The sequence below is a fragment of the Plectropomus leopardus genome, chromosome 19 (genome assembly GCF_008729295.1).
Source record: "Plectropomus leopardus isolate mb chromosome 19, YSFRI_Pleo_2.0, whole genome shotgun sequence".
NCBI lineage: Eukaryota > Metazoa > Chordata > Actinopteri > Perciformes > Serranidae > Plectropomus > Plectropomus leopardus.
In genome coordinates, this window is record NC_056481.1 from 21054026 (window position 1) to 21178719 (window position 124694).

Below are 124694 nucleotides of genomic sequence, written 5' to 3' on the forward strand. Positions count from 1 at the left end.
GTGGAAGATTCCACAGACGTGACACATCACATTAGCTCCTGTGTCCACTGGGCAGGAAGCCAGCAGGGTCAGGCAAACACACTGGGATTTTAAATGAGTGATATGGGTCTTTTTTAGACTTTCAATACACTTGTAATTACATCAATATAGCATTATTTGTTATGATTGTTTGCTTGCTGGATGGAGCTGGATCACCCTGCGTTAAACTTTTTTAGCTCATTAACTCCAAATTGCATATATTTTATCCATTTTCTGCAGCATAATGCAGGTTTTTAGATGAATTTTCTACCTTCTAAGCAGCAACAGGTTTCACTTTCATTCAGATGGAGTTTGCTAGATTGTCCTGGAATTACAGACATTTTTACTGGCTGATATTACATCCAATAATATTATTCTATTGGTAACAGATCTTGAGGTGAAATTGTTCAGCTGTTTCCAAGCTCAAGAATGAGCTTTAAAACCAGACTGAAGTCTGCTGAGGGCCATAAACCTGCATTCTTCCTAACAGCCAGTAGGGGGCGACTCCACTGATTGCAAAAAATTGCTTGTTAACTTTTGTATAGGTTTCCTTTTGACAAAATCTTTTTGGAGCTCAGGACTTCTCAATGGCCTGTATGAACAAGTAGAACATCAAGCAAAACAGTTTTACTGTTCATTTGGGCCCCGCAGAATTAAAAAATTGTGAATCGATTCTTTGACAAAAGAGAATATCTTCTTGCAAACCCCCGTCATGAGAAGCTGCAAGCTGATCTGAAACATTTCTAAATGATCTGCTGGTCTACCCCTGCCTTCATCACCTAGTTAGTTTCTGTTATTGTGTGACTTTGGTGTTTTAAAGGGTTAGTTTTGATGCACCAAGGTCGCACAAAAACTAATCAAGGCAGTGATAGATCAACAGCTCCTGTGTTCTGTGAGGTAAAATTACTGTTTTTGGCAATGGAGTCTGATAGGCTCCTTTGGAGGGAGCATAGAAAACGGCTATGAAGAGCTATGAAGATATTCGGAATTTATCCGATGCTTGAACTAATATTGATTTTTTAGGTGACTAAAATATGTTTTTTTGCTGATTTTGTCCACAGCAGTACAATACATAGCTAACTCATACAACCCCATTTAAAAAAAATCTATCCCTTTAAGAATGCAGGAAATCAATAAAACCCTTTAGTGTTTTTGTCACGTAAACTCTGTGATTTACCCTGTTGGCTCCTGATGGACACACAAAGCTCAGTAAATTCAGTGCAATTCCATAGTACATTCTGTCATCACGTCTCCTCTAGTTTCTTGGTACGTTACCAATTTGGTACATTACTCAGTCATCGAGTGTGTGTTGAGTTGTGTGTTTTGAGATGAAGACGCTCGGAGGGTAAGCGGAGAAAACTACAGTCTGTCTTTGCATCGATATAACTGTACCGGAGGAGGAAAGGCATGCAGGCGGATCAAATCATCTGATTCTGAAACGCATACAGGACTACGCTGTGTGTTGTACAGTAGTAACAGTCTATGTGTTCACAGGCTACAAGGTACAGCACTGTATGTTAGTATGGGACTGACGGCTAGGCCCACCTCACCGGAGTTTATGTACACGAATCCAGTACTGAACGGTTAGTTTAGTGTGGAAGAGAGAAACAGCGTTTACATGCACAGAGAACTCGTCACAACTACTCACATTACTTAACCTAAACTCCTCGTTCCAGTTCATACAAACCACTACATTTACCTTATGATTGTAGCTGCTGTGAACTTTTTTGGTCAAATGTACAAGTGCAAGCTTGTTACTCTTGCTCAGTCTGACTTGGAAAATTTGTAAGAGCCCAACTCTGTCATGGTTATGGGTTTTGAATATATTTTAGACTTTGTTTTTGGGGGGGTTTCTGGTTGGGTTTCCCTTGTTTCTCACGTTTTTTTTCCTGTTTTATTTTGTAATGTATCATGTCTGGTTTTACCTCCACCTGTTTCTGTTTTAGTCTCGTTTGCTCCATCCTAGTGTTCCTAGTGTTAGCCAATCCCTGTGTTTCTTGTGTCCACCTACCTCAGCTGTGTGTTGTTGTCTTGATTAGTCCCCTGTGTGTACAAATACCTGTGTGTTTCCCTTAATCTGACCTTCACTGTGATACTACCCTGTATTCCTGTGTTATCGCTGCTGTGACTCTACCCAGTTATCCTCCCAGTGTTCTCCTGCGTGTTTGCTCCTGTCTGCACCCGCATTTTTCCCTGTGATCCTTGTTTTCTTTATTCATTTTGGGTTTTGATTCACATTTTATTTGTACTTTGTGTTTTTGGACTTTACAATCAGCATTAAAGCTCGCCTTTTGTCTTTACTCCTGTCTGCTGTTTTTGTTCTGCATTCGGGACCTCCTCCAACCTCACCCTGTGACAATCTCACAAAATAAAAGCATGAGAGAAGATAAAAACACCAACGATTTCACGTATGAGGCCCATTCTGTTAACCAATTTAAAGGTAATAGTGCTAAAGGTAGCACTATGAGAGTATCAGTGTTTCCAAAACAATGAGACTATGTGGCGGGGTCAAGGGGAAGATGACAACGACGACAGCAAACTTTCTTTTTTCCCTCTTATTTAAATGAGCGCATGTCCCCTTGTTTCATTGTGTGTCCCCTTTCCAAAGTCGGATGTTAACGCAATTGAGGCGGAGCACTTTGAGAGTTTTCTTTTTTTAAGTTTGTGACTCCTGGGCTGGATAATTAACAAATGATCTTATCAGAGCTGATTAAATCGGATCAATGGATGAGAGGAGCAGCTGCTGTAAGAGAATGCAAACTTTTAGACCCGGTAGAATTAACAGATTCACTTTCAATTTGCTGACATTCACCACGTTTTGGTTGTGTCTCTTTGGAGAAAATGACTAAATTGTTGGGGTTATTGAGCGGCTGTACAGTTACTTTCGCATTTTTGCACGCCCTCACTCACCAGCAGAATTCAAGGTAACTCTGTCCAACTGTAACAAAGATGAACAGTAAGCTTAAACACAATGTAAGGTGACTCTGTGCATGTAAACGTGACCAGGTTGGAAGCAGTAGGTGAGGGGAACAACAGAGCGGAAGGGAATAACACCAACAACTCAACTGCTCTCAATGGCCCTCAACTGCCATTCCCGACCTGTGATTAAACCCTTTTGCAGCGCCCTCCCCACCAAACCTACTAAAACATCACACATCAGATCGCCAAACCCCAGTCTCTGAAGAAGCCTTTGGCCACTCTGGACTCTCGGAAAGTCACTGTGAGGGAGTTGAGGGTGACGTCTGTGACTGTCACTTCCCCCGGACAGATGATGGGCCTCCAGGTGTCATCAGGCTTCTCTGATGCCTCGATGGCGGAGCTCCATTCTCCTGTCCTCTCCTTTCCTGTGTGAGATGGTATTAAGGAGAGAGGAAGACAGAGGGCAGAGTTGATTGTATCGGGTATCACATGTGCTGTTACTGAATTAACCTCCCTGGACTGAACTGGACAGACTGTCTCTGCTCTGATAGTTGTTACGAACAGGCAGGTATGTGGCTGCAGGAGCAGACAGATCTGACTTTCTTTAGAGGCGACGGGGAGGAGACAAGTGCCCCGTTCTGCGATCAATTTGTCATTAATTTGGGGAGATTTACTGATGTCTCACCTTTAAATCACGAAAATGTTTATCACAGCTCTGTCAAACTACACTACAAGTTTGTCATAATTAATGAACAAAGTCTTAAGTTATGGCCAACATAATGTTTCGTAAAGTCATAGTAACCTTGACCTCTGACCACGAAATTCTAAACATTTCATTTTTGAGTCCAAGTGGATGTTGGATGCCAAATTTGGAAAAAAATCCCTTGAGGTATTCTTGAGATATTGCATTCAACAGAATAAAACACACAAAGTCACACTGACCTTGACCTTCGACCACAAAAGTCTAAGTAGTTCATCACTGACTAAAAGTGAATGCGTGTTAAATTTGAAAAAAATTCCCAAAAAGTTTTTAAAAAATATTTCGTTAACGAGAAAGAGACAGACAAAGTCATGGTGACCTTGTCCTTTGACCACCAAATTCTAATAAGTTCACAGGTGGGTCAAAGTGAGTTTTGGTGCCATATTTGAAGAAATTCCCTCAAGGAGTTCTTGAGAAAACACATTCACATGAAAGAGATGTAAGGTCCAAGTGACCTTTGACCTATGGCAACCAAAATGTATTTAGTTCATTGTTGAGTTTGTTGGAGTATGTTAGTATGTAACCTAAATCTCTGTAACTGAACAATGATTCCAGCTAAAGTGTGATTATAATGCTAGGATAGGGAACAAGTTTCATGTGACATGAGCCCTTAAGGCTCTGTCCAAGCAAGGTTAAAATTGTTATGCAATCGCAAGAATGCTGAAGTAAGAATGCTGAAACTACCGTTAGAGGAACTGAAATGCTACTGTATAGGTCATTTAGGAGTGTCATGTGAAGGTCACCCGTAAACAGAGACAAAAATGAGGAAAATTTAATGTGTATATGATACAAAAAAAAGAGTGTGGGTGTCTGGTCTCTGTGACTGAGTTCAACAGGTCATGCAGAGAAGAAAAAACAACTCCTAAAAAGGGACTGTCCTCGAAGTTGACCAATCCAGAGAAAATGCCACGCTGAATGGGGAGCCAGATGACGAGGGGAACCAACCAGAAGATGATTCTACCTTCATTCACATTTCCTCATTGTAAATAGTATAAAATACTGGATCAGGGAAAGACAGGTTGTCAGAATGCAGGCTGACTCGCTGATGTTATCGGCTAGGGAGAGGCATTTCTGATCCAGAGCTCTGTAACTGCTCATTGCTTGCTTGAAAAGATTCACTAAAAGGTTTGAACTCAAAATTCTAAATTCTGTGTGGACATTCAGTTATTTACTGCTTATTGAGTTGCTTTTAAGAATTCTGAACATAGCGCTCACCCTGGGAGGGTGAGAGTTTTTTCTACTTGCAGCAACCAAGAGAAAAACTCCTTCAAGTTCTATTGGACGTTTGTGCCAAATTAAAAAGAAATCCCTCAAAGTATTCTTGAGGTATGGTGTTAAAAATGAGATAGCTGCACTGTCACCTTGATCTTTGACAACCAAAATCAAATCAGCCCATCATTGAGTCCAAGTGCATGTTTGTACAAGTTTTTTTTTTTTTTTTTTTTTTTTTAAATGGGATAAACGGACAGACAGCCAAAAAACATAATGTCTCTGGACTGTGCTACTGTCTGCGTAAAGGCATTTAAATCATCATTAATTTATTAAAATCTTCATCTGCTGTGGCGTCAAGCTTCAAAGCAGAGGACTGCTGCACCATGGGACAGACTGTTGTTTCACAGCAGAGACTTCAGATACACAGTTGTTTATGATGTCTGCATGATATTTACTTTAATCAGCTCATGTTTTTGGTTGCGTGCCTGGTGAAAAAAAGCCCGGGCATGGCCGTGCCAACTGGACGGTTCACAACGAGTCAAGTAAACTGGGTCGTGATGGTGATTAGAGTCCACTGGCTGACCAACTGACACACTTACCATTTAAAGTGCCTCCACTCTTCTCTGTTGTCTCCTTTAGCGCCTCCTCCTCTCTATCCTCTTCACTTTCAACATTGTCCTCCTCTTCCTCCTCGTCTCCCCAGTCCTCTTGTGTGGGACTTGGGGGGTTCGAGTCAAGGCACGTGAACTCTGACCTCCTGGGTTTGCTGTCCTGATGTGCCAGTTGTGATTGTGGGTGCTGCCTGCTGGCATCGTACGGCTGATCCTCATCCTCGGGGAGCAGAGAGCGTGTCAGGGAGAGACGCAGGCGTGGCGGAGGTTGCTCTGGAGTCTTGTGAGCGCTGCGGAGGTCCATGGTGTAGACGGTATCCTGAATATAGATGAGAGAGAGCTCGAAAATTAAAGCTTGAATTACTTTTGAATTCAGTCTGAGTGTTTGGAGTTACAGTCAAACTGGACGGGCGAAAAAGCAAACAGGAAAATGAAACTGAGTTGTATAAATAGCACAAAACAGTTACTCTTGGTTTACCTGCAGAAGGAGTCTTTTGGCTTTGGATCCTTTTCTCCTGTGCCCCAAAGTTCTCTCTCTCTGCTCTCTAAAAAGCCAAGCACACTGTTAAACGTAGGCTGATGGCACATGTCAGTACATCAGTACTGCGTCCCGTTTTGCTTACAATATTTCACTGATCCACAGGCAGTGTAACACGACAAAAACACAACAGTCCATTGTCAAAGGTAGCGGAACAAGACAGCTAGCAAAGCAAACTTGGATGTTAACAATGAGTTAACCAATAAACATGTATTCCTTTATGTTTAAAAACCTGGATCAACATCAGTGTCCTTGTGCTGTGTTGAGATGCCTTTTACAAGCTATTAAGCCCCTGAAACCTGAGCAAATTGGTTTGATTTCTTTCGATTTCTGATCTTTTATAATTATTACTAATTTATTTTTGTAATTACTAATTACAATTATTATTATTTTTAAATTATTTATTTTATCTATCTTATTTATTTTTTAATGTAATTTTGAATTTGTTGTTCAGCTGTAATTATGATTTTTGGCCAGCAATACCGGAAGCTATTTTCACGTAATGAAATATGTACTGTGGACTATTGTTTTCTTTGTTGTAAAGGTGTCATATAATCCCATGCAGGATGGGCCTGTAGGTGGCATGACACTAAAATAAAAAAATGTATTTATTCAAAAAACAAGCGAAAAAGGACAATAAGCAAATTGGCGAGAAATGTCCTACAAAATGCAAAAAAAAAAAAATCATAAAAAGTGACAAGAAAATGACCTGGAAATTAATTACAAAAATTTGAAAAATTCTACGGAAAAATGTCCAGAAAACTGTATATGTAAAAATATATTTAAAATTATGTTACAGGGAAAAAAAGTTGGGTTTTTTTTGTCATTTTCTTATTTGTTTCTGTTTTTTTTTTTCTTTTTTTTTTTTTTTTTTTATTATTTTCAGGTCATGTTCTTGTTATTTTTTATTTATTTATTTACTAATTTCCTGCTAATTTTTGGACCATGTCTTGTTAAGATGCCTATTAATTTCCAGGTTTATGAAAGAAGTCCAACATATTTGCTCAGTTTTTTAAGGGTTAGTCTGTTTCTTGTTTTATTTTGTAGGCTTACTGCTCATGTGTCATGTCCGGTTTTACTTCCTGTCATTGTGTCTTCCTGATTTGTTACACCAGTCCCTCACTCACCTGTTTTTGCTTCCCTGATTACTGTCTCCTACTGCTACAGGCCCAGTTTGATCATCTGTTCATGTTCCCTGTGGTTTCCCTGCGTTTTTGGTTTTTCCTGTCGATGATTCCTCCTGTTCGTCTGCCTGGTTGGAATTCATCTCACCTGCTTGTAAGCCTGTTTTTCTTCAAAGTATTTTTTTCTAAAACACCTGCTTGTTGTTCTGCATTTGGGTGCTGCCTGCCTGTGCTGCTTCAGTCAGCTGTAACAGTTCAGTGGGAAATCACTGGGAAAAAAAGAGCATGCATTGGTCTCATCAATAGTCCATGCTTGTTTTGGGATAAAAACAAATCTATATTAACAGAACAAATTCTAGCAGCTAATAAAAACATTCTGCTACTTTGCAACTACTATTTTATTTTTCATCGGTCCACCAGATTTTTGACACTTTGTCAAGAAGCTGCCTGCTTATTTTACAAAACATTCATATTTTACACCACCTTTATAAGTGTGGACAGATGTTTTTAGGACCAACTTTGGAGATGATTTGGGGGGAGCAATCTCTTAACGATTCATGTAATGTAAGAAGAAAAGAGATTTGTTCTGAATATTTCAACTATTCCACTAAATCTGCTCTGGTTCTTGAACTGGTTCTGTTTATGATTCCTGGAGGATTGGTGCTATGTAGCATACCAGCTGGCGTTTCCACCAGTTTTGCGCTGAACCACTGTCAATCAAAGATGTGTCATCAACAGAGGGCGTTACACAATGCACAACTGAAAGTAAACAGTAGCAGCAAATGCGCACATAACATTTATTACCTACCATTGTTCTGTTACTGCTTTTACCCAAAAATCAAGCATGAACCAGCTATTGATGAAAATACTGCACAAGATTTTTTTCTGATGATTTCAACTTCTCCATCCTCTGTTTCCAATCTTTAAACTATGACACGGTTTGGTTTCAGCTAAACGTTTCAGATTCTGTACCAATTTATTTTTGGTTGAAATGCCCATGACAGTTCAAATGATGTTTGGTAACTGTAGCAAACTGGTCTCAAACCCTCTAAAATATCCTGGATTCAGGGCGAGTATTATTATATGTGCAGTGGAGTCTTACTTTTCTTCATAGGCCTGCACCAAACGCTGGTCCAGAATGTGTTCCTCGGGTTCCCATGTGCTATACCTGTAAGAGGATTCAAAAATGTGTATGGTCCATTAATGTGATACATGTGGCAATGGGAATATGATGTACATTTGGGACTGTTGTGTAATCCAACAAGCCCTCTGATGAAGTTTACTTACTTTGGAGGCCATCCTTTCCACTTCAACAGATACTCCACATTCCCCTGAGGACACAAAGTTTAAGAGCAGTATCAGTCAGGGAGTGAGACTTCAAAATATAATGCCTTAAAGGGACAGTTCACCCCAAAACCGAAAAATACATATTTTTCCTCTTACCTGTAGTGCTATTTATCTATCTAGATAGTTTAGGTGTGAGTTGCTGAGCGTTGGAGATATTGACAGTAGAGATGTCTGCCTTCTCTCCAATATAATGGAACTAGATGGCACTTGGTTTGTGGTGCTGTTAGTGCCAAAAAATACATTTGAAAAACAGCAATGTCTATTTCCAGAAATCCTGACCCGGTAAATCAAGATAATCCAGCAACCTGGTTGTGAGCAGTTTCTTGTTTTCTGTCTACAGAGCAACACCTGCCTACTGAATCACAGCACAGAAGGAAGTGTACATCTGCAGCTAGCAGAAGTGGGGCCAAGTCATTGTTTTGCAAGTCACAAGTAAGCCTCAAGTCTTTGAACTTAAGTCAAGACTGACAAATCCTAAACTTTAAGCAAGTCATAATGCGCCTTCACCAAACATAATCATTTGGGATTTTTTTTTTTAATGATGAAATGGAGGTGTAACAATAAACAGACACAACTAGGCTATAAGATCAGGAGCAATATCTCAGACATCAAAGATTAGATTTTAGTTTGATTAAAGTTTTCAGGCTCTAATTGTCACAACAAGGATTTGGATTTCATTGAATTTTGCAGGGTGATGCATCTTGTTAATGATTCGCCAAAGGGCGTCAGCATCATTAGAAAGGAGATGACATGTTTGCTTGTTGACGGTTAAGATCTTACTAAGCTCAAACCATTATGAATTGCAGACTGTATAGTATTATACAAGTAATGAAAGTATAGTCGTGCAAGTAAAGATCAGACCTCTTCACTGTCTTAGTCAGTGGTTTTCTTGACTATGATACTTGCTGTGGGTGATATTTACCTCCTTATTGTCTATATTCCACTATATTGTTGCTGTTGAATGGAGTTGTTGCCATGCCATCAGAAAATATCCATAATTAACAGATAATGAAAAGTGTACTCTATGTTTCTCATACACCAGCCAAGCTACTCAGAGTTAGTCACCCTTGGTGACATCATCCCATAATAACTTCCCAGCTCTCAAAGGTATTCCCAGCGGGTGAAGTCATCACTTTTCCCGACTTCATTTTCCTTACCCACTTCCACATATACAGTAAAAAGGTGCCCATATCATCCATAACGTGCAATGTAGATCATATACTTCACCTGCAAAGCGTGAAAATATCATCATACTATAGGACAGCTCAACTCAAGATGCCTTTGTGTACTTTGATAACCCAAACACTGGATTTAAGTCTCAAAATCTTGTTTATGTATGGTTATCCTCCTATAAGCGAAATATCAAGCTATCATCTAATATTTTGCACTTTACTGAGAATTTCAGAGTTAGCAGCAACATATGTCGGCTTGTTTGAGTTGTGGACGGACAGATATAGTCCACGGAATACCACATGTGGTTTTAACATTGACCTATGTATATTCTGTCTCTACTAAACTTTCACTTTATACACTTTGAAGCCTTGCTTGAAGCTCAAACCATTTTAATATCAAGTAAATCTCTAAGTTCATTTTAGTTTGTGCCTCGGTTGGTATTTTTGCTTATTGATGTCATTTCTTGGAGTATCTTCAAATGCTTCATATCCATAAAATATGTATACCCTAAGCTTAAAGGTTATGTTAGTCAATAAGCCATAATAATTAATAAAAGTATTGACATTTTATCCCTACCCCCCCAAAAAACAAAAATCTGACATAATTTTTCATCAGATTTTACAAATTAAGAAAACATTAATCTGAAAGATTTTTAAATCTAGAAATAAATATTTCTTAGCACGCCGTAAGTCATTGCAGTGTGGACTCACACTGCATTTTCATGCAGTTTTGCACAGCATGTAACATAAGATAATGATGTCTTTACAAGTGTACAACATGATGAGACCGAAGACAGAAGCCTTAACTTTCTGCTGCAAAGAGAATGTATCTTCCAGCTATTATGGTTCTTATCTTAGAATGAATTTAATAACGATCCCTGCAACTGTCCGTGGTATGTCCGGTTAAAGTGTTTTTAAAGTGTTTTGACCGGCTCTGTACATTTAATGTTTAATTATTCAGTAGGGCTGCCTCTTCAAAGTCAGAGACTCGAATTATGAGTTAGAGACCCCTCAGTCTACTGAGATTGCGTTAAGTTGAACAGTCGTTTTTTTCTGTGCAGTGCACTTTCTGGGGGTGTTCTGGTCCCCAGATTTTGCTATGGAGTGAGTGCTCTTGACTTTTATGCTGAACTTTCATGTTGAATGTTTCAGTTTTGATTAAACATTTGCTAAAGGCATTTAAACATAGTTTGTGTTGGAGTTTGCTATACTCCAAAATCTAAGTACTGACAGAAAGATTTTTAAAAAAAAATTGTAAATGCTTATCAGTTTCAAATACAAGTTATTGGTCTGATTAACTAATAATAAGCGGTATTGGCCCTGAAAAACCAATATTGGTTGACACCTGCAAAGAACGTCCCTTTGAGCCTTTCAGATGTTAAAACTTTAACGAATCCTTGAATATCCTTTTTGAACTGCAAAATTCGATTCGACTGGCATAACTCTGTCAGCACAGTCCTATTATTCAGCATGATGTCGACCATACCATGACTGGGGAGGGGGGCAACTTGTAAACAAAGGAGTTTTGGGGGGCCCTTGTGCATCCTGAAGCGCCATAATTTCTAGCTGCGCACCTGCATATGTCAACACCATCTGGTAACTCGGAGTCAGACCCCATTAGGGAGTAAACAGGCCTAAAATAAAGATGTTTTGGTTCGTAACATAACGCTGTCCTTTTCCTGCTAGCACGTTAAACTGTAGTGACAACACGGTGCACGTTACATTAAAGGGACATCCTCCTGTAACCCGCCCCCTTTATACAGCCTGCAATTAGATAACCAGATTAGTGGCGCAATTCTGCTCATTTAAGCTCTCAAGCTGTCATTAGCACACAAAGTAGCATCCCAAAAAATGTGTCTCCTGAGTGCTGACTGACACATTTATGCAGCATTTAAAACGCGTACCTTTCTAACTCTTTTCTTGACGATTGATTCCACAGCAAACACTTGCTCTCCAATCGCTGACAGCTCCATCTCCGTGCACGCCGCTGTCTTTTTGGGTTTTAACTGTCAAAGTAACGTCTTTCTCCGGCGCAAACTAAGCTAACGTTAACCGGTGATAATAGCGCTGCTCCGGTTCTGTCCTCCTCCTCCCGCGTATTTGTTTTCCTGACAGTTTGAAGGCCCGTTGGTCCGGAGCGACTTCCTCCTCCTCCTGCTGGATCTTGCCGTGCGTCCAGTGACTTTACAAAATCTGCGACACATCTGCACACCGCTCCGCGCGCACCCGACAGCGCGCTCCCTTTTACAATGAGTCCGCGCGCGTCACTAGCTGCCTCATCATTCATACAGTCAGTGTGGATGGATACTGAATACTTAAAGCAGAAACACTACGATGTGAAAGTGAAAGTCTGTCATTCAAAATCTAACTGGTGAAATTATAAAGTTATCAGAGCAGAACTGCACTTGGGACTGATGCATTATTAAATATTAGGAGTATTATATTTGTAACACAAAAGTATATATTAAAGGATCATTTACAGTAGGATTAAGTGGCATCTAGTGGTTGATGATTATCCACAGATGTCTCCATCTCCAAATCAAACAGACCTGGTGATTTAATATTTAATATAGCAGTTCCGGGTTAAAAATCTGTGTTTTTGCAACACAGTTGGGCTAGGCGTGGAGGAGCTGCTATAACTGTGCTGGATTAATTTCCACTATTGAGTAAAACATCCCCAACCAGGCAGAGAAAATCCACATTCTGCTTTGTAATTTACAGAGCCCCTGAATGGTGATATATTATTTTAATCTTGTGCGCACAAATCATTATCTTGTGACAATATTAACTACTCACACACGGTTAACTTGTGCAAACACGTTATTTTTTGTGCTATCTTGTGACAAATTATTATCATGCGAAACAAGTTAATTAATCTATGGGAACAAGTTCATTAATCTGTGGGAACAAATTATTATCACAGGGAAAAAGTTAATTATCTTGTGGGAACAAGTTAATATCACGGGGGAATAAGTTCATTATCTTGTGGGAACAAGTTGTTATCTTGTAAGAACAAAATAATAACTTGTGGGAACAAGTTATTAATTTGCACACAAGTTAATTATCTTATGGGATCATGCTATTATCACAGGAAACAAGGTAATTATCTTATGAGGACAAAACAACTAGAGGGAACAAGTTCTTGTTTGTTTGCACACACATAAATTGTCTTGTAATCACAGATTATTGTCATGGGGATCAAGTTAATTAATTTGTGGGAACAAGTTATTATCTTGTGCAAACCAGTTAATTATTGTATAAGTACAAGTTAGCCTATAATCTCCTGCACACAAGATAAATTATTAAATTAATTAATTAAGTTAATTCATTTGTGGGAACAAGTTATTGTCCAAGGGAACAAGTCATTTTCTTGTGTGCAAGTTAACTAGTGCACACATGGTAATTTACTTGTGTGGACAAAATAAAAAATATCACCTTTCAGGACTTTAGGAGCTCTGCAGCAATGATAATGTCATGCAAATAATGACCCATTTAACACACTTACACTGTAGCTTATACATAAAGTGCCATTATAAGCATTTTATTTCTATGCAAAAAAAAAAAAAAAAATACAGTGACAATCAGGATTCCTTATGCTGAAAGGGCTGAATGGATTGTCATGGCAAAAAAAAACAACAAAAGTTGAATGTTTCTGTGAGACACGAGTCATGACGTGATTGGGTCCAAAACTTTCAGCAAATTAATGACAACCTCTCTGAAGTTTCGATGCAGGTTTACTTAGATATAATATCACTTTGGGCTGGAATCAAAGAGTGTCATTCCAAAAAAATAAGACATGCACCAATGAAAAAAAAAACACGATCTTTATAAAATCAAACACTTGAAAATAACGTAAAGCCCTTGGCTGCAAAAGTGAAAACATAACATCTGATGAGCTTCTCCTCTATTTTTACGATAAATCGGCGCTTTGGAATAAATCTCCTGAAATGGCATCAAACTGCACAGCCCCTCGTAATCTTTCAGCGCAACAAATAGATTTTTTTTTTTTTTAAATGTAAACAAGTTAAGGCCAATATTGTCATTAAGAGACAATATGTGTAGTATTAACAGTTTCTCTTAAGCTGATTTGAAAGCTACAAAATCTCTCGTAAGGCTCATGTCACAATAGTCGACCACAACACCTCTGACCGGACATTTGTCGCTAAATCAACTTTCACTTTTCTTCCTACATTTTCTACATTGCTCTCTACTCAGGCACACTGTGCTCCGCCTCCACTCTTTCTCAAACTTCCTTTTGCGCAACCAACCACCTAACCTCTCCTCAGACTGAGCTATCACACATTAGAGACCCCTGCTGATTGTATATGACCTGATGGGACGATCTGTGACGTCCTCTCTGAGCTGTGTTTGGCAGGTTTGACATAATCTGTTATGGAGGAGGACGAGGCCTGCATCAGCTAGTGTGCTACAGAGGGCTGCTGTGGTGGTGGCGACCACTGCGGCGCCAAAGGAAAATGAAACAAAACAGTGAATAAGCATTGTCCCTTGTGGCATCTTTTAACCACTGTGCAAGAAATGGTTGTGGCTCTAACTGAACTAATTAAAACTGGGTGTTTGAACTTAGAAGCTAGTGTGACAGTTGCCTAGAAAAAATAAGTTTACTGAATTTGAGAAGAAAAGTTTTGAGGTAATTCTGTAATACTTCAACTTGTCTTTTCAAATTCAGTCAACTTAAAAATTTAAGGCAGTCCAGACATTCTTTTTTTTTTTAAGCTAAAACGTTAGTGTAACTAAAAGAAATTGAGTGCCATGGACTAATACGACAATATTTCTTTATATTGATTTGATGATTTTTAACAATAAATTCAATCTAAACTCAAAGATCTCTTATTCGCTTGTTCTGGAGCTTTTGAGCTTAACATACAATGCTATTCAGCTTGTTTTGTCTGTCTAACAGATAGATATTCAGTTTTCTATGATAAATTAGAGTTCTTGGCATATTTGTTATGATGTGGTGAAAAGCTCCAGAACAAGCTGTATAGTTGAACTTCTTGTTTTGGCGGATTGCTTTTTCCAAAGTCAAAAAAATTAACTGTCGTGTATGGCCAATTTCTGTAACATTTTAAAATTTGATCTCATAAATAATTTAGACAACAAGTTTTCTTATCATCCTAGTTTGTTAAATATTACATCACGATACAGTATAGTTGTGTTGAGAGATGACAACTGTTAATATTGCATTATTCACTTGATGACAAGCACTCCATCACTTGAAAGTAACCATTTGAACAATTAAAGAAAACGGGCTGAATGATGCTGTTACAGAAATGGAGGCAAACCTCCACTAGAGGGAGTGCTTGGCCTGGCTGTTGCATTGCTCTGTTGCATATAAAACGGTTGTGTCGGCACAGCCTTGGTGCAGTCCAAGGTCAGACTGCGCCAGAGGTGTTTGGGATGAAATACAAAGTTGGCAACGTGATAAATCAATTTTTTTGACCTGTGATGTATGAAAAACGGGCCAAGAGGAGGAGTGAGATGGAGTCAGACTGAGGCCAGAAAGGGCACGCTTTGGTGAAAGTGAAAGACGGAGGATACAGACAGAGCGAGACATTCACGAAAAACACAGAGACACATCAGTGAACATCATGACTGAAAGCAGGGACGAGGGAGGCAGCAGATAAACACAGCGTTTTCGTAAAGCCTGAACTCCGCGACTTTGGAAACTCGAACAGTAAAAAGAAAACGGATCAAAACTGACATTGAAAAATAGTCAATATATATAAAAACAAGAATAGCAGAAACAGAATAATAACTTTTCATAACTGTGTTGTGAGTAAAGGACTGTGATTCTCCCTGTTAAGTGTTTGCTTCCTTCATTGCTCTGCGTCCTCTCACGTAAAGAGTCCAGCAATGGCTGTGTAAACAAAACCCAGTAAAGGGGGGAAAATACATCTGCAGGTGTGCATCCATTTGATTGGCTGTGCACGACTTTACTTCCTCTCCCGTTCCTCCTGTGATTGGCCCGTTGGCCTGGTCGAAGCTGCGATCGGCTGGTTTCACCATTAGCTGTCAGACCGCCATGTTTGGTGCGCTTCTACTTCCTCTGAGACGACCAACAAGAGTTCACAGTTCTTCCCTCGTAGCTGCTGGCGGAGAAACTTCCTGGAGTTTGCAAAATAGGAAAGTTACTATGATGACAAGCATGAAGACCAAGAGTTTTATATCAATTTTTATAAAAACCCAACAACACACAGAGTCACAATTCAAAGAGTAGACCTGCTTTTGAGCTGCAAGTTCTCTTTTTGGCCACTGAGGGGCAGCAAAAACACAGCAGTAATATACAATCCCCAGAGTTTGCACACATGGAAAGTCATGGAAGAAATTTCATAACTTTTTCATGACTTTTAAAGGACCCAAAGGACGTATTTTTTTGTTGCCCAACGTTTATCAAAGATACATTATTCAAACATAATTTCAGTGTCCGATATGATGTGTTTAAGGACCATCAGAAATGTAAAAATCTAACAATTATTTCTGTTTTTACATTTTCCGGCTATGATAAGCAGTGTTATTTTGGTGACTTTTAAAGAACCTGTTTAATTAAAAAATAAAAATAAATCACCCACAATTTTCCAGTTTTCTATAAAATTTGCCAAACATTAATAAATAAATAAAAAATTGCTGAACCTGCCAGTTAAAAAAAGGAAATATGTTTAGTTTTGAAGAAGAATTTGTTACTTTTACTCAGGGATATTCAACTTGCTTTGCTTGGGGGCCAGTTGCAGCATCCACATACATGTTTCCAAGATTTTAGGATGTTTCTTGGATTTCAGAACATTTCTAGAATTTTAGGATGTTTCCAGGATTTTAGGAAATTTCTAGGAGTTGACAATTATGACATTTATTTAGGAGCTGTAATGATTTGTGCTGCAGTGTTAAAGTACTGTAAATGCAAACTCAACACTTGCAGCTTCTTCACAGTAAAAAACACTTTCAGCTGTGAACAAATCCAAGGCTTTTACTTTGAAACAGGTGCAGAGAGTGTTAATTAAGTCACAGATTTTAGTACCCGAATTAATGTAAAGTTTCACAGCAATCTGGCCGATAATTGAAAAAAATCAGTCTCGCTCTGGACAAAAGTGTTAAACATACAGACCAACACCATGATCGCCACTCTGCTGCTAAAACAACTCAAACAGATGAATACACTGCAATGCACTATTCTAAATAAACATACACATGCCGTCCCTCCCACCTGAGTTCATCCACGTTGCCGATGGGTTGCGGGCTGCGCAGCTTAGAGTCCAGATTGTAGTAGACCCCGCCCACCTCTCTGACTCCAATCCAGTGCTGTCGTTTAAGCGGCAGCCGCAGAGGCCCCCAGCGCAGGTTGGATGGCACGTTCAGAATGAAGCCCGTCACATTGGACAGCTCGATGCTGCCGACATCCCTGAAGGAAGAGAGCAATTTATTATGGCAGGAAATGAGGGCTTTTGCAATTCTTTAATCCCAGGAACAATAAACTTGCGTTGCTTGAGGCCCATTTTTGCAAAATGACAGGAGACCAGGGGACAGGTGCATCAGCCCCATACATGTTTCTTGGATTTTTGGACATTTTTAAGACTTTAGGACATTTCAAAGATTTTAGGGCATTTGTTGGATTTTAGGATGTTTCTCAGTGTTCAGGACCTTTGTAGGATTTTAGGTTGTTTCTTGGACTTTAGGACATTTCTAGGATTTTGGGTTGTTTCTCGTATTTTAGATCATTTCTAGGATTTTAGGATGTTTATCGGACTCAACGATGTTTCTATAAATTAAGGGTGATTGTCAGATTTTAGGACATTTCTAGGAGTTTCACTGCTTTATTCTGTCATATATAAGCAGTCTAAACCTTTGCATCACTGTTGACCATTTTTTTTAGCACACTTGTATGTTTAAAATAAGTTTTATACACTTTATGATATCAAAATGACCTTAATCTGGAAACCCGTTTGTGTGTTATCATGAGGTCGCTCTGTGTTTGGGTACATTGCCAGTGATAGTGATTATTCTAGTTTCCCAAAAGGATGTGAATGCAATACCAGGAGAATTATTCAAACAGTCCTAGGTCAAAAGCTAGATGACAAACATATCAATACTGAGTATTTAGAATGATGTAAAGGCTCTAATTACAGTTTAATCACCAATGTGTTTTATCAAAAAGCAGCAGAGAGCTGTTTTTTCCCATGGCTATGATTTTGTTCTTGCTTAGCCTGAAACAGAGAAAATATGGCTTTTCTGATAACATTATCTTTTACTGATAAAGGAGGGTCTGTGGCTGCTGTTGTTGTCAACAGTCATGCAAGTCTGTTAATGAGGGAGGCAGGAATGCTGATAAAAGTGTCTCTTAGACTTTGCCAACTGATGGAGCAGCTGACTAATCACAGAGATCATTCAGGACCTGCTGATTAGGAGGCCGGGGTGCAGAGGAGGACACAGAGCCTTTTAACAACATTTATGTGTTATGTTGTTACACTTTAGGATTGAAAGAAATACGTTGCCCAAAAAACACCATGTGTAAATCAGTCAAGTACAGTGAACTTGTGAAGAAAAGTTAACATTCCTCCCCTGTCGCCACAGAAAAAGGCTATCATATTGACGAACTGACTGTTTGGGGATCACGTCAAGCAACAACAAAACTACATAAAAACATCTGTTTCCAAACTCTCACACAACTCATCTAGTATAAACCAGTACTTCCCAAACGTGCATTTTCATTTTTGTTAAACATGTTCCCAACTAATCATAAATCATTATGTTTGACATTTTCCACGCTGGCAAACTGAAAAGGTTTTCTTCACTAACTCAAGATAACACTGCATGAATTAAAGATTTTAGAACATTTCTACTATTTTAGGACATTTCGAGAATTTCAGGAAGTTTCTGGGTTTTTAGGACATTTGTAAGATTTTAGGACATTACTCAAATTTTAGGACCTGTCTAGGATTTTAGGACGTTTCAAGGATTTTTTGACATTTCTAGGATTTCAGGACATTTCACAAGGATTTTTGTTAAACAATTTTATGTTGATGCTGTTCATACACTCTGGCATCTTCTGTATACTTAAAGTACAAAAACAATAGCTGACGTAAATGACGTTATTTCTATTGTGAATTAGAAAATGGTCGGGGGCCAGATTTGGCCCATAGGCTGTACGCCGAGTATCACTGTCCTACAAACTGGACCTTTGAATGCTCAGATGTCAAAAATATATACTGTATACTTGTCTACCTGACTCTCATAATGACTATTTAGGGAAACAATGTGGACAGTGGTAACAAAAAAAAATACTGCAGGTACAACAGAAACAGAAATTGATGTGAACAAGAAAATCTAAAACATAAATGAAACCACTATTGTCCTTTAACTACCTTATACTTTTTTATATAGTGCAAGAATAAAGACAACAGAAATACCTTCTTTTATCCCACCAAACTGCCTCAAACCCTCGGGTCTGCAGCGCTGCCATAATGACGTTTACATCATAGTTCCCATTTCCCAGCATGCTCTTCTTGTGAGGCGTCACCAGAGTGCTGGGAGAAAGCCTGCAACGAGTCGATAATAAGAGATTATTCATAACATTTCATGCACACAGGCTAAATATTCATATAGACAAGTGAGCCAGCTGTCCCACCTCTGGTATATCTCCTGCAAGGTGTCCCTACTGAAGGCCGTCCCGTCCTGGAAGACGTTGTTGAGCGCGTGCAGGGCGCACAGCTCCCGCCGCTGCTTCTCGTGATAAATGGCTGGAGGTGTCAGAGATGGTTGAGGAGGCAGAGGGGGGATGAGGGAGGAAGAGGAGGATGAGAGATCCTGCTGCTGCTGAGAGTCTGTGGGATCCCTGCACCTCCTCTCGTCCGCTCCCACCACCACCTCCCCTCCTCCTCCTCCACCACTTCCTTTCTGCTTGCTGACCTTCCAGCGCATGCAGCCCAGCTCCTGCAGGCCGCCTCGCCCCTTCCCCTTCCACTCGCTGGCTGGATACGGAGCGCTCCCCATCCCTGGACGTTCACCACCACCGCCACCACCACCTCTGCCGCCGCCGCCACCTCCTCCAGCTCCACCACTACCTCCACAACTGCAGGACGCTACATCTGCATCATGGCAACCTCTCAGATGCTTGGATATGGGATATCCCTGCTCTCTCAAAAGAGTGGATGTGGAGAAAGTGTCAACAAGGAGGGGGTAAAAAAAAAAAAAATGGAACTCAAGGTGTCAGCGAACAAAGATGCTCCCAAATGAAAGATCACTCGCCCAACAACACCACAGCGGTGTCGTCAGTCAAACTGTTTCCACTTCCTCCATCTTCTGCGTGAGTCAACAACTCTTTCCATCCAGTCAACAAACCTATAGCTTTGCAGTTCTTTCCATCACAAGCCGGCCGACCATGAAGCACTGGAACGGGGATTTGATGACTGAAAAAGAAAACAGAATGAGAAATTCTATTTTAATTTATGATTTAGTCATTTTAAATAAATAGAAATCCACCACCAAGTAAGCAAAGTGCAAAAAGACATCTTAAAATTACTTAAAGGTCCCATATAATGCTTATTTTCAGGTTTATACTTTTATTTTGCGTTTCTACTATAACATGTTTTCCTGCTTTAATGTTTCAAAAACACTTGATTTTTCTCATGCTGCCTGCCTAACTCTGTCTGAAACGCTCCGTTTTGGTAGCTGTCTCTTTAAGCTACCCCTCCTAAAAAAGCCCAGTCTACTATGATTGGTCTGTGATTCTGGGCCTTCAACATCTGCGCTCTCAGTGTGCCAGGCATTGACGCCAATTTTCATAGTGGCAAAACAGTAGTACTGCAAATTCCAGAGTCTGTCCTGTGATTCCATGGAACCCAAAAAGACTTTTTCCGATTGACTTTCATGGCAAAAGAGACGCCTATAAATCAGTGTATACATTTTTTGAAGCATCACAACCCCTGCTTGAGATTAAATAATTTTATCCCCATTCAAGTTAGTGGAGCGCTGAACCTGAAATCAGCCACTTGGCCAATCTTTGCTGTGCTTGGCAGCTGTAAGTCTCTAGTGTGCTTGATGGGCCCAATCATGTGGATGCAGCGCCGATCATTCGTGTAGTTTCATACTGCGTAAACAGAGGCGGTTCTAGCACATTTGGTGCCATTGGCACCCTACTGCATTACCTTATAATGAACACAAATTTAATGATACACATTCATCAAACAAGCTGTAATATAACCTTTCACATGAAAAACATTTTAAAAAAAACTGCTTCAAAATTCTTTTACTATATGTAATATCGTAATACACTCTCTAATATCTGTTTTGTATTGCTGTGAAAGCATCAACAAAGTTCTCCTTTGAACATCTGTATTTATCCACATTCCTCACTAAAAAACACATTTTTACAAGATTGTTATAATTTGCCTTTGTCCAATACTCATTTTTACTGAATAGAGCCTGACTGCATCACAATGTAACTCAATGTTACCTCGGTCTGCTGGTAGGTCCACATGCTGCTGACAGTTAACGTTAACTAGCTCCACCCTGGCTGGTTATGCCATGACTTTGTTGCTTTTTCCATGTTCTTTGCTTTCACATACACTTGTCTGTTGTCCACTTGACTCAACTATAGCTATGACGTTACCCATCAAAGTTTATAATGCGCATTGCTAGGTCAGTATGTTAACATGCACAGTTAAGTCAAACTACTGTCTTTTTTATTTCTCTGCTTTCTTCCACGGATTTAAGCTGATAGACTTCTGCATTAAAGCACGGCAAGGAGACAATGAAGTATGCGCAGGACGCCCAGGCCATCTCAAGTCTCTTTGAGGCGTATACAGAGTAGTTCGATGACCAACCACATTATCCGGGTGTGTTCTTCTGACATCGAGAAATGCGATTTTGTATGATTTCAATCAGACCAACATATTCACATGCATTTAAAAGTCCAGTTTTACTCAGACTAACATGATAACTGGACTTCTTCTAACACTGTGTAAACGTACTGACTGTGAGGACTGAGAACTTTTTTGCCTTGGCGTAATTTTACCTCCCCTTTGTGATGGCGGTCACCTGTATCGCCTATGGCAAGCATCACCACTGCACATATGTTGATCTTTTTTAGTTTAATGTGCCACTGAGCAACTTCCTCAGGAATAAACGAGGCCCTGTCTTTAATGCTGCAAGTCTCAGATCCACGGTTTAAAACAGCCGACATAGTATTTTGTGACATCACAAATTTACGGTAGTCCTGATGACTCGTTTGAAGGCACAGTTTTTTGAATTCAGGCTGTGTGCATTTCTCTGTGGACTGATTGTTTTGAGACTTTCACGGTTTTTGTGTAGCCCCCTTACCTGCTTTACATCAAAGAAGAAATCTCCCTTTTTACAGTATAGGACCTTTAATGTGAACAGCAGCCAAACAACACTTTAAAGCAACGCTGAATGTGTTGCTGGTGGTGATATACAGCTCAGGTGACATTATATGTTGCTCCCATCCCCTCCTGGTCAGCAGAGCCCAAAATGAGCAGAAGGTAAACATTTCCAGGAGCTTGGTGTGGATAGAGGAAGCAGCCTGTTCAGTAAGCTAGCAGCCCGAACAACATCAGACACACACATTAGAGAGCTTACACTCCATTAAACGGGTGTTTCACTCTGAAAACATACATATCCAGATGTAATTAATCCACGATAGTAAGAGGTATCTGGCGATAATCTTGAGTCTGCTCTACGTGACTCCTGTGTCTACAGCAAACACAACGCTTCCTTTACGTCTTTATAACTTCGTTTTCTCTCAGCGAACACTTACCTGGCCGCTTCACACGCACAAGGACGATCATAAACCGGTGTAAAAACTGAATATAGTCCCTCCTGTGTCCCTCAAGGGTCCTTAGTTCTTTGTCTTAGCCAGTTTTTCCCCTGGATCTCTCTCTTTCTCTCTCTCGCTGTCTCTCTCTCTCGCTCTCTGTCCGTGCAGACTCGGGCATGCGCAGTAGCGTCTCTCTGGCTCCATGTTGCTGTCACCGCCTGCGTCAGTGCGCACACACACAGAGGAGCGCTCCCTCCCCGGAGACTGCCAAACGCCGGAGTTTACACTTCATTCTCACTACTTAATAGTGAGCATGTTTAAAAATAAGTAAATAAATGCAGTAGTGATGTACAAGTCATTTAAAAAAAAGTTTTTCTAGGGCGAAGTCAGGTAATGTGGGACACTTTTTGTTAAGATTACCAAGAAAACCAAACCTCTGAAGATTACAAAGAGTCACTTTTATAACTTGTAATGGTTCTCTGTTATAGTTCTATGCAAAAATATGTAGAGGTCCACAGATTATCGGCCTGACTGATAACTGGGGCAGATTTTGCCATTTATCTTTATTGGCAAAATAACAAACAGTCCCTTAGTTTATTGTTTTGGTTTTGCGTTGCAATTTTACAGGATGGAACCAGGTCAATGTTTTACATCTCTCAAGTAAGCCTCAAGTCTTTTCACTCAAGTCCCAGGTTAAGTCCTAAATCAAGGCTGACAAGTCCCAAGATCAGTTCCAAGCCCTTAACTTTGAGTTTCGAGTCATAATATGCTCTTTACCAAATGCAATGCCATTTTAACCATTTTATTGGCAGATGCAACTTTTTGTGTCACATTGTTCCAATAAAACAGACCAAAAAAAGACCATCAACAATATCATTATTTAAAGCATACCCTGGTAGCAGTTTTTGAGTTCTATTTTGACTGTCATCATTCTTAAACCCTGAAATATGCTGAGGACGACTTTGCACTTCTGCAACCTAAAAAGAGGCAAAAATTGTTGTAAAAAATGTTGACATGTTGGCATAACATGGGTCGGGGTGGAATTTTATGTAAAGACCATCGCTCATTTTTTTAAACCTATTTTTGTTTTACGATGCCAGAGTAAAGTTTGCAAATGACTGTTTAGCTGACAAATCTGCAAAATTTGAATCCATCCCATAGTGTTTTCGGCAGCAGGTCCTCAATACTCTGAATTGAATATTAAGCCTATAGAAGAACACTTATATCAGATACAGGGTTCCCATACATTTCAAAATTTAAAAACTTTTCCAAGACTTTTTAATAATACAAAAATGCTTTTCTTGCCCCACTTGAATGGCATTTCTTAAAAAAAAAAAAAAATCTATTCAAACATAATTCCAGGTATCTGGCAGATACATAGAAATTCCATGACTTTTCCCAAACCTTCCATGGTTTTTTAGAAAGTCAATGACTTTTCCAGGCCTTGAAAATGTGATTGTGAAATTCCATGGCTTTTTTCAGATTTTCGATGACCATGGGAACCCTAGATTAATTTGGTTATTAACATAGATTAAGACATTTTAAGAAAACATTTGGGGCTGGGGCCCCTGAAGCCACCCTCTGCTCTGCCCCTGCAATATTCACTCTCCTTTGGCTTGTTTAAGTCCCCAGCAACTGACAGCTATCTGGTTCTTTAGCTGCTAATTTTTGTACTTTTCTTCTTATTTTTAGGTTAAAGCTTCTATTTTGTAATCTTCTGCAAATCTTTGAGCCATTTCTTGTTAAGCTGCTTGTCGCCCTTGCATGTTAAAAAAAAAAGCACTTCAAGTCATTTCCTTGTGTGTGTGTGTGTTTTTTTTTTTTTTTAATTTTAAGGTTGTTTGGTTTGTTTGTTTTTTAACTTTTTACTCATTTCTTCTTTCATTGCTCACTGCCTTCTTCCCTTTATAATGAAAGAAATCAAGCCAATTTGCCCAGGTACAAAGGGTTAAGTTATTGTTAATATGCTGGTCTAAATGCTGATTCAACAGGCTCTGGAGAAAGCACAGAATACATTGAACATTACTGCTGAACTTGAGTCCCACTGTGACTTCAGTTTATTTTCCCCGATCATCTTTAAAGTTTGATATCTCCCATAAATTATGAAAGAGAGGAGAGGGCCAAACACCACAGCAGAGAGAGAAAAAACATGAGGCGAAGGCCTACACGAAAGACATTGAAGAATTACAACACATCAAAATAGGAAAATTAAGTGTGTGTGGGCATAAAAACTAACCAAAAGCATCTGCGGCATGTTGAAAACCAAAAGCCGGCCAGCGGTAGTAAATTCATTTGGACAGTGGTGAACCAGCAGAGTGACGGAAATACCTCAGGCACAGAATCACCCTCACACTTAAAGTCAAAATTGCATGTTTAACACTTGAATGAATCCTGCTCCTTTATTTTTTTACTGCTCTATCTCACACTCACACACACACACACACACACACACACACCATCTCTCAGTCTCTTAGTGTCCCAGTTTTGCAGCCAGTGCAGAGCTCATGTCAGCCAGCAGCTCCTCCTTCATGCGCTCCTCCCTCCGCTGCATCTCGTGGACAAAATGCCCCTTCAGCGTCTTCATCTCCATCACACGTCCCGCCAGCTGCCTGCACGTCACACTCTGTGCCTCCGGGCAGTCCGGCCTGTTGTCCAACAGCTCCGGCCTCTGCTCGCACACAGACAGAGCCCTCCTCAGACCCCCGGAGTCCAGCAGCTGATCCAAAGAACGCCTTCGACCCAGACGGTCAGCATGAGTGAACACTGGGATGATGTGACCCGCAACGCTGTCACCAAACAGCTCCAGGGTGGCTTGGATCGCCTGAGCCGCGTCCTGATCCACGCTGGAGCCTGAAGCTCGGATCACTAACAGGAAGGCGTGCGGTCCAGGACTGGAGAGCTGAAGGCTCCTCAGAGCTTCCCTGGCTCTCTTGTTGTTCCCTAATGACAGCCCCAACAGATCCGGGGTGTCGATCACTATGACCTCTCTACCATCAACTACTGTCCGTCTCTTGGTGCTCTCCATTATTGGCTCCTTTTTTTCACTGCTGCCCAACAAAGTATCTGCAAGAGAGGTGCGTCCTCCACCTGCAGGCCCCAGGAGGATCAGCGTCAGGCCTGGTTTGTTGGTCTCTGACTTCATTGCTTCATTTCTGGGTGACCCTGCAGAGGAGACAGTGTTTTTGCACAAGTTTTTATTAAATCAGAGGTTCCCAAACATTTCAGACCATGTACAAATATGTGCAAAACCAAATTACCCCTACAGATACCAACAAAGCAACACAAAGAACCACAAAGTAAACAAATTGTTTCCCCGATAGTGTGCGGCTTAGTACCCGTGTGAACCCGACTCTGATACAGACTGACTGGGTACAGCAGGGCTCCTGCAGCTTATGGCAAGGTAGATATAAGACTTTTTAAGACTTGAAAAAAAATAAATCTCAAAATCTTTCTTTTTCTACTAACCAAAATTGAAGAAGGAAAATGTTAATTTGCGCAAATGTTTTATTATAACATAAAAAATGCTATTTTTTTTGTCCAGTAAGAGAGTTAGATTATCTATGTCAAATGTTGGAAAGAACAACCCTTTTTGGAGTTCAACACATGGAAAATGATGAACATTTTATATCATCATAAAAGCCTCTATTTGGTTTACCAACAGCTGGAAATATCTTGGCATTTTTGGCATTTGTTTTTGTGTTTCTCCCTCTGCATGTAAGATTCTACTGCTTGGATTCCCATCATAAGTTTATGAAAAGGAATTTAACATATTATTTAACAACAACAACAAAAAGAATGTCACCAATTATTTTGAGATCTTACATTGCAACATCAAAAAAAAGATACATAAAGTCCTACTTTCTATGTCTGAGCATTTTTTAAGATTTTTGAAAGATTGATTTAAGTCTATTTAATACCATTTTAAGCCTTATTTTTAGATGAATGAACCCAATGCCTCTCAAGACTATTTAAGGATCCATGGGAATGCTGGGATACAGAGTCAGGGATCCTTTCATCGACAAATAAGTTGCAACATGCCCTTCATCTATTCCAATTTTCTCGAAAAACCCACCAATGACCGAGGTCTTCTCTCTCCAAATGTAATTGAGTTTATAAGCCACCATTAATCACTTGTTTTCATGACCACACATGCTTCTTCCCAACTTACACAAACGTATTTGCCACTACACTCACCACAACTGGCGAGAGGCTCGCTCTCGAGCCCACCCTCCACATCTGCTTGTGGATCATTTGAGAGACTCAGGACTGTTGGCCAGTGGGCACAGGTGAAGTTAGGTGCACATAATCAGCTAATTATATGGTTATTTTGTGTCTCTTTGAGATTTTTTATGTTTTTTCCATCTTCAGTTGGTGTTGTTTTGCTTATTTTTATGCCTTATTATTATTAGGCGTTATTTTATGCCTCTTTGTATTCATTTGCGTCTCTTTGAAGTCATTTGACTCCATTCCTGGTTGTAGTTGTAGCCTCATCCATGCTACATACACAGAAAAAAGTATAAAAATATATACAACATATTTACATTTGAAGAGAATATAAACAATAAAAAAGGCAATAAATTGAAAATGTCACTTCTCAAATCTGGTCACCTTGTGCTAACTGGCTAACTAGCATCATGTTGGTCTTCCTGTTTTCCTTTTTGAATCACGATTACAGACAATGCCGTCTGCTGGTATGGAGATTTAATTCATCTCACGCAGATGCAGAGCGTACATGCTGGCTGGCCATTGGTTGCAGTCTTTGCAGCATGATTATATGCAACTTTCAAACAATCGGCTTTTGTAGCTGCTAGTTCTTCGATGTCGCTTTGGTGTGTCTGGGCTTTTACAATGAATGCACTCCTTCACATTAAAGCTGTGTATTTAGACTGTAGTAGCCTGTTTGAAGAACAATGAATCGCGTAACATGTAGATACATAACATGTTAAAACAGGATCGTTGTGGAACTCAAAATTTTAACTGCATTGGTATAAGTCGATTGACAGCATATGATAATTTCTATAACTGTGAATAAGAAACCAAAATATATCAGTTTTCATCAATTTCCTGATATGGAGTTATGACTTTTGGTTTTGGTGTGCCTCCCCTAGACTTTCAGTGGCCTCCCTGTATAAAACATTTCTGGGGGTGCCACTGTCACCAGAACAAACAAGGATAAAGCAGAAAATCCCCAAAATGCATTAAAAGAAATAAACAAGGTCAACTAACCTGTGATGACAGCAACCAGCCACTGAAGCTTGGAGGAAGATGCTGATGGAACAGCAGATGATAAATCAGCTCCTTGATTATAGGCCTATAATTATTATGTAGCTCAATCGCTAAAATAGCCCCACTCTGTTCAGATACTAAATTGATGTCATGTGTACTGAGTTTGTAAACTTCCTCTGACCTGTTAACCTTCACTTAAAAAGTCAATTTGAAGCAATGAAGAACAAACACATATGCGGACAGCACTCACCTGCAAAAAAGCGCCAAATTCCAGCCAGCCATTTACACAGGCTCTTTATTACTGAAACATAAATCAAAGAAGTTAGCTTATGACTTTTTCTGAATCCATAGGTGAAACATTTTTGTTTCAGGAATTTGTTTATTTCGTACCACGAAGGGTTCCCACCAGGCGGCTCACCCAGCTCCAAAGAGCTGACAGACCTGAGGCAGAACACACATTAATATTGTGGTGATTGTATTTCATCACGGTAGTCTTGTGCACTGTCAGTTAAAATCAGACCGTGAAAGGGAGAACAAAGTAACCTCTGATGTTTCTCTCTGACTGAACTCACCAGTTACAGAGCAGAAAAGACGAATCGGCCATCGGATCAGAGCTGGGAGTGCTGCAGGGGGAACAAAAAAGTAGCAGGGGTCATCATTGATTAGTTGGTTGTTTTGTAGGATTTGCTGACCATTAGAGAAATACAAAGCTGCTTTATCCTTTAGAGACTTGGGTTTCTGATCAGTAAACAAATGTGCACAGGTCTGTTGTGCAAACCCAATGCCAGAAAAAGTTTGGGGGCTGTGCAAAACATAAATAAAAACTGCATGCAATGGTTTGCAAATCATTTTGAGCTATATTTAAATTAATACAGTACAGAGGCAAGATATTTAGTGTTCAAAATGATTAACTCGTTAACTCGATAACGTTTTTTTGTAAATATACACTCATCCTCAGCATGTTTACCTCTGTGTGACATCTCCTTTTCTTTCATCAACACTCAGTAAGTGTTTGGGAACTGAAGAAACTAATTGCTGAAGTTTTGAAAGTGAAATTCTTTCGCTCCACACATGTTCAGTGGAAGACTGGTCTGGACTGCAGACAGGTCAGTCTAGTAGCTGCACTCTTTTACTTTGAAGCCACGTTGTTGGAAGACATGCAAAATGCGTCTCAATGTCTTGCTAGAATAAGCAGGGACGTCCCTGAGAAAGACGTCATCTGGATGGCAGCATATGTTGCTCCAAAACCTGTGTATACCTTTCAGCATTCATGGTGCCTTTACAGATGTGACGTTACCCATGATGCCACAGGCACAAACACCCTCCCATATCATCACAGATGCTGGCTTTGGACTTTAGAATGGTAACATTCTGGATGGTCCTTTTTACTCTTTAGCTCGAGGACACACCGTCTATGATTTCCAATAAAAATTTGAAATGTGGACTCTTCAGACCACAGCACACTTTTACACTTTGTATCAGTGCATCTCAGATGAGCTTGGGCTCAGAAAAGTCAGTGGTGTTTCTGGATGTTTTTGATATATGGCTTTCACTTTGTGATGAACTGTGTTTACGGATAATGGACTTCCAAAGTGTTCCTGAGCCAATTTAGTGATATCCTTTATACAGTCATGTTGGTTATTTATCCAGCACAGCCTGAGGGGTCAAAGGTCACCTGCATCCGATTTTGGTTTTCAGCCTTACCCCCTTCAGAGATATCTCCATGTTTTCTGAATCTTTCCATGATAGTATGGATTGCAGATGGTGAAATTGGTAGATTCCTTGCAACTATGCTTTGAAAAACTTTGTTCTTTAACTGTTGGACTGTTTGTCCACACAGTTTTTCACAAAGTGGTGAGAATTGCATTGTTCTTGCTGGTGAACAGCTGAGCCTTTCAAAGATGCGTCTTTCTAACCCAGTCATCACACTTTAAGCTTTTAACCCATTTACCTGTGAAATGTTCCAAACTGGTGTTTTTGAACAATAAGCAACTTTCCCAGATTTTTTGTGGCTCTTGTCCAAACGTTTTAGGAACGTGCTAGTGGCCTTTTTTTCATAATGAGTGTATATTTACATATAAACAATAAAGGTTATCACTCTAAGCACTAAATATCTTGTCTTTGTACTGCATTCAATTAAATGTAAGCCATTACATTCTGTTTTTAATAAAGTTTTACATAGTGTCCCAACCTTTTTGGAACTGGAATTGTAAATCAGTCTTCTCTATACTTGCGGGTTGAGGGTCACCCTCTTTAGTTAGCTACCATAAACCCTTGATAAAATCATCAGGGATGTCTGATCACATCAAAGCCATTTCTGATTAGTTTAAGCAAGTTTAATCTGTTTTAAATTCCCTGTGCACTCTATCTCCAGGACTTACTATCTCTGAGGGGAGCAGGTCAGTCAATCAGAGGGACAAATGGCTTTTATGTCAGGGAAACTTCCTGTTTTTCTAAATTAGTATGAATGTGTGTCTCATTGAGTGACTCACTCTGTGAGAATCTGTAGAGGATATACCCCACCACAGTAAAAGCTCCCATCTGGACGCTGTTGGTGTTCATCCACCAGCCTAAACAGAGAGGTGACAGAGGAAAGCATGACATTAGAATTACACACAGCAGTGGTACTTCTACTTTACAAATGGCAAATATTGTATTTTTTACTTCACTACATTTATTTGACCACTTCAGTTACTTTGTGGATTTTTTTCAACTAATAAATTCTGATATATTAGATTAATCTACCCAGCAGTAAGTAAAATAATCAGTTACACCTTTACCAGCTAAAGTAATGAACTCATATGCATCAGTAATTATAATCCAGTATAATATATATCATAGTTTAATGGCATTTCCGCATAGACTGTACTTTTACTTATACACCCATTTTAGCACCTTAAGGGACAGTTTGTTGTTTATGAGAGGGGAAGTGGTGGTGCAAAAAAGGGGGAGGCATGTCAAATAATTTTTTAAGCACTGGGGAGGGACTCATGTTTATTATTTTGGTTTAGGGGAGAGGCATACAATTTTAAATGGCTGTAGTTTGTGTTTATTTCTCATAAAAAAATATTTTCATGATTTTTTTAAAAAAATTGCATTTTTCCTATATACATTTTGTGTCTTTTTTAAAAAAATATATTTTGGTGATTTTTTTCCCCTTTTTTTTCAATTTCTTTTTTATTATAATTTCTGGCAATAATATAGAAAACATGCCTTCCAAACCCACAGACCTGCGGGTTTGGAAGGCATGTTCCCAGAACAGCCCTGAAGTATATGTTGATGCTAATACTTTTGTACTTTTACTTCAATTAAGTTTTAAATTGAGGACTTTTAATTGTAACAGGGTATTTCTGCATCATTGTATTGCTTCTACTTAAGAAAAAGTTTTGAGTAGTTCTTCCACCACTGGCATGCAGCTTATCATGGGGTTTACCTTTCACCTAAATGGGAGATGCAGAATAAAAAAAACTCTAAATTCCAGGAAATTGTTGAATTCGCGCCTTGTGTACAGGCACATCAAGGTTAACATTCATTTAAAGTTTATACATCGCAGTCTCTTAGTCTGGGACTGTTTTGATAGCAGGAAATTTAAGCACAGTTTTAAATAGGATACAGTTCACAGCTGCTATGGAGGACTGCAAATATTACAGCATAGTAGTAATTCATTATTAACTTATTGTGCAATAAAATAGACATTAATAACTTTGTTTGTAAATTAATCTATGAATCCATAAAATAATAGACTAAACCACCAATTAATTTATTAGTTGATGTTTTAATGCACATTTGCATGAGGACAAGGAAAAAGCAAATGGGAAAGGAAATTGCCTTTGAAAATGCCTGATTAAAATCTATATTCTTAATTCAGTTTGTGAATCCAGTTATGTTTTTTAAATTGCATTTTTAAATACTTTTTAAAATGTATTTATTTAGCTAAATTTTGGGTAATTTTCTTGCAACATAACTTGTAGCTTCCCCATATTTTTTGAGAGAAATTGAGCCAATATTGCTCAGGTTTCAATTGCACATTTTTTTTTATTAATTAATTGCTTCACTCCCATTTTTGTGAAACTAGTGGTCCTCCATAAGATACTATTTTGTTTCAAACTGATTATTTTTGTAAAACTACATTCAACATTGCTGAGATCATGGCTGAGACGGCTAGGGTTTCATTTCTTGTTACATTTGTTACATTGTTGTTACATTTCTCTGAACTGTAAAATAACACACGCTTGATTGCTTAGTTTTATTTTGAAAGAGTAACCCGGAAATCAAAGACTTTCATGCTAACTCGACTCGATTTATAATAGATCCATGCGTTATAGCATCTATTAGTGTTATAGACGACGTTTTTGTAACTACTAAATCATATTATTATACCAAGACGATTAAAAAGACGATTAAGTAAGTTAAAGTTAAAACACAACAATACTCTGTACTTTATAGTGTAGCTCGGACATATTTGTGTCTTGTCTTTGAAGATAATTATTTTCTGATGACTTTTGTTTTGTATTTTGTCTCACCTGCATCCTCAGGGTTGTCCTTTTCACATTGACACTCCATTTTTCAGCTTTTGACGGACTTTCAGCGAGAATATGTGACAGCACTTCCGCTCAGAACTGTCAATATAAAAGCCATAAAAGTTCAACTCCGCCCAAGTTTTACAACTCAAATTAAAACGAGGAACAATACCAGGAGCAAATCTGTCATTACAGCAACAGTTAACTGCCTAAATATTACTTTAACATATGTCAAAACCGACATAAAGAAACTGCATAATCAGTCAGTTGTATCATAACATGTAGCAGTTTTTAAGACAGGGTGAACCAAAGCAAAAACTTCCACAATAAAACTCAACACATAGAGTACAGTGTAGCTAAAAAGTCTATTTAAACTCTTAGCTATGGCAAACATGTTCCCAAAGCCCCATTACCTGCCGTGTAGTCAGATAATCCTCCCAAAGAAAGCCATCTACTCTCCGTCTATCCAAACCTGATGCAGCTCTCACGAGGTCAAAGTTATGTGTGATCTGTTCTTCCTGCTGTTGTGCAGAAGCATTTGCCTGTGCACGCCTGCCCCCAACACTGATCTCACTTTGTTGTACTGAGTGGTAAAACAACACAGTGAGAAGGTCCAGGTATGCTGATAATGCTGCTGAGGTCTTACTTTGGATCGACACGCCTTTTTTGTTTCGCTACAAGAGGAACTGGAAATGCTGCTTCACATGTACAGTGTACTGACTCATGAGGCTATTATTAAAATAAGACAAAGGGGATGCAGGACTGTAAAAAGTTTTGGTTTTATTAAAGCAAATGCAGGATTATAAAAAAGTGTCATCAGCGGTTACAGTATTTTTATGATTTTTTTATGACCAGTTTGAGTTCTTGATCACAAGAAAATGTTGTTTTTTTTACATTCAAACATTATTCATGTCATGTGGGACTGACACACCTTCTGCAGACATTAGCACTGAGCTGCACCTAACCATGCAACCCTGAAAAAAAGGCGTAAATCAACAGGTTTATACCTATCAAGCACAACAGGAAACTTTATTGTTTATCACTCCAAACATCCTCCTGGTCCACGCTAAATTTTACAGACCATGTGGTAAATTTGAGGGATAGGTCAGATTTTTTGAAGCTATGTTGTGTAGGTTATTTATCCATAGAGAATATATTACAAACAGTTTGGAGAAGCAGGCTGGAGTCCGACATGGAAGTTAATCAATGTACTGCTGTGGATGGGGTCAGCAACAAATTGTATTTTTCCCGCCTAAAAAAAATCACTATCAATGTAAGTGTCTGCTATATTGCGAATATTTTCACTGCTTTACCTCAGTGTCAGACATTGTTGACCACTGAGAAAATGAAGCCGTTTTATCGCTCTCCTCAAAGCCAGATTTCATTGAGAAAACGTGATTTAACATCACTAAACACAGGAGCTGCTGGTTTATTGCTGCCTCAATCCTATATTTTATTCCTGTGACTATTGTGGGACTCTGGTGTTTAAAGAGTTAGTTTAGATTCGCCAAAAACAACACAATAATACAAACTAAATAATTTTTTTGAGGCAGCGGTAGACCAGCAGCTCCGTTATTCAGCAGTATTATATCACTGCTTTTTTCAATGGAGCCTAGTGGCTTTGAGCATAGATCGAGAACTGAAGCCGTCAACAGCTTTCCGGCTGGAAATCATTGTTTGACATTCAGGTAAAGCCGTGAAAATACTCTCAATATAGTGTACGCCTGAATTGATGTCGATGTTTTTAGCTGGGACATTTTTTAGTTCGCTAAAATACATTTTCGTGCTGACTCCCACTCACAGCAGTATGTTGCTTAGCTCCTGTATCGGACTCCAGCCTGCTTCTACAAACTGGGGGCAATCCGACTGACATCGACTGCTTGTAATACACTGAGTATAGATAAGTACCTCATACAACCCCACTTTAAAAAATCCAAACTTTCCCTTTAAAAAACAGTTACCTGCTTTCAAAACAGTGTTTGGAGTCCTTTCTACAGCTGAAGTCTATCAACAGATCTGCTGATCTGAGTTTTCAGAAAGGCACAGTGAGTTGTGTATTTCACTCCTCATGATGAGCCCAGCTGGGCGATCAGAGCATCTATCAGCTCCTGCTTCTTGGTCCCAGTGGTGCGAATTCCTAACTGCTTACAGGCCTCCTTCAACACCGGCACGGTCAGCTTTCCCAGAGTGCCGTTCTGTACACGGGCCTTGAGCTCATCCTCTGGCACTTCCACTTTGGGCTTCTTTCCAGCTCCGCCTTCAGCATCAGCTGCAGGGGAAAACATTCAGTCAAAAGAAAAGATTTTTACTGCAATTTTGCTTAGTTTCAGTTCTGACTCCGCCTCTGACCTGTTTTACGTTTGGCGGCTGGTTTGCTGTCAGGGTTGTAGTTGGCAGGATAAACCATATCTTTGAACTCATCAACCAGTGGACCAAGACGGTTGTCAATCTGGTCCACCTTTGGTACTGAGACAGAGGAAAAGAAAAGACAGACAAACACAGGCAGTGTGAGACAAAAGGGAAGTGGTTGTAGCAGCACCAAAAGGGTCTCTGAATATTTGTCTGTCTGCATCTTACAGATGAGGTCCTCAATGTCCTCTGGAGCCATCATATCCAGAGCCAAGGCCTCCAGGTTCCTGTAGTGCTGCTGGATGACTGGATTCTCAAAAGCATCACTCCTGCATTAGGTTACAAAGAAGGTAAACTTGTTGCCCTTTTTACACGGAGACCATGCTACAGAGCCCTGCTATCTGCTATCAGCTGCTTTTAGAGTCCCTTCTTTGCACCGCCTTTGCATTTTCACACAGAACCAAACAATGGCTACACCACTGTGTCATTTTAGACAGCATGCAGACATTGTGGAAGCAAAATAGGCGCGATGTTTAACACAACAGCGCTGGCCTCCAGTGTGACACATAACATGCGCGTCGGCGGCCTTTTATAAACAATAACAGTGACTTAACATGACAACATTACACGAAACCTTATTTAACGATTATCGGCTTTTGCCATCACATGGGAGATTTAGAGTCCCACAGGTTCGACTAAATAAGGTAAAAATGTCTTTTGTTCCTCATTCTGTCAACCTATTAAATCAGAGTATGGCTTCTAAGTAGCCTCAGTGTACCTGAGTTGAAAACTGAATGTAATGAGTAATAAGTAAGTAATCTACTTTTCATAACGTCATGGTGATTTGAGTTAGCTGCTATCTGCTATCAGCTGCTTTTAAATCTCTTGCGGTGGGTTGCACACACAAAGCGTAAACCGTCCTGCCTTTATTTCCATCCTGCTGGCTGTCCCTTATACAGACACTGTTTTGGTGATGTTATTACTTCCTTTACTGGCTCAAAGGTGAGACAACTCTGTCCACCCATTACAGGATTACATGTTTTATACAGAACAACGAGGTGGTACAATATTCCTGCCTTGAACAGGCAGAGTAAAGGGGGATAGGGAATGACCCTGTTATGAGCAAAGATGACACTATATAACTGTCACTTTGTCACCATAATGTCCACAAATTTCAAGACCGGTCATGGTATCAGTAAGTCAACTTTCTGTTAATTTAACACATGTCTCCCAGAATACAAAACAAAGACTCTTTGGGTAGTCTAAGGGTTACAGAATTTGATTTGTAGCACCCTACTAGATTTCTTCCAAACCATTTTAGGAGTCTCTGAACTAAGATCTCTATGAAGCACTGAATATGAGCAGCTACCTGTATTTGAAGCGGAGCTTAGAGACGATCTCCTTCATTTTATCCACCTGTGTTTGTGAGGCTGACGGACACTGAGGAGGATCCACGGTTCGGAAGTCGTCAGCGTACGGCAGATAAATGACGTTGAAACCTGACGTGGGCACAAAAGATGACACGTCGCCATCAATTTTAATACACTTTGATATCCGACAAGATTAATACAGCTTTATATCTCGCTTTTCACTGATCAACCACAGTAGTACAGCTGTGTGTTACCCGGTGGAGTAATCTGAACTTTCCACTCGTCGATCTCCTCTTTCTGAGGCACCAGAGCGACAAACCGAGGTGGGTAGTTTCGGCGAGAGATGCAGCGGCACAGAGCGAACACGTTTTTCTCGCTACATTTTGCCAACAAAGCAGAGAACAGGCATGCGCTGCCTGAGGAGAAAAACACAGGGTATATTGAAACTCAATTTTGATCATAATATCAGATAAATTGCATATTATTAAAGACAACAGTAGAAAAGAAAAAACATAAGCATGCATATTTTAAAAACATACACACTATATAAATACAATACAACCTCAACACTGAGGTTTTAATACTTCAACCTCTTATTTCTGAAGTAAATCCGACACAGTCAGCGTTACCTTTCACCTCGTTCTCCTCCGGATAGAGGAAGACAGCAGGTCGGATGTGGTGGTGACGTTTGAGCCTCTCCATGGGTTTGAATCCGATCAGATACATTCCAGGATCTTCAAACTTCTTGATGGCGTCCACCTCGTCCCTCTCCATCACTATCTGCTTCTTACCGTACACCTGCAGCACACATCAACAAAAATCACTCAATCAAATCACTGAAATTAAAGTTGATTTGCCACTAAATTAAGTTGTTTGTAACCCTGCAATTCTGGTGGATAATAGACCATAATTTTGAATGTATTACTGGATAGTTATTTTAAAATAAAACTTAAGCTAGCGTAGATTAGGTTTGCACTCACCTGGGCTTTCTTGATCTCGCTGGGCAGCAGCAGGCTGCCGGTCTGCGTGTGAAAGGTTCGGGTTTTGCTGCGGACCGGCTCATTGGTTTCCCTGTAAAGTCTGATGGGAGCTGGTTTCCTGGCTGAGACAGCAGTTGCATAAAGTCCCACCGCTACATTTATGCCCTCACCAAGACACAGGTTTACCCTGAAGATGGCAGAGAGGAGGACAGTGTGAGGAGAAAGAGAAAAAGTGTTTAAGAAGTATTTCACTGTGGGAAAGATAGTCTTTCATGAAGAGGGAGAGAGGGAAAGAGGGGCAGGTCCATCTCTTGATGCATTTCTATACTCTTTGTGTCCATGGTGATGGGCAATGTTGGAAATCAGCAAAATATCCCTTTAATTAATTGAAAAGACTCAAAGACAAACAACAAAGAAAGAAGAGAGCAAAACAGAGCCATAAATAGAAAAAGGAAGTGACTTAACTACACTTAACTTTTATGTGTCTGGAAATGGAGACGTGTAACGTATCTCTACCTGGCCATGGCTCTCTTCTTTTGTTCCTTTGCCCGCACCCTCTTCTGCAGGTCCTCCAGTTTGTCACACGGCTCCAGCTGCAGTCCCAAATCGCTCTCATCCTCCGGCGGACTTACGATGTCACGGAAGAAGGGCGCCACATCAAAGCCGCCGGGTTTCATCAGATGCATTAAATCAATGATGACACCTGAGAGAGAAGGGATCAGTCACGTGAGTCCATGACATACAGGTATTAAAAGCTGCAAAACTGAAAACTAACACACAGAACGTAACATAGCAGCATTTTCTCCAGACGTACCAGTCTCTTTGAGGTCACCAGACTTGGTGCGAGCCTGTCGGTCCTTCGCGCTGTCACCCTCGTGTGGTTCGTCCCTGCAGGTGAAGATCATGAGCCGCTTGTGTGAGAGGCGCAGCTTGATGTCACTGTAGAGGTTGGCACAGCACCACAGGGCGTCGCCTAAAGATGTTTCTCCGCTGCCCATGGTCTCTGCTGCTAGCTGCGCACCTTTTGTCCCCCGCAGAGCGTCCACCTCCTGCACTCGCTTAGCACCTTGCAGAAAAATGAATGAATGAATGACTAGGGGTGAACACGAACTGTGCCCACATTTCTGTCTGCAGCAAAACGACAGCATTACAAATGAAAGCTGATCGAGTTAATTTGAAGATTGCAGCATCTCACCGGGTTCATCGAGGTCGTGGTACACGTAGACATGCTTGAATGAGTTTCTCAGATTTTTGCTCTGCTCTGTGCCGTAGAAAACCAAAGCCACCAGGTCCCTGTGACTGCTAATGATCTTACTGGTGTACACACTACGCACGACCTTCAAGGACAGAACACAGACACTTATCATCATAATACAGAAGAGCAGATTTGAGAAGAAAATATCTAAGTCTGAATATTGATATGCAGAAGGTAAGCTTTGGAGGCTTTCAGTTTGTGTTATGACTTATGACTTAAAGACTTCCTTTAAAAATTCCTTTTCCCAACTACGCTGCCTTAAACCTCTACATCACATCTGAGATGATTCAAGCACTTTTCTTGTAATTCCAACAAAGACAAAACAAAAGAGACAAAAAGATCATCTTACCTGCATGGTCATGTCAAAATTGGAGGGCTGTCCATCTTCTCCTTTGACGAACATTTCCTTGGAGGCATCGACCAAGAAGACCAAACTGTCTCTCCCTGTAACCTTGTAATCATCTAACAAAGACAGAGCACCTGATTTGTTGTTGTGTAACTTTGTCTTACTTTTTGGTATCAAATGCTGGCTGATAAACGTTTAGTTAAAAACTTCATTTCAGAACACTTGACTGCATGCAAGTGTGAAATCGTGACCCCCACTGGGAGTCGCCAAAGCTTCACCAAAAAAGAAGCCAATAAAAAAAGTATACCTGTTGAAAAAATGAATACATACAGAAAAGTGTATTAAAAGTCCCTAAAAATATCAGGTAAAGTGATCAGTGATCAAATCAGTGATTGATTGGTAGCGGACAGTCTTAAATTATTTGCATCATCTCACCTCCAGATTGCTCTCCTTCCTCTTGCTCTTCTTCGTCATCCTCATTGCGGTAGTAGGCGTTCCACTCTGCCATTTTTGCTGCTTTTGTTGCTGTCAGAGGATTCAGCAGTTCACACCAGGAAACATATAATAGCGTATTTATTACAACATTTGATGTTTTAACTGTGTAGTGACAGAGATTTTGGATGACATTGTCATTTTAATAGGAGGCATCTAGCTGTGCACCTCAGTGAGCCTCCCTGGGTGACTTGAAGTAAATGTAGATCTTAACACTTTGGTATTTGAAAATTAAAAGTTGAAATCCTGTAGTTGAAAAAAAGCCTTGATGTAGAATAAAGTGGTTTTGATGAAATCAAATCAGTATTTTAAGCTCAGATTTGGAAATACATTTTTTCTAATGTTATCATTTGTCCCAAATAATTTGAAAATTCAATGATCATTTCTGTTTTTACTGATTCTATTTGATTCTGATTCTGATTTCCAAACCTGTCAGTTTGTAAGGCATGTTATCTTTAGAAACTGGAAGTAAAATTAATACAAAATACAACGATTTAAGCTTGTTTTGACATGCCTCCCCCTTTGTTGAACCACCCTGTTCCTCCCATGAGTAACGAACAGTCCCTCAGTTGCTTATGTAATATCAGATCCATAACTGTTAAAAGGAAAAAACTATTCGAATCAGAAAAAATCGATTACATGCTATTATACGTTATTAACATATTATACGTACAACTGCGGTTTCAACTTTACCCAAGCAACGTTAGCTAGCTTAACTTTAGCTTGCAATTAGCCACCGTTAGCTTCATTGACATTTTGGGATCGTTTAGTTAACAAATGTATATATCTAACAATGCACACAAACTATATAAGGACTAAACACATTAAAACAATAACATGAAAAGATATAAAGTTATTGTATGAGCATACAGTCACTTGCAGTGTTCTGCTTCTCTCTCCCCACAAGTCCGGACTAGTTTCAATGGCTGGCGCGTTCAGGTACGTGAACGAGCACGTTGAAAAGCGTACGGAATGACTCATCGTCGATTGGACACTTGTCCGCCAATCAAAGATACTGACCAATCCGAATAAAGGAGGCGGGATTTGTCAGCAGAGGGGCTCGACTCCGGAAAAAGTGCGAATTTTGACAGTCATGTTATTGTTTACAGTCTGACAGTGACACAGCACGAGCTGTCAGCACTCGGCAACTTCAGTCTGTCATTAGGAGATTTATATTTGACACTTTTATTTTTTTCTTTTCATGTGAAATAGTCTGGACCCTATGTTATATCCGTAACCGTTCCACTATAAAGTTTTCAAAGTTTTGTTTGCTAGTTGCCGGTGAACTAGCCAGCCGGCTAACTCTCGGTGGATGTGAGTCAGCTAACTTTGTACGAGGCTCGCTGTCATTTTGACGTTATCTCTTTGTGCCGTCATGGACCAAACCAACTCTTACCCAGTGAAGCTGTACGTCTACGACATGTCCAAAGGCATGGCCCGCCAGCTGAGTCCTCTCATGCTCGGTGAGTTTATGACAAGCTACCTGTTGCTCCATTGAAGCCGGAAACAGTGCGCCCGGCAGGCGAGAGCACCCAGGAAAGAGCGGGGATGCTACTGAGGCCTGAGCCATGACTTTCTGCCAACTTCATACATAAATAAAATTGAAATATTCTGAATTAATTCCTCTTTTTTATCTTCACAGGGAGACAACTTGATGGGATATGGTGAGTGCAAATTTACTTAAATACATATAAAACAAACATACATCCATTCTTTATCCTTTAAAAGAAGAGCAATGAAAATTGTGAACAAAACAACGAGTAGAGAGCCAACATATCGAGGTGTGTATGGTGAAAACTGGGGGGGGGTATGTGTTTTATTATTATTATTATTATTATTATTATTAAAAAAGGGTACGATTTTCAGTTCCTCCTACCCCTTTTGGACATGAAATACTTATGTTGTTTACCAGATGTGCTTCTTTCTATATTTTTATTTTATATAGTCTTCATTTTATTTTGCCTGTCTGAAATAAAATCTAAATCTTAAGATCACATGACCCGTGGTTACTTTGATTTGCTTGTTTTTTTGCAATAACGTGTTTTGGTACTTTAGGCACACTGCTATTGTTATCCATGGAAAGGAGTTCTTCTTTATGGGAGAAGGCATCAGCAACTGTCCACCTGTAAGAATCAGCTTCAGGTCCTTAAGTCTTAAAATGTCTTGATGTAATATGAACACAAATAATGGATCAAGAAGTGTTTGTCAAGTGTTTGGAACAAGGCATACTGATGTGTTTGTGTGTTGTGTCCCAGGGTGGCACCCCCTTGGGTCAGCCTGACTCCATAGTGGACCTAGGCTCCACGGAGGTGCCTGAAGACATATTTATGGAATACCTGATTTCACTGGCAGAATCAACTTACAGGTAAAGCCTCAGACTCATCACATAGATTTAAGCCTCAGTGGGACCACCTGGAGGCCAGGATGGGAAGTACACACTTTGCTACTGAAGACACTGATTAGTGATAAAAATAAAAATAAATAATGGCTAACAACGCGTGGTTTGGTAGGCTACAGATTTTTATTTTTATACTCAGAGAGTCTTTCAATACATTATGAGGAATCCTCGTCATTCTCCAAATTATTTCACCAGGAATTCAATACATGTTTCCCATGGTCATGGAAAACAAGGAAAAGTCACATTATTTCATGATCTAATTTTCCTGCCCTGGAAAAGACCTGAAATTATTTAAAAAAAACTGAAAATTTTGGAAAAGTTATAGAAATCTGTGGTATGTCATGACCGTAACGGTTATAGTAATCTTTTAGGGATAAATATCCACAAAATGTTACACAATAATGGATTTATTTTTTTTTCTATGTATGCCTTTGACATAATGTCTAATGTGCACACTTAGAGCTGCACAATATATCGTTTCAGCATCAGCACATTGCATTGTGCAGTTGTCACACTGCAGAACATGTGATGTCAAGGAAGGCAAATTAATTGAAACAACTTATTTTCTGAAAAAGAAAGTCTCACAGTTCTCATTTTCCATGACTAAAATCATCCAAGCCCTCTTTTTTAAGATGTGTATGTGTGTGTGGGATGAGGTGTTGCAGCATTTATACTGGGAAGGTTGACTCTCGCATGTGTGTGTGTGAAAAAAACAACAACCCAAAAACTAACTAACTAACTTCTCAAAAATATAACTATGTTATCTCTGGGAATTTACCCTTATTTGCAAGCAGGAAGATTGGAAAAAAAAGTACATTATCTTGAAGCCTCTGTACTTTTCCTTCAGTGCATTTAAAACCTCATACTTCTCAGCTCTTCCTGTTATCTCTCTGTCAAAATGTCTTTATCTTGTCTTTTCCTGCGACTCACCCGTCCCTCTCCACCCTGTCCGGCCTCTCTGTCTCACCACTGAATTCACATCTCTGTCTCTTTCTCTCTCCTCTTCGGTCTCTTGGTGCACAGAGGTGACAAGTACAACTTGTTTGAGCACAACTGCAACAATTTCAGCAACGAGGTGGCTCAGTTCCTCACGGGCAAAAAGATCCCATCGTACATTACAGACCTTCCATCTGATGTGCTGTCCACGTGAGTTGACAACTGTCACAAAGCTGTCCTTATATCACCAGTGCTCGTCTTACTATCCTCTCTGTCTATATTCTCTCTATATTTGTAGTGCTCTGTTCGCTGCTTAATGGGGTGTCTCAATAAGAGAAATCCTAAGTCTGTTATGTATATTTACTACCTTAAAAGATTAATATCAATATGATTTCTGAAGCCAGTGACTGGGCCAGACCTGGATTTTTTTCAGGTTGTTTCAAAAGCATTGTTCATACTGTATGCTGTCACGTGTTCCACTTGGAGTCCGTTGTCAGAGCGTAGCTAGTGGAATCATCCAAACACCTTAAAACAGAAAACAGCTCTTGAGCACTCATCATCAGGGAGGGGAAAGAGGAAAGCTTCCTGGGGCTTGGGGGGTTGGTCAGCAATAATTATGTTGATCCTTGAACACAAGGAATGATTAACACATTTTATTTTAAACCAAAATATTCACCAGTACTTATTAAAACAACAAAAATAAGCATTGTGTTTATTGTGGCTTTAGTAATACGTAGCCTGTTTCATAATGAAAACCTCCTCTTATGAAAATGGTAATGAGTAATGTTTTTGTATGCGGTTTTAGCAAAAAGAAACCCAACAAAAAACCCTCATTCACATAATCTGAGAAATGTGCCAGTCTAAACCATTACAGAGAGAACACATGCATGTGTTGAATTAAGTATCCTTAAGCAGATTTGGATAGGGCCTGTTCACTGGACCTTTTCAGGGGCCCAGTAATTTCCGTGGTCAAACATGAGCAACATTAAGTGAAAGAAGGAAAAAATACAGATTCAGCAGTTAGTAGGAATTGTTAACGACAGTGGCTATGTTAACTATTATTCCAAATATAAAAAAAAAAAATCTGAATTTAATGTAGGTCATGTAAACAGTATATTCTGTTTAGATAAAATATAGATAGAATATACATAGGTACCCCCCCCATATATATATATATATATATATATATATATATATATATATATATATAAATCAGAATAATACATCTCTGGGGTTTTTACTGCAGTTTACTGCACACGGCTTCTTGTCTGTTTACAGTCAGCTCTGTTGTCATGGATACGTTGCAAACAAACTGATTCGCCAACAGTTGTGGTGTAGAAATGCATGCCCAAAAGAAAAGCCCACATTTCTGGTCAGAGGGAGAAACACACAGACTTTTAAACCTTATGAAAGACTCAACAGGGTTTTGAATATGAGCAAATGTTGCAGCACCGACCTTTTCAACAAGGTGGTTGAAGGAATGAAAGAGGGAGGCTGTGTTCGCACGGTCCAACAAGTACATCATTAGGAGGAAACTTTGAAAAAAACTGTATTTTAACGCAAAGACGTAAAATGACAAGCAGCTCCTGTCTTTTCAATTCTGTGTATTTTTACGTGATAAATGACATGTTAGAGCACGTTAATCCGAGTATGTGTGGCTGCATGTAAACGGGAATACTAGAAGAGTATTTTTTGTTAGCCAAAGATGAATAGGAACATTTTCTTTTTCAGAACAAGGCATAAACTGGAATATTTTGTGCTTGTAAACATAGCCAGTGTCAGTCATCTGTGTGATACCCTTAGAGGCCTTTTCTCAGATATAGGAAGGGCTTGTTTGTTTTTTTGACTAATTGTTATGCACCCATATTCCCCTATTTACCAGAGAGAGATCCATTGCAGAGGAGATGGAAAAAAAAAAGATAAAATACGTTTTGAATATAGACCATAGCCAAGGATGCACTGACCAAAGTGAAAGCAGGAGGCATTTAGAAAAACAGGTATAAGGAAATAGTATATTGCATCAGTTCACTGCAAATAAAGCCTGTGATGTGTTGAACATCACAGATAAATGTTGTGTGAGCAGTGATGGTGGATTTTTCCTTTGATTGGTTCCTCTCGTACCTCCCAGAGGTGGTGACACTGAGACAACACTGCATCGCAGTACAGCGCAACATTTATGAAATATTAATATAACAGGGCAATCACTTGCAATAGTACTGAAGTAATACTGAAATTGCAGTTATTTTGACACTGTGACTTCAGTCTGTTATTTGTCTCTTTCTGTCTCTCTCTCCTTGTGTGTTAATCTCGGTTGAAAGATTTTTGCTCATTTTTGTACGTTTCCCCCTCTCCCCTTCACATACTGTACTTTGTTCAGACTTTCTTTAAGCCTTTTGATTTCAGTGTATTTCTGTCTGCTGTGTTTCCTCTTTAGGCCTTTTGGCCAGGCTCTCCGTCCCCTTCTGGATTCCATCGTCATAAATCCTGGAGGCACCAACATAACCGGACAGCGATAGATTTTATTTAAGGGTTTGTGGGTGAAAGTGGGACACTTGCCATCAGCCACCACCCGATCATATCTCTGCCTTTGCGCGTTAATCTTTGCTATAAGTCACTTTTCCAGTTAACCAGTTACATCAGTGGATGCTCTTCTCTATTCAGTATCTACATATTATTCACACCAGGTTTCAAGGTGTGCTAGCCATTGGGACCAGGGGACAAAAAAGAGTAGAGTTCTACTCTGGGTGTGATAAATCAGGTAAAATTACGAGTTTTTGTGTATTAATGAAGTGAGATTACTTCACCTGGCTTAACCAAATCACTATATATGCTCCATAACTGTACTTTTGATTGTTATTTTTGAATTTTAATGACCTGCACAGGTGCTCTTTAAAAAGCTTTTTAAATATACATCCTCATCCTAAGGTGCTTTTGTTATGGCACAAGATATGATTGTCTGTTATGATGTGTGTTACAAGTCATTGACTTGTGAAAAAAAAATTTGTCAAATATGACAATAACAGTCATTTTTAGCTTCCTTAAAAAGTTAACAGAACTTGATGTATTACCTTACCAGCACTATACCAGCAAAGCCTGACTTTTTATCACACCGTTGCCTCATCATGCTCTTGTCAAGCGATGGACGTGCCTGTCACCCTTCTTTGTCACCATATTAGCTGAGAGAGTTCAGATTAATGCCTCTCGAAGGTGCCATGTTTTTCCCCGTCATCACTTCCTCTACCTGTGGTCAATCACACATCATACATTTTTGTTTACAGTGCGCATTTTAGCTTCCTAGCCGCCTCTCTTCCTCATCAGGGATGCTTTTCATTACAGTTTAACACAATATAATATATGTTATGGCAAAGTTATGCTTCTTTCTGTATTTTAATGGGTGTTAAAGGGACAGTTCACCACAGAATCAAAAATACATATTTCCCTTCTTACTCGTAGTGCTGTTTATCTATCTAGACTGTTTTGGCGTGAGTTGTAAAGTGTTGGAGATATCTGCTGTAGAGATGTCCGTCTTCTCTTCATTATAATGGAACTGTATGGCAGACTATATGGTTTTCAGATGTTTTTTTTTTTTGGGGCGCTGTTAGCACCACAAGCCAAGTGTCATTTAGTTGTATTAATAAATATACCTACAGGCAAGAGGAGAAAAATAATGCATTTTTGATTTTGTAGTGAACTGTCCCTTTTAATGGCTCATACTGTCTCCAAAGCAACACGATCCTCAAAATGTGTCACTTCAGTATCAGAATACACATAACCGTTCTCTTGTACGTTCCTCTTTTAACGTATAATTTTCTGTTTTCTCCCTGTGGTCATTAATGTGTCAGGACTGCACTACAAGAGCATAGCAAGAGTCAGAGCAAGTTTAAACAGCCCTGCTGGCTTGTCTTTGTATTCAGGGCTGCAGAATATCCAGTTGACCAAATCTAATTTGTTGTCATAAGTTTGTGAGCTCTTGGCCTCATTCAGGAGCAGCTAATGACCACAGAGCAAAGGATTTTGTTTTTTTTGCAATACAGGACCAAATCACTTGTATATCTTTAATGTTTCTTTACATGCCAAAACTCTTCAGTTTATACATAGATACCGAATGTTACATGTTCAGCAATTGTGCCTGGCTGCATTGAATATAGAAGTTTATGAAGTGTATTTACAAGGCAGGCATAGTGAATTATTATTATTATTATTATTATTATTATTATTATTAACTATCTGTACAGCAGGTGTTACATGCAAACAGCCACTCACCTGTATTACTGCACAGCAATTGATCCCTCCTTGAAGACAAACAAATGTTGATGCCAATAGTGTCTTTATTGTAATTTCATTCATTAATTTCAGGATAGTTTCTTTGGAATTATTTTCATTTTAAGTATATTTATTAGTATTATTTAACCAACCCAATTAATAGAATAAATGTCTGAAAACCACAGACGTTACATTTTTACGTTTCATATGTAGCACATATGTTGAAAACTAACGTTTCAATTTCTAACCCGTTAAGTCTTTAAACCTAGACTGACATCACTGTTCTTGTGCTACTTTCAGACGCCTTTCACAAGTATTGAACCCTGAGCACACTGGTTCAATTTCTGTCATAAACATGGCGGAATATGCAGTGAACAACTTGGTGAGAAATGTTACACAAATTGCAAAAAATGAGTGACGTAGAAAATTATTTAAAAAAAAAAACCCCAATGGACATAGCTAGGGAAAAAAGACAAAAGCTAGGGAAAAACTATATTTTAATGATTACAATTACATACTTAATATTATGTCACAGAATTATTGAAAAATCAAAGCACTTTTTTCCCCACATACTTTCTTTTTTTTCAAATTTTTTTTTTGCTTTTGTTCTTGTATTTTTTTTTACTAATTACCCGCTAGTTTTTCTCTCGTTTCATGTTTTGTTGCTCATTGCCTTCTTCCCGTGTTTTTGAAATAAATCAAGCCAATGTGCTCAGGTTGCAAATACCCATACCCAGTTTGGGTGCCACAAACATGGCTGGCCATGTCCCAAACTCTTGTTAAAATAATAAACCTTCCTTTGTTGATACCACAAAATTTGGTTTTGATCTGATACAGGTCCAGAATCAACAATATGGAGATGACGCTTTTTATTTTTTTAAAGCATGCTTTTATTTATGAGGTAAATCACCAGCATGCTAAAATAACAACTAATGATGACCAATTACAGTTTGAAAATGTAACATTAACCAGTGCTGAAGATCTGATTTAACTACCTACCTACTGTATATACCTGGATATTCCTGTGTTTAGATGTCCTTGATCATGCTTAACCCTTTAATACCTGGATCATCAGTTTTCTGGTGCATTCAGACACCTTTCACAAGCATTTTAACTCTTGACACCTGACTTTATTGGTTGGATTTATTTATTTTTTTTCAAAAACTTGGAAGAATCATATTTTGCAACTTTGCCAGAAATGTCATACAAATTACAAAAAAAAGGTAATAGATGACAGGGAAATGATCTGAAAAGTTGGAGGCATTATAAGATATCAAGAAATGGGAAAAAATGTCTAGAAAACTAAATTTATCATTATCTTAATAATGCATTTACAATTATTTTACATAAAGAAATTTAATTTCTTAAAGTCATTTTTTTTTTTTTTAGCTTTAATTTTTTGGTAATGTTCTTTTGACTTAAAAAAAAATTCTTGTTCATTTTTTAGGCCTTTACTTGTTAAGTTGCTTGTCGCCCTCTTGCCGTGTTTTTGAAAGAAATCAAGCCAATTTGCTCAGGTATCAAAGGGTTAAGGGATGCCTGCAGGTTGTTATATTTAATATATAATATAATATTACATTTAATTTTATATCCATGTATAAGGCCTCTAAAGTAACTTATAATTCTCATAAATCATACTGTTGATGAGGTTTTTATTAAAATTTTTAATCTGAAAGATGACTTACCTCCGTTCTCGTATTTTAATAGTATGCAAAGGAGTGCATCAGTGTTTTATATTCTGTGTTTTTGAGTTTTTGTAAAATGGGAGCAGGAGTAATCTGTCTATTAATAGACAGATAAAGAATATTAATATTAAAGAATATTAGTATATTAATTGCACAAAAAATCTCTGGACACCCAAATGCTTTGGGTTCATGTGTAGTATCCAGATCAGCCATAGGGGGGCATCACAGGCTTACTGCAGCGGTGGCAGCTACTACGATACATGAAGGCGAAACATAAATCTTTAATGTGTTTACATTTGTAGAATTGACGGGTGAACTGGTGGTTACTGGGACATGTTTCTTATTGTTGCTACTTCAAATCCCATCTGGGAAAATTCTGCAAATGTAATGTAACTAACTGTGGCTGGCAGTAAAATAGTGTCTGTGCTCTCAATCTTGTGTTTGATAACATGATTTACTATTACCAGAGAGTTGGTAAATGTGATCTCGAATTGGCTCATAAACCCATATTGACTAATTATGATGTTTTGCTAGTAACTTGACCTAAAGAGCTACTGAGTCCTGTTAAGCTGTCATTTTGGCTGCAGGGAGTTGTGTTTATCCTATGGGATGAGAATTAACTGAGCCATTAAAGTGACTAATTGGAACAACAGTTTCTGAGACTGGTCCAGTATTGAGTGAAAGTGCTTCAGCCGGCAGTAATAAAACTGGCTGCAATGAAACCACTTGGGGTATTTGTGTGTTGTTAATTTATGCCCACAAAAAGTGTTTGTTTTTTTCACTTGACAGGCTCAGATTGTGATACTAAGTATCGAACAACATTATGGAAAGGTTTCCTACGGAGACAAACCTTTTTGTTTAAGGGTAAAATCCCTTTTGTGTAACTAGAAACAGCCCAGAAAAAGCCTGTATAGAGCCAGCATATTTTCACATCTAACTGGCTGAAGTAAGGATTTATTTCAACCAGTCAGAGTTGGTGATTGTTGTAACAGTGGCGACAAACCAAGATGTTTTTTGTGAGTTTTACTTCGTTTTTGTTGCCCTTGAATGAAGTGTGTTTGATGATGAATACATTTATTTCTACCCCTCTTAAGGGTCCAGACCAGAGATTGGTCGAAGTCAAACAGTCATTTTTTTTCTGAATAGTGTAGACACAAAGGTCAGAAAATATGGTCCAGGTTGAAAAACACTGAAGTTACCCTGTAATGTACCTGCTACGTAGTGGGATGTTTTTGCTCCAAAAAAAAAAAAAGAAGAAAAGTCTGGCATTTCCTTAATGCAATGCAATTCCACAATTCAAACCAAAAGCTTCATATTGATTTTACAATCTTTAATATTTTCATATCTTCAAAAGTGGCATCAGTTACTAAACAATCCTCTGCAAAGAACATTTCTAGAACATGTTGGGTATAAATAATCTGTTTTGCTGTAGTAAGAAGTACAGGTACGTACAGTATATACATATTTTTGCTATATCACACCAATACACTTTGGATTTACTTGGCTGTTTGTATTTATACATTTCTCATAGCTCTGTTCTCTCATATACTCTTTTGTTAAACAGAATCCAAGACAACAAACTGCAAAAAAGTCCCTCAAAAATTCATTGTGCCAAGGTGGGATGAATTCCCTTCTTCTACTTGCAAAAACACAGTTTCATATTGCACAACCCATCATCCGTTCACAGCATTGAATATCATCTCTGCATGTACAAACCAGTTTTAAACCGCATGCTCCCTACAAATCAAACGTATCCTCCTCCTCTCCAACGCTTGTTTTTGCACAGCGTCTCACATCTCAGTCAGTATTGTGTAATCGCACAGTAGAAAGTATCAATGCTTTGGACAGCCTGTCTGCTTTATAGTCTCTTTGTCCTACACTACAGTTAATGTGTGTCAATGTGTTTAATGTAAAAACCTGCTGCAATAATGTAACATACAGCACAGCAGGCTTACTTTATCCTCCTCTATTGCACAGTAGAAAAACGCACAACTCACAGCTAACGTCGACCTCTCTATGCTTCATGTTACTAAAATCATCAACATGAAATAATCTCTGAAACCTGACAGCAACAATAATAAATACTCAAAATGACTTACAGCCCTTATTCAAATAAAACAGATAGGAAATTCCATATTTACACAATATTTATAAATAAAGCAGAGCATTTTCCCAATGTGGTTCTCACTACATAAAACTTAAAAAATTACTGTGTTCAGAAAAAAAACATAATGTACACAAGATGCGAAACACTGATCATAAATAGATGAAAAGAACAGAGGGCTAGTGTTGTTTTAAGTGAGGAAAATGCATACCAAGAAAAACATCGGAAGCACTCGTTCATGGCAAAATTCTATTGCTCAGAAAAACAGATTTTGTGTCTCGAAACCTCTCAACATTTTTAACACACAACATCGAGCATCGGGAGGAAACGATTCCTGCTCAGGATCATGAAAATTACTTTTGTGTAAAATCATGTGTTCAGTGGAATAGATGTGTTTGATTTTTGACCAAAACGTCAATCACAGTGCACCTAATGTAATTTTAACACAAGGATAGTCTAATACAAACAGTAGATGACAATTGGCACATCTGAGGAAGCAGGCTGGATTTCAAAATGGAAGCAAATCTATGTACTGTCGTGGATAAGGGCGACAACATTTATCTTAGCCACCTAAACAAAGTCCCATCTAAAAAAATTCTATCAGTTTAAGTGTTGGCTATATTGTGAGTATTTTCACTGCTTTACCTTAATATCAGACAGCCCCTTCCAACAGCCATTAAGCCATTAACGACTTTAGTTCCATGCAGTTTTTCCTGTAATGTTATGGTTAACTACTGGCAGCTGTACTTGCCAGCATCCTACTGTTATTTTACAGTGTCACTATACCGTAAATTATTTCAACAGTTTATTGAATGTATTACAGTATTCTGCAGTGGAGTGAGACAGTCTGTGGGTTTACAGTGTTAAATTGGCTCCAAAAAGCGTCAAGATTTACAGTGTTTTACTGTATTTTGGAAAAAGCTGAACCGTACTGTTAGAATTTGAAGAACTTTTTTTTTTTTTACAGCAATTTCACTGTAACAACCTTTCCCTAAAATTACGGCATAATAAACGTAGATTGTGAGGTTAACAGTGTAACGTTGGCTCCAAAACAGCTTTAAGATTTTCAGTGTATCGCTGTATTTAAAAAAACTGTACATTACTTTAAGAATTTTGCCATATTTTTATGGCAGTGTGTTACAATGCATCTATGCTCTCATCAGCGCCACAAAATTTCATTGAGAAACAGTCATTTTAGCTCGCCGAACACAGGAGCTGCTGGTTTATCGTTTATCAACAGGTTTAATGACAGTCGAGCTGTTTCGCTGTCGGTGTGAGATTGTTGGGACTGTTTAACAGCTCTGTGTCTTATGTTCGCCACTGCTATTGTGTTAGCTTGTGTTGGGCAGATGGAGTAGCTCGTGGAGATTTTTTTTCTGCACTGCTTTGGAACGGCAAAAGCTGATTGTCAGTGATCAGCAGTTGCTGACCTCCTCCCACCCGAACCCCTATGATCACAAACAGATTTTAATTCTGTGGGAAACAATATAATACATACTATGTTAATACATATAATGAGCTCTGAAATGCAGCCACACTTTCAAAAGCCAAAACTATCTCTGTAAAATCTGGGAAAAAATGACAGTATGTTTGTTTTTGAATATAAAAGGGCTCAGCCTGCACTGAGATGAAAACATCACCTGTCGAGATTGGTCTTTGATGAGACACTGTGGTGCTCCGTGTGTGGACGTGGGGTCATGAGGGCAAATATGGAGTGCTCTTTGTTGCATAGAGGCAGATTCTGGCAGCAGGACGGAAAACGGATCTTATTCCATTGTCGAAACCTATATTCTTAGACGTCGACATGTTATCTGGTGCGATCCAATGTCATTGTTCAAATAGACAAATACTCTATGACTTATCCCAAAAGGACACACTGTATAGATGCTTTTGCCTGCACAGTTTATCCCTGGTTATTGAATCCTTATACAGCTGACTGTGTTAATACCCTGCTTTAATCATGGAACTACAGGAAGTGAAGGTGGGGGTCCAATCCTCCTGTGTGGAAAAAAAATGGGATTTATCCATAGGAGGCAAACTGCAGCAGAGGTTTAGCTGGTGTGGGGTTAAGATTTGTTGCATGTCGACGTGTTATAACCAGAGTCATGAGAAGAATCTATATTTCTTATATAAATATAGTTCTACTTAGGTATCTATTCTAATCTGATTGAATTCTTTTAATTTTTCATATAAAGGGCACATGTACATTTTTCAAACTGGCTGTAAGCAATAATTTTCTAACAATGGATGAAATTATTAATGTAAAAGGGTCATTTGAAGTGAGGAACCCTACAGGAAATTATCGCTGTAGACTGTATAAAAGAAGTTAAAGGAGCCGTGTAATGAGAATACTCTACTATAGCACACATTTAAACTAATATTGTTTTTTTGAGGTGGGGCTTTTTTAGGTGGTTAAAATATGTTTTGTTATTGACCCCTCCACAGCAGTATATTGCTTAGCTTCCATGTCAAACTCCAGCTCTTTCTTCAAACTAAGAGCGACATCTAGAGACTGACATCTACTGTAGGTATTATACTGTTTATGGATAAGCACCCCGTACAATCCCGCTTCAAAAAATGGAAGTAGGCTATCCCTTTAAGCCAGCAATGGAGGTTGTAACAGTGCTGAAATGGTGTCTATGTAAAGGGGACAGCTGGCAGGATGTGCCTGAAGTTTTGATGATGTGTTTTGCTCACAACCCACCGCCGTAGATTTAAAAACCAGCTGATAGCGGTTAGCGGCTAACTCAAAGACAAAGAACAGCGGCTGTAAATGTCCACAAATTGTGAACCTTACCCTTTGAGCAGAGGACGAGATCATAACAGGGACGCTAAATGATTGATATTGACATGTTATGGCATAGCTATTGTTTAGAAAGCACTGCTGAGGTGTATTTTTTATTTCACACTAGACACGCCCATCATGTCTTTTATGCTTCGGCTATGCCGGCATTCTGTCTGAAATCACACGCTGGAGCAGCATGATGCCATCGTTGTTTGTCTGTGTGAAAAAATGCAAAGGAGACGTAAAGAAGGGACTTTGTAGCAGCTCTATAGCAGCATCTCTGTGTAAAAAAGGCTTATATGATGTCAGTGCTTGTAATTTGTGATTGTAATTTAGCGGCAAAGCTGCGTTCGAGTAGTGTTGTGTTAAATTGTGTGATTTATCTCTCTCTCTTTACCTGTGCTTTCTTTTTTTGCTCTTAATTCAGCTGCTACAAAAGCACTTTACACTTTAACCAGAGAAAATGTTCTCCTTAAGCACAAATATTATTACAGAACCTAATGGAAGTATTTCTGGTGACATGTGCAATCATCATTAACAGCTCACTTTGTTGTGCAGTTCCTGAGGGTGTTGCAGCCCCACACTTTCACCAACAAGTCCAGTGGATGCATTAACTGTTGCATGTTCATAGCAGCAGCTCTGCACACTGTCCATTGCTGTACAGGCTTTGGAGACAAGATGAGGAATGTCTAACGCTGCGGGCCTGGAGGTGCCTCAGCGAATCCCCCTGCAATGGTGCTCGGGGGTTGGAAATCGCACACAGGCATCCACACACGTTCACACACTCTGAGTTATGACCCAGACAGCTTAGTAGTGAGAGACCCAGATCCACAGTGACTCCTTCCCTTTCTATCCCCCGAGGAAAGAAAGCACCATGTACATTTGTTTTTCTATTTTTCTCTTCTATTTCCTCCCTTTCTTTTCTTTTCTAAAGAGTCCCAGCCTCTGGCTATTTCACTGTCCCTCTCTTCCCTCCTCTCCCTCTCGCTGGACGGGATGGAGGCTGATGGAAGCTGACATGATGGTGGCATTGTCCTCACCGTCGAGTTAATGTGACCCCGGGGATGCTGTGCCTGTGTGCTGGGCCTGATGGTACAGAATGCAAAGCGCTTCATTGTGGAGAGAGGGTGGGAGAAGCCGAGAGGAGAAAACTGCTCTGCGCGGAGGTAGACCGAGAGATGCAAAATAGTCGAGGTGTTTTAACAAGAACAGGAGGGACAAAGACCTGCAAAGAAAGGCTCCACAGGGCTGTGAAATGACCTGAACTATATTACCTTAAAAAGATTTGTCATGACAGCGGAAGTAAATGGTATGTGATGTATAGATTACAAAATGTCCAGCATATCTAAAAAAAACCCCAAAAAGTCTTAACTTCAGATATTAGTGAAATGTAAAATCACCCAAATGTTTGCTCTACGCTGTAATCTGAAAAGTAGATTTTACTCAAAATATTCTCAAAAACAGATTGCTTTGAAAAAGGAAAGTAAATATAACTATAAATCTTGTATTATGTTTACTTTTTATCTAAGTGTTATATTTACTTGGAATTTAGATGTATTTACTTATATTTGTGAAGCTGTCGCAACTTAAAGATGACAAGTGAAATTACCATGTTCTTTCTAAGTGTTAGTAAATGACTTAACTTGATCATAACAAAGAGGAAATCTGTTCTGTTAACACTTTTAAGAATATACAAGTGTGATTAACTAGTATGCCATCAGAAGAATACTGGTTTACTGAAGTTGTTAAAACTTAGAAAGAATGATTTAATTAAATTTTCATTTTTATGAACAACCTCACAAAATTAAGTAAAAATAACAACATTTTAAGTAAATTTAACAAAAATGTAAACATAAATTCAGATGAAGTTATATTTATTTACATTTTTCAAGGCAATGAGTTCCATAAATGTTTTTAGTAAAATTCACTTGTCCGATTTTACAGTGTGACTGGGGTATAACTTAAAACCCTTATGCTCCGTTCATTCTTAAAATAAGTTGGATTTTTACTTCCCCATACCACATGCATTTGACAGTTTTTAAAAAAAACTATCAACCACAACTGTTTCAATGAAAGTATTGTAATCTAAAAAAAAATGGAGTCCACGTTGAACAAATTTCCCTTTTACACATTATATCTTGTTTGTTGACTTTGTACAAAATCAAAGTTTAATTATGGCAAAACTCTGGGAAGTTATTGCAATAGTTACAGTATTTTCTAAGCATTTTAAGGCTAAACTAACTGGAAGTTGATGGGAGCTTTAGTGTACAGATATTTGTGTGGAATTGACTTCTTCATTTAACTTTAGGCAAAAAAGCCTTGACGGTTATTTCTCAAATCATTGAACTATTCTTTTTTGACGTGGACATATCCTATAGCCTGCCAGTAAAGGTAGAATATTTTCAGTGTTTCTTCAAATTCAAGTGAATGGTTCCTGAGGTGAGGTGAACCACAGACATGGATCTCAAAGGTTACAAACACATTTAAATTAAAGATAATTGTTGACAACATTAGGAAGTATGGCCTCTGGCTGGAAAGCAAACTTGACCATGAGTCACACGTACTGATGACCTACTGTACCTAAACTTAACCAAAGTTACTTGGCGAACACAAACTCACTGATCCTCCCTGCTAAATCTGACAGGAAGCCAACATTTAAAACCTTTTTACAGACAAAATGAAGCTTGCCCCGTACTCTAAGAGCTTCTAAAATCTGTGTTGTTCTGCTCTATTCCTATCAGGCTCATACAACCACAATGAAACCACAAAAGCTGAGGATCTGTAACAGCTGTGTGACCTATAGGAGCCTGAGACTGGTAGATTTCCTCTCAGTCTATATATAATCAAAGACCATTGCTGGCGTTAAAACCTTTACCTATCTCTAAATTGGGGTGATTGTTCTGCTTAGCTCTTTTGCTCCTGAATTTCAACCTATCAAATCACCCCTTTTCATCTTGTTAATCTGAATGTGTCTCCACGTTTTATATCCCTCACATGTTGGGGCGAATGTCCCAAACTGGCATTTAGCTAACACCAAAGCTGTCTGATTAACATTACAGCTCTCTGAGGCCGTGGCGCTCAGACGGTCACCTCAGTCGTACTGTGGGTGGAATAGCTCTTATGCCTGTTGTGGTGGTAGTAGGAGGGCTGAGATGGGTGTTGCCCCTGTCCTTGTCCCCCTCCAGCTCCTCCATATATCCCTCCATACGGCTGGCTAAAGAGATCCGGCATGTTCTCTATGCTCTGCGGCCTCCTGATGGAGTAGCCATGTCTCCGGGTGGAGCTGTGCATGGAGGAGTGGGTGTGGCCGGGGGCAGAGGCCTGCCTGTGGACATGGCGGCCAGTTGGCTCCCAGGCTTTGAAGGCTGAGCTGGAGAGCAGCGGGTGCGTGGTGGTCTTGGGTAGGCGCGAGTGCTCTAGGTGGCTGGAGGGGATGGAGATGGAGAGGGGGGCGTGGAGGTCGTGGTGCGCCGTCACGGACTGGTGGATGTACGACTTCTCTTTGGGCTGTGGAGGCACGGGCTGGAAGGCAGGAGGTGCCACAGGCTGGTACTGGGAGAAGTCCATGAGTGGGAAGCTCTTGTAGTAGCCACGAGATGCACTGTGAGCTGTAACGAATGAAAGAGTGGGTGAGAAAAGTAACATCCATACAAAGAATTCATCAGTGAGTTACAGAATCGTTTGTTTCCTACAACTTTTGTTCTTTTTGTTTTGGATAATTTCTATTTCAGTAAAATTCCTCCACAAGCAAGTTACAGTTTACATTTATATCTGTTAAAACATAGATGCTGCACACACATCTTTCCTCCAGCAGCAGGGAAGATTTATACAGTTAGCAAAGTTTAAAGATTAGAGCCACAAATTCAGTATGAGTGATCGAATGGCTCCTCTTCTCTCCCTGAGAAATGAAATTGAGTAATTTCAGGAAAAAAATATTTGCAAAATATTACAATGTCACCATGAAGTTGACCCTTGACCTTTTGGATATAAAATGTCGTCACTTCATCATTTTATCCTGTTTGACATTTGTGTGAAATTTTGTCATAATTAGTGAATGAATGCTCAATTATGGTGAAAATCATGTTTTGTTAGGTCACAGTGATCTTGAACTTTGGCCTTCAACAAATTCTAATCAGTCCATCACTGACTCGAAGTGGATGTTTGTGTCAAACTTGAAAAAATTCCTTCAAGTTATTCTTGAGATATAACATTCACGAGAATATGATAGGCGTGAGGTAACAGTAACCTTAACCTTCAGCCTTTGTCCACCAAAATCAGTCTATGCTTCAGTCCAAGTGAATATTTGTGCCAAAATTGAAAAATTGATGTGACTTGGCAAAATCGCTTTGTTTATTTTCAACCTGTTTGAACATCAGATTTCTCATTTCTTGCCCCGTTGTAGTACATTACAGTAATGTTACCAGATCTCCTTTATTGATTACAAAGATCCAAAAATAAAAAAGTTGTAATTAAGGGGAATAACCCTTTAATGTAATGTAGCAGGCTCTGTTTCTAACCTTAAACAATTAGGCCAGTAAAGCATCCACATGCTATATTTGGCCTACTTAAACTTGTTTATACTTTAGAGTCATTTTCAATTTGTCACAGTCTGATGCAGTTGTGAGTCACATGCAGAAGTAGCCTAAAACGAACTGTCAATGTGCAAACACAGAGTCTGTCATAGTAGGAGCACTGACGACTGAATCACACTTAATCCATGATGCATTTATGTTAGGACCTCCCGGCTCTGACCTGTCACCAGTGTCATCTTCGTTTGCTCCTCAAAGTATTTAGAAACTTTTCAGGGGAAACATGCAACTTTGGAAAAAAGAAATTACACGTTCTTCCTTCTTACAACTAAAAACTTGAAGTCATATTCAGAAAAATCAACTCCTGCTCAGTTAAATACACTAACGGCTGAAAGACGTGGCACGGATGTGATGGGTCATGTAGCCAGGGCGGACGACGTACTCTGTCTCTCTAGCGTGTGGTTGCTGCAAGCTTCACTGTGGGCATATTGAGTTTGCCAAATGATAATGAAGTTAGTTCTGCAGGGTTTGAAATAGTAGGTTGTATTAGCTGGTACTGAATTCATTAACTGGATTGCTTTAAGTACAAGGTGCATTGATCTGATTAATTTATTTTCATGCAAAATTATTCTAATGTGTAAAAACACACCAAGGTTGCTCTTCTGCTTTACATTGCCTTTGGTACAGTGAAGCATTTCAATAATTTTCATACACATTGTTCTTGTTTTTTACACGATTCTGTGTAGTTTCATTTGTTGGAGGAGGAAAGCAACACTAAAACAACAACACCAAAACAGTTCACCATATGATAAAAAGTGAAAAGAGAGACCAGTTAATTTAAAAGTATATGCATACTACAAAATGTCACTACATATCATTTTATCCTATTAGACATGTGTGTAAATTGTCTTCATAATTATCCCATGAATTCCTGAGTAATGGCTGAAAACATGTTTGAGTCACAGTGACCTTGACCTTTAACCACCAAATTGTAACCAGTAAACTCTTGCGTCCAAGTGGACTCAAGTATGGTGGTTTGTGCCAAATTTGAAATTTGAAATTCCCTCAAGACTTTCTGGAGATTAACAAAATGAGACAGATGCAAGGTCACAGTAGCCTTTGACCTTTGAACACCAAATTCTGATCAGTTCATCCTCGAGTCCAAGTAAATGTTTGTGCCAAATTTGAAGTCATCCCTTTCAGGTGTTTTTGAGATATTACGTTCATGAGAAAGTGATGGGCAAGGCCTGAATGACCTTGACCTTTGACCTTTGGCCACCAAATTCTAAGCAATTCATCCTTGACTCGAAATGGATGTTTATGCCAAACTTGAAGAAATTCCTTGATGGTTGCCCTTGAGATATTGCGGTCGTAAGAATGAGACAGATGCAAGGTCAAGCTTACCTTGACCTAAAACCTCTGACCACCAAAATCAAATCAGTTTATTGGTGTGTGTAAGTGGACATTTGCGCCAAATTTGAAGGACAGGTGTTCTTATGACATTGCATTTACAAGAATGGGACGTATGGAAAGACGTATGGACACAGAAAACCTGAAAACAGATTGCCTCTGGCAACGAGTACTGCTGGAACAGAGGCATAAAAAACTACAGAGACGGAAAACAGTAAGTGAAGGTTGAATAGAAGGAGGGGAGAATTTGACAGAAGATACCTAAAACGAAACGGTGAAATGCTTTGATAATACAGAAAACAACTTATGCAACAACATAATAAAGAAGTATAACAGCAGTGTTTCATGGGAAGGGTCAATGTGAGCCTTTACAAGCACAAAACATAAATTGGACTTGTGGACTTGTTGTCCACAAAATGTGAAATGTTAAATGAGTGGAAAGATAACATATAGAGAATCAGAGGAAGGGAAAGGACAGTCAGGATGAAGGGAACGGTTTGAAGAAGATCAAAGGGGAAAGCTGGTGATTTAAGTATTTCCAATTGGTGTATGCCCTCAGGATGAATAGTATAGCGGTATTTCTCTGTTGCTGAGCTGGAGAGGGCTGAAGGCAGGGGGAGCGATGAGGAGGGAGGAACCGAGGAATGAAACAGAGATGACGTAGGTAAAGGTATATGTGTGTGTTAGGATGTGTGGATGTAGCAGTGAAGGTTTATAAATACCCTCGCCCTAAGTCCGGAGCGTGCGCGGCAGCTATGCGTGTGTGTCACAGGCTAGCATGAATGTCACAGAGAATTATTTAAATAAACTAAAAACTGAGGTCATCGCCGCCAGCTTCCCAACTACACAAACAGTAACCTTGTCTCTATGTGTGTTTTCATCATTTTTGTCCAAAAGTCAGAGTCCAGTAGCAGCTGTTTGTTAGCAGTTGAATTCATTTGCAAAAGAAATATCTATTATATATAAATGCTAAAAAAAGAGCATAAATTATAAAAACAAACAAATGAACTTCAAAAATAAACATTCATATAAAGTTGTAAAATATTTGAATGTCTTGTTTTTAGGTGAAGCTGTCTATGAAGTAAGTATTCTTCCAACAGTATCTGAAAGTTTGGAGGGTCATATCTTTTATAACTATGTTTTCCGTGTGTTATATGTAACATAATGTTGTGATGATGCTGATATTTAATCCAAGACTTGTCCATCCATTCACTTGAACTCATATTACATTCTGTAATAAATCATGCATTTAATTATCATGAGACGTGCATTAGTTAAGTATAACTCAAAGTGGAAATAGTGGTTGTCATGCCTCTGTGCTGACATTCTGTTTTTGGGTTGCCTGTCCCGTTCATGAGAATGCAATATCTCAAAAATGCCTTGAGGTTTTTTGTTTTTTTTTTTTTTAAATTTGGCACAGTCAATCATGATCAATTCAACTTGGAATCTACAATGAACTTAATTTTTCTTTGGGTGTTCATAGGTCAAGTTCACTGTGACATGTTCTGTGTCATTCTTGTAAACCTATCTCAAGAATGCTTTCAGGGAATTTTGTCGAATTTGGCACACACGTCCACTTGGACTCAGTGATGGACTTATTGGAATTTGGTGGTCATAGGTCAAGGGCACTGTGACCTTTTCCGTCTCATTCTTGTGAATGTGTGTCAAGAACACCTGGTCTAAGTCACTGTGACCTGGTCTGTCTCATTTTTGAGAATGCAGTATCTCAAGAAGGCCTCCAGGGAGTTTCTTCAGATTTGGCACAAATATCCACTTGGACTCAACAATAAACTGATTATATTTTGGTGGTCGCAGGTCAAAATTCAAGCATTCTCATTTTAAGCATGTATGAAGCCATTTAGTGCATATTCAGGACCCTTTAACTGGTTACTTTTTTATAATGAGCTAAATGAAAACAATAAAAAGCCATCTGGAGACAGCGTTTACAATTCATGAAGCTGACATAAATTAGCCAGCAAGTCAAAAGTCTGCAGATGAGAAGCTGTAGCTGTTCCTGGGGAAAGTAAATGTATGCAGCGTGTAAAGAGGATTGTTGTTCATTCAACCTTCTATGGATAATAAAGGTTCAAATTGACCTTGACAAGCAGTGATTTGCCTTGGGCTTAGTTGTAGAGGATTGTTTTGTTTTCATGCGTTACCTGTGGTTTGATGTAGAATTCAAGGACAATAACGTGTGTGTGTGTGTGTGTGTGTGTGTGTGACCTTTCCCGACATGAAACGTTCTGTACAACCACCTGATAAAAACCCTACAGCTTCCCCTAAAGGCTGTAGTAGCTTTGTAGTTACATCACAGATCTCTTACAAAGCCTCATCCGTGGGCATTTTTGCTTCACATTGTGTCCCTGTTCACACTCAATAGTTTACTCAATAGTGAGTAAATTAGGTTTTCAGACAGTCACGAAGCATCATTACAGTGTGACCATGACTGGTGTGGTAGTGCATAACATATTTGACACATTAAATAAATGTGAGGCTTACCATTGACAAATTTCTAGCTAAAAGGGTAAGGCTGCAGGGATTGTGCAATATGTGTTGTGTGCAAAGTATTTGCAATGTTTTGTATGTGCATTTTGGAATATCTGCAATGTATTGGTGTGGTTTGGTACAACTAGTGCTGTTTTGTCAATATATATATTGGTTTAATTGCGGTGGAGGCATTCATGGGCGCAGCATCTGGGTTCAAGACAAATTTCCCTACAGGGACAATGAAGTATATCGCATCGTAACTTATTTAAGTTTAAAGATCATATATTTAATGTGCAAGCAGACAACTCTTCAACTACCACTTTCACAAAAACTATATCCTCTTCTATACCCTCTTCCTTTGAGCTGTAAAGCAAACCTTCATTTTCCCAGAAGATTGTATCCGGTGGTGAACAGAATTGCATATCGAAAGTCAGACTGATAGAAAATCAATCTAAACACTGATCGTGTCAGGCTTTTAACCAGAACCCTGTTATATGTATATGTATATGACCAGGTCATATTATTCCAGTTTCAGCCTCTTTACACTTGCTCCCGGTATGTTTTAGAATAGATTTTAAGAACCAGATGGCTTTTAAGGATACTCATGGCCTCCCATCCCAATTCAGGATTGTTAATTCACATTTATTCCATACATTAACTGATATGTAAGAAAAGATCTCAGTAACATAAAACATTCATTTCAGAATCATGCATATACTCAGCCTCTCTGAACACACAGCTGTACCTACTCTCATAGAAAAAGCAACAAGAACAAGAACAACAAGAACAACAACAACAACAACTCATGTTTCTCCCCCGAGGTTGTAAATGTGGCATAAATACCACCAGACCATGCAGCAGCTTGTAAATATTTGCATCTGATGACAAGTTGGTTAAAAAAACCCTTCACATTTCCATGAGAATATGTACTGTTCTGCATCGGCCTAAATGTATAATACGTCCTGTAGTAATTTATGCATTATATCATCATGAGTCATTCCTTTGTTAGGCATTGCTTATGACTTACTGTACCCTAATTGTAAAGTGTTTATTATAATGAAAAAAAGTAATAAAAATGCAACGGACACTTCAATTTTCATTCTTTTGTGGGCATTCTTGAGGGAATTACACTTAAAATTTGGACACTAAATGAAGTGGTTGAAAGTACATGAACTAAAAGAGAGTAAATATTGTTAACAACTAGAGGCTGCAAGGCCTTCTTGATTTAAAGGGTTGTAAGAAAACCTTTTTTAATATGCACAGTAGGCCTATTTCTCAGAATTTCATTCATCTATTTTATTTTATTTTATTTTATTTTATTTTATTGTGAGAGGATTATTTCCTGTAAATACTGCAGCAAAGATGAGCTTTCCTACAAATATCAGGAAAGCTCATCTTTGATGCAGTATTTACAGGAAATAATCCTCTCACAATTCAACCTAATCACTCATTTTACAAGAATTCCCTGCAGTTGTTTCATGAACTGTTTTGCTTAACTGTACAGTTTATCAGTATTTCTGTCCTGTTGTTGCGATGCATGCGATATAAAAATGACATATCCATAAAATATATCTATTAGTCAGGGGTCGCCAGAGCCACTGTTCAGTTACACATGCTACCCACATTGTTATTACACAAAGCTAGTTGGAAATCAGCGAAGAATACCTTTAATTTAAAGTTTTGTTTTGCTGTAGTTGGAACCAAATCACCAGTCACATAGTTTACATAAGGTTTTTCCCCCGTAGAGCTCCAGTGCTGCTTCCATATATATATATATTATAAAGCTCTGTCCTTTGCAGTGATCTGCGCTGCCTCGTTAGAATCTGCACAGCGATCCTAGCCTTAATAAGATCACAGCGTTCAATCAAAGGTTTCAGTGCTATGCTTATCCGTAGGCCATGAAGAACAGCGGAGTAAGTCTACTGTAATCAATCAATCACTCAGTCACATTTAGAGACGATTCCATTATCTAATAGCACAGTGGCAGACAGGAACAGCGTGGGCTCCTCTTTAAGATCAGCTCACAGTTTGCCAAGAGGCACAGAGACCCTTGTCAGTTGACAGCTCCTGTACTGCCAGCCTACTGTACTCTAAAGGTTACTGTGTCAGCTGGAGTCAGCATCAGATTGTGTGTGTGTTTATGTGTCTGACTTACCCACAGCTTTGAGGGAGGTATATTTGTTGAGTCCCACTGTGCTGTGGTTGCTGTGCGGGTGTGGAAGCCCTTGTCCAAATGGCCCGTACGCTGAGTTATTCAGCTGGTACTGTTCTGGTAGGAGACAAGCAGAGACAGAGGCAGTTAGTGGTGATTACAGTATCCAAGAGCAGGGATGCTCAGCTTGCTTTGCTTCGGGGCCACTTTTGCAAAAATGACAGGAGCCCAGGGGCCAGTCACACCAGCCCGATACATGTTTCTAGAGTTTTGGGACATTTCTCGGAATTTAGGATATTTACAGGATTTAAAGACATTTCTCTGATTTTTCATGGTTTTAGGATTTCAAGACATTTCTAAGATCTTAGGATGTTTCTCAGGTTTTACTACATTTCTAGGATTTTAGGTCATTTCTATGATTTCAGGACGTTTCTAGAATTCTGAGAAATTTATAGGATTTTAGGAAATTTATAGGATTTTGGGACATTAGGGGCTTAGTTAGGACGTCTGTCAGGGGTGCAGGGGATCCTCCACTGGCACTTTTTATGATGAACAAGCTCTATTTTGAAGGTGTTTTATACACTCTGGCATCTTATGAATACTAAAAGTACAAAAGCAATTCCTAGTGCGAATCATTCTATTTTTTATTGTGAATTAGAAAGTGGTTGGGGGTCACCTGGCACCCAATCGGGGGCCAGATTTGGTCTGTGGGCCAAAAGTTGAGAATCACTGGTCTAGTGTGTATGTCCTGTCTCATAGGTCCTATACATTGCCACAAAAAGGGGACAAGAAAATGACCTGAAAACTAGTTATTTTATTAAAAACCAAAACAAGAGGAAAATGTCCAGAAAACTGTATTCATAATTAGTATAATATATATTTCTAAAAAAATTACAGAAAAATAAGTAAGGTTTTTTTCCTCCAATTTCATGATTTTTATTTTTATTTTTTGGATTTTGTTTTGCATTTTACTTTTCCTCTTTTGCTTATTTTCAGGTAATTTTCTTGTTCCTTTTAACTAAATTTCGGCAAATTTTTGGGACATGTCTTGTTAAGTTGCTCATTGCCCTCTCTCTATCTTTTGAAAGAAATGTAAACAAATTTGCAGGTTTCAAAGGGTTAAGCCAGGAAAGAATCCTGGGGTGCCACTTTAAACAGAAGACACTTGGTGACATAACGTGGAAGAGTTTGATCACTCGACCTTTGTCATTGCTTGGATGTCGGCCCCATGTGTCATGTCCCTAAAGCTCATATTGGTTGTAGTGGGAAGCTCTCAGGTGGTAGTGTTTACTGTGGACGCTTCCCATGAAAGCATGTCCCTTTTACCTCGAGGCTGGTGACTCTGGGTGAGACAGCGGTCCCAGACCCTGACGGCCAGCCAGTCCCATGCTAAATGAACTGAGGTTAATGAACAATGGAACAAAGTGGCTGAGAGAGTGAAGCCCTGGCTATTAGCATTAATGAAGTCCACTGATGCAGCCAGTGCACTTGATGCCAGCCTCGGGGATAGATGGGCACACATGTAGCGCTCACGAATGTCCTCACTTACATACACACACACACACACACACACACACACACACACACACACACACTCACATGCAGACAACATGCTTTGTAAGGTCATTTAGAAGAGATGAAATTATTGCTTTTACATCTATAAAGTGTGTGTGTGTGTGTGTGTGTCAGGGCATCTTTGTATGTTTATTGATATGCTCGGCAAGCTGATGTGCCATGCACAGGTTTATTTGTGCAGAAGTGTGTGTGTTTGTAGCAGTGGAAGAAGCACGGCATCAGAGACAGAAGATTTCATCACATCTGTGCTGAGAAATAGGTGTACACGGCACAACTTCTGAATACTAATGCTCACACGAAAGAGACACACAGAGCGAGAGTCATATGTGGTTAAGATGATGCAAAGACGAGAGCTGGTTAAAGAGAGAGAGAGAGAGAGAGAAATAGAGAGAGAGAGAGAGAGAGAGAGAGAGAGAGATGTGGAGGATGTTCTGGTGGAATAAATTAGAAAATGATGCTGAAGCCAGAGGGGTGGAGAAATGTCAGGAGTTAGTCTTTACAGTAACCACATTTGCACTTACAACTCTCTGAGCCTCTACCTTAATCACTGCTCACACACACACGATGCATATTACAACATGTGAAACATCCTCTGAGCTAATCAGCTTAAACTACAGTGCACAGCACATCGATAGTAGTGTGTGTGTGTGTGTTTGTGTGCGTGTGTGTGTGTGCGTGTGTGTGCGTGTGTATGTAATTTGGTGGTGCTGACCTCTCAGCATGTGCCAGATTAGTGGATTTTGTGGAAAAAGTCCTTTTTCTACTGACATCATCATCATTACCACTATCTTCATCATCCTCATCATCTACTACCAAAGGTATGATATCACAGGGACAGTAAATAACACACTGGTACCTTGTATTAACTGGTTGTCATGAGAAGCTCAGATTTCTAAAGTGTGTGTGTTTGTGTGTGTCCTTTCAAAATCAGATAGATAGCACTGGTCTAAATGCTCCTCACATTCAATAATAATTCCACTTATTAACTAATAACTGGTTGTCCTTTGGATTTTTTTTTAAATTATTTTTTCTAGATTCTTGTTGAATTTTTATGCCTCTGTACCGGAAGCAGCTGTGGCCGGACGCATTATTTTTTCAGGTTGACTGATCATCCCATTCTTGTGAACGTGCACAAATACAGTGTTCCTACAGCTGCAAGCAAGTAGGATTTAAGATTATCTGAAACTTTTTTTTCTGAATGAAATTTGAAAACAATTTTACAAAATAAATAAAAGAAATAAAAAACATGAACTTACAGGTATTACTTAGCGATGGGGAGAATTTTGCCCAAATTATTGCAAATGCAAGAAGCATTCTGTAAATGATTATTTTTGTTTATTTATCAACTATTTTAAGATTTTTCAAATTATAAAATCCACATCATAAGACTTTTGAAATATTGATATTAGACATTTTAATACCAACTAAGGCTGTATTTCTAGATTAATGAATTCAATGCCTTTTAAAGACTTTTTAAGGATCTGCGGGAATCCTGAAATATCCACTTTGAGTGAAAGTATGTGTGACCTTGTCTGTTGCATTCTCCATACCATACCAATCCATGCTATAATAACCTGAGCTATTGCAAGTCAAGCATCGTAGGTTAAAGTCCATGGCCATATGTCAATATCTAAGTGGCCTAAAGGATTTGGGGCTTTTGACAAAAACATTCGGGGGTTGAGCCCCAGAAGCCACCCCTTGATCTGCTACTGTTGGTGAGTTATCTCCAAAAATCAACCAACTTTTTACCAATGTGAGCCACACACTCCATGAATAAACTTTATTGGAAATGGGCATGCTGATGTTCTCATGCCCGTGTGCACATACTCTCACCCACGCAGAAATACAAACAAGACCAATTAATGAGTCCATCTACTCAACAAAACCCTCTTTTCGGGTACAAGGTTTCAGCAATTGTGTAATGGAGTGAGTATGTAAGTGTGGTAAGTTTGTGTGTGTGTGTGTGTGTGTGTGTGTGTGTGTGTGTGTGCATGCATGCGTGCAAGCCAATTCATAAAACAGGAACTGAGGGAATTAGGAGAGGTTCTGGTTTGGGGTTGTGGATGTTAAATTCCAGCATGGTTGCACATATTAATTTCTCCATTAAGCACCACGAAGTGAACGTCTGGCTTCGGGATCTTTTAAGCGCAGAACAAGAGGGCAGGAGCGCTGCTTAATGAGTTATATAATATCTCGTCTCTCAGAGGGAACTGCAGGCAGCGGTCCATTAAGGTGTAAGGCGGCGAAGATCAGGGTTCCTTTGTATCATCTGTCTAAATGATTCAGGAGTGTGGAGACAGCCTGACAGATCTGAGGGATGGAGAGAACGACTCGGTCCAGAGTGGAGGTGGTCACGTGTGTGTGTTACTGTTGCAAGTAAAAGTCCTGCATTCAAGTCAAAGTCTACCAGCAAAATGTGCTTACACTGTGCAAAATGGCCCCATTAACAGAGTTCAATTATGGAGCCTTTAAGGTCCCCAAAGATTTTCTTTTTGTGCCTCCGCACTGGCGATAGTCCCATATGTCTGTCTGTCCCATTCTTGTGACTGCTATATCTCAAAAACACCTTTAGGGAATATCTTCAAATTTAGCACAAACATTTGAGTGGACTCAGTAATGAACCGATTAGGTTTTGCTTGTCAAAGGTCAAGGTAATGGTGACCATGCATTTGTCTCATTCTTGTGATAGTGATATATCAAGAAGACCTAGAGGAAATATTTTCAAATTTGACACAAGCATTCACTTGCCTTGAGGGAGTTTCCTCAAATTTATCACAAACGTCCACTTGGACTCAAGAATTCATATGCTCAAATTTCACGAAAGTTTCTCATAGGATGTAATGATGAGGTCAAACGACAACTGTGACATCATAATGTTTTACAAAAACAGAATTTCTCTATTTTATCAATTCATATCTCTCCACCATTTTAAAAATGTCCTCAACATCTTCTATAGTCATACCTTGCTTGAACTACGCTTCAGCATAGTATGCCCATGGAAAGCATTTGTTGAGATTGCGGCCAAACAGAACTGGTTGCGTTGTTATTGTATGCCTCTGGACGGCACCTGCCACATCAGCCTAATATGCGGACAACAGCGTCACTTGAGAATTCAGCTGGACTGGACTTGTTGTGTGTGCATGTCACGCCACAGAATGGCGTCAGGTTGAAACACTGAGGGTAACGACGTAATATAAGTAGCAAGAGGGTGCCTATACGGCGTATTGGAGGGGTGGTGGATGGCTCCAACAAACCCTGGACTTTCATGTGGGAGTCTACTGTTTGCTTCCCATCTGAAAAGGAGTTTTGTTTTCTACACCTTATCATGTGCCTCCTTCCCCTAACCCTAAACATCTGTGCCAGCATGTGCATATCCTGACATCCCTATGTTGGTTGCCGTAGGGATGTCAACATAACCACGTGCTGAGCCATCCCACCATGTGTATTTGTTGACATCACAGTAGCAGTATCCTGGAATGTAAAGAGCAGATGCAGAAGAATACCTAAAACTGACATTTAGACGTGGAAGTCCACTGCAAAGTGGCAACATGTGACTGGGATGAGAATGTGTCGTTTTGTCCGCATGCACAAGCTTTCAGAAAAAGTGTACAAATATAGACAAATGAATGCATGCAGAGTATGGACAGAAGGCTCCATCCTTGTCTGTGTACATATCTAATGTTGACTATAAATGAGCCTTAAGAAAACCAAAATGGAGCCTTTACCTGATTGTGCCAAAACAACAGAAATATCTGTAGTTTTTTACTTTTTAAAAAAAAACCTAATAATAGTTTCTAAAGCTATTCCACACAGACATAAAAGGTTTACTTATTGGCAGTTTTTACATGAAAAGAAGGATATATTCTCCCCTTATCATATGAAGTTAGGTTATCAATGAAATAAAAGTGTTATTTTACACTGTGCTGGATAGTTTGCCTCTCCAGCTTGTCTGGAAGTAGTTAACTGAGTTTAGTAGAAGCACTAATGATTCATTTGTCAGGTCAGCACAAAGTTTTTATGACTTAAAGTAGGTTTTGATTTGACGAGGTTCTCCTCTCTCTCATGCACACACCTTTATCATCTGCCTGCTGTTTTTAGCGACATCCTATTGTGAGTGCTCATGACCATGAAACACAAAGACAAGCAGAGAGGTCACTCATTTCTGAATACACAGTGTGTGTTTTGTGTATATATGTGCATCTCCAAGTGGGTGTGAAAGAACGCATAAAAGGAAACTTAAGCGCTGTGGGGAAAGTGATGAAGGAGAGAGTGCATTGCATGGTGTCTGTCATCACTGAGATGAAATACGAACGTCCCCGTGTGTCAGCATGGGAGTGCGATGGTATGAATAAGGGGAATAAAGTGAGAAAGCTAGTGTTTCTGTCATGGGTGAGATCACATGTGAGAGTCTGTGTGCATCTTCATTTACCGCAGCAGAGGCAGAGCAGACAAACACAACCCTCTCCCACCCCTATGTACTTATTAATCCCCACTCTGTGCGATCTGCTGAGTCAGTCATACATACACGCCTTTCTTTTGTTAGAATAATCAACATGACACGAGCAGGAGAGCAAAGATTCAAATGGAGATTATTAATTTACAAGAAAAAGTAGTTTCCCTCTTATGACCCCGGGGGAAGAGTTCAGAAACATTTTGGAGGAGATGAGGGCTCAGAGAGTAACTCTTCTGACAGCTGGGGTAAAATAAAAAAATAAGTAAAAAATTTTTTTTAAAAAGTGAGAGAAGAAAAGGTGAAATGTGTGTTAAGAAGAGTGATTTGTTACTAGGTCATGCTACTTCTGCAGTCGTCTTTGATAAATAGGTCATTGCTTTTTGCTTCAAGCTGTCTTTTTGCACTGACTCATGTTTGTGGGAGACTTTTAGGCCAAATATTTGCCTCCTGTCCTCAGTTCACATTAGCTGCTGATGGTTCATGTGAATCAGAAAAAAACAACACAACATCTCTGAGTTTAACATTCTCTGACTTTTTGACTTTTCTAACCGTTAAAAGCACAGTGATACAGAAGTTAGAGCATCTTTAGTAGAGTACCCCAGGAATGAGTCCTAAAACCCAGAAATGCATTTTATCATCTCCAGTTCTCTTGTCTCAAAGTCAGTGGTTATCTGACTGGGTTTTTGGTTAGATGTCTGAAATAAGGTCTGTGGTTAACACAAGCCTAAGAGACTTTGACGTTGTGTTCTAGGGCATAAATTATTTCAATAAATACCCCTCTGTGAACTTTGAAGCTTTTATGTTTCTTAAAAAGGTGGTTACTACCAAGGAGCTAAACAAGACTACAGAACGTCATCACAGGAGTGGTGTTCATTTGTGAAGATTATTTCACTGACCAAAGTGTGTAAATATCATTAATGTTTGTTTGCCAAGGAGCTTAGTTTCTGTAGTGATCCAAAATCCAATAGGTTTTTTGGCAAAGGAACCAGGGTGAAGTTGACTTTCTCATCGGCCTACAGAAAAATGTCATCCCCGCAACACATTGGTTCTGTCCAATCGTGTTGTCGCCTGACGCCTACCAGAGGTGTTTTATGTGATCTTATACCAAAAGAGCTGTCAAAGCAATGGTGTTTTAGGTGTTCGAAATCAGAACTGACTGGAATACCTTGGTGAAGTTAGTGGAATATTTATCATTTATTCCTGATGATCTGCCTCAAATATAAAGCACTCTTCATTGTGGGGTCATGAGATTTTGTGGGCGAGGAAACATAAAATATAATGCCGACAGTATATTAAAATGTATCCCTCCTCCATTGTTTTTCTGCAGTTTAACATATAAGATGTGACAGTTGATTCTTGTTGTAGGCTATTTGTCCCGCACCTTTTCCACTGTGATTGGACAGCAGGGTAAAAAGTGACAGTGAGGAGCATTTTACCCAAAGTTAAATAACTCTCGGTGACCGGAGAACAACACCAAATTTTCAGAAGAGACACTTACCGCTTAGTCAGGCAAATGGTCTTTGTAGCATACTGTCTATGGCTTATGGTGGCATATGAGTTTACCCTTTGGAGGTCTCTTATGTGTGGTTGTTTTTTGTTCTTCTGTGATGATTGGAGAGCTTATTCCTTTGACATTAATTGGCAAACTAGACCACTTGTAGGTTTCTATGCTGCCCTGTATGGTCCTAAAAACAAGAACCGTCACATTTTCAGAATTTTGCCATCGTCTGATCAGTTTTCATGACATGTCTACATCAGACCAGTTAAGACTGCAGCAGTAAACCCCCACACATGAATTAAGCAACAGTCTTTTTATTGCTTTTGCATTAAACTTCTAATTTGTCATTTGTTTTTTCTTTAAAGTAAAGCCATAGAAACAACAACAGCAGACCAGCACTTGCCTCCAATCAGTTCAAATGTGTTTAATTACTGTGTGTAAAGAGCATTACTTTTTCCAAAGGCCACGGCCTGCCATCTTGTCTACAATGGAAAAACCAATACTGTTCATCTGTTTTCTGCCCAGGCAATCTATGGAGTGTTCCACTTTGTCCTGTGGCTCAATTAGGGACTGCTTTGCATCACATTTAGTGAGTGCCAGCTTAAATTCACTCTGCATCTTAGACGAATAAAGCAAAAAAGATAACCCCCGTCAGGCAGGGAGGTAATTCATGATGCGTCGACCTTCAACCTGTGAGTTTTCTTAAAACCATGCTATGACCAAAAACAATACATGTGTGCAGACAGCTTTCAGATGGTGTGTTGTACAACAGTCTTAGGGCAAAGCTGTGATTTCAAATAGAAGTTTTCCTTCTAAACACTACCTGTCATATTGAGTTTGGACGCGATACAATGAGGACTTTAGTTTTGTTTTATTGGTACAAAGCAGCCTGCTGGACAAACTTTTTTGCCATCTGTTTTTATTGATCGCAAACAGCCAGTGGACATTTTCCTCCTCTCGGAAGAAGCGGGGGTAATGTGCATAAATTTGGAACTCATTAGCATCAATAGGTATCATCATCACCACTAATTTTTGTGCCAAGTCCCCTGTCTTTCACTAGACTGTCACTTCAAATTATGAAGTGGACTCAGTCATGTCCCTGCCTACGGTACATTTAATTACTTATAGTATTCTTTATGCCTCCACGCTGGTGAAAGCCGAGGCCAGAGGCATTATGTTTTTGTTTTCAGTTTGTCCAAAAGTTTCTGTTGGTCCGTCCGGCCCATTATTATAAACGCTATATCTCCAGAATGCCTTAAGGGAATTTCTTCAAATTTAGCACAAACATCCACTTGAACTCAAGGATGAACTTTTTAGATTTTAGTGGTAGTGAAGATTATTGTGACCTTGTCTGTCTAATTGTAACTTAAGGAATTTTCTTCAACTTTGGCACAAACGTTCAAGTAGACTTAAGGATGAGCAGATTAGATTTTGGTGGTCAAAGGTCAAGGTCACGATGACCTTGCATCCATCTATTCTTGTGAAAGTGTTATCACACAAACACTTTAAGGGATTTTTTTCAAATTTGACAGGCATTCATTTGGCCTCAACAATGAGCTTATTAGAATTTGGTGCTCAAAGGTCAAGGTCACTGTGACCTTACATTCGTCTTATTCTCGTGAATGCAACATCTGAAGATGGCCATAGAAGGAATTTCCTCAGATTTGGCACAAACGTCCATGACGACTAAAGAACGAACTGATTAGAGTCTGTTGGTTGCAGGTCAAAGGTGAAGGTCATGGTGACCTCATAAAACATGTTTTTGGCCATAAGTCAAGAATTTTTACACTCAGATTTTTCACTCAAATGTATAATGATAATGTTCTGACATTTTATATCCAAAAGGTCAAATGTCAACTTCACTGTGACATCATAATGTTCTGGAAAACCCCTTTTCTGGCCATTACTCAGCAACGTAACTCAAGAACAGAAGGGAAGATCTTTGGTCTAGTACTAAATTGTGACACTCCGGGGGGGAGGTGTTTGTGAAACGTTTTCACAGACGTGTGTAAATATCAACTGTAAGTGCAACTTGCCTGGGGTGCAGAGGCATAGGACCACATGGTGGTTCTAGTTTGCAACATGCAAGCCCCTGAGACTCGACCCCAAACTTTAAGAACACGCAGTAGTTTAAGGATGTCTAACCCTGAGAAGCTGCTGGATAACTGTATCCCCGAGCAGTCAGTGGTTCTGAGCAGAAAAAAATAGTAAATTAAAGCTATGCCAATGTGTGTGCCCGCAGCAGCGCTCGTACTTCATGCCGCCCCTGCATAGGTTGGTGCCCCACTTGGGCCACCCCAGTAAAAAAAAAAAAAAAAAAAAATCTGGATGCACTACAGCTGTGTTTGCATTTTATTTTGACCAGGAGGTGATCGATGGTCATGCAGCCATGACACAATAGATTTTTTCCCCAACCAAACATAACAAACAGCTAATTTCAACACACTAAAAATCAGCCAGCAGAGATCCTGTTAGCTGCTGAGATCAACTGATATATGTCCATTAATATTTATGATGTGATAACTGCAGGGGCATGAAGTTCTGTAGTATCTGAGGATTATAGAACAGCCACTTGAGTTACACTATGAACTCCCTTTTTCTATTCATTCCATTATAATGATTGATAGATTTCTTAAGCACGCAGTTGGGTGCTTCTTACTGTTCTGCAGGACTCAAGTTTCCTGGAGGACAAAAACAAAAAGGCTGCTGCTGGCTGTTTTCCTCTTTTTTTTTTTTTTTTTACATGTTATTCCCAGCTTGCGAATCTGCTGCCCTTTTCAAGTGAATACGATCAATAAAACACTCCAGATTAAAGGGTCCACTTGATGCAGCGTGTCACATCATGTCATTAGCAGTGTGTGAAATTCCACATAGCAAGAGATGAGAGATGGACTCAGCAGGAGGCCTCTCATATCAAACACTCTGCCCCTCTCCCTTCCTTTGAAACACACGCCCACATGTTCACATGCAAAAATGCTAATCCATATGCATAGCTCATTTGTACATACCAAATTAAACAACAGTCCAAAAATTAAAGATATGACAATGTCTTTTGCTGGGGAGTGGCAGGTACCTGCTCAAAATCCATGTTACATACTGGCTGTTCGTATCTGCATGTTTAGTGAATGTATGGAAAATGGCACATGCTGCCTGTAGGGGTGCAGCCTGCTTACATTAACATACTAATTAAACTGTGTACGTGTGCATGTGTGTGTGTCGTGCAGCAGTGTTGCACGTGCAACAAGCATGTGTTCTACTTTCAGGGGAAGATGCTCTATTGTTCAACTCTCACTCTGTCCTCAGCCCTACCGAAATAAGTCTCACCAGCCAACAATGTGTAACATTTCAGACGCTCTGTGCATTGTTCTGTGTTTAATCTGCGTCACCACTGCCAATTCAACTCGATCAGTTTTCAGACTGTTCCCAGTAAATGCTGAAACAGTGTCTGAGCAGAGAGCAACATTCACTGTCAGTTAACCCTTTGAAACCTGGAGCAACATCACTTTTCTTGCGCTGCTTTTAGATGCCTTTCACGAGTATTTAAACCGTCAAACCCCAAACACATCTATGTGATTTATTTGAAAAAAAGAAAAGAAAAGAAGGGAAAAAAGACAGTAAGCAACTTTGCAAGACATTTCAACAAATTGCTAGAAATTGAAAAACTACTTTTCAAAAATGTCTAGGGAAAATAAAAAAATAGACAAAACTTTACTTGTTATGATCATAATTTCGTATTTGAAATTATGTCACAAAATTGTTATAATTTTCAAGGTAATTTCCTTGTTGTTTTTTTGAAACGTCCTTTTTTTAAAAACTAATTGCCTGCTATATTTTGGGTCATTTATTTTTTTGTTGCTCATTGCCTTCTTCCCATGTTTTTGAAAGACATCAAAGAGTTAAACCAAATTAACCCCAAATGAAAGGTCAACCATGGCTGGTACAAAAACAGTTTTGCAGAAAATACAGTAATTCACATCACTGGTGTAAGATATCAAGTAAGCTGCATAATATATGATTGACAGCTTTGTGCTTCCGGAAGCTTCTAGGACAGTTTCACGTAAAAAAATAAATCTGTGTTTTTCAGACGCTGGTCGTCGCAGAGGGGCTGCAAACTACAATGGCCAAAATGAAAACATGAATGTCCCTATCAAGAGTCAGTGTTTGGTTTGTCTGTTCTGGGCTACTGTAGAAACATGGAGGTGCAACAATGCAATCTCCACAAATGAGGACTATGCAGATATAAACAGCTCACTCTAAGGTGACAAAAACACAACAATTCTTGTTTTCAGGTGATAATACACTAAAGAAAACATACTTATTATATTCCATTTCTGCTGGTGTATCCTCCTAAATCTGACACACAGGACGTGAAAAAATAATCAGCTCTGGTGGCAGTGTAGTAATCTGAAAGATGGTGACTGATGGTTCAGTAGAGAAATGAAGCACTTGAGATAATTTGTGAGATAAAATGTGTGTGTGTGTGTGTGTGTGTGGGTGAGAGGTTAAGAGAGAAGGAGACCTGTGGGAAAGAACGGCAGACTGGAAGAACGACTTTTTCTTGTTTTAGTTGGTGTGTGTATTTTTTCAGTACATGTGATGTTACTGACAGTGCAAAAGACTAGTAAGATTGAGATCGTTTGGGTTTTGCAAAGTAGCTTGTCTCAGTTTCTTCCTGACGTTATTTTAATAGAGTTGACAGAGCACTGAGAGTTTTATTGCTGTTTGGGGTTTTTCATCTACTCCGTGAACCTCAGTCTGTATACAAAAAAAAATTCTCACTTTACCAAAGCAACTGATCGAGCTGTTGTTGTTGAAATCCTCTGTCATGAAAATTAAACAGAGTGAAAATCTTTACATGTGCAACCCTGCACATGAAACTGTTATTATGCAAATAAGGAAAAAGAGAAACATGCAAATTGAGCTGATCACTAAGTGCTCCATGTAAGCTGTGTTTTTTGGTTTAGTCATATTGTATTGGAGCATGATACTCGCATCATCACACATACACAAACATAAACAATGGTGCTATACCTTACCATCTTACACCAGCACATGCACCGATCAGCCACAAATTTTAAAAACGCTAGTGGGTGAAGAAAATAACATTGATCATCTTACAATACAATGTTCTGCAGAGAAGCCTTGGATCTTTACAGACTGCCCCCTTATGACAATGAGACCTTCTGAGCAGTACAGTGCACCATGTTACACCACAAAAACTGCTCAAGCATGACCCAAGAAACATGACAAAGAGCTCAAGGTGTTGACCTGGCTTTAAAATTCCCCAGATCCAAATCTGATCGAGCATTTGTGGGATGTGCCGGTACCTCAGAGGTACCCCCAATATACACTGGGGCCTCCTAGGATCAGATTTGGCTCTGACATGTCGAGAAATTGACACAAGAACTGTGTGGGTGTCCTGAGGTGTCTGGCATCAGGGCGTTGGCAGTGGATCCTTTGAATCCTATGGGTTGTGAAGTGAGGTACCAGCACGTGCCAAGAATATTCAATCAGATCAGGATCTGAAGAATTTGGGGGTCAAGTTGATGCATTTAGCTCTTTGTCATGTTCCTCGGGTCATTCCTTAGCAGTTTTGACACGGAGCACCATCCTGCAGAGGGGGCCACTGCCATTAGGGAGTGCTGATTCCATTAGGGAGGGTACTTGGTCTGCAACAGTGTTTGTGTCGGTGGAACATGTCAAGAGGCATTCACATAAATGCCAGAGCAAAATTTCCCAGCACAACATTTGCATAGTTACAAGATAATGGTTCTTATTTTTTAGCTAATCTGTGTGTATCCAGGTTTTCTACTGCAGATATTAACACTGGTAGTGTAATGTGTGTAACCATGAATTTACCTGTGTATTATGTGTGTACAGTATGTGCGTGCATGCTCTGTCTCTGGACTCACCACTCCTGCTGCGCAGCATCCTGGCTGAAATGCCGTTGGCTCTCCCTCCACTGGGCGAACTGGCCACGGCATTTTCCACCGAGCTCACCTCAGCTCCCTGCTGCTTCAGCAGGTCTGTCAGGGTCCTGAAGAGCAGTACACACACATACACACACTGAAACAAGGTGGAATCAAGACTTCACATTTAAATGACAGAAAAAAAGAAAAAAATGTGCCCTGATTACTACATCTGTCAGTCAGTGAACGAGATAACAAACATCATCTGTTATCCAGATGTGTATAGTTGGTCTCCTGAGAGAGCTTTCCTGAACAGCTGGAACACCACACGTACACATACACACACTAACACACATGCAACCAGTGCATTTACACTACATTGAGTACAAGTGGAGGTCGCCTGTGTTTTAATTTAGTTTTTTCTGCACTGAACTGGGTTTGACTGCTGCCCCAGCAGAACATTCCTGTCATGTGCGACAAGAAGACCATTGGTTTAAATGGGACAGTGGCAGCCACCATTATGATTGGCTCATGGGACACAAGAAAGATTATTTTGACCACGGTGAACACACATAAATGTGATTGCATTTGTTGTGGCAGTTGACAGTTTATTGTAGATAACAACTGCATTGAAAATAGGAATATTGACTCTCAAGTGTGGTTTATCAAACTTACATTTACCTTTTTTAAGCCATCAAAACCTGGAGGGACGTCACTTTTCTTGTGCTGCTTTCAGACGTCTTTCACAAGTATTCATGCTTCTGAGCCCCCTGAAGAAACTTGTTTGATTTGGGAAAAAAAAAAAATAAAAAAAAAATATATATATATAGATAAACATATAAAAATCCCCTTTCCAGGTAATTTCCTTTTTTTAAAATTTTTTTTTTTATGCATTTATTTTTTTCCTTTTTTAAATGTTTTTTTTTTTATTTATTTTTTTATTCATTATTTATTTTACAAATTTTCAGGTAATTTTCTTGTACTTGTTACTATTTTCTTGCTATGCCATGTTTTTGAATGAAATCAAGTCAGTTTGCGTTAATTGAACTTATTAGGATATAAGTATTTTAGAAATAATGCACGCCTGATATTCTAGTGTTTTTTGTCACACTAGCGCTGATGCTGTTGTGCTAAACATCATGCCTCCTTTTTTTCTGCAATGCCGGCATGCTGTCTAAAATCACACATTGCAAGTCGATTCCCCAACATCGGTGCCTTCTTTTTTTCCCAGTTCACCTGTAGGAAGTTGGCAAACAGTGTCTGAAAGTGCCATGGTGAGATGACGCCTTGGAAAATATGGGAGGCAGGTTGGTCGAGCTTTGGCAACAGCATACTGTACATGCCTCCATGATGTTTGCTCCTCCTCACAACCAATAAGAACAGAAGAAACATTGGCAATAATGCATCATTGAAAACTGTATTAATGTAATGTTAAAGACCCAACAAACTACTACCTACCTCAGAGCTTTCTAACAAATCTTTATTGGCAATTGTCAATATCCAGAACAGTTGGGAGGGGCCATTTTATTTTCTGCTTTACGTGCACAGTGAGACTCAGATTGTAGCTTGACTGTAAAGTGGCGGTGCATAAAGCTTTTGCTTTATATTGCAGACAGTTTACTCATACAGCAGGAGTTGGCATGTGCTGGATTTGAAACACTCCTAAAACAGGCTCAAATCGTACATTTTATGCCAAGTTTATCCAAGTATAACTTTAATGCCCAGCTTGAACTAACTATGCTGCTTTGCCAATATTTGGCTGATGTTGGCTTGATTTTTTGTGGTTTTGTAATGTATCTGGTATTGCGTTCCATGTGAGAGACAGTGAAACCGCTTTTATAATTTTGATCAGCTATTTGTGTCATGAGACCTTTTAGGAAGAGGTTTTGTTTCACTATGAAACTGAGCTAGAGAACTGTTTTTAAGTTTTCTTTTTTCTACTGCATCTTAAAATCATCATCCTAAATGACTGCTTTTTGTTTTGCCAATCTTTTCTTGCTGAAACAAATTTTCATTAAAAGGGGCCTATCTCTGTGCCATGTGTTTATATGTGTTTTTGGTCTTTGTGTCCTCCACAATAAAATCCAGTCAGCTGTGTTTGACTAGCGGCCTTTAAGCTGAGCAACATACGGGCGAGATTTTCTGCAATATGGTCATGTTTGGACTCCGGGCTTGTTGTGTTTGGATGCAAGAAATGCAAAAGGAGTGACAGCATCTCATACACACAGACACACACACAAATTCCTGTAGTTCCTCATACGTTCCATTTGCTTCATTAATATACTATCAGTTAAATTGGCTCACTTGCCGACCACCCCAACCTCTTTCTCACAGCTGATGACACCTCCCTCTCTGCACACACACACACACACACACACACACACACACACACACACAGGCATACTCATCACTTTGAATAAACACATTTCCTCTCACTGCATTTGCTGAATTTACAGTGTTGATGGTATTCACTCCCTTGATCAATAATTCAAACACTGGTGCCTCTGTTTCGCTAACGAAGCTCATGTGTTTAGCCCCTTCTACACACACACACATACACACACATGCACAGGTACACAACCTAAAGTACGACCAACCTGACAACAACAGCTGGGGGCAGTGTGTTCACACTTAACCTGACAAATAGAAAAGTGAGTCCCTTTGGCCACTTCTCTGATCGGATCCTGTTTGTGTAACCGTGTCACACAAAACGTCTCCCGCAGGGATTTTGGTGACAGCGTGAAGCTGCTTCAGTGTCAGATTTCATAATCATGCTCTTTTTATCAGCCACACGTATCTCATGTGGACAAACGTGTGTATTGTTTGTGCTAACGTTTGCATATATGACCTTTATGTTTAACTGTTTAACAGCAGTTAAGGACTAATCCACCCCAAAACATAACATTTTTGTTATAAATATATTTGGACTGTCAAACAATGCATTTTTTAAAAGAAATTTACTGTATCATCTTTAATTTTAGAATTTTTTTTTCATATCAGTGCCGGACTGTTCGGTATGCAGTTACTCCGAAATAATGTTGATGACTCACTGACGTCCAGTGATCCCCGGTTAATACGACAGCATTTGTGCTTTTCAGGAGTTCAAGTTTAATTGCTTTCTCTGATTCATACAGATCCTGTATGCATGAAACTATTGCTCCCCGAGATGGTAGGACACATGACTGTTGATAACTTCCCAACCTGAGGATGTCACTTAGACCTTCCACAGTGTGGACTGGTCTGCATTCAGTTTCCACCCAGTTAGAAGCACTGTAGTTAACTTCTATTTAGTTTCATCCACAGGTCTGTGGAGATTCTCACACTCCAGAATAGTGCTTTGGCAACTTTGGCGATGCAGTTACCCACTCACATCAGTCTGATTAGCTGCAGTGTGCTAAACTTGTAGGTGGTAGCAAAAAAAGGGAAGTACTCCAGTAATATTTGAACATATATTTTGACACAAAGTGATTATTACTTTTTCATTGTCAACTGAGCTGTCTGGGAGTTTTTAAAATGAAATGAGCCATTCATGCAGTGGTTTCATTATTTCATTACTTCCCATAACTGCAGAGGCAGGAAGCGATGGGGTGACTTGACTGGAGTTGAAGGGACAAAATAGCAGCACAATTAACGCACTTTAAAAAAAAAAAAGCATTATGTTTGGACTAGGCTTGTGCAGTAACACTGTATAATGATATAACGGTATACCATTGTACTTAGAAATCTTTGAAGTATGTTTTTCCATAGCAGTAATAGAGCTCAGTCTCCAGTCTTTACTGGTGGAACAGGCAGCTGAACTGAAAGATCGTGACACCTAGTGATGAAGGTATAAGTTACAGGACTGTAAACAGCTGACGGCCAGCAATGGCGTGTTTTTTACATCTAACTTGGTGAAATAAGGATTTATTTTGACCAAACACGAACTGGTGATTGTTTGAGCAATTAACTTACTAACTTGATCACTAGCAGGAAGAACCAAGATGGTTTGGGTGAGTTTTGTTTTGTTTTTGTTGAATTTTTTTATGAAAAATTAACAATAGAATTAAGCCTTGCCAGTCTTTCATGACATAAAAATAATTTTAAAAGTTGTACAGTTGTATTTCTGTGTTGATTAAGGAAAGTATGTGTGTCATATACCATATACAACTGTGAAATTTCAGGAAATTAAAAAGGTATGAAAAATTACATACTGCCCAACCTTTGTTCGGACCTTAATTGCATCACAATTAACATGTTAATGCTGACAGTCCTGAAATATAGTGATGACTGGTATTGTATTTGTGGGCCTGTTTTTGCACCTCTGTGTTAATTACTCAAGAAATCCTGGGAAAAGCAGTCAATCACTAACTACAGTGTAACATAAGACATTTCAAAGGAAGCCAAAAAGATACATTACAACAAGAAATACGACCATAAAGTGACACATTTATGAGTTACACTCTAAGCCTTATTTTGTAACGGAATATTATATTCATTCATTCAAATCAATTCAGATCCTAATCATCTTATTGAGAATCCTTTTATAAACACTGTGCATGCGTGTGTGTTAGATTATTATGTGAGTTTGTCCCCCACAACAAAAAGACTTTCAACGCCTCCTGATCTCTGTTCTTCGTCTGCAAAGATCTCTGTTCTTATTTCATCACTTTTCAATTCTTTTTCCTTTGAGTCCTCTTTCTTTCTGCCCCCTCCTCACCTAAACTCAGCCCTAAATCTGTCTCTTTCTCCTCTTCTCCGTCTTTAAACCATATCGTTTGTCTCCCTCTCCTCCAGTCTCTCTCCCTGCTCCTCATCCTCTCTCTGACTCATTGCCGTGCACAGCCTCAGGCCTCCACGCACTCTTCTCTTGGCTCGCCGCTCAAACAACTTGCTGATTTGGACTTTTAATCTGCAACAAAAACTGCACCTGTCTCGGGGCTATATAGTGTTTATGGAGCGTTGGCTGAGCTTCATGAGAGTTTCTGCGGATGCCTTTGAAAGAGCAAAGATGGCCATGCAGCTGGTTAAAAGATTAAGACTCGCAGGGTGGGATGGATCGACAGAAATAGCTGTTGGTGGCTTCAGACAATGACGCCCAAATCAGTAAAGTATGACTAAACAGGTGCATGTTAATAAAGTGCAGCCTGGATCATTTTTCATTTACTCTCAGTACCTTTAAGCTGTAATTACAGTTTGTCATCCAGGTGTGTATAAGTTTTTAGTTTCACCAAAAATAAAAGGTTTTGCATGTCTCTTCAACAACTACCACAAAGAAGTCACTTATTATCAGAAAGAAATTTGTTAGTGTGTGTTTATGGCACTCACTAGCTGCTTTTAAACTGCCTCTTCAAGGCGGGAATATTGCACTGTTATGCTGCCTTGCTTTCTTGCTGCCTCGCCATTTCCTATAAAAGGTAAGGTCATGTAATGGGGGGGGGATCTCGCCTTTGAGCCAGCAAGAGAGTTAATAACAGTGCAAAAGAGGTCCATGTAAAAGGGACAGCTGGTTACACAAGATCGTGAGAGGGACAGGTGTGATGTTTTAAAAAGCAGCCAGCAGCAGCTGGCAGAGAAGAAGAAAAATGACAGTAAAGGTCTGCAAATTGGGAAAACAATGAAGTCCAGAAGCTCCTTACCCACTGAGCAGAGTACTAGATCAGCCCCCATTTAACAGGGACATTAACTGATTGAGACTGACATGTCATTGTTATTGTTTATAAAGCTCTGCTGAGGCGTATGTTAAATGTCACATTAGAGGCAGACGCTGTTGTGTTAAATGTTATGCCCATCACACCTCCTTTCTTTCACCTATGTTGGCATGCTGTCTAAAATCACACACTGGAGGGGCATGATGCTGCTGTCATTTGGTTCTGTGTAAAAAAGCAAAGGAGGTGTAAAGAAGCTCCATCAAAATTGAATTCTCAATTGGTTATAGGTTTGGGTCTAGATGTGACGATGTCTGGGTACGGAACGTAACCGTGATGTCTAATATTGGTTTGTGGACCTCAGTTGAAAGCCTCGAGTTCTGCATTTTGATGATTGCCATTTTGGTTTTTTGGAGCCAGAAGTGACCATATTTAGATGAAAGGATGGAGCTCTGCAGGTAGCAGGGTTGGATCTGACTGAGACTGAGGACACTATAGGCAGAATGCCTGTCACTCGAAACAGCCAGCTCTTAAATATGCATAAAATCAAACCTTAATAAAATGTAAACAGGTGAGATGAATAAAAATCCACCCTTTGTACTGTTGTCCTGAATGTTGAAATTAGATACAGGGACCAAATCTGTTTTTTGTACCAGGCTGTAAACATTTGTTTATTTCTGTGGGGTATTTTAATATGGGACACTTTGGGGACTGACTTGCTCTTGAAGCCAGCCTCAAGTGGTCATTAGAGGAACTGCAGATTTTGGCTCGTGTGCTTAGCTTCATTTTTAAACCCGGAGGTCACCACAGTTATGGACCCTGTTTGCAGTCCACCTATTAGTGACGTTTGGGGATGATGGGGATGAGGAGGTATCACATTCATGGCAATGAGATAAACTGAGAGTTAGACAGACAAACAACCCAAAAACATAATGCCTTGAGCTGCAGCTTTTTAAAATTTTACTAATTTATTAATACTAATTCAGGCAGAAAATTATTTCTTTTTTCCTGTGACAAAGCAATCGCTGCTGGAAACTTTAAGGATTATATGAAATATAAACATTCAATATGTAAGCTTCAGGTTACTCCTCCCCATGACTCTTTTTACTCTAAAGCATGTTATGTAAGGTTATGTGCCTGAGATCTGTGGGATCCTCTCCCATCACATTACAGCCACACTGAGATGAGACTTTGCTAATGTCCTGTAACAATCAATTACTGCACCCAGATCAGCCCCATCAGAGCACACAGCCAATGATTAGTTAATATTACAGGAACTCTCCAAACAAAGAAATCCTCTCTGTCTCTCTCTCTGCATTGATTACTCTAATGTAAAATGTCCTGAATACGTACTTTCAGGACATACAGTACATATTTCCTGTCTGTCCTCATGTCCTGTTCATGCATTAACACACACATTATTGATCCTGAAACATGTGGTTGCAGCATTTTATCTCTGCGGTTGCAGTTAAATGAAAAATAGTTTGTGTTCCTTTATTCTTTGCTGATATTAGCCTGGTATGAAAGTTATATGACAAAGAAGCTTCTGGCGCCTGAGTAACAAACAAACTCTGACAGATAACAGTCCCTATTTTTAGTGACAGATACTACTACAAGCTGTCACACACCCGTAAACACACACAGTGATGATGTCCCTCCACTGGACTCCTCTGGTCAAAATCCCTCTCCAGCTTCTACTCTCTTAGAAATAAGAGTGCAAACTGGAACCAGAAAAGGTTCTTTGGCTTGTCCTCATAGGAAGACCCTTTTTGGTTTCTGGTAGAACCATAAATAAATGTGCACTTGGAACCACCTTTCATATGGTTCTACCTACAACCCAACATAGAGGGTTATACCAAGAGCCATCTGTGAAAGTGCTAACCAGAACTCCCTATTGGATGTTCAACAGAGAACCTTTCTAGGGTATAATGGTTCCACCCAGAACCCTTTTTTGGGGTTTCTACCCAGTACCTTTCTATTTTTAAAGCCCAGTTCAAACCAAAGATTTACCACCAGATGATTTGGAACATGCAACTACTTGCAGAGCGCTGTTCTGCAACGCTCTGGAAACCTGCTGATTTACACCAGTGAAGCTATATAAGATGTCTATCATCTCTATAGGAATGAGTCTCTGTTCTTCTGCTCTGATTCAAGCATTTTGGCTTATTTTGGTTTAGAATGTGAATGACGATCTGTGATAGTGACTACTGGCTACAGTTGCATTTGTAGTAATGATGAAACGGCGATAAACAGGAAACACACTTTAGATGGACCGTATTTATAATAAATATGCAACAATATAAATAACCAATGGCAATGAATTAATGACTGTGTGTGTGGGTGTGTGGCATGTGCACATACAGTGGGCAGCAGCAGTGGCTCACCGTCAGACACCGGTGCACCGTTAGGACACTGTCTGCAGTTATTTTGACTTGTTCTAAAGTCAGCCGCTGAGGATTTCACCAGCTGTGCCACAGGTGACACCATCAACCGTGTTGAGTTGAGACCGGCCAGTTTACACCGTTGCAACTTTTCTCTACAACATTCTAAAACCACTGTCTCCTTGCAAACCATTGGTTTGAACTGGGCTTGAGGGTGCTAAAATGTACCCACTTCGGGCGTCCTAGTGAGAATCCTTTTACATGCCAAGGTTTTCATATACAATCCACCTAGGAAGGCTTTTAAATAGTGATTGATCATATTATCCATAGTTCTACATCCCACTAATCTTAATTTAACAGTTTAGACTGAGGCTGAGGGAACCACGTCCAGCAGCATTGGGATTCATGTGGATCTTATTTCTAAGAGTGTAGAGACATCCATCACATGATTTATCTATAAAAACAAAACCTTCAGATAATCCAATGAAAAAGTAAAATGACAGTGGCAGATATCTGCATGTCACAATCGATTTATTCCCCCTCTGTTGTCTCTGCTCTCTTGTCACTCACTGCTCTCTCTTTTCATCAGTTAAAGCCAGTTTTGCTGTCACTGACGATTACTGATGAAGAGAAAATGACAACTTTCATCTTTAACACACATACAAAAGCAGTTTTGTGTTTCTGTAGTGGGGCATGATTTTAGATTTTTTATGGCATGTCTGTCCAATTGGCATTTAAATTTAATGTGATTTTTTTATTTGTACACTGATTTTGTACAACGCATAAATGACGTCAAATGCATTTTTAATGTGCTTTTCTGTCATTTAACTGCCTCAAAATCCACAGAGTGGATGAGGCATTTACGCCTACATCTAAATCTGCCTGCTAATTTAGTAGACATGTATACAGTGTGCCTGACAAACAGGATTAATGATGACACATATGATGATATTTCAGTTTTAAAATAACCTACATACAGTATTATTGTTCAGCTATTAGATCTGAGTGGTTTAATGCTTAGAGAGCAAACGTGAAAAACTCGTAACTTTGTCTTCAATTCAAAAAATGTATTTTGTTGCCCATAGTTCATAATTTTTCTGATTGATCGTATAATAATTGTATACAGTATATCTAATTTTAAATGTGCAGTTTTCACTTTTTTAACCTCTATTTTTCTGTTCTTATTTCTGTCTTTGTGTTGCTGCAACACCTGAATTTCCCCTCATCTCATCTCATCTCATCTCATCTCATCTCATCTTTAAAACTGGCACAAACGTCGACTTAGACTCAACGATGAACTGATTCGATTTTGGTGGTCCAAAGTCAGGGTCACTTTTACCTTGGGCCCAGCTAATTCTCGTAAACACAATATCTCAACAAGGCCTCAAGGGAAATTCTTCAAATATGGCACAAACGTCCACTTGGACTCAACATTATAGTGATTACAATTTGATGGTCGAAGGTCACTGTGATCTTACAAAACATTTCTTGGCCTTAACTCAAGATTTCATACACTAATTATGACAAAAATTCACGCAAATAATAAAGTTGTTATTTTATATCCAAAAGGTCAAAGGTGAACTTCATAATGTTCTGCAAAGGCAGTTTTTTGGCCATTGGTCAACATCATAACTCAGGAACAGAAGCGGAGATATTTGGTCAGATACTGAAGTGATGTGTGGGAAGTTTCTTTTTCCTTTAAAGGTGTGCAATGTGGTTTTATTGCAATTAATTTTGCATCTTCAGGAGTTGTGTTTTCATGGTAACAAGCTAACCTGTTTAACTTGCTTTTTCACAAAAAATGCTGCATTGGTTTTTTGTCTTTTTTAATATTCATTTTTTTGGCGACCTTGAAAACAGCAGAAACTTGGTTCTATAGTGATTCTTCAGTTGTCAAGTATCCCATATTGTTTTGTGGAGTATTATTCAGCTGTCTGATGCAGGCACCATCTGAGTGGTTTATGCTAACGAGCTAACTTGTAGCCTCTCCCTCTGCTACAGTCGCTGCCAAGTGCTTTCTTTATTCAGCCACCTTGAAAATGGAAGAAATGCAGTTTTGTGCTAAATTAAAAGTTTCCAAGTAGCTAACATAGTTACCCGGGTTGTTTATAGCTGGTTTTCATGCCTGTTTGAAACTGTAGACAGATGGCCCATTAGAAGTTTGGGAGTGGAATGAAATGGAGCCACAGGGGCCAACTCACTGTGTGACTGCCGGTCCTATGAACTTCACTTTTGACTGATATGGGTTTGACTCTGACAGACAAAATGCTCATCTTGGAATCAACTATTTTATACAGCCTTAAAAATGGAAACGACATCTTCAAGGTATGACAGATGAAAAGCTGCCAATCTTTTCAGATGTCAACCATCTTTTGCTTCCCCCTTGACAAACAGACCAACTACAAAGACAAACACAAACAGCCAAACCCTTGAGTCAGTAGGCGCTGACCCACATTAAAGTGTGTGTGGGCCCAGCAAAGCCCGGCAGGACTGACGAGGGGCAAGTTGCGAAGAAGGGAGGAAGGTAAATCAGCTGGAGGGTGAGAATTGTCACATCTGATACAGCCAGGAAGCTGTCAACTTGTATGTCCTTTCACTTTGGGAGGAACTGCGGCAAGTGGTGACGCAGCCACACACGTGTGCTTTAACACATTTACTTGCAAGCGAACATGCATGCAGACATGCTCTCACACACACACACACACACACACACACACACACACACAGACAGTGGTGACAGGTGAGAGGTGATGGAGAGTGACAGCTCAACCCTGGAGGTGATCAGAAGGCAACAGAGATTTAGGGGAGCTGAGAAAGTAGAGCAGAGGAAGAAACTTTGAGGAAACTTGCTGAAAACTTCTGTGTTTTTTCACTTTGTATTTTCTCACATGGCAGGTATTTAGGGCTGGTGTGATTTATTTCCTTGCCTGAGGTCTCTTTTTTCCCTTGCCTAAAACCAGATGAAGTCTAGAAACTAGTGACAACAGACAGGTGGAGAAAAAGGGCAATAGATGCATGTATTCTTGAATTTGTCGATGCATGCCTACAAGAGATATCTGTGAAATAAGAATATATAGGACAAAATGTGCTGAAAATCAATGTTTTTATCATTTAAAGGTTCGATGTGCAGGATTTAGGGGGACACATCGGCAGACTTTTATAAAAATTCATAATTATGTTTTCGTTAGTTTATAATTACCTGAAAAATAGGATTCACTGTATTTTTGTTACCATAGAATGAGCAGTTTATATCTGGGAGCCGGCCCTATGTTGTTTCTGCCGTCGCTAAATAGGGACATTCACGTTTTTGCGTCAGCCGCTGTAGTTTTCCTACACTTGACACACAGAAGAAGTTTCACCTGGTTGCAGTATGTAACCTCATTGCTAGATGCCACTAAATCCCAAACACCAGACCTCCAACACTAGATTTTACTTTGGTGATTAGTTGATGAAGTTTTTTGGATGTTTTCATGTGTGTGTGACTTTTCTTACCTATGGCTGGGCAATATAGTGACTTTGTATAATATATTGGTATATTTTCAAGCAAAATATAGATTTAGGCAATACCGTTTCGATCAATATCGGGTCAAGTTGCATTATGTAACACTGTTCTTCCGAAAAGCCATGTCAGAGTCTCTTCTCTCCGCACAGCTCCACTCCATTTACTCACTTCATAGTGCTGTAAACATTTAAATCTCTGTAGCTCCAGCGGTGTGTGCAAATGAACATACATCCCTAAATCCCTCCGAATAATTTCTTAAATATTGTGTATTGTCGTGCAGCCTGAAAATACCAAGATATTAAGTTTTTCCATATGCCCAGCACTACTAAAGGCTCATACAACATATGTAAGGCATGTGCACAGACAGATCCCAAGTATGCCCTTTTGGCCCTCTGCCTGAGCACCCTTTTTGCAAAAGTTTTTTTTTCTATTTCTTTTTCGAATTTTTATTTTATTTTATTCTATATCTTGTGAATGAGACACTGTTTTGGGGAAAACTTCCTGACCATTTTATGCAACCTAGAAGATGAACTCATGTAATGTGTTGATTTATCTATGCCAATAAGACTACACATTGATAACAATCCTTGTGTGTCTCCATCTTATTCTGAGAGAGATTACATTAAATATAGGTATCACTTTCTAAGAAGACATGCTTTATAAAGCTTTCCAAGTTCAATAGTAGGATTGAAACTTTTGAGTTTTTTTTTTTAGAAAGCAACTATATCTATTTCCCTCACCATGCCCATATTCAAGTCACACAGTCTTCACTTTCAACCTCAAAGTCTAGATCTTCTGACTGTTCCTCCACATTTTATTCACTGTTTTAGAGTCTACAGGGTTAAGTGAATTTTTTGCCTTTTTTATGTTTATGTCACACACAAATAATGTATTTTTTTGAAATCTCATTGTCTGGCCCATCAGTTTGTACTTGACTTAGCTGTCTGAATTTCTGCTGGTAGCTGCACAGGAGTATGTCTGCGCTTCCTGGAACATTTGGGACAGTGGTGTTTATAGTTTCTTTTATAAATCAATAAAAAGTGGACAAAAACAAGACAAAGGCTTTTCCTAACTGAATAAGACCAACTGTGAAGGCACAGAGTGACTGTTTATATTTCAACCCCTGAGCACAGATTCAAGAGCCTCAATAGACCTATAAGCTAGCAGATGTTAACCACATTCAGCTGATAGGTGCCACTGAAATGAAGACTTGAAAGATCAGCCATATTCCATATCTCAGTCATTTATGAAAATATAATATATTTTACAGATACTTCCAATTTTCTTAAAGAAATGTGTGAACAAATTACATAGTAAATATATGCTGTTTAAATTTTTTTATTATTTTAGCCCAGAACAACAGCTCTGTCCCAACTGTCCTGGTTGGGACAGAGCTAATATAATGGCTAATGAATGATCAATAATAATCCACTGATAATTGCTAAGTTATAAAAAAAAAATCCCATCCTGGTTGCTGCCCATTATTTTAACTTGCTTTGTTGTCATTTTTGACAGGCCCTTTAACTTATCATACAATAATTGTTCAGACCATTCTGACAAAATGCAGTTATTAAGAAGTTATTAACATGAATCCCTATTATTATTATTATATAATGTGTGGCCAACTTCTTTAACTGCAGATCTGATGTCTCATTCCAAACGGAGAATCTCTTGAACTCCTTATCAACGACTTAATCGCTTTCTAACAAGACATCGAGTCTGCAGTTCTGAATGTGAGTCATTAGAAAGTGTCATGAGTTTCTCACTTTCTAATAAGCCATCAAGAGAGATTAAGAGCAGTCAGAGAGACACAGCAAGTTACACTGGATGAAGATGCAGACCAGCCGAAGGGATTTCCTTCGACCAAATGCTCTTCTTATTAATGCTTATCACTTACTTAAAAGGCATTTATTAACCACTAATAAAGCAGTTAGTTAGAAAGTGAAATATACACACCGTTTGAATACAAAGCCTGAAGGGGTAGTAAGTGTGAATGTTGTTCCGTTTAATCCATGGTATATGCAGTGCAAAAATATATTTTTACAGTTCAATAAAACTGCACCAGAGTCCTCTCAAATGTTGACAAAAATTCATATCAACACTAGGCCGTAATAATAATATATATTTCAGGGACACCCCCCTCCAAATATTGAACAATGCTGAAAATGTCTAAATTGATGAAAACTACAAAGCTTTTAATAACCTTTCATGTCAAAAGTATTAAGATGGTACAGACCAAATTTAAGGTCAACTGGATTAAACTGCTAGAAGGGGTTCATTAAAATATGACCACTGTAAATGTCCAAAATTCAAAATGGCTGACTTTTGTGGAGTTAGCGTATTGCCCCAAAATACTTTTTTGTATGTTTTGGTATGTTGCATGTGCCTCCCAGTTTTCGTACATCTAGGTGAAATGTACCGTGGGGGCTAATTTGTTAAAATTTTGTAGGTGGGGCTATTGAGCCATTCTTTGACCTCTGAACCCGAGACCATTAAAATATCAAATATATCAATACCATATAAATTTTTACTAGTCCTAATGCATGTGCAAAATTTGTTGAGCTTTTGAGCACCTTTGGCCCCTAAAAAAATGTCATCCATTTGCCTAAATATTAATAATAATTCCTTCAGTTTCAACAGGGCCTTTCAAACTGCCTGGGGTTGTTGCTATGCTACAAAAGACAATCTCCCACCACTGTCCCAAATAACCAATGGCAAATGTGATGATAATCATAAATACACAATATAATATGATTGTTATGTATGGTTTAAAAAATCGTAAAAAACGTCATAAAAAAGTCATAGTGGGTGGCTTCTCCTGTGCAGCCATCTTTCATACACCCCCTCCCTTAAATGGCACTCAGTCATAGAAAACTACATTGAAAATGGTCCCCCCCGGAAATGGCCGGAAATGCCCTTGAAAGATTAACCATGACACTGTATTTTACCGTCGTAATAATGTGTGTGTCCAAGAGAAAGAGCGAGGGTGAAATGGAAAAGTGATCCCATTTGTTGCGTGCGGTTGCGGCCCATATGTTTGTGTGTATTGAGTATTGCTTATCTGTCTGCCTTCAATCAGGGCAGCACAGTCAAACCCTTTAAGTGACACTGTCCTTCATTACATAACATAATGGCTAAAAAGCCCACTGCTGTACAAACACACAAACACACTGGAGCTACTGTCAAACACAGTCAAACATATAGTGAATCTGTGTGAATATTGTTTAGATGATTGTTTTTATACTATAAGAAATAATTTTGGAAATAATACTTGATTTGTTTAATGGTTCTTATATTGTCTATGCTGTTAATTATATCCAGGATTTTCCAGGATGTAACTGTAACATTTCACAATAAATTACTTTAAAAATGATACGGTGATGCAGATACCGTCATCTTTGCATCTGGATCACTGTGTATTTTTTCAATAATTTACAAAAAATACACAGCCTAATTAATTTAGGCTTTACATCCTGTAAAGCCTTGAAAAAAATCACAGCATCTTTGTATCCTTTGTATCTATATCACTGTATCATTTTTCCAGTAATTTGTTGTGAAATATTACAGTTACATTCAGTTATATTGTTTTTTTCCCAGGATTTCCCAGGATATAGTACTTACTGTGAAAGTATTGCAAATAGTAGCCAGTAATTTATTGGAAATATCATATTGGAGATATAGAGATAAGTTGTTGTTTTTTCCTGTCGACAGCATCTGGAGTGCTGGGACACATACATGAACACACACTCTTGCATGAATGCACCCACTCACCCACATTTGTGCACGCGTGTGTGTGTGTGTGTGTGTGTGTGTGTGTGTGTGTGTGTGTGTGTGTGTGTGTGTGTGAGAGAGAGAGAGAGAGAGAGAGACAGAGAGAGAGAGAGAGAGAAGGGTAATCTGAGAGGAGGATCACTTTAGATTTTGACTTTCAAAGCTGATTCGGGAGAACTGGTGGGATTTCAGGGTGTTAATCGTCCTCTGCTTGCCAAAGACGAAGAGAACAAGAAAGAGAAATCCCAGAAAGAGCAGGTGCATGACGGAGTGCAGAAGTTTCCTTTTGTGCTTCCAACTCTGAAGTGGGTGGGCGTGTGTACATTTTCATGCATTTCACCTCATGAAGTGCGTGCAGTTACATGAGATCTTAGTTTCACGTACACTTTAGGACCAGGGATTTATGTCAGCGGGCTAATAACTAAACGAGCATGCAAGCAGAAGCAGTCCAGAAACGGTAAAGCTATAATCTTGGAGAAATTTGTTTAATCGTGAGGAGGAGCGGTAATCTGTTGAGATGGGCTCTCGGAGGGAGGAGGGTGTTTATGCAGCCGGAGTGTTTCTATTTCAGTGAGGTGCTACCCTGCAGGAAATTTTAATCCTGGCTGTGTGTTATCCGCTGAATGAGTTCTGCGGCTCAGGTTAATGGGAGACGCGTGAGCAGGGCTGCTGGTCGATGGAGGCTTGGTAGGGAGAGTGTGGCTGTGTGTGTGTGTGTGTGTATGTGTGTGTGTGTGTGTGTGTGTGTGTGTGTGTGTGTGTCCACTTTCTCAATTAAAATGCAGAAAGAAAGCACTAAAAAATTTAGTGAAAGTAGAGGGCGTAGACTAGAGGAAGGTGTGACAGTGATAGGATGGAGGAGGGAGTACTTGAATGAGAGTGTTTGAAAGTGGCCCCTGCCTCAGCTCTTTGGGCCCCAGAGGAGACAGAAAAGAGATGAAAAGAAAAAGAAAGACTGCAAGAGCTAGAGGATGAGGGAAGGAGGAGATGATGAGGAAGGCCAGTGAAGAGGAGTGCCTTTGAGTAATACAAATTTGTGACAAAGAAACGCGGGATGAAATGGAGATTCCGTGGAAGAAAATAAGATCAGAAATCAGAAGCTTGGCTAGATAAGAAGCTCCAGATAGAGAAGAGAATGAGGAGAGGCATCAGCGAGGGTTAGATAGTTTGGGATGAAAGCGGGGGAAATCTGAGCCCATGCTGTGCGCAGTTTACGGTAATGATTTCCTAAAGCGAACAGATTGAACCCTGGACCAAGTATTTAGCCCGCGCGTGTGTTTACGTGTGTGTGTGCATGCTTGCAAACAGAAATACCAAATTGAAAATGCTAAATGTCTTCTCTACACAAGGTTGCGTGTTCATTAATGTGGGAAATAATCTGTTTTAATGACAGATCAGCCCGTTAATTATTTGTTTTTCAGTCCAAAAGTGTAAGAAGTGACCTGTGCTCATTGGAAAATCTTGCACCCGTGAGGCAAAATTCTTGCAGTGAATCACAAAGACGTTCTTCAAGAGTGCTTTAACACCTACTGCAGCAAAGACTAGTCGATTTTTCTTTTTTCATTTTTTTCCGTTTATTTCAAATATAAGTGATGCTTACAAGCAAAGCAAATGGTACACAAGGGGTGAAATAAATACAAGCATATGAAAAAGAAATGGAAAAAAGGAGAGAGAAAGACAGAAAGGCACAAAGAAAATAAAAAAAGACAAATGCAAAATTAGAAACATTTAAAAACTGATGAGCAAAAGCAAAATAAGGGTGTGAAATATGTAGGGGTATATGAGAATTACATGGCTCATAAATGCGCTTACACACTTAAAATATGTTAAGATCAACAAGATTTTGCCAACTTTTTCTTTAAAGTCAGAACTCAGTATCCTTTCTCTTCTACTTTGTTCCTTCTTTCTACAATTTGAATGTCAGGTTGATATTAAATCCAACAAACATTCTAGTTAGATCTGCATAATGAAGCTTCTGCTCCAAACAGGTTGGGATGAGTTGTGGTGTTAAAAAAAGGCTGATTTGTACATGTGCAAGCAAACACACACACATGCACACATGTTAGTAGGCCTACAGATAGAAAGTTGGAAGGTGTAAATTCCACGCCGGCAGATTGTGTGTTACCATAAATCTGCATGTTAAAATCTTTCTATGCTGTATTGCAATTTTTTCGGTCTCTTTTCTGCTGGAATTAAGTCAGAATTTTCAACTTTCCAACGTGCCTGCAAATACATGCGCACACACACACACACACACACACACACACAACACACACACATGCATTCTCAAACACGAGACATGAACATGCACACACACCAACATATCCTCATACAACAGTGTTTGTATGATATCTAACTAAATAGCGCCCCCGGAATAGTGTCGCCATGTTACAGACTTATTGCAATGTTGTGTTGGTTAGGTTTAGGCAAGGAATCATGGTTGGCTATCATCATGTTGAATTATATGATATATATATATATATGAATTATAATGTAAAATAACACACTTAACTTAAAGTTACTTACTTAACCTAAAGTGACGTAGGTTAGGTTTAGGCAAGTAAATTTACATCAGTTATATTTAAGAAAGGGATTATGGTTGGGTGGTGACATATTATATACTTAAAGTAAAGTTAATGTATTGTAAAATTACATGAATGTAATTATGTAGTTTATGACTTAATGTAAAATTAGATATTTAACATAAAGTTATGTAGGTTAGGTTGAGGTGAGTAAAGTTACATCAGTTAGGTTTAGCAATGTAAAGACACAAGTTAATGTCAGGAAAAGAAAAATGGTTGGGCGTTTTAATGTTACATACTTAACACATAAAGTCACCTGTTTGACGTAAAGTTATGTGGGTTATGTTTACAAAAAGTAAAGTAATGTAGATTAGATTTAGAAAGAAATCATTGTTGGGTTTCACAAAGTAGCATACTTAACATACAGTTAGGTACTCAAAGTTGCGTGGGTTAGGTTGAAGAAAGTAAAGTTATGTACGTTAGATTTAGAAAAAGAATCATTCTTGAGCTTCATTATGTTACGTACTTAATGTTAATGTTACACACTAAACATAGAAGTGAATAGGTTTGATTTAGGGAAAGAACCACTGTTGGGTGTTGTCAAGTTACGTGCTTAACATAAAGTTACTCATTTAATGTAAAATCACACAGGTTAAGTTTGGGGGAAAAAAAACATGGTTGGGTGTTGTCTTTTTATGTACTTAATGTAAAGTTACTTAGGTGATTTTAAGGAAATCAAAGTTTTGTGGGTTATGTTTAGGAAACAAATCATGGTTGGGCATCATTATGTTACACATTAGGATTTAGCAGGTAAAGTTAGGTTAGGGTAAGGGCAAGTGAAGTTATGCAGGGTAGGTTTAGGAAAAGAATCATGTTTGGGCGTCATCATCTCATGCTCTTAATGTACAGTTAGTATGTATTACCCTGGTTAGGTTTAAACAAGTAAAATTACTTAAGTTGGGTTGAGGAAGAACAAAAACAACCATGGTGGCGATGTAGCTTAAAACAACTCAAAGTTCTCTTAGTTTCACACAGGACACAAACACTAGCGTATTGGGGGACAGTCCTATGTTGTTTGATCCACCACCCAAGCTTGCCTCTGTACGTGGACTTAGTCATGTGATCTCAGTCTTTCTAATTATGTGGGCTCAGTACGAATTTAGGTGCATTATGTTTTGTAGGTATACATATAAACAATGCAAATCCATTTTCTTTGATACACTCCACACACACACGTACACACACCCTCCTCACCTGGAATTGAGGTCAGCGTGCCCCGCCCCCGCTCCTCCCCCTCCTCCTCCACTTCCTCCGCGGCTCTTCTCCAGACCCAGTTTGGTGAAGATGCCTACCAGCACCATGATGGCCACCACGCCACAGATGATGTAGACGATGAGGTGTGTGCGGGTCCCGGTCCTGGTCTTCCTGGCCCTCGGTGATCGTGGCCACGGGCTTGCCGGTGTTGGCCCAGATGGGCGTGTCGTAATTGGAGCAGATGCTCTGGTCCAGCCGCTGCTGGCGGAACTGGCAGCAGAAGCGGTAGAAGCAGGTACCGCAGCAGTACAGAAAGACGCCGGCGTTGCAGTTGAATGGTGGGTCCCATTGCCCCATCACGTCGTAGTAACCCTGGCAGCGTGTTCCGCCGGCGGGAGGGACGTCCTCATCGTCGCCGTCTCCGCCACTGGTGGGGGTGGACAGCCCTGTCTCTATAGGAGAGTTCTGAGTGGGCTCCACGGCGCTGGAAGCCGTTTGGTTGGCCAGGGTGGTGGGGGCAATGAAAGCGTCACCTTCGGGTACCGTGACTGTGGTGACAGATGGGTCCTGGGTGAGGGCGGTTTGAGTTGTAAGGAAGGAGAGGAGGAGGAGAAGATGGCAGGAGAAAGGTTTTGTGGCGGCCATTCTGCTGGGAGAGCCCTTCTGTCCAACGTCCCACTTGCAGGCTTTGGACAGGAAAGTTTGGAGACGCGTAAAGAAAGAAAGGAAGAAAGAAAAATAGAAACACAATGATGAATCTAGTTTACTGATTCAAATTATTTTATACAAAATCAAAGTTATTTCATTATATTATATTATATAAAGTTATTCATAAGTCGAGTTTTGGAGATGCACTTATTATCATAAACAACTGATTTGTTCCAGTAAAAACACAGGGAGAACTGATTTTAGCCAAAGTGATTAAACACATGATGCATCTATTGATCTTATTAGCTTATGGAATCAATAATGAAAAGAGGGTAGAGGACACTTTAAACAGGTCACTCAGAATAACTATCGGAGACTGATACAATACAGGGAGACATCATCATTACCCAACTTTTTTAGGCTGAAAAGAGCCACTCACAACAAATGAAATGTCCAGAATCAGCTGAAGAATGATGAAGTAGATTATTTGCTTTCTAAGCGAGACATTCGATACATTAAAAACAAAAAAAGTAAGCTTTAAAATAGCTCAACATGCTCTTACCATCAAAATGAAAGATTACAGTCCCATTTTTCCCATTTTGCCATAAATCAAAAAGCATCAAAACTCATGAATTTCTTGTAGAAAAACCACAAACGCTCTCACCTTTCGCTCTTTACAGTCTCCACACAGCCAACCGTCCTCTGCGATTCTCCCCCAAAGTTCAAGGGCTCAGAAATCCCCTTTAGAAATATCCACAAACTTTACTAGCATTTTTCCCCCGAGTGTCCCCGCAGATCTGTCTCTCTCGCTCTCTTTTCCTCATGTGTTCTCCATTGTCAGCTGGGGGCTCGATCCGGGGGATTCGACAAAACACAAAACGACACACTCCTCTTATCCTCTTTTATCCTCCCGTATCTTCTTCTTTTTCTACTTCTTCTTTAAGTGCTGCTCAGTCTGTGCTGGCAGCTGTGAGTCCAGATTAGTCCAGGATCTTCTGGTTCCAAGACCCCTGTGTTACTGTGTGTGTGTGTGTGTGTATGTGTGCATATATGTGTGTGTATGTGAGAAATTGAATTGAATGAGAGAGAGAGTATGTGTGTGGATGCACCGAACGCTGCAACAGTTCAGGAACCAAATGAGATCTCCTCCTCTGTTTACCTCTCGTCAGTGCCAGATAGGCAGAGAGAGAGGAGAGAGAGGGGGGGAGAGTGTGTGTGCATGAATGTGTGTATGTAGAGGGGGGGGGTTATATCCAGCTGCATCTCCCATCATTCCCAGAGGGAAAAGCCTGGGAGGAGAGGGGAGGGAGGAGATGAGGGGGGAGAAAAATAAAAAGAGGAGGGGAGAAGCTGAAATGTAGTCTGTAACTGAGTGATTAGTGTCATTTTTTAAAAATCTTTTTTCTCATCTTTTTGGTCGCTTTCTCTGTTTCCAACACTCTGTGTGTGAGTGTGTCTGTGTGTGTATGTGTGTGTGAGAGAGTAAACTACTGTACGTTGAATGTGTTTGTATGGCAGACGGAGGACAGTCAACATCTGCTGCGGTCACTCCTGCTCATCATGGACTTATTGCACTCCCCATCCCCGTCTGTTTCCTGCACCCCCCCACCCCTACACACACACACACACACACACACACACACACACACACACACACACACACACACAAACACGCATGCACACATAAACCCCTTCTCCCCCATTTCCCAATCCCTCATCTCCCACTTTTCCATCCTTTCTTCTCCCATCTCTTCACGTGTTATTCCCGCCCTCCCCTCACGCCTTGGGCATAGATAACACACTTGTTTGTAGAGTGTCGAATGTGTGTGTGTGTGTACGTGCGTTTGCATCAGAAAGATTCAGGAGCCAGCAGGGTCCACCTCCAGCTTCGGCTCTTCTTTTGTTTAAATCCCAACCTTCGCAGGAGATGCCAAAACCAGGAGACTGGCACACAATGCTCAGAACTGCAGAACTGCACACACACACACACACACACACACACACACACACACACACACATGAACGCACATGCACACACAGTCAGAAATCACATGCATATGGAATAAAGTGCAGATAAACACCTGCTCATTTATGCACAAACTGTATTTTCCCAAACACACACAAACAGATGCCACTGCCGAGGCCAATTATAAGAGCTTTTCTCAAAGTAAACGACCACATGTACAATTTTTAATGGAATTATAAGCCAGATTGACAAGGCGCTTTTTGTTTTGCTTCCCGCTAATCGCCTCTCCCGAAATCCCCTCCTTTATGTCTTGTCATTCCGGAGCAAACTCAATGCTTCCTCCACTTTCCTCTGATTTTCACTCGTTTGCGTGCTGGATATCAGTGAGAGGGAAAGAGAGAGAGAGAGAGAGCGAGAAAGAGAGAGAGAGAGAAAGAGAGAGAGAGAGAGAAAGAGACGGGGCGAGGGAAAGTGTAATGGAGAGAATGAAAAGAAGAGAGTAAATGTAGGGCAGTGGGGAGGAGGCCCAACGAGAAGAGAGAGAAAGGGAGGAAAGAAAGGGAGGAGGTGGGGGAGGGAGAAGTGGAAGACTGGCTGAGGACCAAAGATGAGGAGAGGAGAGACGGAGAGGGAGAAGTGGGAGGGAGGGAGAGAGTTTGGGGATGAGGATGTAGGGCGACAGGTACAGGGTGGAGGAGTGAATGGAAAGATGATCAGAAAGAAGGGAGGAATGAGGGGTGATAAAAGGAAGTGCACATGACATGAAAGATCTCATGTATTTATTTTCACCACTTTCTGCTGATAAGACTCTTTATGATGTGAAACTCAGTACATACAGCTAAACCACACAGATGTGTGTTATGTAAGAGTGAGCGCTGAGTATTGATTGGACCGTTATTAAAACAGGAAGCTGTTTCCAGCTGAAGGCAGCGACAATGAGTTATTTAGGTCCTTTGCGCATTGGCAAATTTCCATCATCCTTAAAATAAACATTTCATTGTGTGCTGTGTGATTATCTGAATATATTGTACACTCTCTCCGCCAATCAGAATCTCAGTAGCCGTATAATCATTTAAAAACCCTAATAAATAAATGCATTTCTTGCAGTTCCACCAATAACTTTCGACACTTTAAAATTTGACAAGTTGATCTTACTTAAAATAATCTTAGAAACCGATTGCCTTGAAAAATGAAGTAAATATAACTGTTAATCTTACTATATTACTAGTTACTTTATATCTCATTTTTAAGTTTCGTCAAAGTTTAGCTGTTCTTTCAAAGTATCAGTTAGAGTTAACTTGAAAGAAGGATTTCTCCAATGATAAAGTCAGGGGATCTTCTGGTTTCTTAACAAGTTTAAGATGAAATACAAATATGACTAACTAGTTTGCAGTAAGCAGTATACAGATAAATTGCTTGATAAACTTGGTTTACTTAAGTTGCTAAAACTTTAATTTAATTAAACTTGCCATTTTCAAGTTGCAACAACTTCACAAAATCAATTAAATATACCAAAATTTAAAGTAAACTTTAAAGCAAACAGAAGTTAAAATAAATAGTTGTATTTACTTACATTTTTCAAGGCAATTGGTTTCCCAGATTAAAAAAAAAAAAAGAGTAAAATCAACTTGTCAGATTTTACGGTGTATGTGAATGCGTAGGTACAAGGTATAGACACCTTCTGAATTAATCAGACAGCTACTCACGTTCACTGCAAGAGGTCGAGGTCACAGTTTACATGCAAGTATGGAATATGAAGGTCTTGCTATGATCAGTGCGTGTACTGATGAGATACATCTCTCTGATGTTGTAATGACCTTCCGGGTTGACAATGAATGTAATTCATCAGGGTTCCTGCAGATGCTTCAAAGTCTTAACAGGAATTGAATTAATCTAAAAGTAAATAAGACCTTAATTGGTATGGAAGTGTTTTAAATAATTCTTTCAAAAGTCTTTAAAATGCTCAGACATGGAAAACTATTAAATGATTTTTTGCATTTTAATATCTCAAAATGATTGGTAACATCTATTTTTCTTAAATGATTTACTGAATGCTTCTCTAATGAGCTCCTTTTAAACTGCCTGTTCAAGGTGGTAATATTGTTCTGTTATTCTGCCTCGCCATTCTTTATAAAAGGTACAATTGCAGAATGGGGGAAGAGAGTTTTCTTACCTTTAAGCCACAATGGCTGTCATGTTTTGTTGTGGTGTTATATGTGCGGCCCACTGCGGAAGATTTAAAAAGCGGTAATTAGCAGTTGTAAATCATTATTATTGCCATGTTATGCCATTTTTGTTGTTTACAAAGTGCTGCCAACACATATGTCACTCTAGAGGCTGACATTGTGTTCAATGTCATGTGTCTTTTGGTTCTGCGATGCTGGCATGCTGTCTAAAATCACACACTGGAGTGACATAATGCCACCATCATTTGGCTTTGCAAAGGGGGTGTAAAGAAATGACTTCATAGTGGCTCTATACTGCAATATCTGTGTAAAAAGGGCTACTGAAGCCTACATTTCCCAGAATGCAACAAGATTGTGTCTTTCTTTAGACCCTTCCTGCATTATAAACACTTGTGTCTTTTAAACCTTTGAAACCTGAACAAATTGGCTTTACCTCTTACAAAACATTGAAAGAAGGGAATGAGCAACAAAAGAATACATTACCCAAAAATTAGCAAGACAGAAAATTACCAGAAGATTAGTAAAGAAAAACCACAAAAAAACAAAAAACAAAAAACAAAAGAAACAAACAAAAATGAAAAAGAAAAGGGGCAAAATAACCTCTTGGAAATCAAGACTTGAAAACAATACCTAAAAGTTATACTGTTTCTGTAACATAATTTTGAATGTTAATTGTGATGATTATAAATTGAATTTTCCCCCTACATTTTCTTTTTTTCCCCATCTCTTTTAAAGAAAACTTTTTTACAAATGTCTTGCCAGTTATGTAGCATTTCTTACTAGGTTGCTCATTGCCTGTTTTTTTTTTTTCGTGTTTTTTGAAAACTTACTTATTTAGTGCTATGTATGGATAATTGCATTACCTGTCTGAAGTAGAACTGTCTTTGGGAGTGTGCATATTTTTACCTAATGCTGTATTCTTGAGTGTGTGAGGTGTGTGTGTTTTGTCTTCACATCAGGTGTGCGTATAGATAATTTATGACCCCACCTCCGTTTATGAAAGACATTTGTTGTGTGCGTGCGGCTCGTCTCCTGCTCTGCTGCAGCTCTTTGTGACCAAAAAAAAAAAAGACATAAATTGAGCGTCTACGATTTGCATGACTGTGCAGATGCTCTGACTTCTTTTCATTCACTGTATGTTTTGTGGACGTGAACAATAGCTCTGGAAACATTCATAGTTTACACACACAAATTGCTTTCTTACTTTTTAAAATGTTGAGCGAAGAAAGATACGTTGCTTCCAATGAAATTATTGCTGTTGCATTTCTGTTTTCAGCAGCTTCGCACCTTGACGGAAATAGGGGTCAAGGTGTCTAAATGAGAGCTCTAGGTGTGTTTTTGTGTAGCATAGATAGATAATAGAAGCAGGAATATGACGATGATGGTGTGTGTGTGTTAAACGCAGAGCGGCTGTTGTCACCACATGAATTCTAAATAATCCTGTTGAATTAATGTTCATCTTGAACTAGATTCAGAGTGCCTGCAGGTCCCTGATTTACTCGAGCTATGTTGCCCCCTTCATTAGGAGACACTTTGAATATCCCGAATGTGTTGAATATTTCATTTGATGACTTCACAGTGTTGATGAATATTCATTCTGTGGCTTTGTGTGCTTCCACATATAAGGAAATCTTGATCCTAAAATACGTGTTCACATCAGTGGCGTATTTTGCATTGTATTTCACTGTCCTCTTTGTTGATTATCATTCGTGGACAAGCAGAGTCAATGTGACATCACAAGTATTTCCAGCAGATATAAAATTTGAAGTTTCAGTGATCTAAAACATCATCAGTAGATGTCAGGTGTTGGTGTCAGCCTCTAAAAATCAAAGTGCTTCTTTCTGGAGCCCAGACTTCACCAATCAAGCGGAAAGAAGCGACGGCAATGCGGCTTCCAACACGCTACTTTTATTTTGAGTGATCAGATGCAACTTAGCAAGTTCTGCATCCAGAGACTCTCCTTCTCTTGCTCTTACTAAGCTTATCAATACCGTTCTTATCATTATAACTGTACCCAGCAGGCTGTGGACATCAACATTACATCAGAAAGCTGTGGGACTCTTGTTGGGTGTAAAATTTGGTTAGAATGACAGTTGGGTTGACAGTATTTGAAATGTTTAAACTTTGAAGCTTTTCTGTGTCTTAAAAAAGATGGGCTTAGTGAGACTACAGAACATCATCATGCAGAACTGTGCTCAACGTAGCTTTACAGCCTTAAAGTGGTGGCGACACAAATGTAGTGTAGTTCATTACTGTTGGTGATGGCATTTAGGCTTCAAAAATCCTTTTAGTGGTCTTCATTTGTGAAGAATATTTTGCTGAACAAAACTTGTAAGTATCATAAATGTTTGTTTGCCACAGAGCTTATTTTCTACAATAATCCAAAATCCAATGGAAAAATCCCATAGGCTTTTTGGAGAAGGAACCAGGGCGAAGTTAACTTTTGCACTGGCCTCCAGAAAAAACACCATCTCTATAAATATCAGTGACCAAAGGCATTCTGGAAGTTGTGGTTAATTACTAATAGAAGTTGAAATTGGCACAAAGGTTATCTTCCTCAGCAAGTTTACTTACTTACTTACTCCAGTAGACCTTTAATTAAATCTTTTTAATATCATCTTACTGTTTCCAAGTTCAAGAGTGCATTTTTTAGGATCTACATTTAAATCTCAAGTGCAGTTGTACAGATCGATGATACATAAAGTATATCAGTTTGAGAAAACAAACAATTAAGCTCAAAGCAATTTAAAACTTTCCCAGACTCTGACTCATTCTGGTTTGTCTTGCAAGTGTTTCTTCTGTAGAGGAGATGCAGATGACTACATTTACATACCTTTATGTCTCATAAATTCAGACATGAGATACAGCAGGCAGAGAGAGGATCACATCTTGCTTCTATTAAAAAGCATTTTCTGGACGTCTCTTACTTAAATGTGCAGATTCTAAATTGGCACCGTTGAACGCTGGGTCGTACAGTATGTGTGTGTGATGATGTTTTCAGTGTGTGTGCATGAGAGCGTGAGTACTCCACTTGGAGCTGGAGAGTCGTGCCGGGCTGTGATCAGAGGGAAGCCCCTTAATGAGTTGATCCAGGCGAGGCTTTGATGCTGCTCCTCTCAGGGGATCCTGAGAAATAAAAGGGAGGAGGCGGGATGACCTTTAAACTTTTACAATCAGTAGATAAACTTACACCGCAGGGCTACATTACAAAAAGAAAAAAAAAACAATAATAAAGTACCTCATGCAATATGCTCAGAAAATCCTATTTTTCCACAAATTTAATTTGAAGTGAAAATTATGCTTAAGGCTCTGGAGTCATTCTTCCTAGAAAATCAATTTTTTCTCTTATTATTATTTGGCTATTACTGACAACAATCTGACACTTCCAGATGTTTTTTAAATTTTACCATGCTAGTGGCATGATTCAAGTCATGCCAGTATTGATTGGTTAATACTTTATTGTTATCAAATGGAATTATACCGTTTAATTCGCTCACATGATGCACACTGGACCAGAGAGACTTTTCCCCATTTGCTAACATGGTGAAAGAGGCGTCTGTAAATCAGTAAATATTTTTTTGTGAGCATCAAAACCCCCTCAAAACATCTTCTATCCCTGTCTGGATGTAAACCGTCCGGTTCGATAACATTTGTAAAGTCTAAAAGAGCCGCAAGATTACATGTTTTAGACCGGCATTCAAACTAGCGAAGCGCTTATCCGGAGGTCGGTTGCTCCGCTGGCGGGAGCGATTAGGTCCAGGTTAACTCGGCCGCGCTCGGCAGCATTCGGCTGCCGTTAATCTCTACCAAGCATGCTCTATGGGCCAGTAGATCCAGGTATTTTACACATTTCTAAACCGGGAAAAAGAGCTTTTTCTCCTTAAAGTTAACTAAAGTTCAAATGAGTACTGGATTACTCATGCCCATCCATCTGCTGCCTATTCTGCATTAATACGCAGATACCTATTTATAGAGATTAGGGAAGAAGGTACTCATTATAAGTAATATAATTAATGAAATAGTTTGGAAAATACACACACACACACACACACACACACACACACACACACACACACACACACACGCACATACACACAGACAAACACATGACTTGTCCTAAACTTAAGTATAATGGTTTTGAATGATAATGGATTAATTCATCCCTGATGGATTTGATTGATTTTGTGCTTGTGATCATTTCAGCTTGTTGGCTAACTAATAGTTTGGAAAATACAAATAACTAAAGAGTGCCAGACATGGATTACAGCTCGAAAAGACAACATTATCTGTTAGCTTGTTAATCGTTACATTGTTAATGAACTCTTTATTACTGTGAGAAAAGACTTGGGCACAGCCATGGAGCAGTGCCCAGCTGCATCACATCAGTCAGTGCATCAAAGAAACAGAGTGCCTCCATTGTTCTGTTTCAGCCACAGGTAAAACTGCAGTGTGTGTGTGTGTGTGTGTATACGTGCGTGCATGTGTGAGAGAGCCCCTCTGTGACCGTCTCAAACAGTGGTTGTTCCTGGCATTTCTTTTTCACTGCATGAGTGATGTTGCATTGCGATATTTACAGATGACTAACATGGCAGAGTCTTGGTGTGTATTTGTATGTGTGTGTATGTGTGTGTGCGCATATGAACACAGCATGAAGATCACAGGTTATGCAGAGAGTTAGGCAGCATCATGCAGCATCGTGAACTGACTGACTTTGGTGAATTAAAAAAATTCATTCAAGTTTTTTCATTAACAATTTAAAGACCCTCTAATGAGCTCAAAATGTCACATACAGATCCTTCGAGAAAAAGATTATGGCTTTAATTCTTAAAAACAATTAAATTAGCAATTATTAGCGCCTTTAGATGTTGTCTCCTCTCTCGTTTTGCTCTCTATTTGTTAAGAGCATGTAACATACTGTACACACACACTCACAGAGTTGCCTCCGTGTCTCCTGACAGATGTATCTCTCAGCAGGTCTGACAGGGTGAAGGGCTTTGGGTCAGGCGATTATAAGGTAAGCTCCTCTGGGACAAACAGACAGACTTCAAACAGGAAGCCGATGGATCACAAACATCAGCCCATCGATCTCTGCTTATAGAGCGTAATGTTATGCAACCGCAACATGACAGGAGATTTGCATTCGGGCCTGTGTGCGTGGACTAATGTACTCAGCGGTGATACTCTGACTGTCCTGAGTGATACATTTACATGTTTTCACAGGTTATCAGATGACAGGATTTGATTGATGAAAATGACTGTAAACGAATGAGACCACAGTGTGGATCACATGTAGCCTCGGTGGCGTGCAGCTGGCATTCGTTGAAACCATATTTCATATAAACCCTGATGAAAAAATAAATAAATCTGGAGGTGTTCTTCTGCATCAGAAATAGCTGTGGCCCAAGGCATAATGTGTTGGGGCTGTCCATCTGTCCGTTTATAAGTATATACATCCATCCATCCTTCTTAATTTTGTGTCTCAGTAATGCCTTGGGGAATTTATTCAAATTTCTGTTCATTACTCAACATCATATCTCAGGAGCAGAAGGGGAGACTTTTGGTCACACACAGAATTGGTGACACTAATCTTAACACTGTGCTGATTATATAGATCTTCTGTGTTGCTGAAGGCAGATTTAGTATCCATGTTTTTGCAGACATGGATGTAAGGTGTAAGTGCAACTTGACTGATTTGTGGGGGCATACAACCACAAGGCGGTATTTCGAGTTTCCTGTAGTCATTCTCTCTTTAGACCATCAGTGGAACTCAGACAGTGTTAAAATGTAAAATCCCAGAAGCTATTGATGGTCTTAAACCAGTGTCTTAGACCTCATATGTTAAATATAAATAAATTGTATTGTTTCCTCGAATATATTGAGTGCAACCAAACAACAGAAGGCTCATTTCACCGCTCAGTAAAACTATAATACCAATGATATTTTAATGGACTCTGTTTGATGGAGCTTTTGCTCATGCAAGTGTCTTTTAATGAATACCAATTACATACGTTAATTCAGGCAATGCTTTATCTGCATTTATACAGTCGTGAGTGCACGCCGGAGTCTGTGTTTGTCTCAGGGTGCAGTGTGTGAGTGTCTGCGTGTGTGTGCTCTCATTAGTTCAGGTCTCAATGGACCACATTCTAATATAAAGAGTTTATACTCCAGGGAGCTGGAAAAGGTAATTACAAATTAAAATCACCTTGTGAGGGGGGTTCAGTGTGTGTGTCTTGTCATCTTCTCATGATGTTTGTGCAGCAGTGTGTGCCTGCATTCATGTGTGAACACACACACTGCTGCATTTTAGTAGGGAAAAACTGAGACTGATTATCCAAGGTCCCAATGCAACACATTCTTATCCCAACTATCCCAACATCCCATCTCTATTTGGTCAGTGGATTTTAACTTGATTTTTGTAGTTTGTACTTAGGCAACAACAGCAAACTTTTTTTTCTTTACAATGCATGTGTCCCTTTGTATCATTGTGTGCCCTCTTTCTAAATTAAAAGGTTTTTGCAGATTCGTGATTGTGGTACAGAAAGAGCTCTCTATAAATATATTAATTTAGAATTTATCTGTCAATCTGATCAGAGCATGGATGGATGAGAGGTGTAGCTGCTGTGAGTGAATGCAAACTTTTAGATGCAGCAGAATAAATGGTAAAGTTTCACTTTCACTGTGCATAATGTTCTCCTGCTCCATCTGTGACAACAGTATGCTCTGCGCTCTGAGGGTGTGATGCTATGGATAACCAAATATTTTGTATATTCCAATAGCACTCTAATAAATGGCCCAGCTTAAACAATATAAAATCAATATGTGGCAGCAGATGTTTTTTGATCATTACCAGCAGTGACAAATAAATGAATGTTTGAGAAACCCTCATAATATGGGGAAAAATGAATTGACGTGTACTTCAAGTTTGTAGTTCAACACATGTCCCAATCACTAGCATGGAGGGGGCAGACTTTATGACCTGTACTGCAGCCAGTCACTAGGGGTGGATCTAGATGTTTTGGCTTTACTTGCTAATGCGAAAATACAAAATTGCAAATGTGCCAGTAATTGGTTTGACCTTTGCAGAAACAACATAGTAGACTCAACTGAAAAGGACCCAGTCCATATGTAGACATGAACGGCTCATTCTAAGGTAACAAAAACACAACGACTCTCAGTTTTAGGTGATTAAAAACTAATGTAAACATCATTATGAATATTATGTACAGTCTCTGGAATGTACTCCTCTACATCCTATACTCTTGACATCTGAGTACCTCCTCCAGCACTGTTGAAATGTAACAGTATGACTTGCAGTGCTGTGTTGATGCTGCAGCATGGGGATGTTTGTGTGTCTGAGGTTTATTTTCTTATCTCTCTTGCATTGGAATACAGTAAATGCTTGATTCTGAGGCGTCAGCTGTCAGCCCTTCCTCTCTTATCTGTTCACAGTCTATGTGTGTTTATGTGTGTGTATGTTCACCCTGACAGCCCACGTTGCGAGTTCACAGCACAAAGCTAATGAGTGAGTCTGATGTTTCCGATGCTGCAGGACTGAACCCGTTTGACTCCGTACCCACACAACAGTGCAGCAGAGAATCTGACAGACTGACACAATGTTTGGAGTCAAAGACATTTAGCGCTCCACATGTTTTGACCAGAGTAAATGTTGCTGACTTCACAGCAGTCCTTGGGGTGGTGGGCTTTGATTTGTTGATATGAAATGTGACGTTGGGAAACGTTTGCTCAGGCTCCATTTTGTCCGCCTGGAGAATAATTTAAATTTCTCCCTCTGCCGCTGTCGGTTCCCTCATGCATTAACAGCAGCAGAGAACAAATAAGGTCATGTGTTGGCTGCTTCTGTCATGAGGGAACGTGAGGTGCAATTTTTTCTTTTTTGTTTTGGTCATTGTGCACCAAAAGGAAAACGGTGGTTGCTGTAGGAACCCCTCAGAATTAAGATACTGTGACACACAATTTGCCAAGCAGTATTTTGAATTCTGCCATTTTGTAGCCTGGCTAGTCACCGCTAAATTTTAACTTGATAACAACTTGCAATTGATACCTAAAGGCTGTGAGTTCAAATCCTTGGTGGTGCAGATTAAACATGCTTTTGCCTCCTAAGACATTGTGCCGTGTCGGTTAGAAAGACATAATTTCAAAGATAGTTAAAGGATTTATGAGTTATTTCTTAATGGATTAATTAGATTTTTGGCCTGTAAAGTGCTACTTATTGATTCTCATGAATTTACTATTCGTCTTCCTCCTTTTCTATTTTTTCCTCATCTTCATTCTCCCCTCCTTATTTTCTTTTTATTCTTCTTCCTTCCTTTCTGAACACTTCGTCATTGGTATTTTTAGCTAAGTTATTAGTTTTTATTTTCTCCTTGCTCCTCAAAATGCTTTGACCCATTGCTGCCCATTCAGTCATATGCTCAGTGCTTCGCAAATGTGGGTTTTTGCTAAAACTTAAGCATTAAAAAATGTGCTGAAAGTGAAACTTATCTATGCTCTTCTCAAAGCCAGATTCCAGTGAGAAAAGAGCAATTTAACTTTGATGAGCACATTAGCTGCTGGTCGACTGCTCTCTAAATCTGCAATTTTTTTTGTTATTATGTGACTTTGGTGTTTTAAAGCATAAGTTCGGAATCACCAAAGTGACACAATAACTCTAAGAAACTACTGATCGAGGCAGTGGCAGACCATACCACTGGATGCAGCACAGGTTGTGTGAGAATTCCTAAATGGACATTTTTGGATACATCACTCACTGTGGAGGAAAAACAATTTTACATTATCCCATTATTGTTATTATTTTTAAAAAATAACATATATTCCTTAGTCTTCATTGAAAAATCCAGTCTATTAATAGGCATATATTGTTAATTTCAAAAGTTTAGCTGGTCAACACAAGATGACTCCTACTACACTAAAAAGTCAAATCTCAGTGTGTGAAGGTGCCATGGAGGTTTTGATTGCCAGTCATACAAGCTGCATATTGGATAAACTTCCGAACTAGTTGTAATGTTGCAAATTATACGTTGAACATGTCATAAACTTAGATTTTATGGTGTACACACAGATAAACGTTCCCCCTTAAGCAGTTAATTGTGATAACAGCTTTCTAATGTCAAACTCTGTGTGAACATTATTCAGCACAGTGAAGCTCAAACATCCAAGTGAGGCAACAATAAGTGAAATAGACTTATTTAATTATTATACAATTACTTGGCTTCACCATCAGCATAATATATCATTATGCGTATACTTTTATTATGCTATTATCAGACATTTATTGGACCAGAATGACCTTTAAGCTGAGGGTTATCCAGCCCCACATTGATCTCTGACTGGCTTATATGTCTCTCACTTGTTGGTTAATTCCAGGCACAACGAGCAGAATAGCTGCATGCGATCCATAAAACAACTGTGACATTGATTGTTTTCGCTCAGTGCATTTACCCTGGTATTGAAGTAAAGGTTGTTTCATGTAAACTGGATCGTGTTTACAAAGACTGGGATGAGCTCATCACTTTATTTCCAGAGTAGAATGGCTTGAGTGTTTGAGCCGCTACACTGAGGTTTGTTTATACATTTGTGTACTGAGGTTCTCACCATGGAAAGATGGAAAGCTATCAGCTGGTAGCCGCACAGCTGGTCATTAAGCCAGTGTGTGTGTGTGAAGCATGAATGAAAAAGCTGAAAAACACAGGAGGAAGTAACAAGTTAAAATCAAATTACCTGAAATCCTAAAAACAAAAGAAAAGAAAAAAAGCTGGGGAAAAAGGAAAGTGAAAAATGTATAAATAAAAGAAGTTAGAATATAACAACAATAATTTTAAATATAGTTTTCTAGACATTTTCCCCAATTTTTAAATTTTTTAACAAATTTCTTAACATTTCTTTCTCTCTCTCTTAAAAAAAAAAGGAATTTTCTGGTCATTTCTATTGTCAGCTTTTTCTAATTTCTTGCAATTTGTGGGACAAGATGCACAGTGCCTTTTTATCCATGTTTTCAAAAGAAATCAAACCAGCCTCAAGTTTCAAAGATTTAAATGCACACAAAAAGCGTCTGGACGCAGCACCATAGGATTTCCGGTCTTGATTTTTTCCACAATTATTTTTTTCTCCAGTAATGCACAAGCTACGTGACACAGAAGCCTGGTTTTCCAACGTGGCATCACTACATGCTCTGAAAAGCAGACCAGAAAAAGGTGCTGAATGAGAAACGGTGACAGAGTGGGACAACAGATTTATTAGAGTTGTTTAGGTCATGATTAGTGATGTGACTGTTTGGCTGCGCTCAGTCAGCCTATTAGAAAAGCAAAGACAAAGAGGGCAGCAGAGCCCAGAGGGCCTGAATCATAGAGCAGGACTACCACCCACAACATCGCCTGACGCACACAAACACCGTTATTGGATGCTATTTAGAAACTGAAAAACACAAAGAGTAGAAAATAAACCAGTTTGGGTGATTTAGACACAAGACAGGGGAAGCAAAGAGTAACAGTACTGTCTCCAATCAGTGTGTGTGTGTGTATGTGTGTGTGTGTGTGTTTGTGTGTTTCTGCTCAGTCCCCCTTGGACCTCCCTGTCAGCAGTGACCTTTACGGAATCAAAGGAGATGCAAATATCCAGCTTCATTTGGGCCTATTACAACTCCACACGCAGCGACTTATAGAAGTGAATGAGCTCCGTGCAGACACCCAGTGAGAATAGCTGTCAGTCTTCACGGCCAGCTTTGATTAGCAATTTGAAGGGCCTCGGCCCTCGGCCCCCGACTCCCCTCAACAGATACAAATCAGTCCTGACGCTGCCTCGTTCATTACTGGCATCGTTTCTAGAGAGAATTGTAATGAATCTCATTTCCCCGCAGTCTTTGTGTCTCCCTGCCCTGTTTCTCTCTCCTCCCTCACAGTCGGGGTGGGTTTGTCAAAAATATAGGCTACACCAGTGATACTCAACTTGAGGCCTGCAGGCCAGATATGGCCACCAACTACAATACACTATTTTTACCTACCTCTTGTCATTTTGCAAAAGTTGCCCGCAGTCAGAGCAAGATGAGGATCCCTGGCCTGCACCATAACAACACCCTCAACATTTCTTTTCCTTTCCTTCATTTTACTGTATGTATTCTGTGACTTTAAAGATGCTGCATGCATTTGTTGTCACTTTAATACATTGTCCAGAACTTTCAATGATGCACCCATAGTCTAATAACTGTATCGTAAATAGGATTTGAAAACAACACTCAGTAAATGTAGGCAAAGCATGTAGCCTGCTATTTATGGCAGGTATATCATAATGTTACCTGCCATCTTTAAAGAGGACTGAATATAATTCTGTCCTACAAGGCCACAGTCTCACTAACCAGCGAACAGCACCAGACATAATACCGCTACATCACCATAAATCTACATATCAAGTCCTTATATCGCCATAAATTTGAATATAAACACACACTAGATGTGCATAACAACACCCTATATCACTGACTTTGACAGGACATGGTGCGTTTTTTGGACTTTTTCTGCACAGTCCAACTTCAACAGCTTTACATCATACCAAGAAAAAAAAAAACAACAATGTTACATTTAAATCTATGGTTAGCCTACAATTTCACAACATCCCGGAGTGTGTACTACATTAGTGGTTCTCAACCTTTTTTGTGTTACGGGACCCTTAAGGGCCAGTGTTCAATTTTTTTCTGGGTGCCAGCATCCTTTATTCAATAGGGCCCGATAAGGAGATAGCGTTTGCGGCAGCCTCGAGCACTTCCTGTAGAAAAACTCTGGGGCCTGAATTCACAAAGCTTCTTGTACAAAGAGTTGCTCCTGGTGATATAATTCTGAGAAAATTCTTACATTAGCAACATAGCTAACACTGATATCAAGATATCATAGTGGCGTAAAAGTACATATATCATTGAGGAAATCCAGTCAAGTAAAAGTCAATGATTCCATTTTTTTTTTTTTTTGCTATTTTGAATGTTGGGTATTAACTGCATTACAGATGCTTTACAGTTCTGCAGGAAATACATATTTAATGATTGTTTTAGGCTGGAGGTCTCTTGTGTGTGTGTGTGTGTGTGTGTGTGTGCGTTGTGTGAGAGATGAATGAATTAGACGCTGCTTAAACTGCTGAGTTTCCCCACATGGATCAACAAAGCTTAATTTTGAATGTCTGGGGGGAAAAGTTGAACCTCACAACATGAGACATAAAATCCATTGATAAAGTCAGACTATTGATTTCTGCTCAGCCAGAGACTTTTCTGACCTGTAGCTATTAAAGGTCATGGTGTCAACGCTCCCCATTACAACAGCCAATCACAGTGCTTCTTTTTGTCAGAGCAGAAAAATGTTATTTTGTTTTCGAACAGCAGAGACAGGCTGCTGTGTATTAGTTTGTCAAAAAAGTTTGGTGGGATGGTGCATAGAAATCATCTTTGAAATAAAAACACACAAAAAAACAAAAAAAAAGAAAATACATAATGTATACGTGACTATGTTATTTAGAGTGTAAAATTTTATGGGAACATTAGGAGGGGGGCTCATCTAAACCACGTGCAGCCATTGGACAGTCTTAAATTAAATCTCTTCCTCACAATGACAGAGTTAAAAGGAACACAAACACACGGCAGCGTCTAAAGCGACTCGTGGGAGGACACTGAGAAATACTGTGTGTGAGAGAAAATATAACAGAAGAATGACGCATGGCTTAGTGGATGAGTGCAGAGCTTTGATATCTGTGACGGAGCACATTGTGACGAGGAGTGAAAGAATGAAAAAGCAGGAACCCTAAAACCTGCAGAAACTCCAGAGATTTGCTGCTTCTGTCTAAAAATCTGAAAACATAACCCCTGCAGAAATATTCTCATGCAGTGTGACAGTATTAGAAGTCAATGCAGTAAGTGTACATGCACCCAAACAAAGGTAAGTTATTAAATTTTTTCCCTGCCCCTGATCTTAATTTGGAAGGGGACTGTCCTCCCCCCAAAAACACATCTCTTAGGTCATTTGCAAGCTGCTTATCATGACCGATTTTTACATTCGTTGTTAGGTAGCAACCTGTAGTGGCCATGGTAATTATGGAGAAAGTCAGGTGTCATATAAAGGTCCTTGTAGGGAGGAGGTCAAGGTGGATGGATGGGTCAAACACAGGACTTTAACCCAGGAGTGTCTGCTGTATGTGTCACATGTGAGACCAAAAGTCAACATGAGTTATTTTGGGTTACCTACATAAGTTAACTAATGCACTTAACTCACGTCATGTGCTTAACTTGCATCATATGTGGAACACAAGTTAATCAGTGTACATATTGTAACTTCACCGCATTATACAACAAATGCATTTAAAAAAAAAAAAAATGAACCAGGATCTTTTCCTTAACCAAACCAAGTGAATTTGATGCCTAAACTGAACCAAACTGCAACCAACTGCACTGGTTTTGGTTTCTCGCTAATTTCAACACTCATGACAACTATATGGGGGGTGAATTTTTGTATAACTCACTCGTTTACATTTTATTAAAGCCCTAATTTATGCATATTTAAGGGCAGGACCTCTTTGCATGACAGGCTGTGTGCGAGGCATCACCACGCCTAGTCAGATCCACTCTTCACTTGTTTACAGCTACATTTGGTCTCATAGTCACTACAAGTAGCATTGTAACAGGGTTAAAACCGTGGCTGCAGCTATATGTCTCGCAGAGCATGGCCATGATCGGTCAAGCGGCCAACTTCTGCCATTGGAATAGCTAACTTACTTCAGGTTTAGCACTCCAATAACTTGAATGGGAGTAAAATGATTTGATCATGCAACTCTTCTATCAAATCCTAAGAGTGAGGCGGGTCATTTTGTGTTTTTTTTGTTCGTTTGTTTGTTTGTTTGTTTTTAAAGATATTTTCAGGCTTTTGTGGCCTTTATTAGATAGAAAAGCTGAAGAAATGACAGGAAACAGAGAGAGAGTGGGGATGACATGCAGCAAAGGGCCACTGGTTGGATTTGAACCCTGGGCTGCTGCAATGAGGACTCATAGCCTCTGTATATGGGGCGCATGCTCTACCAACTGAGCTACCCAGAGCCCCATTTTGTGGGGGTTTTGATGCTAAAAAAATGTATTCACTGATTTATAGATATTTCTTTTACCATGGAAATAAACGAGGAAGTCTTTTTGGGCCTCATGGCATAATGTAACGGACCCAGATGGTTTGATTCCGCTTTTGGCCACTATGTAAAATTGGCTTCAAAGTCCAGTGCTGCTCCTGGGGGCTTGCTTCAGCAAGTACATCAGTAGTATCCTCCACGAACTGTAATCAGATTTTGATGTAAAACACATTGATTGTTCCTCCTGACTGTTCTGACTGTGAAGGGATACCGTCATAACATTGTAAGAGATGGAGGATAAAATCCAAACGCATTCTGAAGTTGAGCCAAAGTTACTATGATGCATCAGCAGGCTGAGTTAGTTAAAATAAAGTGGGTATCTTCAAAAGCTTATTTTTTCAGCGAGAAATACCCTGTTCATATTACCATCCCCCCTCTAAAACTCGGCCAGAGAACTGTCAGGGGAGAGGGACTTTTGCAGTAAAAAGACAGTAACATTAGAAGATACAAGCCTGGATATGTGTAACTTAGACTGTCGAAGCCTCATATGTGCTTCAATGAGCTTAACTCTATTTTTACACAGAACTGTGGTTTTTGTCCCCAGTCCCTCATGTCATAAAGGGATTTCTTCACAGCCAATAGTAAAAGATCCCTATTTGTATTCTACATCATTCTATCATATTATACATCATATAATGGTACCTTTAAATCAAAGACACGGTCCCCTTTGTGTCCACCACCTCACTGCAAGGCTAAGGGTTAGGACAAACAAGGACAAACTCTTCCTGACGGGCATCAGGCTTCTATAGTAACTGTGATATACTGTCTTGTCGTGTACATTTGCAATGCTAAGCAGCAGCCAGGTGAGTGGCAGTCGCAGTAGTTGATTTTAATAGGGAGCAGCTATTTCGGTAAGTCCTCCAGCAGGCTTCTTTCTCAAGAGTTAATCACGCTGAACAACACACACCACGTCGTTGCAGCTCCTCTCCATCTCCTCTCTGGGGTCTCCACTGGCTCTCCCTTTTCTTTTGGCTCTGCGCTCATCCTCTCCCTGTTGCTTGGATGCTCAGTCTCACTACTGCTCCTTGTTTTTATTTATATCTATAACTGTATTGCGTTCCCCTTATCTCGTCTCTCGCACCTCTCTGCTTTTTCCACTTTTCTCACATGATCCAGAATCTCTCTGGGATGTTGGATGTCATTATATTGGCTACATGGTAAGAATACTTATCAACCCTCATCTCTCCCAGGCCACCAATCCACTTCCACCCACAACTGTGTCTTTTTAAAAAGCCATCTCTTTTCCACTAACCCTGAACCAATGACTTTCACACTGCCTTTTTGCTTCTTGCCATCCATCACCAATACTTTTGATCATATTCACACAGTGAGCATTTTTAACAGATGAGATAGAGAACTTTTTGGAACCAAAATCGTGTGTCTTATTTGCTCTGGCAGTTGCGTCTCGTCCACACTCACTCCGCTGCCTTGTCCGGCCACTCACAACCATTTATCCAATATGGAGCGTGTTTGAGATGATGACCGTTAAAGAGAAGTGTAGTTTTGAAAACAATGAAGATGGCTGCAACTGATGTGAAACTTCATGTTAAAGCTGCGATGAGATGGTGAAATTTTCACTTTGATAACTTCAATTCATTAAGAAAAAGAACTGAGTCTTATTGTTATCTTATTTCATAGTTTTGCTTTTGGATTTTTGCCATTGACAGTTTATAGGCAGAAGCAAAACAAGGGAAGAGAGCGCGGTGGGACCCGCAGCTTAGGCCATAATTATAATAGGGGGGACAAATCCCTGTCACAACTTTCACAGCTGTTAGTTTGTGGAAAAGAGCCCTCAGCAAATCCCTTAATCTCAATAATATTTACCTATTGCCTTAAGTATGCACATTTCAAAGTTGTAATTTCAATGGCTTCCCTATTTTTAATTTATTAAAATTAAATCAATTCCCCTGTACCTTGGGTTTTTACTACCCCAAGCAGCTTCATTTTCACCACAAAACCCTTTTAGAATTGGTAACACTGCCTTACAGTGCTAACAGAGCTAACAGTGATCATATAGTCAACACTGCTGAAGGGTTTTATGGCTCAAAATTGAGCCACCTCCTCACTGGGGCAAGCTGGTAAGAGACCATAGGGTGGGTGGATTGGGGATGGTGTCACCAGCTGTAATTGCAAAATGAGTGCCACTGCTTGCTAGCTCCTGCCAGAGCTGAGTGGTGCACAGTGCAGTAAACAAAACAACAGCAACATTATCTTATAGACCCAAATGTGTAAACAGTCAAAAATAGTCTGAGCAGTTAACCGACCGATAAAAGGTTTACTGAACCCTCTTAACAATTTGAGCATGTCGAAAAAAAAGCACATCTGCCTAAATATTATTAAAAATGAAAAAGCAAATTTTTTAATCTATTTTTTTTTTTCAACTTGACCCTTGGTCCTCACTTGGTTGAGGCACAGTGACAGTCCACTGATGGTACTGTAAGGGTTTTTGTGTGTGTGTGTGTGTGTGTGTGTCTGTGTGTGTGTGTGTGTGTGTTAGGATTCTGTGATGTCTTCTTTGAATTTTCTGTTGAATACACACACACACACACACGTATGCGTGTGCACGTGCACACACACACACAGTTTGATAGACAAGTAACCTTGTGGCCTCCCTATAGTTTTCTAGTGATATAAGACGTTCTCTTCTCTTATTTCCCCCCTTGATCCCTGTAACACCACTGTTCTGATTAATGTAACTGATTCCCAGTACAATCGGTCTGATCTGTTCTGCCTCTCTTATTAAGCATCTGAACTAATGCTTCCCTCCAATTAAACTGAGAGCTCAGGGCTGTTTGGGCTGAAGTGGTCAATTAATTGATGCTTCCATTGTGATGAACCTACTTTCATGTTGTGCTCTCATCATGTCCATCGAGTATTATGCGCTGATCCCATATCAGATCAATGACACAGACACAGAAACATGAACTATCAAAGCAGTAGATATGCTGAAACTGAGATTTTATTTCACATTATGTAAGTTTCTAAACAAAACTTTCGTCCAATATGAATGTTATGGCACTGGTTTTCTCCAGTGGGCTACATATCAAATTGTCTGACACCTCTTGATATAAAGATCCACTGATCTAGAATGAAATTGACACAGAACACAATTGTGTCTAACTTGGCATTCAACCTTTATCGGTCATAGTTTTTATTCCCACACACCTCTTCAGCAGATTCAACTACAATATTGCACATTTTTTAACAGGTGAACCAACATTTTTCTCTCCGCTCCACCACTCTCACTATCTGTGGAGGTCCAAACAAAACCATCTAAACCAGGCCAACATTGCGTAACCCTCCCTCACACAGTTTAGCTGTCCCAAGGTTATGTTAAAAGACCTCGCTTACATAATGGCTGGTCAACCGTAAGTGTAGCTGCCCCTCCCGAAAGCCAGTGTAATCCCACCCCGGTCAATATGTCAAGCTGATGAGGATAAAAAACTGTACTCATGTTTGGTTTGCTTATGAATTTTAAATGCAGCTCACAAACACATCAATTTAAAACAAACAAAAAAAAACTTAATGCTGTTTTTTCATCTCTTTATGGTCATCATTTCATAACAGGGCAACAAACCATAACACTTAAACTGAATGGAGACACAACATGGAGAAAATCCTGGCCCTTTAAACATTTTATGTCCAACAATCAGGGTGTAAGATATTTTAGAAAGTTCTTATTTTCTGCTTGATGACTCAAATTGTTGCAGTTTTAGATGCCATTGATGGCATTTACAAAGAGCGTCTATGGCAGTGTGTTTATACTTTACAGCACCATTGTTTAAACTTTGTTGAATGTCTGAAGTGAACAATACCTCCAAGGATAGTTTAAAGTTTAAGCTCGAGTATATTCAGCTCCTGTGATGTATTTCCCAGTGAAATGTAATATATGAGCCATGCATAGTTACAAGAGGTATTCAGATCAAATCCTCCTCATTTCATTGGACTGCTAAGAAGGGTGCAGACTTTGAGATTACCATATTATGGAGCTACAGAGGACTTAATTACCACCAAATTAGCTTTGGTTCTTGTACCATCCAGGACTCTTGTAACTTTGATGTTAGCAAGTAAACGAGTCCATGTTTCCACCAGTTTTGAGTGGAACCATTGTAATAAAGGATGTGTATCAATGGAACGTGTTGCACAATGCACAAAAGAAGTTAACAGTGGTAGCAAGATGGCAGATCGCACTGAATACCTGCAAACTCTTGTTCTATTATTACAGATTTTGGGTTTTATCCAATCAATAAGCATGAAATGAACCTCCTGTTAATGATAAGGAGATGCACAAGACTCTTTTCAACCTGTAAAATGTGACACTCCCCCTATAAATGTAGTTAAAGTATAGTAATATGGAAATGTTTTCAGAATGACCCTTTATTCTATAAATGTAATTAAAAATAGAGTAGGTCATTCTGTCAGGTAGAGAATATCTGTGAGAATGACCTACTATATAGTATAAAATAGCATAGGTCATTCTGACAGGTACAGAGTATAGCGAAAGATCACTGCTCAATTGTCAAATAATCAGCTGTATTCTACAGTCAGACCTTCACTGCATTGCATGATTGTTCAACACTTCTGCTGTCGCCGTGGTTTGGCCTGAGATTTGCTTTGTTGTCATGAGAGCGTGAGACTGATGGTGAAAGCGTGTTTTTACACGCCAGGAGCTAAGCCGCTATCAGAGCCAAGCCAATAGTTTGCGCACCGTCCTCTTGCTGCTGATTAACAAACAAATTCTGTCTTTGCAGTAGCACCCGGTCCGACACTGTAACACCTAATATTCACTTAAGTTTCAATCAGTGTCTGATTTTCTTCTTCTCGTCATAACAGCAGTGCCACCCGTTCAGACACTGTGACACGTATCAGTTAATAATGTTTAAATAAATGTAGGCTTGTGTGACAGAACGACCGCGCATGGCTCAGTAGCTGTCTATCTTGCGATTTTATCACCATGCTGCCATGTTACACTGCAGAGAATGAGGAATAACGTGACAGTTATACAGGACCATCAGCTTCTGTCGGCGTGTCCACCGTCTCCGCACCTATTTATTTTGAAAGAACAACAACCAATAGGGAAACAGCTGCGTCACATCTCAGTTACACTAACCAATGCTGCTTACTCTCTCGCTCACTCACCCATTCACGGAAAACCCCACATGTAGCTCTGCTACTGCATGCTGCAGTCCAGCCAACAATTAGCTGAAAGACACTAAAATGCTCCAGTGAGCTGAGGGGAACTTGGGTTAAGTTGAGTGATGATATTCTGTGGGTTCATGAAGAGACATTTTTCATACCACACATAATCAATTAATCCATTGATAATGAAGTAGCAATTAGTGCAGCTTTAAGATACAGTATATCTCAATATATGTATATATATATATATGTGTGTGTGTGTGTGTGTGTGTGTGTGTGTGTGTATAAATGCCACAAATCTTCATAACCTTAATTTTTCATCTTTTTATACAGACAGTTTCAAAGAGGTATTGCTTCAACACTATGGTCAGTTTTAAAGCTTTAAAAGTTTACGGTCCTGTAGCTGTTTATATGTTATTATATTGATATGTTACAATATTCCTATTTCTTTACATTCCATATATTGTCACTACAAATATTAGAAGAATGTTATTACTCTGAATAATATTTAGTACGCCCATGTTGTGAGTGTGTTTTGTCTTCATGGTTTGCATGTCGTCATCTGTGTCGTCTCTTTTGCCCACGTCCTCTCTCATCTTTCAAACAAACAGGTGTAGAACAAAACACTACTGCTATTCTCTCAGTGCCCTCCCCCCTCTCTGCCCCCCACTTTTCTCCATGATCCCACCCTCCGTCTCCCCCTGCCCATGCAAATGTCAGCCTTCACATCCTTGCTATCAAAGGCTCCTCAGTCGCAGCAGGATCCACCCAAACCTGACTGCTCCTCTCACATCATACAACTTCACACAAAGAGGGAGACGAAGGCACAGCAAGAAATGTTTGCTCTGCCTGAAATGCAGAGTGGTTTGGTTAAACAAACAGGGACAAAAACATGTATGTTTGGTTTTGTGCAACTTTTGCTTAATAATGGGTTACAGGATGTAACTGGCTATAACAAGACACAAAACTGCACATCAGCTTCACTTTCCAAACCATCGTCACTGTCATTACAAACATCATAATACACCAACACATGTATTTTTTTAGCTGATACCGTTTACTGATAATTAACTGCTTCTTGCATTGAATGCTAGCACATGGACTGGTTGTCACAGATGACAATCATGGAGGAAAATCCCCTTTTTGTAGAAGTGAATATTATCATAAAAAAAAACACTTGAACAAACATCCGGGGGATGAGAACTACCTTAAATGAAAGATACGATCTTTGGGAAGTATTTATTTAGCGTGTACTTTGAGGTTTTAATTTGGACCATGTCCCATTCACTAACATGGAGGGGTGGGCTTTATGACCTACACTGCAGACAGACACCAGGGGGTGATCCAGTTTGAAAAGCTACACTGTCATGTTGTCCATCTTTATATACAGTCTATGGATACAATAACTGATAATTTCACATTTTTGTATTTTAAAAAGAAAAGTATAATTTGTTGTTAATGCTCACCTAAGGGTTAGAAAGGCTAAGCTGTAGTGAGAAAATAGGGATGATTTAATACAGGGGTCAACCGGAGCCCATAATCATGCTTGGTGTTTAAGTTAAATTGTGAGAGCACCGCTGTTCGGAAATAGCAACATGGATGTTTACTGTCGGTGTCTAGAGGCTAATGTTTTAGAAAGCTAGTGAACGACAAAGCTAGCGAGTGAGTTACGTAATAAATAAAAAGAAAAACGATAAGGCAATTAGGAACATCAACATTTTCCTCAGACATATTCAATTACGATAAGCAACTCTATACAACTAAAATACAATATATGAACTTACCATCTGCCAAAAAATTAGAGGACATGGCCTGCGCCATTTCTGAAAACATCAACAAACATGCCACAAAACGTGAACTTGGAGCTTCTACAAACTTTCTGCTTACAAGGTTGTAAATACCACATTGGGGGGACATTAAATGGACTCCTCTCATGATCAGGGTCAGTGTTGACGTCATTGCTAAAAAAACTGTATTACACGTTACTCATTACTTTGAAAAAGAGTAATGCATTACTTTTTTAAAATTGCTCCCTGTAAAAAGTAAATACTTTTTACCATAGACTTACATTGTCAAAAAGCGGTCTATAAATCAGTGGGTACATTGTGTTTGAGTGTCGCAACTCCTCAAATATGACTCATCTTATCGAGATTTGATGCATTCAGTCTGATAACATCTACAGTCTAGAAGAGCTGAATGATTAAATCATTTTAGCCCCACTTAAGTTAACAGAGTGAAACTTTCATAGGAATGAACGAAACCCCGCCTCCAATGCTGTATCCATTTCCCTTTAAACATCCATTTACCTCAAAGTGAATATATTCTAGCCAGAGGGCTCGTCAACCCCCTAGGAGAACTTTTAGAAACTCAACAGCCAAACAGACCATTTTAGAGCACTTTGAAAAAACGTTTGGAGGACTGCAAAGGAAAAGTGCACACACTAAGTTTTTTAATGACATTTTATGCCTTAAAAAACAATAAGAACAGAGAAACCATGAAACACATCCACCTAATGCCGCCACAAAGACAATTAATCCATCTACAAATAAATAATCTTTGTACTTGTGCTTCCAGTTAGTGAAATAAATCTTCTAAAATCACCCAGCAGCTGTGCAAAGTGTCAGGGATAGATTGGAAGTTGCATATTATTTTTTGCCCTAAGAGTTTAGAACAGGTAGATAGAATAAACAACACAATTAGGGAAAAGCTTAAACTATATAGACAACAGGGTTATTTATTTATTTTAATGTTTATTTAAAAGGGACACAGCATATTAATGAAGAGTAGTATAAAATACAAATGTAAATTTGCCAGAGTTAGCAGTACTTCTAATATAGATCCATTGTTCCTTAGCAGGTAACAGACTATAGAAATAAAGAAAGAAAAGGGAAAAATAAAGAAAGAGGAAAAAAACCCAATACAACAATTCATAATGAGGACAAAAGTGCAGTAACAGTAGCAATTTAAACTGTAAGGCATAAAGTGCATGGTATAAATTGCATTGTGCAAAGTGCAAAATTCAAAAGTTGGTTGTGCGCATGTATCATGGCTCACTAGATAAAAGGAGCTATATTGGATATATTGCACAAGAAGATTCCAGATGAATTGATCCTCTCCTGCTGTCTGTAGTGGATCTGGACATTGGACACAGGAGACGATTCATGTACGCTCAACACATGCATACAATAATAGTACTGTCACAAGTCCATTCAACAACAAACAACCAATATATGACACGTCAGGTGCACAGCAGTTAAAGTAGCTAGGTGCTTTGTCTTTTCAAAGATATAGTACATTACAGAATGCTAAATTCACATCAGTGTTAATCTATGTTTACAGGTGTCACTCACCCCTCAGCGTTACTCTAACTTGAGAAATCCATTAATGACTGAGCTAACCAACATTCAGACAGATTGATTCAACCAAAAACTCCAACATATTTTAAATCTCTTGCATAGTTTTCCCTTAAAGATTTTCGCCACCTTGCAACAACCTAGAAAACAGACCTTTTTTAAAAAATTTTTTTAAAGCCAAGAGTTTTTGTGTTTCATTTTCAGTTTGTTTTGTTTTCTGTTTATCTCTTCTCTTAAACAGAAAGGTCCAAGTATTGCTAACCATGGAAAGTGCCCTAAAGCCTGAAGGAAAAAGAGATCAACACTGGAGGAAACAAAATAGTGGCAAAAGTGACTATGGTCCGAGATGTTGCCATGCAGCCATGTTCCTCAGCTCTCTGAAACTGCTTATCTGCTATGCAAGTGATTATACTGCCATGCCAGCAGCAGAATTCTGACTGACTGTTGGGTATGTCATCATTTACCAACTTCAACTCACTCACGAATGCTGACCGTAGTCCCACTGAATTTATTGGATTGGGACATGTTTGACTTTGTATCGTTGAACCAAACACCATTATCATCAAACAAAAGTAGTTACTTTCCAGGTCATCATTTATCTCCCTTCCCAGATTACCAAAGGGAGGCACATGTTAATCTAAATCACCAAACTTCAAATGCCTTTATTTCTGCTCTACATAAAATACTATGCAGAAGTTATTCTCAACAAACAATCTGTCTGATTCTCCACTGATTTATTTCTTAATACATTTTATGTCTTAAATCTACATCAATGTAATCTTGCTTGATTGTAGATGAAAGAAATAATTTGTTTTTAATCATTTTTTGAACTAAATGATCATGAGATACTAGTAGCTCGTTGTTGTTAGACTTCTGCACAAGTGATAGTCGTGCCTGTAGACATTATGTTTTTTGATTTGTTTGTCTGTCCATACATCCCATTTTCATGATTGCTATATCTGAAGAGCACCTGGAGGGAAT

At 39.3% G+C, this 124694-nt stretch overlaps 7 protein-coding genes across 8 annotated transcripts in view; 1 reads left to right on the forward strand and 6 right to left on the reverse strand.

The window, feature by feature from the left end:
* Positions 1-2438: 2438 nt before the first annotated feature.
* cbx7b (chromobox homolog 7b) lies at positions 2439-11863 on the reverse strand. Its single transcript, XM_042507714.1, has 6 exons — positions 11606-11863; positions 8470-8513; positions 8285-8350; positions 5999-6065; positions 5509-5839; positions 2439-3362 (listed from the first exon to the last, which is right to left on the reverse strand). Exons 1-6 carry the CDS (start codon positions 11672-11674, stop codon positions 3175-3177), a joined length of 765 nt encoding a protein of 254 aa, XP_042363648.1. The 5' UTR covers positions 11675-11863; the 3' UTR covers positions 2439-3174.
* Positions 11864-13419: 1556 nt separating this feature from the next.
* On the reverse strand, positions 13420-22631 carry josd1 (Josephin domain containing 1). The gene is made up of 5 exons (XM_042507713.1): positions 22483-22631; positions 19336-20116; positions 19118-19246; positions 16918-17112; positions 13420-15824 (listed from the first exon to the last, which is right to left on the reverse strand). The coding sequence occupies exons 2-5, from the start codon at positions 19698-19700 to the stop codon at positions 15725-15727; spliced, it is 789 nt and encodes a 262-aa protein (XP_042363647.1). The 5' UTR covers positions 19701-20116; positions 22483-22631; the 3' UTR covers positions 13420-15724.
* A 2278-nt stretch (positions 22632-24909) lies between these two features.
* LOC121958641 (immune-associated nucleotide-binding protein 5-like) lies at positions 24910-32826 on the reverse strand. Of its 2 annotated transcripts, XM_042507711.1 has the most exons (8): positions 32642-32826; positions 32232-32327; positions 30201-30278; positions 28281-28331; positions 28099-28149; positions 27959-28009; positions 27709-27750; positions 24910-25644 (listed from the first exon to the last, which is right to left on the reverse strand). In XM_042507711.1, exons 2-8 carry the CDS (start codon positions 32269-32271, stop codon positions 24953-24955), a joined length of 1005 nt encoding a protein of 334 aa, XP_042363645.1. In that variant the 5' UTR covers positions 32272-32327; positions 32642-32826; the 3' UTR covers positions 24910-24952. The 2 variants fall into 2 exon arrangements, with proteins under 2 accessions (XP_042363645.1, XP_042363646.1); XM_042507712.1 differs by lacking the exon at positions 27709-27750.
* A 165-nt stretch (positions 32827-32991) lies between these two features.
* On the reverse strand, positions 32992-39947 carry xrcc6 (X-ray repair complementing defective repair in Chinese hamster cells 6). The gene is made up of 13 exons (XM_042508610.1): positions 39891-39947; positions 38964-39053; positions 38532-38644; positions 38123-38264; positions 37742-37993; positions 37444-37630; positions 36928-37114; positions 36577-36745; positions 36202-36363; positions 35947-36076; positions 34806-34906; positions 34578-34694; positions 32992-34497 (listed from the first exon to the last, which is right to left on the reverse strand). Exons 2-13 carry the CDS (start codon positions 39034-39036, stop codon positions 34295-34297), a joined length of 1836 nt encoding a protein of 611 aa, XP_042364544.1. The 5' UTR covers positions 39037-39053; positions 39891-39947; the 3' UTR covers positions 32992-34294.
* A 161-nt stretch (positions 39948-40108) lies between these two features.
* Positions 40109-45368, forward strand: desi1b (desumoylating isopeptidase 1b). The gene is made up of 6 exons (XM_042508612.1): positions 40109-40483; positions 40663-40684; positions 41076-41145; positions 41276-41385; positions 42442-42564; positions 44789-45368. The coding sequence occupies exons 1-6, from the start codon at positions 40396-40398 to the stop codon at positions 44868-44870; spliced, it is 495 nt and encodes a 164-aa protein (XP_042364546.1). The 5' UTR covers positions 40109-40395; the 3' UTR covers positions 44871-45368.
* A 10901-nt stretch (positions 45369-56269) lies between these two features.
* Positions 56270-97613, reverse strand: shisa8b (shisa family member 8b). The gene is given in 6 exon segments (XM_042508651.1): positions 56270-56799; positions 63773-63886; positions 77208-77332; positions 96259-96410; positions 96412-96944; positions 97571-97613. Coding segments are annotated over 5 exon segments (1413 nt in total). The 5' UTR covers positions 96904-96944; positions 97571-97613.
* Positions 97614-123413: 25800 nt separating this feature from the next.
* mrtfab (myocardin related transcription factor Ab) overlaps positions 123414-124694 on the reverse strand; it is a 56333-nt gene continuing 55052 nt past the window's right edge. The window contains exon 15 of the mRNA XM_042508285.1: positions 123414-123494. Coding sequence (XP_042364219.1) covers positions 123414-123494 — 81 coding nt within the window. The remainder of the gene's footprint in view (positions 123495-124694) is intronic.

Excerpts from the sequence above, each read along its gene's own strand:
- xrcc6 (XM_042508610.1), bottom strand. The coding sequence starts at position 39,036 with ATGGCAGAGTGGAACGCCTACTACCGCAATGAGGATGACGAAGAAGAG. Across the intron at positions 38,645-38,963 it reads GGAAGGAGAGCAATCTGGAG|ATGATTACAAGGTTACAGGG; the intron begins GTGAGATGATGC and ends TGTCTTTGTTAG. Across the intron at positions 36,364-36,576 it reads GGAGGAGAACGAGGTGAAAG|GCAGCGCATGCCTGTTCTCT; the intron begins GTAACGCTGACT and ends TTTTCTCCTCAG.
- desi1b (XM_042508612.1), top strand. The coding sequence starts at position 40,396 with ATGGACCAAACCAACTCTTACCCAGTGAAGCTGTACGTCTACGACATG. Across the intron at positions 40,685-41,075 it reads AGACAACTTGATGGGATATG|GCACACTGCTATTGTTATCC; the intron begins GTGAGTGCAAAT and ends TTGGTACTTTAG. Across the intron at positions 41,386-42,441 it reads CTGGCAGAATCAACTTACAG|AGGTGACAAGTACAACTTGT; the intron begins GTAAAGCCTCAG and ends CTTGGTGCACAG.
- LOC121958641 (XM_042507711.1), bottom strand. The coding sequence starts at position 32,271 with ATGGAGTGTCAATGTGAAAAGGACAACCCTGAGGATGCAG. Across the intron at positions 30,279-32,231 it reads GGACAACCCTGAGGATGCAG|GCTGGTGGATGAACACCAAC; the intron begins GTGAGACAAAAT and ends CTCTCTGTTTAG. Across the intron at positions 28,010-28,098 it reads CCTGGTGGGAACCCTTCGTG|TAATAAAGAGCCTGTGTAAA; the intron begins GTACGAAATAAA and ends TTTATGTTTCAG.
- cbx7b (XM_042507714.1), bottom strand. The coding sequence starts at position 11,674 with ATGGAGCTGTCAGCGATTGGAGAGCAAGTGTTTGCTGTGGAATCAATC. Across the intron at positions 6,066-8,284 it reads GTGCAGGCCTATGAAGAAAA|AGAGCAGAGAGAGAGAACTT; the intron begins GTAAGACTCCAC and ends TTGGCTTTTTAG. Across the intron at positions 5,840-5,998 it reads CCAAAAGACTCCTTCTGCAG|GATACCGTCTACACCATGGA; the intron begins GTAAACCAAGAG and ends ATCTATATTCAG.
- josd1 (XM_042507713.1), bottom strand. The coding sequence starts at position 19,700 with ATGGGGAGCGCTCCGTATCCAGCCAGCGAGTGGAAGGGGAAGGGGCGA. Across the intron at positions 17,113-19,117 it reads GTTTGGTGGGATAAAAGAAG|GGATGTCGGCAGCATCGAGC; the intron begins GTATTTCTGTTG and ends CTCTTCCTTCAG. Across the intron at positions 15,825-16,917 it reads GGCAACGTGGATGAACTCAG|GAAGTTTCTCCGCCAGCAGC; the intron begins GTGGGAGGGACG and ends TGCAAACTCCAG.